A 144,179-nucleotide genomic window follows, 5' to 3' on the forward strand; every position below is an offset into this window, starting at 1 on the left:
GATCGATAAAGTCGGTTTGATAGATTACTGTTTACACTTTGGCAAATAAAAATGTCCTTACCAATGTCCAAAAGATATATCTTCGGGGAACCGGGCATCCTGGGTGCCATGTCCGCAGCCGGTGCTCCAGATGTTCTTACTCTTCCTTTGGAGCGCCACCTGAAGACTTTTCCGTCAGCCAGCCGATATTCTCCATAACACTCCGGTTTCTGCTGGCGATGTATCTGGCTGACCAAGCTGCTGGGAGTGTGCGCCTCTGAGGAGTCTCCATGGAGCAGCTGGTGGAGCTCTCTGAGCGCGAGACACTCTTCTCCGGGGGGAGGGTTTGGAAGAGCAGGAGATCATGCTCAAGCTAGCACTGGGTGAGCGACTTGAACTGCTTTGATTTTGGCTCAGATAACTACTCCAATAAGAAAAGGGTTGGACTTCTGCGAACCAACAGATAACTATTGTTTTTTTTTATATATATATATTCAGTTTGTTTTCCAGCACTTCCGCTTCAAATGTGGCACGCCAGTTTGGATACTTTTTGACTTTACTCACAGAAACACCTCTTAAACTTTCAAACTAACTTTCGTGAATCCAGTGGTCTTACACAATACACTTCATTCACGTTCCCTCCTACTATCACTTGCCATGGCATGTCAAACATATAATAGTGATATCACTGCATGTGGAGAAGATACAAACTAAATCTGTCTATAGCGTCACAATTTGATCTATTTTTCACTATCAGTGGTCGACACAAATGTAACAAAAGTTGTAAAGTGCCTTATCCAAACAATTTCTGTATATACACACCAGTTCAACTAAGTAAAGTAAATAAATTCAGATGATGAGCATGGAGATTTTTTTTTAGGATACATTCTGTGTTTTGGTAACAATAAAATAGACTTAGAAATACCATAATTACATCATCCCAATGTATTTGGTACACAGTCTATTTGTGTAAGAATGTCTAACTTGGATACAATACCTTAAAAAAATATCAATATTCTATACACCACATAGATTGACACAACCTTTGGGTCATACTTTGTTTCATTAAATAAACTAAATATATGAAACAAAAAGGTTTATTTACACTTTTTTTATTGAGAAATTAAACAAATATAACATTTATAAACAGATAACAAAAATATTTTAAACCACGATAACTGTTTTGAATAACCAAGGAGTTAATAAGGTACACTAATATGCTTTATGCATAGATTTTAATTGCCATGGATCTTATTTACAAAAGTAGTAAAAAAAACCACATTATTTTAGTAATGCAAAACATACTAAGTTTTGCAGTAACCTCAGTACAATGCAACTTTATCACGTCTCATCTCATTCACTTGCATCAGCACAGTCCTGTAAACAGCCGTGAGTCTTTAGCTGCTGCTGTTACTCGCTGTCCCCAGTCTGATGTCATAGGTGACCATGTGGAAGTTGTCCCAAGCGAACAGCTTCCTCTGGGCGTGGTTGTAGTCCACCATGCTGTTGTAGAGGTATTTGTTCTTGAAGGGCACAGAGACAGCCCTCCCCATGCCGGTGGCCGTGTCGAACACATAGTTGATGGTGGTGTTGGGCGCGGTGTAGCTGCCCACGGTGTACAGGCGTCCACACACTATGAAAGCGTTGGCCACTGTGTTCTTCCTGATGTTGGTCTCCCAGCTCCTCTTCACCTCCAGGCTCTCGGGGTCCAGCTTGGAAATCACAATTGCCCCCTTTGCTGTGTTGGTGCTGTAGATCGCCCAAAGACCCTGCTCGTCCGCCGCCAGGTCGATGTCGGTGTAACCGCCCCAGGAGTAAGGGTGCTGGCCGTGGAAGCCGGCGTGAGGCAGCTCCAGGCGGGAGGCCAGGCGCTCTGAGGTCAGGTTGTAACGGATCAGGCTGCGGCTGCGTTTGCGCTGGTAGTAAAGGGAGCCGCGGTACATGGTGGCACCTGTGCTCTCCATTGGCTCCGGCAGGACCAGGACCTTCATAGGGAAGCCTTGGGATAACTGATCCATGTCTTCATACGCAAAGACCTGGCGGACATCTTTACCCACTGTGTCGATACGCCACACGGTCTTGTTGTTGTAATTGGGACCCTGAGGCTCGGGGTCCTGCAGCCACACTCCATACTTCCCTGTGATACTGTCAGCCTTCTTGTGCAACACGGGGTCTCCCACTGACTGCAGCTCTCCACAGCCTGCAGGACGAACAGAGCGGTAAAGGCATAATATGTTGCATTTTAGCATTACATTGTCTCAAAATGGCAAGCTCTTTGTTATCTGCTTCGTTAAGTTATGTACTTCCCTATCACAAATCTTTCAAACAATTTTAAAGCAACGTAAATCTGCTATTTTAATTAAGGTCAGTTTGTTTCATTCAGTCGACTGTAATGGCCAGTGTTCCCCTTTGGTGCTTGCCTGCCAGAAGCGGTCATAAATTGGCTATACATGTATTTAAGCCACATTTTTACTATGCACTTTTTAGATCAAGGTCATTTTAGACTAAATATTTTTACCAGAGGAAGGATTTGAGACTTCTGGATCAGAAAAGAACTGAGCAAACTGAAATGGCAGCTGAAGAAAGACTCATTTGTGATGTGACATGCTTTGGTTTCTGCTGGTTCTATCATCTGTCCTGGAGAATCCCATGACTTGGCAAAAAAAAAAAAAAAACTTTACCTGTGAAGTTGGGACTTCCTTCAGGAATGAGTTGGGATGCTGGAACCTCAGTAACCTCTGCTTTCATCTCCTGGTTTGCACCATTCTCTAAATCATATGCAGGGTCTGGAAAAGTGAAGAGTAAGAAAGCAAAAAATACAGAGTGGGAAAGAATGTTAAGGAGAACTTGTCGAAACATAATTAATGTATCCAATATATTAGCAGTAATGTACAGTTGAGTCCATCCACACATCAAAGTGACTCGTTTATAAGCCTCGGAGCACAGCAGGTTCCCCCTATAACCCTGCCATTACTCTGCTGGAAATGACCACATGCGCATAAGCAGACATGTATGATTGACAAAACCATAAAAGAAGAGTCTGTGTTGTAAATACCGACCCCCCTGGCTTAACCTGGGACATCTTACTGCAACCTGACTCGTTGCCCCACGAGACTTCTAATGGTCTAAGTCAACCGCAAATACATTTATCGGAAAAAAACAAAAGAGAACTAAACATCTTTATTTCCCCCGAATAACACAATTTAGTCGTTAAGAGAAAATGAAGGAAAAAAAGGGTCAGAGTTAGTAAGTCAGTTTTTCTCTCTGTTAGTATACAGTACACTACATAGTACACTCATGTTATACACATATGCATAGGACCTAAACATAGGTCTGAATATACACATGCATTTATTGACAGAGAGGTGTCAAAGGAGGTGAACCTCCACACCCCAAATGCTATCTTTTGGATAACTCTTGTTATTAAAAGAGTTCCCGTTCTGATTTGTGTGTGTTTCCCTCGCAGGTGTACATACCACTGGCAGGTCTGTTTTCCCGCTGCTTGGCCCCTGAGGTGTGTGTCTGCTGGCAGGGTCTCTGGCTGAGGGTCTCTGCCTCCTGGCTCAGCTCGGCCAGCCTCCTCTGCAGCTCCTGGACCTGCCTGCTCAGGAGCTCCTTGTCCTGCTGCAGCTGGTTTCTCTCCCGCGTCACCTGGGAGTACGCTTCCTGGACCTCCTCTTCACCCTTAGCCCTCGCCCCAGTCCCCGCTCCTCCATCCTCTCCAGCTAACAGACGGGTGACTAAAGCCTCCAGCAGGGTGAGGCGGGATGAGACTCCATCCATCTCTGGTTTCATGCTGCCCCCGGAGCAGCTGGACTCCTCTGGGCTGGGCACGGTGAAGCTGTAGTGGCAGAGCCCGGTGTGGTCGTTGGAGCGGCGGAGGGACGCTCTGTCCTGGGCCTGCTGGGTTTGAGTTAAGCAGGACAGACAGAGGAGAGACACCTGGAGCCACATTCTGGATGTTCAGGCTGATCTGTTTTTGGAAAATGTAGCAACTTGTTATCCTTGTCTGTTCAGTAGATGGTCCCTATTTGATTTTTTTGTCTATTTCTTTAGCTGGTCTCCTGAGTTTCCCTGGTCAGAGCAGGTCAGTGTCTGAATCCCATGCTGCGAGGAGGATATTTATACAGTCAAGTGTCAGGGAGTGGGAGGGGACGAGGAGTGGGGCAGGGAGGGACATAGCCAGGGGGCTGTGGAGTGTTTGTGTAGAGGTCCATGTGTGTCTTCTTTTTGGAAAACAATGTAAGAATCAGACGGTATCAGTGGAACAAAACAACATCTGATGTTTGTTTTTTCCTGTACAGACTTCTTTAACTGTCAGCAGGTTTGTCTCTGCAGGTTGTTTTGACCTCTCTTTACTGACTGTCAGCTGCAGGGATGTTTACTTCCTCCACAACTAATAGTTTTACTATTAAACCGCCACGTGATTAACCACAAACTCATTCAACCCATTAACTAGCCTTAGAGCACACACTACTTCTGGTCCCTCTATTCTCCACAGCTGGGCAGGCTGTCTGGCAAGGAATGGAGAATGGAGTGTGGTAGTGTTTTTTTCCTTGTTAGCAAACCCACTTTAACCTTTTACCTACCATTGGTTTATTTACCAAAGTTGTACACATGGTAATACATCCAATATTTTACTGAGAAACATAAATGTCAACTCCATAGCCTCACTATATATATTTTTTATTTATTTAACCAGATAAAAGCATTGAGATAGAATCTCATTTGCAATGCTGACCTGGCCAAGAAGGCAGCAACATTACACATAACACAAACATATAAAATACAGAGAACATAACTACGAAAACAAAAGAAAAAAAGCAGTCACTACATTGTGCACATTAGGACAGTAAGAAAGGTACACTACTTATTACTGCAAGAGCAGCTGGTGGTAAGGACTTCAGACAACTTCAATTTAAAACAGGCTATAGGGACAAGTGCCCTCAGTTTTAGGTTTGATTGAAGGTCATTCCAAGACCAAGGACCATAATAAAAAAGACTCCTTTTCCCAGCCTCAGTCCGCACAGCAGGAACCTGTAACCGTATCCAGGCTCTGGATCTGAGGTTGTAAGAGTCACAAACTGGAGTAAATCTGGCACATATGTACAGTGGAAGCTTTCCTAAAATGGCTTTATACATTAATAAAAACCAATGCTGCATCCTACGCATAGCAAGTGAGGACCATCCAGTTAGGCTATACAGTTTGCAATGATGAGTCCTATAGGGTGCATTTGATATATAACGCAGTGCAGCGTGGTAGAGTGGGTCAAGTTTGGCCAAAACAGTGGGACAGGCAAATCTATAAATGGTATCACCGTAGTCCAGCTGGGACAGGAATAAGCCAGAGACTAACCTTTTACGGGATGAAGTTGAAAAACAACATTTAAGTCTGTAAAGGAAGCCAAGAGTGAATTTTAATTTCTTTGTTAGAACTTCAATATGGTGTTTGAAGTTCAGATTACTGTCCAACCAAAAGCCAAGATATTTGTAGGTATCGACAAACTCAACAGAGACGCCATCAAGGGTGTCAATGGAGAGGCAAGAGGATGCTGATGCTGACTTGGGAACAAAAAGCATTGCTTTGGTTTTCTTACTGTTCAAAAGCAGTTTGGAATCAAGAAGTGCATGCTGCAGCGTGATAAAATCAGATTTTAAATTGGAAACGGCCATATCCAGAGAAGGAGCACATGAGTATACAATATTGTCATCAGCATACATATGATAGGTAGAAAATTGCATCTGATTACAAATATTGTTTACATATAATAAAAAGAGCAAAGGCCCCAAAATAGAGCCCTGTGGAACTCCCTTCTTCAAGGTGACAGGGCCAGAGACAGTACTACCCAACCTGACGCATTGAGTACGGTCGGTTAGAGAACTCTGATACCAGCAAATGGCATTATGACCGAAACGAGACATCAACATAACATTAGACATAATGTGGTGATCTACAGTGTCAAATGCTTTGGCTAGGTCAATAAACAATGCAACACAAACAGATTTGTTATCCAAAGCAGCCTTAATATCATATAAGACTTTCAGACTGGCAGTCACAGTACTGTGCTTTGATCTGAATCCAGATTGCATAGGGTTAAGGATGTTGTGTGAATTGAAAAAAAGTTTTAGCTGAGTAGAAACTAGGGCCTCAAGAATCTTTGATAACGCAGAAAGATTTGAGATAGGACGATAGTTATTTAACTCCGTGGGAACACCAGCTTTCAAGAGGGGCGATACCAGAGCTTGCTTCCACACAGCTCGCAGTTTGTGAGTGGACAGGGAGAGATTAAAAATATCAGTTACTGGTTGTGCTATAATCTGAGCTGCAATTTTTAAAAAGAACGGGTCGAGGCCGTCAGGCCCGGCAGACTTTTTAGGATCAATTGATTGCAAACCCTGTAAGACCGAGAAATAAGCTAAATCAAAAACAGGGGAGTTCATCTCTTGACTCGGGCTGTGAGTACGACCATTTAGAGAGTCATGACTTTGCTCATCAAAAATGTGACCAGCCTTTTTGAAGTGAGCAATGAAAGCATTAGCCATACCATCTGAATGTGAAATAAAAGAATCACTGACCTTCAGTTTTTTTGGGAAACTAGAAACCTTCTTGTTCTGAAGTGATTTAATTATTTTCCAGAAATTAGAATGGTCATTAAAACAATCAGTGGTTAAGCTCAGATAGTAATCAGCTTTAGCTTTTTTAATAAGGGCTGGACATTTATTTCTGAGGACACGAAAAAGAAGCCAGTCATCACTAGTGTTAGACTTTCTAGCTAAGGACCATTGCTTATTTTGATCATGAATTAGATCAGATAGTTCTCTAGTAAACCATGGAGTGTTCCTATTCTTAACTCTGAATTTTCTAAGGGGGGCATGTCTATTAATAATCGATAAAAAGTGATCAATAAAAAATTGGACGGCAACATCGACAGATGGAATTAATGCTATGAAGTGCCATTTAACCTCCGCCAGATCGTGTAGGAAAGCCTGCTCAGAGAAATGTTTGAAGCAGCGCCTGAGCACAATAAGGCCCTTGGCTTTGGGCAACTTAGTGCTCCTAACGCAAGTAATAGTACAATGGTCGCTGATATCATTAGGAAAAACGCCAACAGACACATACTTATGAGCTGCATTTGTTAGAATGACATCTATAAGGGTATCGTTATTGGGTTTGGCAGGGTTTATTCTAGTGGGACTATCAATAAGCTAAGTTAAGTTCAAAGAATCACAAACCTGCTTAAACTGTGAAGATTTATGACTCAACCAGTCCCAATTTAAATCACCCAATAATATGATTTCAGAAGAAAACGTAGACTACAATACAGTAAGGCTAGTAGTTGCATCCATGATGGCCGATGGAGGCCTATAACAGCCAATAACAGTGAGAGGAGCATTTGCTATAGTTATTTGGACTGCTAGCAACTCAAATTGCTTTTCACTTGCTTTTCAAATTGCTTTTCACTTGAGCCATCCGTCCCTTATAGATACTGTCTTTTTACGTTAGTGAGCCGGATCATTTGGCTCGGCTCTCTTAAAGCGCGGGCTGTTTCGGCTCCCAAACGGCTCTTTCTGTTACCACAGTTTACCAAGGAGCCTCAGTTTCGCCGCTGCGAAGCTCTGGTGGTCGCAGCTCACGCGCGTGCTCCACTAAAACCCACCCCCCGCTCATCGCGTCCAAATCGCGCAGGTTCCGTGTTGTCCTGTAGCAGGCAACTTCGATGTCAGGGAAACGATCTTCAAAATACTCCAAAAAGAATCCCACCAGACTCCTTTGCCCCTCCAACAGAGGGATGTCCTTGTCCTTTTCGTAATTTCAAGCGATAAAAACTCTTGATCTTGTCTCGAATTATTCATATTTTTGGACGCCCTCGGCTTGCGTTCAGGGCGTCCCGAGCTGAATAAGGGCGTCAAATGGCGGCAAGACGCCCCCCTGGCGGAAACGCTGGCGTTGAGCCCACTTGTTATCCAACTGGCTCCATGTGTTACGGTGTGTGTAGGAAGCAGGACCCAAATGCAGATTAAAGTGTCGAAAATAACTCCTTTATTTCAAGGCTAAACTGAAGACCAAGTCAAAACACAAGACGAACCGACAAAGACAGACAGAAAAACCAGAACTTAAATACACACAAGACTAATTATACAAACAAGACACAGGTGAGGAGGGAGGAGAAAACACAGGGACACCAGGTGCACACAATCGGGTAATAAGACACACCAGGGAAACTAACGACAGGGAACCACAGACAGATCTAAAGACAAAACACAACGCAGACAGAAAACCACAGACAGATCTAGACAAGACAAAACACAACACAGACAGAAACAGGCAAGACAGGAGGTGAAGACCTTTCAAAATAAAACATGAAACAAAAGCCAGAAAAAGACAAGACAAAATACAACACAGACAGATCTTGACACCATGTGATACGTCTGAAACCTGGTCTGGGTCTGTTCTGAACACAGAGGGCAAAAATAAAAACACATCACTGCTGGAGACCAACGGCAACAACAGTGTATCCATGGTAAGTGGTCAAAAAACATTAGGCCTCATTGACGAGGTGTTGTCAAGAAAGCATTTCTTCTCTACGAGTTATCAATATTTATGAGCGCTTATAACTAGAATTGTAATAATGCATTTAAGACATTGGCGTCATAGAAAGTGTAATCTGGAATTGGGCTAACATAGGCCTACGTATATTTGTTGGATTTAAATGTTCATTGTGTACCAGAATTTAAAATATAACAAAATTATCAAAAAATATAGGATGTGAAGAGGGTACAGTGTTGAAGTTAAAAGGCTCAATGTATTGTGATGCATAGACATCTGATGGAATTAGCATGCTAACTGACCATCTTCCATTAGCGGTTAGCCGATAGCTCAAATGTAGCTGATCTTCCAACTTTCTGTTCCTTCCGTTATACAGATTAGACCCTAAATCAACATCCTCTGACAGCCCAATGTAACATCATATTTCATTTAAAAACCAACAGCAATTGATCAGTTTACCCTAAGAAGTAGCTTGCAGCGCACATCTGTGTTTGGTTCCACAAGATCAAACTGCTGCCTAGTAAACCTGTCTGTTTTACAGCCAGTGGAAAGTCACCAGTATCCCTCAATGTTTTTTACAAGGGAAGTGCGTTTTTGTTATGTGACGTTACGACTCAGGCAACCTGTGAAAAGGGAACAGGGGATCATAACATGCACAAACACAACCTCTTCTACAGGCATCTCTATGTGCTGAGCTCTATTGGGAGCCAGGACTGAATGTTTGCAGTGCTGACAGATATAACAGTGTTAAGGCCTTTACACAATAGGAACGTGCTGAAAAGACTATGTGCAAGTACAACAAACTTGTTCACAGATATTATATGAGTAGGGCTTTTATTGTGAAAAATAAGAAGGAAGAAGCAGATTGTGGTTTTAAGTTTAAGTAGCAATAAAGTTTACTTAATATTATCCGATCTGTTGTCCGATGTTTTGAATTTTGATTTGAGCCGTCCCTTATAGATACTGTCTTTTTACGTTAGTGAGCCGGATCATTTGGCTCGGCTCTCTTAAAGCGCCGGCTGTTTCGGCTCCCAAACGACTCTTCATGTTAGCCTACCACAGTTTACCACGGAGCCTCAGTTTCGCCGCTGCTGCGGCTTTCACACCAGCGCTTTTCCCTTTCTAGCTCCGAGCGGGAGCTTTTCTGGTTCAGCTCCGGTTTCCCTTTTCAGCTCCCGCTCTGTTCACACCGCCCACTGGCGCCCCAGAGCTGCCCCTGCTGCGTCATGACGTCACCGTTTACATCGCTGATTTGCTCCTCCCATGTTCAGGGGAGGTGGGTTTAGTTTCCTGCACGCCTCGACGTAAGAGAGACGTAAGCGACGCCACCTCTTAGCTCCGAAGCTCTTGCCTCTAGACCGACAATTTTTTGGAGCTGGAAGTGAACCCGATTCCGGAGCTAAGAGCCGGCGCCGCTGCGGTGTGAACAGGAAAAACCGGCGCTTTTCAGGCTCCAGCTCCGAGCCGGAGCTGAAAAAGCGCTGGTGTGAAAGGGGCATAAGAGGCTCTGGTGCTCGCAGCTCACGCGCGTGCTCCACTAAAACCCCCCCGCTCCACTAAAACGTACCCCCCCGCTCATCGCGTCCAAATCGTGCAAGTTCCGTGTTGTCACCTTCGATGTCTGGGAAACGATCCTCAATACTCCGAAAAATAATCCCACCAGACTCCTTTGCCCCTCCAACAGATGGATGTCCTTGTCCTTTTTCCTTTTCGTCATTTCAAGCGATAAAAACTCTCGATCTTCTCTCGAATTATTAATATTTATTATTATTATTATTATATTTATTTATTAATATTTTTGGACGCCCTCGGCTCGAGTGCAGGGCGTCCCGAACTGAATAAGGGCGTTAAATGACGGCAAGACGCGCCCCTGGCGGAAACGCTGCCTGTGACTAAATTGTACACAAAAAAAGACCCCGTCTGTAAAGGTCTTTAACCTCAGGGGGAACCAGAGGATAGGCCTTAAGTCGTGATATTAACATATTCATTTGGCTACTAAAACAAAAATGGATGAAAACACACTTTGTATGTGTAACTAGAACTTTTAGTAAAAATAACAAATGACTACATATTCAGACACTGAAATAAGTGAGAAATAGTTGACATAATGGTTATTTTGGCAGTTATTTCATAAAACACTTTCAAAGCACACTCCCAAAATGCTTGGCAGTTTAGGATTTCCACTGTTTAATCCTTAGGGGACAATGTACTGCTGCATTGGTTTAAATATGAATTATGTAATATTATGCAACAGGAAGGGGGGGGGGGGTGGCATTGGCTTCACTGAAGGAAAACAAACAGATGAGAGAAACAGTGTGATTGCTGATTCAGAGCACAGAATCAGACTTACAGCGGCCACCTCAATCTGATCAGAGAATCCCAGGAAGTCGAGCAGAATGGATTCCATTGGGCAGGAAAATGTGCGTGGTAGCTGTTTCGTATGACGTGACAGTTTTGTTCTAGACATTGACAACATAAGTTATCATTGGCCGATGAATAACAGATCTGAGTAACAACCCCCTCAGAGAGTCTTTGGCTCCCTAGACGTGCACTTACAGGTGTGAGGCGTTGCATAACTGCGGCTACGTGGGTGCCAGTCTGGCTTGTTGATTTGCAATGTGATTTAGACATGAAGGGTTGAGTGATCAGTAGTCGAACCCATGAACACAACATCCTACCTAAATGTATTTGTATGGAGGTATATTTGTACGGTAGCTGACAGCGGCCAAAACGTTAACAAATGTGCCAAAACACGTGCAAATAAAGAAACGTCTTTACCAACTTGACAACTGCAACACAACGGAAACGGGGACACAGTCTGGAGCACTTGTGATGTTCGGAGATTATAAAGTTGGTCAAGTTGGTCATTTAGGTAACTTTCCAGTTGTCACTGGAAACTTACCTAAATGTTTTATTGGCTTATTTTAACAATGTGATCACATGAGTCCTTTCGATATTATTGCAGATCTGATGTAAACTAGCTAGCTAACGTTGCTAACCTAGTCATTTTAAATACACTGACAAAACACTTACAGACTAACTCTGCGAGAGTGACAGTTGGCCAACTTTATTATCCCCAGACATCAACAAGAACTTTATGTAGCTCTTTTATCTTCTCTTGCACTTGATGTATCTCTGTGATCTTCTCTTGCACTTTATATGTCGTAGCTGCTACCAGAGGTGGGAGTAAGTCCTACATGTGCAAGTCATGATGAGCAAGTCTCAAGTCTTGACCTACAAGTATCAAGCAAGTCCCAAGTCACTGTGATGAGAGTCAAGCAAGTCATTGCTCAGGTCAAGCAAGTCAAGTCAAGTCATACAAAATTCTGATGAATAAGCCCAGTTTCCGCATTTAAATCAGTTAAAAGACAGTGGTTATGAAAATGGATTCAACCCACACTATGATCTTCATTACATACACAGTTAATCATTTGAAATCTAATTTAGACTGATGACAATTATATTCGATCAATATTAACCCTAGAACTGCAGACAATATAGCTAGGACTCAAAAAGTCTGTTCAAAAAGGCAGAATTTGTCACAATCGAGCTGAGGACCAAAGTGCAGAACACGGGAAACCAGGGATAGTCGGTAATCAGCTTTATTGATGGCAATAGGCTGGTAGGAGACAAAACGGCAGATAGTAGGCAAAGGGCTGGTCGGGGACAGGCGAGGGTTCCAGGAGAAAGCAGGACGGGAGTCGCAGGTACAGCACGGGTCAGGGAGCAGGCAAGGCAGGCTGGTCAGGGACAGGCAGGGTCGAAACCGGGAGAGCAATCTGAAGGGTAATGCGGGAAAGACTGGCATGCTGCAAAGTACGATCTGGCACTGAGGTGAAAGTGAAGTGGGCCTAAATACTAATGGAGCTGATGGGTGCAACAGAGTGAGAGAGAGACAGGGTGTGACTACCAGGTGACTAAGGAAAGTTAATGCAGAAAATAGGTGAGTGAGAAAGCAAACTGTGACAGAACCCCCCCCTTAATGGACGGCTCCTGACGTCTAAGAAAATTTCTAGGAGAAAAAGAGAAAAAAAAAAAAAAAAGAACAACTATATATATATATATCTAAGAAGAATAGACAAAAACCCTACAGACAAAGGGTGGAAGGTGGAGGTATGGGGAAAGGCTAATACTCATCTGAGAATGCTCTCTCGGTTTCTCCCTCCTGGAAATCCTCGTCCTTCTCGACTGATGACGCTTCCCCCTCCCCCTCGACGAAGCCTCTGGTCTGTAGCGGACGAATGCCCCCTGGCTTAACGCCTGGTTGAGCGTGGGTCCTAGAAGGCTGCTCCGGGTAACGCAGGTGGAAGTCTCGGATGAGTTGAGGGTTGAGGATATGGCGAGCAGGACTCCACTGCCTTTCCTCGGGACCATAGCCCTCCCAGTCCACCAAATATTGAACCCCTCTTCCTCTGCGACGGGAACGGAGTAGACGACGAAGGGTGTAGGTAGGGCCCCCATCGATCATCCTAGGGGGTGGTGGTGGAGGGGCGGCGGGAATCATAGGACTCTCCCGGACCGGTTTAATCCTGGAAACGTGGAAGGTGGGATGGATCTTCATGTTCCGGGGCAAACTCAGTCGAACTGCTGCGGGGTTAATGACCTTGACAATCTCGAAGGGTCCAATAAACCTGGGTGCTAACTTTTTAGACTCCACCCGAAGGGGAATGTTCTGAGTGGAAAGCCACACCCTCTGGCCTACCTGGTACACAGGTGCCTTGGTGCGTCGGCGGTTCGCTGATGTGGCGTACCGGTTAGCAAACTGAAGCAGAGTTGTTCGAGCCTGCCTCCAAGTCCTCCGACAACGTCTGATGAAAGCCTGGACAGACGGGCAGGTAACCTCCTTCTCCAATGCAGAGAACAATGGGGGTTGAAAACCGTATGCACACTGAAAAGGGGAAAGACCAGTAGCGGAACTGATGAGGGTGTTGTGGGCATACTCCACCCACAGGAGTTGTTTTGACCAGGTTGTGGGATGATCGGAAGCCATGCAGCGGAGAGTGGTCTCCATCTCCTGATTCTTCCGTTCGGTCTGGCCATTGGCCTGTGGGTGGAACCCGGAGGTGAGACTGACCGTCGCCCCGATCAGTTCACAAAACTCCCTCCAAAACACAGAGGTGAACTGGGGCCCCCGGTCAGAAACCACATCAGTCGCCAGTCCGTGAATGCGAAAAACGTGGATAAGAATCAGTTCTGCCGTCTCCTTAGCTGACGGGATCTTAGGCAGGGGTACGAAATGAGCCATCTTACTAAACCGATCTACCACCGTCAAGATGGCAGTATGTCCGTGGGACGGTGGTAGACCAGTCACAAAGTCCAATGAAATATGTGACCAAGGGCGACGTGGGACCGGTAATGGATGAAGGAGTCCCGCTGGCGCTTGATGAGATGGTTTGTGCCGATTGCACACAGGACAGGCGTTCACAAACTCCCGAGTGTCAGCCTCCAGCGTGGCCCACCAGAACCGTTCTAGAACCCTCCCCTTGGTACGTTGAATTCCAGGGTGGCAGGAAAGTCTGGATCTGTGAGCCCACTGAAGCACCTCAGCCCTCAAAACCTGAGGCACAAACAAACGGTTGAGAGGACAAGAACTCGGACCGGGTTGGTCCACCAAAGCGGTCTTAACCCTCTCCTCAATCTCCCAAGTGAGGACGCCGATCACTCGAGGAGCAGGAAGAATAGTGTCCGGAATACCCCAGGTGTCTCCCCCCCTCTCGAACTGCCGGGACAAAGCGTCGGCCTTAACGTTGCGGGAGCCCGGGCGGTAGGAGAGGAAAAAATTAAACCGGGTAAAAAATAACGACCACCTGGCTTGTCGGGGATTCAGTCTTTGGGCCGACCTGATGTATTCCAGGTTCTTATGGTCGGTCCAAACCTGAAATGGTTGTTCTGTCCCCTCAAGCCAGTGTCGCCACTCCTTCAACGCCAACTTGACTGCTAGAAGCTCCCGATTCCCCACATCATAGTTCCTCTCCGCCGGACTCAATCTCCTCGAAAAGAAAGCACAGGGATGGAGCCTCTGGTTCTCCCCAGAACGTTGCGACAGGATGGCCCCCACCCCAACGTCAGAAGCATCCACCTCCACCACCAACTGACCAGCAGGATCTGGTACCTGCAGGATAGGAGCCGATGTAAACCGGCCCTTGAGGTCCTGAAAAGCCTCCTCGGCTGCAGGGGACCATCGGAACGTCACCTTGGACGAGGTCAGGGCGGTGAGCGGGGCGGCCACGGTGCTGTAGCCACGGATGAACCGTCTGTAAAAGTTGGCGAATCCCAGGAAACGCTGCAGCTCCTTCCGGGAATCAGGGACCCGCCACGAAGTAACCGCAGAAACCTTAGAAGGATCCATCTCCACACTTCCTTGACCCACGATGTAGCCGAGAAAGGCGACCGAGGAAGTGTGAAACTCGCACTTCTCCGTCTTGACGAACAGCGAGTTCTCCAGAAGTCTCTGGAGGACCGTCTGGACATGATGGACGTGTTCCTTGAGGTTCCTTGAAAAGATCAAAATGTCATCCAGATAAACAAAAACATAACGATCCAACATGTCCCGGAGTACGTCGTTCACCAATGCTTGGAAAACTGCAGGGGCATTGGTAAGTCCAAATGGCATCACCAGGTACTCGTAATGTCCTGAAGAGGTGTTGAAGGCGGTCTTCCATTCGTCCCCCTCACGGATTCGTACCAGGTGATACGCGTTTCGTAGATCCAGCTTAGTGAAGATTGTAGCCCCCTGTAGTAACTTGAATGCTGACGAGATGAGTGGCAAGGGATAACGATTCTTCACCGTGACGTCGTTCAGGCCCTGATAGTCAATGCAGGGTCTCAGGGTCTTGTCCTTCTTCGCCACAAAAAAAAAACCTGCTCCTGCGGGTGATGTGGAAGGACGAATAATTCCTGCAGCCAGAGAGTCATTGATGTAAGTCTCCATGGACTTCCTCTCTGGTGCCGAAACTGCTCCTGGATGTAGCTCAATGGCGCAGTCATAGGGCCGATGAGGTGGGAGAGATGTCGCCTTAGCCTTGCTAAAAACCTCCTTAAAGTCCAAATATTCTGCCGGAACCCCAGTAACATCCGGAACCAGGTTCATATCCACAGATAGTTGAGGTGCGGAAGCCTGCTTGAGGCAAACCTGATGACAGGAGGAACTCCAACCTAAGATAGACCCAGTTGCCCAGTCAATGTTTGGGTTGTGGCGGCGGAGCCACGGATAGCCCAAAATCAGAGGGATTTGGGGGGACCGTAGCACATGAAACTGGATTGTCTCATGGTGGTTCCCCGACATGAGCATATGTACCGGCGTCGTCTGGTGTGTCACTGTTCCCAGTAGGTGACCATCCAAAGCATTAGCCGGTACCGGCTGGAGCAACCGAACCTGTTGGATGGCCAGCTGTAGTGCGAGCTCCTCGTCAATGATGCTGACATCTGATCCGGAGTCGATAAAAACAGCCAGAGCCTGAGATTTGCCTGTCAGGAGGAGTTGAGCATGGCACAAGGGTCTTAGATTGGGGATCAGCTCAGAGGTTTGGCCCACCAGTATACTCCCCATTACTGATGAGCTCTGCCTTCTACCGGACAACGGGAAACCATATGTCCAGCCTGACCACAGTAAAGGCAAAGATTACCTCTTCGACATAACTCCCTCTCCTCAGAGGTAAGACTGGTACGACCCACTTGCATGGGCTCGACCTCCCCGTACCGTGAGTCAGAGTAGGAATGCGAATTCTCCGCCGAAACCGGAAGTCGAAATCTCCCAGAAACCGGAAGTTGTTGTTGTCTGTTGCTCTCCTCTCCGGGTCTGGATTCGTCTGTCAATCCGAGAGGTGAGCTCAATCAACCCATCCAAGGAAGCAGGGAGATCATAGGAAACCAGCTCATCTCTCATATAATCCGCTAATCCTCTCAGAAATGCGTCACACTGCGCCGGCTCGTTCCAGCTGCTGCGGCGGCTGCTGGTGCGGAAGTCAAGAGCGTAATCCACCACCGTGCCGGAACCCTGGCTCAAACTCAGCAGACCCCCGGCAGCGTCGGGACCCAGACGAACGGAACCGAACACCTTCCGCATCTCCGCGGAAAATGCAGCAAAAGAGGCGCAGGCTGACGTCTGCTGCTCCCACTCTGCAGTTCCCCATAACCGGGCTCTTCCCGTCAGATGATTAACGGTGAAAGCTACACGAGCCGCCTCGGAGGCGAAGGTGTGGGGCTGCAGTGAAAACAATATGGAACAGTTTGTGAGAAAAGGACTGCATCCCTCCGGCTCACCAGCGTAGCGTTCCGGCGTTCCCACACGAGGCTCCGGAGCGTATCCCGTCGGGCCCGGGGCTGGAGCGGGCATCGGAGCTGCGGGCGGAGGGGCGGTAGCAACCATGGTAGCAGTTAGCTGTTGTACCGTGGCGCCCATCTGTTGCATCTGGGAGGTAAGGTAATCCAGCATTTGTCCCTGGGTTGAGGTTGTCTGGTGGGTCTCGGTAGCTAAGGTAGCTATCGTGACCTCCTGTCTTTGGATGGCATCCTCAACCCTTTCAAAGCGGTATCTAGGAGACCCGGTGTTTGCTTGGTCCATTTCTGGCCAGATCGTTCTGTCACAATCGAGCTGAGGACCAAAGTGCAGAACACGGGAAACCAGGGATAGTCGGTAATCAGCTTTATTGATGGCAATAGGCTGGTAGGAGACAAAACGGCAGATAGTAGGCAAAGGGCTGGTCGGGGACAGGCGAGGGTTCCAGGAGAAAGCAGGACGGGAGTCGCAGGTACAGCACGGGTCAGGGAGCAGGCAAGGCAGGCTGGTCAGGGACAGGCAGGGTCGAAACCGGGAGAGCAATCTGAAGGGTAATGCGGGAAAGACTGGCATGCTGCAAAGTACGATCTGGCACTGAGGTGAAAGTGAAGTGGGCCTAAATACTAATGGAGCTGATGGGTGCAACAGAGTGAGAGAGAGACAGGGTGTGACTACCAGGTGACTAAGGAAAGTTAATGCAGAAAATAGGTGAGTGAGAAAGCAAACTGTGACAGAATTCCAGGTATGAAAATCATATATGGCATTTGCCATTACACATATTACACATATTTCAAATCATTTAATTTGTTCCTCTTCATAATTTACTTATAAACGAAGTAGGACGATTTAAAACTCAGTTAATTTGGTTAATTTAGAAATTGCTTCAGTTTATCATAACAGATCAAAAAGTTCAGATTCATTTTTACAAATAAATCAAGGAATGATGCACTTCTACAAACAAAAACAACATAATTAAAACATTTAAACAAACTACTAAAAGTAGATAAACTACATTATTTAACAGTTTACAGTAACTTCTGATAATAACACAGGGGAAATAAACGAGGCATCTCTCTCTCTCTCTCTCTCTCGACCGCCCGTCAGTATCAGGGTTAGTCAAAAATGAATCCCTTGGCGGTTCTAGTGTTCATTTACCGTTGTCTCTTTTCTTTGCAATGCTTAATCGATTTGCAACCAAGTCTAACGTAGCTTACATTTAGGACTAAGTCTTAGCTTTCTAGCTAACACAACACATTCACGTACCTTTCTCTGTGGGGTTTGTTGTAGTGACGAATGAAGTTGGATGTTGTGGTGGTCGTGTCACTGAACTTTATGCTGCAGACCCTGCATACCGCTGTTCTTTTCTTATTAGCAACATCGACAACATAATCCTTGAATCCAAACTTGACTATTTGTGGAGTAACGCTAGCCGCTGCCATGTTAACTGACACTCCTGCCGCCTAGTGGGTTGCCAGGTTTGTGCGCACGGCGCTATAATCACCCAATCACGTTTCGAAAAAACTAAATCTAATATCTCACTACAAAAACAAACGCAAATATTGAATTTTAAAAAGTCAAATCCTTTCAAGTCATCTGTCTCAAGCTTAAGTCAAGTCTCAAGTCATGAATACCAAGTCAAAGTCAAGTCAAGTCTTTTATCAATGTTAGTCAAGCAAGTCTCAAGTCCAAAAATATGCGACTCGAGTCCCCACCTCTGGCTGCTATTCTACTGCCATGTGGTAAATGCTTGTATATGCTGCTCATGCTCTTTCTGCATATCATGTATTTATTTTTGCTATGAATGTCATGTTCTTAAATGTTGTATGTGAGGGACTACGGATGGAAATGAGCTAAAAGCTCAAATCCAGCATATTTACATTTTGAAGCATTAATTGTTAAAAATGTTCATCAATGTGCATTGTCCCTCTTCAAATAAACGATTACATGAAATGAAAGAGCTTCTGTCCCAGCTATGTGCATCACTCTTTAATGTCCCTGTTTCCGTTGTGTTTTCAACTTCTTGCAGCGTTTTTTAATTGCAGCGTTTTTTAGCAAACCCTGCGCATGTTTCGTGAAGTTGGTGGATTTGCATTTTACACACACAGTTTTGAGACATAGGCCTAATGTACTTTCCACTGGTCCGAACTAAAACCCTACGTGTGTCATTCGGCCATTTTTCCGCTAAAGTGCTCAGAGCTTGAGCACTCAGCTTGAGCCTGAAATGAACCTTAGAGACACAATGGGAGGGACAGTGAGTCTTTGCACGTGTCAAAGGTTGACAAAGCTCAAACTAGTCATTATGTCTGACTCATAGTGAGCAATTGATAGCGTAGAATGAAAATGCGTGTTTATAGTTCTACGATATTCATTTAGGGGGCCCACAGGGGGTCAGTGCGGCGTGTTTCTGAGAGGCATTACAAATGGCTTGCGGCCTGCTGTGACTGGAGGTATAATCACATGTTGTCACCTCAGCAGCAGTGGGTGCTGATTGGTCTTCGACGGGCTCAACACAGGTGTTATACTGAGAGGTTCTCATTACTGATACAGACATGGCACCAGAGGGTCCTCAGCGAAAACACAGACAGTCGCACATACCATCAGATCAGATGCCACTGACATAACACAGCAGTGATGCAACCTGTTTAACACTCAGGTATGTAGGTCTTTCCAAGAAGTCCTCACTCTAAGTGATGGGGTTATTAAAGGGACAGGTCACCCCAACACTTTCCTTCTTATCTGTCATGATATTTGACAATCTGGACTGTTTTGGTGTGAGATCTCCAACACTTCATAATTGAAGCATAACGATGTCTGCCTTCTTTTAACCCTCCTTTTGTCTTCGGGTCAAATCTGACCGATTTACTACTTTCATCAATCATAACTTTTTTGTTTAACATTCAATTGCATTAAGGCTTTATGATATCCTTCAAAGTAGACATTTGAACATATACAATTGCGGATCACCACTTTCATTGAATTTTGGATGATTTAGTCAACTTTGTAACACCCATGGTGTTCCCGGTCAAAAATGACCGCAATAAAGAAAAGGAATCAGTAACCATCTGGATCAGATCAAACACACACTAGATGTGTTCCCCCCCCCTTAGTTGCCCATCCCCCCATGCGAATCACTCCTGGCACACACAACCAAACACACACAGAACAATTTGATACATTTCCCGCTCTTATGTGCCCATCCCCCCACATGGATCACACCTGGCACACGCAATACATGTTCAGTGTCTATTATTTGTATATTTACTGCAGTTTTTCATGTATACCAGTACTCTGATACAATATTTACAGTTTGAAAGGGTGTTAAATGAAATTTGGTGATGATTAATGGTTTTTGTGTTAATGTGTAGCAGTTAAAACAGGACCGGTCAAATTCGACCGCGAACACCAAAGTAAGGGGGGGGGGGAAACGAAGACAATAGGAGGCTTAAATACAATGGTAACGCTAATGGCACTTAGCTTGTGGGGCTCATAGACTCAAAAAAAAAAAAAAAATAGAATGTTACTCTTTCAAGAAATCATGACCTCAACTCAAGATAATTCACAGAATATGTTGTTTGCAAACATGAACAATTTAGTTTTTGAGCGCATCACTTGTCACTAGGAAACGTATCTTCTCGTGGACAAAAGGCTCTCCTTAGCTAACGCTAAAGCTTAGCAGATAAGGGCAGACGTTTAAATCTCATGCTGCTGCATTTCTCTTGTCCATAAAAGGGAGCCAACTTACTTCAAACAAATTCATGTAAAACTATATACCTCTTAAATAGGCAGTATACAATAATACAGTTAATACCATGTATTTATCTCCCCTAAGTATTGCCTTCTAAATGTTCCTTACCTAATGTTGGTGTCTGTCTTTTTGTGACTTTGCATCATCTAAATACAGTGTACAAATCAAGGAACTCCAGCTCATCGTAATTCCAGTCATATTTGTCAGAGAATCTCACTCCAGGCAAGTTGTTTTATAATTATAGGTTTACGGGATTCCTCTGGTTCTAATATGTGCATTAGACCGTTTCCGTAAATTCCGAGAGAGAGAGAGAGAGAGAGAGAGAGAGAGAGAGAGAGAGAGAGAGAGAGAGAGAGAGAGAGAGAGAGAGAGAGAGAGAGAGAGAGAGAGAGAGAGAGAGAGAGAGAGAGAGAGAGAGAGAGAGAGAGAGAGAGAGAGAGAGAGAGAGAGAGAGAGAGAGAGAGAGACTGGGCGGTTTAAAGGTGTGCCTTACGTAAAGGGGCCACTGTTTTTCCCAAATGATGACTAACTAGAGAGCCTGTGGGGGAAACCAGGCTAAGATTTAGCAACTCTGCTACAAAATTAGCTAAAAAGAGGTAAATAAAAGATAAAAGTGAGTTTGTTCTTTCAAATATTTCCCTAAAACATATTTGATTGACAGCAGCTCACATATTTCCCATAGCTCGTCTCAGTGGTCTTGTATTCTCATTTGAGAAAGGAAGTCAAAGATTAAAATCTAAAGATGTATCAAATTTGACAGCTGTGTCTGCAGGAATGTCTAAAGAGAAAATCCTTTTTTTCATGTGCCTGCATCACGAGCCCCTCAGACATGCTGAGCAGCATCATCCTGCCGGTACACAGTGCTGCAATGAAGCATGGGTAATGGATGATTCAGGGCGATGATGGAGTGGCGCACGGAGACCAACATGTTGATAACTACTCTCCCTGGCGTCCCTTTTGACCTGATGCCAATCATTTGTTTTCCACCAGCACTCCACCATCTGTCTCCACACACACACACACACACACACACACACACACACACACACGCACGCACGCACGCACGCACGCACACACACACACACACACACACACACACACACACATACTAAGTGATGAACTAACTGATTGCTCCAGATTCCTGCAGGAAAGAGGATCTTAGGCTGGAGATAAAAGGGATGGAGAGATGGAGAGAGAGGTTTTGGGTGGATGTTGACGTTACACATCCTGTCTCCGTCAAGTAAGGCCACAGGGCTCGACTCCCAGTCAGAGCCATTTTATAACTCAGTATAACTCTTCATTATATCCGAACAACAGATTTGGTTACATCCACTTCTGTTTTGTACAAAATGCAGGGTTGGGAGGGTTACATTTACTAATCCAGTGGGAAATATTTGTAATCAATAACCTTATCGATAACAACAAAAAGGTAATGTTACCAGATTAAATTACGTTACTTTGGGATTACCTCAATATCTAATACAATGCCATTGAAGACAATACAAAGGAAATATCTATCAAGCATATACACAGTAGTTTTGCTAAACACATCATGTGTCTATCTACAGCAGGGGTCCAAACTACGGCCCGGGGGCCAACTGCGACCCATTGTCCACTTTGAATTGGCCTTCAGCAAATTAAAAAAGTATAAAGGTATATGGGCCAAACCTGAAACGTGCTTTTCTTATATTGTACTCCTTAAACATATATGTAAACATATTATACAGTATTCATGTGTTAAGAATCCCACTTTCAAATGAATTCAGTCAATTGAAGTGGAAAACATTTTCTAACAAATCTTAGACACGTTAGTTTAGCTGCTATAGGCTTACTGTCGGGGGACACCTTACTTCTTCCTTCTGGCTGTACCTGTGTACTCTCATGTTCCCAATAACCCATCCCAACATTTATTTTTTGTGTCTATATCTACGCCGGGATCCTGAGTCGTGGCTGATCCTGTTGCTGTAGTCCTGAGTCCTGGTTCCTTAGTCCTGAGTCCTGGATACTGAGTCCTGGATCCTGAGTCCTGGATCCTGCATCCTGCGTCCTGGACTTGGAGTCGTGGTTGAACCTGTCACTGTGGTCCTGTCTGACTCTCATCATACTACTTCCCTGATGGCTCCCACAGGTTTGTTGACATCCTCGTGGATTCATCTTCTTATCACATGCATTTCCAAACATTTGGTCTATATGCTGTAAAATGTATTATCTCTTCGATTTACACACGGCATCTATTGCACGTCTGTCCGTCCTGGGAGAGGGATCCCTCCTCTGTTGCTCTCCCTGAGGTTTCTCCCATTTTCCCCTTTAAACTGGGTTTTCTCCGGAAGTTTTTCCTTGTACGATGTGAGGGTCTAAGGACAGAGGGTCTAAGGACAGAGGGTCTAAGGACAGAGGGTGTCGTATTGTCATACTGATATTCTGTACACACTGTGAAGACCACTGAGACAAATGTAACATTTGTGATATTGGGCTATATAAATAAACATTGATTGATTGATTGATTGATTGATTGATTGATTGATTGATTCAAGTATAATTTACCTACATTTTATTGATTTTGATCATTTATAACTCAACTTGAGGCAATATACCTCACCGAGGGACCCAGCCCTTCACATGTTCTTCTGTATGTAGCCCTGAGTGACAGTAGACAGCCCTGATCTACAGCATTCAAACAAAAGAAGAAGAATGAAAGTATAGCCTAAATGAAAACCTGTGGTATCCTACAGTACCTATACTAAATTGTGGATTTCGAAATAGTATCATTTAGTAAGCATTTACCGTGATAATGAACTGGAAGATGAGCTTTGGTTTTACTTCGTAATATGTCAATCTTTATTCTAAAATGTATTGTATTATGTAGTACATTGTAATCAGGCAAGTGTTCCCCGTTTAAAAAAAGGAATTTGATTATTTGTTATGAAACTAAGGGAATACAGTGACCTTTTTAGTGTCCTGATGATGTCATCCTGTTACATTTATTCTCCTTACCCAAGCATGGTTGAAGTCAACAATCACTTAAAAGAAGAATTTGTAAAGGGCTACTTTAGTTAATTAAACATTGTGTTTCCCTTTGCAATTGATATACTCCTAATACACATTTGATAAGGCATTCCTTCTAATTCCGGGTTTGGTTTTATTCTAATGGCACACAGGGCTTTAATGGTAAAGTCGTTACTGCCACCTAGTGTCCCTCCAGCTCACTACACCATGATGCAGACTGGACCACTCTCCAGAGGCCTGACCATAATGGAAAGGGCAAACAGGCCTACTGACTACATCGATCAGATTTGACAGTCACAGGAAGAGGGAGGCAGAGCTGTAATGTCTTCGATGCATATCAAACCCCCATTCATTTAACATCTTTGCAGAAGAGCTGGATAATTACATTTCTCATTCTAGATCACTCAATGATAGGACATGTGGTGTGGAGGACACATTGTGAATCGGAACGGAGGTTGTCCTGGGAGAGGTTAAAGCAGAATGACAGCGTCCATTCCACATGAGCGCCTCCATCAGCTCCCTGGTCTTTTTTTATCCAGTTAAAGCCCGTGGGCATTTTTTCAAACATGGATCGTGACAATGTCAAAGTCATCAAAAACATGCAGCTTAATATGGGACATGAAATGCCTGCCATGTTCTGTAGCATTAATGAAACGCTAGGAACGACAGCTGTTTGTCTGCTCATATACTGCAGGGGATCTGAAGGAGCGCGTCCACCTCTTCTGTTGCAGCGATGCGCAGCCGTGCCGCATGACTCACAACCAACAGCACGGATGTAAACAGGGGGCGGGCTCAGGTAGGCCAAACCTGTACCTGCTCAGCCAATGGGTGCGCCGCGTTGCCCCTCTTTCGTCTCCAAACCGGCGCTTCTCATTGGTCCGCCGCCGCGTCGATACACTGTAGAGAGGAGCGAGGCGCAGCGTCGCAATTTACACCGCGGAACGCAAGGAAGAGGGGGGCGAGGAGGAAAAAAAGAGAGATTAATCTGTCAAATTTGTGTTCGGGATGAGACCGCTCTGACATTCAGCCGTGCGGAAAAACAGAAAGCCCACATGCGAAGACATTTTAATCACAGCAGTTGGGGATCAAGCTGATGCACCGCCATAGCAGGTGGTGCTTGTATAATCGTCCGGGGTCTCGTCTTGGCTGCCTGATCTGCGCGTCGCTCCAGCTCTGGACAGCGACCATCGGAGAACACTGAGGCGGGGTAGGCTGCTCACAACACCACACAACTTGTCATGATAACGGCTCACTGCACGACGTGTGTTGTTGCCTTGGTTTCATGTCAATCGCGCGTGATTTGTGGATCCTTGTTTCAATATGGAGCCTCCACTCATCAAATGCCCTTGAAAGTAGAGGCTTCGTGTATGTGTGTGTTTGTGCAAAAGAGAGAGAGGTTATGGTGGTTCTGCTGAGCAACTGCGCAATTGTCTGTCCCTGTCTGTTCTCATCTCTCTCTTTTTTTTCTGCACCCCTCTCTTCTTTTGCTCCTCAGTCGGTGCGACCCTCGCTTGGCTCGGGGCAATGCGCGGCTAGATGACTTCACTCCACGAACAAGCACCGCGGTATCCTGGACTAATATAGCAGCGCCACAACCCCCCTTCCCCTCCATCCTCTCTATCTCTCTCTCCATTTCTATTCGCTGATCCCAAAGGCACCATGGGAAACCGTGGCATGGAGGATCTGATCCCGCTGGTCAACAAGCTGCAGGATGCCTTCAGCTACATCGGCCAGGCGTGCAACCTGGACCTGCCGCAGATCGCGGTGGTCGGCGGGCAGAGTGCCGGGAAGAGCTCCGTGCTGGAGAACTTTGTAGGCAGGTAAAAATGACCACCACACATAGGATAATCCCTTCGCCTGGTAACCTTGAGGATGATATAAGAGGCCTATGGGGCCAATCTCTCTCAGTGGAGGATTCAAAGCATCCAGCTTTAAGGCTGTTGTTGTGATGAGACCTTCACGAGCAGAATATGATTGTATAATAAAACCCTGGCTCCTGACAGAGTGGTATTTGGGTTACAGCAGCATCTTTGGGGATTTCACACTGCAGTCTTCCTCAGTCTTATCAGCTCCCAAGCACCCTTTGCAAGGCGTTAATATGCAGTTGACCCCCAAAGATATGATGTCATATGCTGTGTTGTATAAACTGCTGGTTGCAGAGATGCATCACTGCACGTGTTCATTTGAAAAACACCATCCATACTGTAGGCTATATGTCAGCTCCCACTCCTGAGAACACACATACATATTCATCTTCTCGCTCTGGATTTTGGTCGCTCACAACAAATAAATTATGAGCAGGGGCTTTGTTTTTCTTTTAATTCAAGACAAGGATCAGGCAGCCAGGGGCGACATGCTGTTGGTCACATCAAGTATTAAATCAGTCCATTTGAAATACAGACACATCCAACAACTGCCTTTCTGTGTTGGAGCACATGCATTCAAAAGGGTTGGATATATCTATGTTCAGGAATTGTGAATGTCAGGATTTGCTGTAAAATGCACTTATGTAATTAGTAGCAGTTCATGTGCGGTTGCAGTGTCTATGCAAATGTAATTCATGTTAAAAATTAAAGTGTCACTTCACCAGATTTATACATTAAGGTAATTGACTCGCTATTGAGAGCACTATTAGGTCTCTGAAAGCAGCTGTATTATAATGTGGCTCTGGAGTTTGCTTTCACCTTGACGATGTCATCAGGGTCATTTATGATGATGTCATTACGGTTGTTTGAATTCGGGAGAACACTTAGTAGAACACATAGGGAACTGGAGATGTTGAGGAACAGAAAACAGAGCAGGACATATATAAGAAAAGAGGCTGTTGAGTTGCATTATGGGAAGGATTGAATGAGCCTGACCAACTGTAGGGACTTATCTCTGCTTCTGTTGTTTCAATGTCAAGCTTTTATTCATGCTGTCGCTCACGAGTCCCCCAATGTGTGGAAGTGCAACATGAGCTGGATTGTCTTCAGTGGCTTCTTTCGGTGCCGTTTTGAAAGGCACGTGTCCAGATGGATGCATTGATTTGTCCAGTTCCAGCCCTCGTTGAGAGTCGTGCTGCTGAGTAATGGTCCATCTGTCCAGATCTGGCCTGCACAGCGGGAAGTGGGCTTGTCTTTATTTATTTTTAACCTCTTCCCACTTGAGGGAGCTCCGTGGGTCGATATATATGAATAAGGTTTTCTTGGAACAGAGCTTTAACACAGGACGGGGTGTGAGGCCTGTGGTCAGGTGTGGGACTTTGCAATCAGAATAAACATACAATGAATTTGCTTGTGTGGTGCACACATCCACGACATAATTCAGTTGTCAAAAAGCAGGAAATATATAACTTTTTTTCAAAGGCTATTGTAAAATAAAAGAGATATATATATATACATACAGCAAAATGACCAATTACAAATAAAATAAAACAAGTGCAGTATATAGAATTTAAAGTAGAACAGCTGTGCAATTTTAAGAGGCATTTCTCTCATTTCTCAACACATCATGTCTAGGGGGAGTAAAGACAGTCTACATGTCAGTCGGGGACACAGGCCTTGTAATGGACACATTATCCCACACACTCAAAACAAGCTGGTTATGAACCTTTCAGGAAACGGAGACGTTATTGTTTAAACCGGAGGGCTCTTAATCAGGGTCTTTCTTTGGACCTGTCGTTTATCAGGCCAGATTGTCCTCTTGAGTTGCTGTTTTATTTTAAAATGGCCTCTCTTCCACTCATCGGACTGGTGCGAGCCACATGAGTGCCATTGAAGGGCCTACAGTGGCTGGCATTCCATTATTTAAGGTATAATTATAATACATTTGCCCTTCAAAGGGAAAAAAAGCCTCAAGATGAAGAAACCATTACGTCACAAATACCCATGCCTGTAAACTCTTTGATGCACGCTTTATTGACTGTGGTTTGATGCAATGAGTTTTGATTGGCTGTCTTTCCTCAGGGACTTTCTGCCCCGTGGATCTGGCATTGTCACCCGCAGGCCCCTGGTTCTGCAGCTTATCAGCGCCACTGCAGGTGGGTGCGCACAACCCCACACATGCTAGCATTCACACACACACAAAAACACAGCCTCCCCCTCTCCATTTAAAAAAAAAAAATGTCTGTGTTTTGTATGCTTACTTTGTTTCCCCTTCTCACACTGGCATCGATGTTCCTCCCTGCTAGAATGGGCTGAATTCCTGCATTGCAAAGGGAAGAAGTTCACAGACTTCGATGAGGTCCGTCAGGAGATCGAAGCGGAGACGGACCGCGCCGTTGGGGCCAACAAAGGCATATCCCCCATCCCCATCAACCTGCGGGTGTACTCCCCTCACGGTGCAAAGACATAACTCAACTTACACTGTCAAGTAACATCCCACAATAACACATGTGTATCAAAGTACAACGTGATGACAAGCTGTGACTCATCATACTCTCGGGCATTTCATTATAAACTAGCATAACATGTTTTCAAAACTGGGTCCATCATTACAAACAAAGAAAGGGATTTTGCTAGCAATATAGTTATACAGAATATGAATGCATTTCTATGTTCTTAAGGAGTTAAGTGTTAATATGGCTAGCAAACATGCTATAGCCTTGCTAAAGGCCTACTGATGCTACGTTGATGCTACACTGAGGTCTTTAGATTGTTTGAAGTGAACGCTGTCCTGGTCCTTTACAACCAGGGCCTTCAAATGAAGGGGACTAATTCGTGGAGCTTCATACCATCTATCATCCTCCATTGTGAATAAAACTGATGGTGGATGTTTTTTTGGAATTAGCTTTTAGCGGTTAGCTTATCATTTATAAGCAATTGGCTAACTCTTCTTAGCTTCATTTTTCTTATTTTTTACATTTCCTGATTGCAACCTCATATGCATCCTGCAGGTAGCACCCACTATTATTACCACTTACTTCTTGAAAGGCTGAGATACAGATCAACGGTTATAATTGCTAATTATTAACAAGGCCTTTATGGGTTTTACACAAACATTTTCTTCTTAATTTTTACATTCTAAGAGGGAGATTGTGTATATCGTGCAGTCCTATAGGCAAAATGAAAATGGAGTGATAGTTCCCTGGTGATTCCCATTTCTATCCTGGAGGCCGCTAACCTAATGTTAGCAAGAGCAAATGTAGCCCAGATATAATGTAGTCTTTCATCACTAAAGTTTCATTAAAAACACACCGTTTTTTTAAACAGAGACTAATAATATTTTGGTCATTTTGGGTCGGGGGTTCATTTCAAATGAATTGTTGTTCATGCTGAAGAGGACACTAGTAAAACATAAACCACTTAGCTAATAAATAAGTTAATTAAATAATGAATACCCCTTTTTGACTCACAATCGGCCACAGTAATGTTGAGCATCCATGTACAAGTATACATGTTACAATGCACCTTTAAAACTGCGATTCAGCATTATTTATATAAAAATATGGTTATTCTTTTTTATTAAACTTTTTTTTTATACTGCTAATTATTACTTAAACATTAAATACAAATATTTTCTTGTGCACATTTGACTCTTAACTTAACTATTTTAATTCAATTTTTTTCTTTATCTTTTATTTTATTCTAAAATGGAGCAACTGCAATATTCTAATTGTGATTCTTCCGCGTGTGCAGTGTTGAACCTGACCCTCATCGATCTGCCGGGGATCACCAAGGTGCCGGTTGGTGACCAGCCGGTGGACATCGAGCAGCAGATCAGAGACATGATCATGCAGTTCATCACCAGAGAGAGCTGCCTGATCCTGGCCGTCACCCCGGCCAACTCCGACCTGGCCAACTCCGACGCTCTCAAACTGGCAAAGGACGTGGATCCACAGGGTAAGGAGAGAGCCAAATGGAAATAAATGCAACCGGTAAAAGGTGACCTTGTGGTTAGTGAGACTGACCTGGAGAATACATTGATTCTCCGTCAGCTGTAGCGATGGTGTTCAGTGTCTGACCTTGTTCTCTGACCTCTCTGAATGTGGAAGCAGAATTTATCCACAGGGAGAGTCATTATTATTAGAAACACGGGCTGAGAGAAAGGGAAAATGGAGGACGAGGAGAGCATCAAAGGATAGGAGAAAGAGGAACATATGATAGAGATTTCAATAAACAAAAACCGAGGCTAAGGAAAAAGGAAAGGCTAAGGAGAAAGGAGAAAGGAGAAAAGTATTTGATACCCAAAGAGTTTGACCTTCAGACTGTAGGTGAGGACACAGGAATGGAAAATGAGTTAGCTTGGAAGAGGAGGACACATTAACCTTGTGGGTTGGCTGAATGATATCAGACTTGGAGAGTGAGGTAGGAATACAGGGGGGACCAAGCCCCAAGGAAGCACATTGTCATCGGGCCAAATGGAGTTACTATATACCTCTGTGGCAGTGACAGAGCGGGATGTCCTTTGGGCCTAGGGTTGCAAAGGGGCGGAAAGTTTCCGTTAAATTTCCGGAAACTTTCCATGGGAAGTTAAGCTGGGGAATTTTGGAAATATTCGATGCAAAATTAAATTAAAAAACATGACATTTCAACAGATGTTTTAAAAAAAAAAATCTTTTTTTAAGTAGAACAGAACAACTTTTAATGATTTTATTGAACAATTAATTGTTTCATTGAAGAACGAAAACAGGAATGTTGAGTTACATGTTACTCATCCCCCCCAACCCCACTCATTAAAAAATGAACAAAAATGCACCCACCATCCAAAAATCTCCACAAAGTCCCATTCAAAATGTTAAATGAAAAGAGCCCTTCTCCCTCCAAAAAGTCCCATTAAACATGCACATCTTCCTTCAAGCAATCCTATGCATTGTTGACCCTTTCAGTCAACGGGCTCTTCCTGGGCCTCATCAACATCCACCTCTTCCTCTTCCTCTGCAGGGTCACTGTCCAGCCTTGTTGAGGATGGCTCTGTGTCCGGCTCAGAGACCCTTAGGTTTGCCCGAATGCCAACCAGTTTTTCCACTTTCACATTTTTGTGAGCCTGTTGCGAACCTTTGTGTGATCTCAATAGCCATGCCGTAAGCAGTGTGCTATGGCATGGATATTCAAGTGTACTTGAATGGCATCTGTTTGTTTTAGTCAAGATTATGCTAAAATATACTTTCCCCAACTATATTTAAGTTCCCTATGAAGAGCCAACCTTCAATTTAGAAAATTCCCAGTTTATTCCCATACATTCCCGTTTATTCCCGTGGAAAGTTTCCATCTTTGAAAATTCCCGGAATTTTGCAACCCTATTTGGGCCCAAAAATACTTTTAACCATTGGCTTACATTTGGAAAGAGACATCTGTGAATCAGTGGATAACAGTTGTACGTGAATGACGCCACATCACGGGGCTTAAGGAAATGCGAGTGTGCACGCTCTACAGGCTATGGATGCAGGAGGTCGCTGGAAGATCCGGGTATTCTTTTCCCTGTGAGTCAGGCGATCTTTGCTTCATGCACCACTGAGCAACATTCATAGGAGTAAACGCCCCCCCCCCCCAACATTTCATCCAGTTCTCTTCATACAGCCATGGGGGGAAAGGAGGAAGGGATGCTAACAGACAAACATGCTTCAAAGGAAGAAGGAAGAAAGAAACATGGAAGAGGGAAAGACATAAAGGATATGGATGCAAAACTGCATTGGAAAAAAAGAATCTGAAAACATTCATTTTTAAGAAGCTGGTATATTTGTACTCTGTAAAGGTCACCCAAATGATGAATACAAAAACAGTGCCTTAAACTTCCAAACAGCATTTGTTAAATTCTGTTACATCATCCCTGCCTATCTTTGATCCCTTTTCTAGGTCTGAGGACTATTGGAGTAATCACCAAACTGGATTTGATGGATGAGGGCACAGATGCCCGAGAAGTACTGGAGAACAAGTTGCTGCCGCTGCGAAGAGGTGTGTGTGTGTGTGTGTGTGTGTGCGTGTGTGTGTGTGTGTGTGTGTGTGTGTGTGTTTTACAGTAGATTGAGCTTTGCCAGATCTTGTATTCTCTTTTCACTCTCAAATCCTCTCTGCGTACTTAATCACTGTTTCCAAACCCAATCCTATCATGCCTTCTCTCTGTGTATCTCCACGTATTACCCCGGCCTTTACCTCTTTCATTCTTTCCCAGGTTATATTGGAGTGGTGAACCGCAGTCAGAAGGACATTGATGGAAAGAAAGACATCAAGGCAGCTCTGGAGGCCGAGAGGAAGTTCTTCTTGTCCCACCCGGCATACAGGCACGTGGCTGAGAAAATGGGCACCCCTCGGCTGCAGAGAGTGCTCAACGAGGTGATCATAGATTTACTCCCAGTGCTTTTCCACAGTGCACTTTACATAATTAGTAACTGGGCGGCTTTTTATTTCTTCACTTCCTTTGTACCGCACGTCAGTGTGGGTGATGTGTGACTGTCAGTAGGTGGAAAATGCATTTGTTCTTTCTAGTTCGGCTCCGAATAATTTATAATTTCTCTCAGGCAGGCATTCCATATTTCCTTGCATTTTTATTGCATGAAAGTTATCTACAATTACTGTGAATGTAGAGACTAAACCTCCAATAACATAGTCGCTAAGAGGCTAAATCAAGCTTGTTACTTTTGGTACTCTTTGTCCCAGAAAGAAAACAGCAAACCTCTGAACAGATGGACTATGTATGTCATGATACAAATAAGGGCTAAAAAGCATTGAGGCTCCTACAGTGAAGAATAGTATGTTTATTGTTGCATCACTGTACAGCCAACATGCCAATGACATGTTTTTCCTCATCGATGCTCCCGTGTGATTGTATTTTGTTTAGTTTTGTCGGATTTGTGTCTCCACAGCAATTGACCAACCACATCCGGGACACCCTGCCAGCTTTCCGCAGCAAGCTGCAGTCCCAGCTGCTGGCTCTGGACAAGGAGGCAGAGGAATACCGGGGATACCGACCTGATGACCCGTCCCGCAAAACCAAGCAGCTGTTGCAGTCAGTGCCTCCTTTTTCTCTGCATCAATTTAGTCATAAAGCTTGACTATCCTGCAAGATATTTGACCTATGGCAAGATATTTCTCCCATGGCACCAATTTCCAATAGCAGGGTGTAATTTCTGGTCTTTTTTTTTTATCATTCTTATCTTTATTGGTGGTTGTTTCAGGATGGTGCAGCAGTTCTCTGTGGACTTTGAGAAAAGGATTGAAGGCTCAGGTGATCAGGTGGACACAGTGGAGCTGTCTGGTGGAGCCAAAATCAACCGCATATTCCACGAGCGTTTTCCCTTTGAGCTGGTCAAGGTGATATGTCGAACACATTGTAGAAGAAGATGGCACTTAAAAAAAACAAGTGAAAACATCTGATGGGGTGTAGTTATTTTACACAACACATTTGAAATACAAAAAACACCCATCCATCCATCTACCTACCCTGTTCTCCCCGTGTGGCAGCTACCAGGCGTTTATCTTAGCTTTGCACAGAGACTGGAAACGGGGAAACAGCTAGCTTGGCGAAGGCATCAACATCAACATCTCAAGGCCTCCAAAACTCACTAACTCACGCTTTATAACTAGTTAGTTAAATATTTACAAAGAAGTGAAATATATAAAAAAGGTTGTTGTTTTGATGTGCTGGATCAAGACAAGCTAGCTAGAATACAGAGCCTCTGAACTCGATATCTTTAATAGCTGTTGCGCTGAGTCCTCTGCCAAGTTATTCTGTCTTGAGATAGTGAGGCTCATCTCTTGAATATTCCTGATCAAAGGAAAGTGGATGGGGAACAGTTGAAATAATTACACCCCCAGTAGACTTCCTTTTTCTAATTTTAGGACAACTAAGTCTTGAAGGCTGAATATAAAACTAAATTAACCTTTTTGCAGTGTATCTCCCATACACATTGTATACTCTGTATCTCCAGTGTCTCTTTAGTTAATACCCTCAGCATGATAGCTTCCCTATGCATAATACATCTCCAAATGCATAGTACAAATGCCGCTTTTCCCTCTCTTTTTTAACCTTACAATTATTCTTTATCATCTCTGTCATCCTCTCTTTTGTCATGCCGTCATCTTTCAAATGTGTGCAGCTCATCTAAATTCCTCTTCTCTGTTCCCCTCAGATGGAGTGTGATGAGAAGGAGATGCGTCGCGAGATCAGTTATGCCATTAAGAACATCCATGGTATCAGGTAGGAACGTGTCCCCCAAAATATGAAAATAGATTATCTTCAATAACCTCTGCTGTTGTTCCAGAGCATCTATTTGACATACCAACCAGTGATGCTATACCCTTTGGCATTATAAAAACATTTATTCACAAGCTAAAGACAGACAAATATGTTGATTTTGATGCAGAAAACATCACAATAGAAATACAAATGCATGAATTTGGTTGATATATTGATACATCCCTTTAATAATAATAAAAATAATACATTGCATTTCAAAGCGCTTTTCCAGGTGCTCAAAGATGCTTTACAGTGGTGATAAAACATGATAAAATAGAATTTAAAAGTTATTAGAACAAGATAAAATAACATTTACAAGTTATTAAAACAGCAATACAGCATAATTCACAGATTAAAAGCCAGTCTGAAGAGGTGTGTTTTGAAAGTGGGGGGGTCAGTGCAGTCTCTGATGTGAATTTATGAATAAGGGAGAAGCATGTCATTTAAAAAAAAAAAGTTCAGTCTAGCCGCTGTGTGTTTCTATGTTGGCTCCGCACAGTGGCATAACAAGGTTGTGATTGGCCCCGGTGCAAATATTGTTTGGTCAGTTTAGCTGTCACATCTCCTTGTTCTCTCTTGTCCTTTCTCTTTTGAGCGCTGCTCTTGTGCTTTGGTTTGCTGTACATTATAAATGCAAGCTATTACATTTTTATAATGCTACCAAACTTGCTGCTGCTAGCTACAGTACAGTACAGGTTGTTTAAACGGTTCGCTTGTCACGCAAGGTATCACATGACATGAAAGGGAGCAAAGTCATTGGACAGACAAATTACAAATTAATGTAGGTTGCTTGGTTACTTTGAAGACTGCGTTAACCGGTCAATGCCATTTTTTGTTGGCGATAGTTACGCCAGTGAACTATTCTTTTACTTAGAAATGGACTGTATAGAGTACACAACCAAAATAAAGATTCACATCATTTCATCACAATTGTACCTGTTTTCCCTCCCTTTTTGTGTGTTTCAGGACTGGACTCTTCACCCCAGACATGGCGTTTGAGGCCATTGTGAAGAAGCAGGTCATGCAGCTGAAGGGGCCCTGCGTCAAGTGTGTGGACATGGTCATCCAGGAACTGATTAACACCGTGCGCCAGTGCTCCAACAAGGTAACTCACGTGCTTTATTTTCGGCATCGATGCAAATTTATATTTCTGCCATTGGGTTCTAAAAACAGTGCAATGCCCCACAACCACACTAAAGATAAACTTACTGCAATAAAAACAGCCTGCATGACTTGCTTACAAACTTACAAACACAAATATTGACGAGTTTAGCTGACATACAAACCATGGAACGCATGGATGTAATTGCCACCAGAATGACTTAGTTAAACTGCTCACGTGAACATAAATCATAGACGAAGTGCACAATCTGAACCACGTTGCTTTGAGACAAGTAACAGGGTTGAGATCTTTTATGGGAATTAGGCAGGAAACAAAGAAGGAATTAAGGAAGAAAGGGTAGTTGATAGAGGATGGACAAATGAAAGAAACAGCAATGGAAAGATGAGCTCACATTTGAACAATTAAGTTTTTTCGAAGTGTTTTATAATTTGTTCCACATTCCTCATTTTATGGAGTGAGTCATTTTAAGCTGTACATTTTTTTTTCCAGCTGGAATGCTTCCCCATGCTGCAAGAGGAAACTGAGAGGATTGTGACTACTCATATTCGAGACAGAGAGGGTCGGGCCAAGGATCAGGTAACATAATTAGTTGGTAATAACGGCCATAGATATTTGTTTACAAGGGAATGTCTGTGAAATGAATGCCAAGTAAACAGTTTCATATTAATATCTGTCATTGTATCCATACAAAACACATACTGTATGAGTAAAGCTTTGACCTTTATGATAAAAATGAGGCTACAAGCAGCATTTCGTTAGCTTAGCTCAAATACTGGAAATGTGGAAAACCAACATAGCAAGAGCTTTTAAGCTGACGTACTCACACATTTTGTCTTGTTTGTTAAATCTTTATAAAAAGTCAAGTGTAAAAATAAAAAGTTGTGGTTTAATGTGCCAGACAGAGACAAGCTAGCTGTTTTCCCCTGCCCTGAGTCTTAACACTAGGCTAAGCTAACCAGCTGCTAGCTAGGCTCCACAACAGCAATGTTTTTTATGCTCTGGGAAATTTAAATAGTTAGTTACACATTTAAGTGTTTATTTTACTGATTTGTGTCTGAAGACTTAATTTACCCATTTAGAATGAAATAACATCTTGTTTTCAAATGTAAACATTCAGTTTTAGAAAACTTCTAAGCTAGCGAAACAATCTTGCCTTCATGTTAGTAATCAACTGGTTAAGTCTAATGATGATATCTCTTATTTACAATGGTTGACTATATTGTATATTGGTTTTCTCAAAATTCGTTTTTTAGTCAAACAAATGTACAGTAATACTATTAATCGACTGATTTTATGTAATATCTGAAATTCCCTCTTTAAAAACCTTTGACTGTTACATGTCTACAAAATGAAACCATTTTGAAAAACATTTTGAACCTGGCTTTATCCTGTTCTGAAAAGTTATGCAAATTAGCAAATATTTAAAAAGATGAGTATCAATTTTCTATGCCATCTCTTTGAAAGAAAGGGAATAGGAGTATTGAGGAAAACATCACAGTACTGTATTTCTATAAAAATAACTTATTTCATGTTTAATATTTTGTGTTGTTACAGGTTCTGCTGCTGATAGACATCCAGCTCTCATACATCAACACTAACCACGAAGACTTCATTGGCTTTGCTAAGTAAAGACTCATCTATCTGTTAGCATAGCTCCACCATGATAGATTATTTATGAATAAACATGTCAGGCTGCTTAGAACAAATGTGTTGAAGATCCACTTAACCCTGTCATGTTTTTTTCTCCTCTTCATTCACCTCTCCCTCCCCTTCATCCACCCGTCCTCTCCCTCTGTGTTGTTGTTTGACCTCCGCAGTGCGCAGCAGAGGACTAGTCAGAGTAATAAGAGCCAGAGTTCGGCTGTAAATCAGGTGAGCATCTGTCACGTCTCACACGACACACACAACCAGCGGAGCACAAGGTCAATGGAGTAAAAGCACACCTACACAGCAGCAGGACGGCTACTGAAGAGAGAATACAATATTTTAGTTAATCTTCACACACATTTTATGTTATGTACATTATACGTAGCCTTATGTTTTATTATATTTTATTATTATTTGATATGTTGCATCGTGTATTTTGCTTAGAGGCACCAGTTTGTTTGTTTGGTCTTATGATTTGGGGTCTATTACTTTCTGCCACCATCATCACTGGTGTTGTTGTTGAGACATTTCCCTTTGTTTGAACTCCCTTCCTGTGTCATCAAGGTGCCACTTTGCATTTCATCCCCATCCCTTAGTGAGAGTCTCAGCTGCCCTGTTATGGGTGTCTGTCGGTGAGTATCACTCATTGTGGGTTATGGTTTTGCAATGTCATTTTGTGCCTGCAGTAACACTTCTGCCCATTGGGTGGTGCTCTCGAGCACCATCGTATGAACAAAAAAAGAGTCCGTTTTTCTCACTCTGGACGGGTTCAAGAAAGGCAAATTGGCGGTGTAAGCTACTCCTGGGCAGAGGCGTTTTTCTTTTAATTGCAGTAGAAAAGTTGCTTTTTTTCCCTAAAATCCCCAACATTCCTTCCTGTTGCAGGCCTCCTCTCCTCCCGCATCGGGCCTGATTGTAAGAGTTGCCTCTCTAACCGTTTACTCTCTAACACCCCCTCCACCCACCAGCGTCCGCAGACTACAAGGGGTTGCCAACCACAAATAGAAATAAAAAATGCTCTTGGTTTAACAGTGAACTAATCATCTCTAAATCTGAAAAAGTGTTCTTTTAGTAAGCAGGCCCAAAACAGACCTCTTTTGTTGGCCAAAGACAGTAAGGCTTTGTAATGATTTGGGTAACCTCCTTAGTGAGTCTTAGGCGGTGCGAGACTGACAGTGATCTAACCTAATAACCACTTGGCACAGTGCCTGTTTGTGTAGGGTCACACACACACGCTTTATTGTGTGCTTGAAGCACTTAACACAATGATCACTTAACCAGCTAACACTGGGCTCTGCTTGTGGCATTGTGGACACACAGTTCCTTGAATGAGACTGCACTGGCACACAGTCACATGCTAGGTCACAAACACACACCTAACCCCAACCTTCACACACATTTCATGGCAATTCATGCTTTGTTTGACCTGCACTGATGCATCTGGGCTCGCTCCAGCCAGGATATGTTGTTTGGAGTTGATTTGTTAAAAGGCGAGTGAGTTGGTTTATCAGATTTATTAGGAAATATAACCAAAACAATGAGCTGAAAGACACTAGAATGCTTTGCAGTTTCACTTTTTTTACTTTACAAACCGTTTTATTGACGTTAAGCTCATTGTTTTCCAGTTGTTATGGATGAAGAGCTCCTGTCATTTTTACTTAGGAGCCATTTCTGACTTTTGACCTTGCCCCTCAGGTCATTCGCAAAGGCTGGCTGACCATCAACAACATCAGCATCATGAAGGGAGGAGCCAAGGAGTACTGGTTTGTGCTGACTGCCGAGAGCCTCTCCTGGTTCAAGGATGATGAGGTGGGTTTAAGCTTTAAAGAAAAGAGACTACAACTAAAAAGACACTTAAATGTTTAGTGTCTTTTAACTCTTTTTTAGTTTTTTCAAGGGTATTGAGCAACAGAAGAGACAGATATCTCCCCTCTGGAGTCAGAGGTGTAATATTTAATATTATTGATATTGAACACCTTAATGTTAAGATCAGGTTGATGAGCCAATGAGATTTGGTCAGAATATATGGAAGAAGATTAGGGCTGAACACTTTATTTGAGATCTGTGTTAATTGTCAGAATGTTGACGATAAAGTCAACATTTGAAGATTTACAACGAAGACAGAAAATAAATAATGTAAAATAGCAATACTTAAGACATACAGTACAATACAAAATTACAGGGAGGATTTGGGCAGAAAATAATAAATGAATGAAAAGAAACTTAACCCACATACAAGGATAACAAAAGAAATGTGGAATGAATTGTTCATCATGCTTTCATCTTTTCATGTGACTAATCCATCTGGTCTCTCAGATTTAAAATACATTTTCCAGAAGTGACCCTAATCCTCCTCTGTCGTGGCCAGATGTTGTGCACAATGGAGTCAGAAATTAACAATGAATTGATGAATAACACAGATCTGATGTTGAGTATTATTTTATTTTCATTGTCATTGATAATACATCATTATAACTCACAACGAGAGAAGCACACTGGTTGCAGCTCTTGGTCCGTTCTTTAGGGCTCTTTGGCGGGCTGATGTCTATCTGCCTGTCTGTGCCTGCTGTACAGGTTGGAGGATATTCTGCACAGCAAGTGTAGATAGGCAGACACACTGCAACTCCTTCAGCCTGCTGCTGCTGCATTGTTAACCTTGTTGAGGGTGCAGGTCCAAGAGAGATGCAATTTGGGACAAAGGAGAAACTGATAGAGACAATCCAGAATCGATTGTTAGTCCACTTTAATATTTTCTAATTTCACTTATGAAGAGTTTTGATTCTTGTCTTCACTCCTTCCCATTCACCCTTCTCTTTGTCTCTGAGCTTGCCTTCCTTTTTTCTCTCTTTCTTCCCTCCCCACCTCTTTCTGCTGGGAGTTCAGGCATTCACTTCTTCTCTGCACATGTGGAACAGTCCCAATCCCGAGCAAACGCTCACCCAAAATATACGAACACATGCTCAGCCCTCACACGGCACCCAGGGGCCGCGCCGCGTGCACAGATTGTCATTTGATACGTTGGTGTGGTAATGTAGGAAATTATAGCCTGCGCTGGCTTCGCCTCGTATATTACAGTTTCTACACCCCGTGAACTTTCTATAGTCACATGCACGTGCACACACACACACACACACACACACACACACACACACACACACACACACACACACACACACACACACACACACACACACACACACACACACACACACACACACACACACACACACACACACACACACACACACACACACACACACACACACACACACACACACACACACACACACACACACACACACACACAGACACCCTCCTTCTTCACTTGGTGTGCTTTGGAAGTGCTTGCATTCTTGGCAGCAACATTACACATTTCTAATCTAAAAATGTCGACAGAGAAACCTCTTTATTAAAAATCAATATCCCTTGATTCTGTTTCTGACCTTCAACTTCATACGCAGCGATCACGTCCAGGTGCTGAGTCACTGTGTGGCCCTTTATAATGGGTCGTATTCAACAGTCCGCTATTTGACTTTTACTACTTTAACCACAAAGCAACAATACAAAAGCTCACCTAAATGGACAAACACATCCTGTCTGTACATACTCTGTGTGCATATTCGTCTGCACACACTTTCCCTCACAGCTTTTGTGCAGTTATTTGACACCACAGCAAGATAAACGTCCCTTTGCCTTAAAGTCTTTCTAACTCCATGTTGGCCACCCACTGAAATAAACTCACTGAAGGTGTCTGACTGTATTTCCAAACTCCACTTTGATTGATTGGCCCTGGTTCCTTTTGGCCTGCGCTGGATGCTTCGCAGCCACACTCGCTCCTCCCTCCCCCCTTCTAGTGGACTACATCTTCATCAGAGCACCAGGCTAGCAGCCTGCAAACGTACTCATTCATGCTGTAAATTATGAGAGCTCGCCATTTTGTGCATCTAAACATCTTACAATTCTGACTTACAAAATATTTATTTTTTTCACAGTAAGTTATCAAATCTGCAGTTAGTGTTGAAAATGGTGATGTATGTTTATTCCAAGAACAGAAGTGAAAAGGAAGCGTTAGAATGGACGACATACAGATGAATATAGTACATATATTAGCAGAAAGGGAAGGGTTAAATGCAAAAGTCACACACGTCTCGGAGATGCCACCACAGAGACAGAAGAGGGTCCGTGCCCAGTCTAACCAATGTGCAGACTACTGTACACCAGTATGACAATGAACAGGTAGTCTGAACACTGGGTAGACGGAGCCGGAGCTCAGAGCCGGGCCCTGAGCGCTGCGTTCTGCCGGTCCAGATGCTGCCGTGCGGCTCTGCCCTCCCTTCGCCCCCGCTCCATTTGGGCAGGTCCTTTCGGCACAAACCCCTCAAAACGTGCCTCGTCCGCGTCTCCCAAAGCTGTTCAGGTGTCTTGGCCATGTTTGTTGGTTCTGGTAGACCTTTTTAAGCCCGGAGTCCCCTCGCGGTCCGCTTGGGTCACGCCGGCCATGAAGAGTATCCAGCCTTGACGTGGCACATTCGCTCAGACGACCGGGACAGACTGGCTGCACGTTCAGGGAGGGGATATTTCAAAAAAGAGGGAAAGAGAGAGACGGTGGGGGTGAGAAAAGGAGAGGAAGAGGGAGGGGACCCGTGTGACCATATATGGGCCGCGGTGACCCCTCGGGGAATACAACACAAGAAGAGTCTGCAGAGTTGTCCTGTCTTTCCTTCTTCTCATCCTCTTTAATCCTTACCTGCGACCTTCTTCACGGACCTCCGCACCAGATGGGGGGCTTTCTTCTGCAAACCTTTGTGCAAATCCACTTTGGCGTTGCTTCTCCTCATCGCTCTCTCCTCCTCCTCCTCCTCCTCCACCCGCCGACTCTTTAACTTCTCCCTCCTTCCCTGGTTCTCTGTGTGCCGTTAAGCACTACCAGATGTTGAGTTTTAACGCCAGGCTGTCATTTAATCTCTCTCCCTCCTTCTCCTTCAAAAAAATCCGGCAGGAAGTGGGCCCCTCTGGAATGGAAAGAAAAAATATTGAGAAAATATAGAGGGGGGAGGGATAAAAGAAAAAAGACAGGGAGAGTTTAAAAAGATGGAGGCTCGGATGAAGTTAAAAACGTCTTAAAGTGTCAGTCAATGAACACATGTGTCATAGCCGTGCTTGAGCTTCTACCTCTGAGGTTGTGTTTGAGTGCCGGACCCCCAACAGCCGGATTTATCCCCATTTCCCCCCCGACTTACTCGCTTTACTTAGGCTTTAGCTGCCAGCGTTCCCGCGGCAAAACGCGCCGTGAAGAACGACTGCATCTTGACCCACACTGTAATGACTTCCACATGTGCTCTCCTTCTCCCTTTTTTCTTTCTCTATCCTCCCCCCCTTTCCCTACCTCCCGCTCACATGTTCTCCCCCATTCCTTCTCCCTCCTGTCACCCCCTTTCTCTCTGCTCCCCTCCCTCTTTAAAAACCCCATTTCACCTTTCTCGTACGGCCACATTTCGTTGCACAAGAATCCATGGAAAACAACAAAATTGCATTAGTCATAAGAAGCGCTCACCATCCATACCGCCTGTTCTTCTCGTTTGCAGGAGAAGGAGAAGAAGTACATGCTCCCTCTGGACAACCTGAAGGTCCGCGATGTGGAGAAGAGTTTCTTGTCCAGCAAGCACATATTCTGTATTTTCAACACGGAGTCCAGGTCAGCAGAACTTTCATTTCTGCACATAAAACCAGATTCCTTACAGCAATCACGTGCAGTAGATGGAGTTAGAGAGAACAGGGCCTGTGTGCGGCTGCGGCTGAAACATGTTTCCGATGTGTTTTGTACAGTATGTATGCACGCACGTATGCAGGCTGGGAGAAGGTGACACTATCTAAAGATCTACAGCTTAGTTTATGAAGCAAACATGTTACAGTGATTTACTGCAACAGATAATAATACAAACTTGAAGGTATTAAAGGTGGGGTAGGTACGTTTGAGAAACCGGCTCGAGATACACTTTTTGTTATATTCCATGGAATGCTCTTAACATCCCGATAGCAATGAATATCTTAAGTGCTTTGACGAAAAATCCATAAAGAAATATCATCTCTGGAAGCCGTAGCGCTGTAAAAAGCACGACCAATCATCTGAGCCGGCCCGGCTAAAGTAACTGGATGGCCTACCTGCCTGTCAGCCTTCCATCTGTGCACAAACTTATCTCGTGCCCTCATTGTTGGTCATGTGCGCGTTCGTGTGTGTTGGAGGCGGGGCTCTGTAAGGAAGTGGCAGATTTTCCCGGCTGTGTGTTTTCAAATTCTAGCGCACTCGAGCTGGTTTCTTCAAAATGACCTACCCCACCTTTAATGTGGTAATAGAAGGTTGATAATAGTTATTAATTCAAGGAAAATGTAGGCATTAACAAACAGAGAAGTTTAATGATAACATATTTTATTCATTTGTAATAATCACAGTAAAGTGAGGTAAAAGATCAAATGTGTCATGGCGGTTAGCTTCACCTAAATTCCACATGCACAATATTAAAGAAAAAGAGATTCATACATGTTCTCCCTTGCTGGAGATAATCAGAAGGTTTTTCTATTTTATTTAAGCAATTCAATATGTAACTGTTATGACAAAATCTTAGTGTCACTTACATTCCAGAATCACAATTTAGAATTGAAATATACGTAAAATAAATGGAGACAAGCTACTAAACTGATTACAGGATTAAAAGCGAATTCATGTTAAAAAAAAAAGACGATGAGCTAATTTAGTACTTTAGACATAGAGATGGAACGATTAAAGTCTATACGCTTGTTCACAGAATATAAATGATCACTAAAGCCTGTCATCCACTTTTAGAAAAAAACGTTTTTAATGAAAAGGGAACTCTTTAGAATGACTATCCCACTCAAGTGTTTCTCTGAACAGAAACAATGTTCCCACTTGGTGCTGCACAAGCATGGACAGAGTTTCCAGAAGATGCAGTGCAGGCTCTTCGGTTTTTAAAAATAGATTGGTTCAATTATGGTCAACCAATGATATTTTGAAAATGTGATAGCTGCTCTTTGATTATTTGTGGATTACAACATGTGGTGTGGAGATCTCTCGAACCAGAACATATTCAATAAATGAAACGTAGGGGAAAAAAGCCAGGACTGTACCCTATACGTAACGCGGTGAATCTGTATTCGGTGCAGAACGCGCTGTAAAAACGTTGATGCTAATTCACTTTCTTCTTGGCTGAAGACCTAAGAAAGGGTTAAACAACAAAATACCCCAAATGGAAGGAAGCACATAACCTAATACTGTCAATACTTCCAGATGTCTGAGTTGCTATGTTGTTGTTGAACACTTCAACAACAGGGAACATTGTCCACATGTTTTCTAAAAAGATAATCATTCAAAGGGTCGTTAGCGTTGGTTATTTAATCATATGCACACACATGTGGTCTAAAATGGATGCATGTTCTCCTGTGTCATGGTGCTCAGGAATGTTTACAAGGACAATCGCACCCTGGAGCTGGCCTGTGACTCACAGGAGGACGTGGACAGCTGGAAGTCCTCTCTCCTACGTGCCGGGGTTTATCCTGAGAAAGTCATGGCGGTTAGCAAACTCTTTAATTCTCTGATCAATGGATCCTTTACCCACTGGGTTACACATTCCTGCCTTTAGTTTCCGTCTTTCTGTCTACAGTGGGGATTAACTGTATGTATGTTAGGAGGCCGACCAGGAAGTTAACACCACAAGGGTTCACTCGGCAATAATCAATGTGATGGTTCCATTTGGAGTATTCCAGAACATTCCAGATCTTTTGACACATTTATTACTTGCACATTTTGTTGAGCAGGATAATCGACACATATTAACACAACTCAGTTGAAGAGTAAATGCAATCACTAGTCGTAAAAAGCTAACATTAGCCTATAAACAAACGACATGGCGGTCGCATGGCTGTGCGTCACCACCGCTAAGCTAATGGTTGCTAATTTCCGGTGTGGTGGCTAAGTAGTTTATTTTTTAGCCACTTGTTTGCAACCGCTAGCTAGACATTCACATGTGGTATGTTTACTGACGTATTTTATGTCGTTGAACAAAACATGAGAATCTAGTAAGTTTGTATTAACCACAGGCATCGAAGACCCGTTAAAAAAATAACGTTGACTTTGAGACAAGGGAAGCGCAAGTGGCAAAATGCTAACTCTTTCCTGGGCTTTAGGACTCATTCCCGCACCACTCTTTTCTTAATATATATTTACTGTATTTACCTGTTCTTTTTTAAATACATTTGTAACTCTTTCTACATTTATTTATTTTGTAGGGAAATACTGGGAATAAATACATTACATTTGGACTTATTCCCTAACATTTACATTTAAGATTTCATTTCAGAACGAAGCCCTCTGTATCAAATAGTGATTTATACTATTAACCCACGTATTTTGTAAACGTATCCCTCTTTTCTCATTTAGTTCTCTTTCATTGTTTGAAAAGTCTCTCTCCTTTCTCCCTCTGCAGGTTGAGAGTGAGACCTCCGCAGCCACGGAGAACTTCTCCATGGACCCTCAGCTGGAGCGTAAAGTGGAAACCATTCGTAACCTGGTGGACTCCTACATGGCTATTGTTAACAAGTGCATCCGGGACCTCATGCCCAAAACCATCATGCATCTCATGATCAACAATGTGAGAAAAGATGACTCAGAAGTTCATTTCTATAGGACGTGTAGACATATTTCATTGCTGTTACTGTATAAAGGCAACACGCTACAGCCACCAGCCAACAACTAAACATGTTGGTGTACTGGCCTATTTTCTGAGTTTCGTATACTTCGTAAACAATCCATTTAGGGGTGTATTTTACAAAGCCTATTTGCTTTTGTAGATCCTAAATTGTATTATTTTACAATCAACTCCACTGTTAAATGGTAATATTTTATATTTGGTAATAAAACCAATTCTGATTATTAGATAAAAAAAGATATAACCTGTAATTACTTCTCTCTAAATATAACACTGCCATTAATGATCCCAATAGTAAAGTGTTAGATTGGGAAAATGCAGGCATATGCTTTATTTCTTCTATTTAACTATTTGAATACATCTCCCTGCACCGCCTCCTCCTGCCTCCAGGTGAAGGACTTCATCAACGCGGAGCTGCTGGCCCAGCTGTACTCTGCCGGGGACCAGAACACCCTGATGGACGAGTCCCAGGAGCAGGCCCAGAGGAGGGACGAGGTGCTGAGGACCCACCAGGCCCTAAAGGAGGCCCTGGCCATCATCGGGGACATCTCCACCACCACCTTCACCGTCCCCATGCCTCCGCCTGTGGATAACTCCTGGGTGGGAGGAGCAGGGGGTCGCAGGTAAAGTGACTTTAGTAAAACTGATGACATTATGTGCTCTTTCTTTCCTGAACACAATTCATGGACATCTCCTTACGTGTATATATACATATATATATATATATAATATATATATATATATATCCAATATATATATATATCTATATGAACATGACCTTAATATATTTTACGCTAAAGACACATATAGATAAGCAATAATATTTTTGAAGTTAAAATAGCATCTAATGATATATGGACATGATCTCAATCATTTTTGCACTAAAGACTTATCATATGATATATATATATAGACACAACCTTGATTTTCTTTACGTTAAATACTTATGGAACAATATTTGAACATGACCTTAATCATCTTGCTGACTTAATTGCCGACATGATGCCAGAATAACAAGCAGAGTTTCCCCTCACATTAGAGGACTTGGGCTAGGTCTGTAACACTCATTTGTCAAGGGTTGAATATTTGAAATAATTGTTAAATGAGCCCATTTTATTTTATTTTGTTGGTACATTTTATTTATAATTATTCATCTAGGGCCTACATTACTATGTTATCATTATAACAGTGGTCTTAAAATGACATTGCAGTTATTTCTGGAACAATAAGTTGTCCAACAAAATGAGTTATATTGCCATGCCTTCCTTTCAGCAGGTCTCCTCCATCCAGCCCCACCTCCTCCAGGAGGATGTCTTCAGGCCAGCGCCCGGCTCCACGAGGGGCCCCGCCACCACCAAACCGCCCAGGACCCCTGGGGCCCTTCAACAACACTGCTGAGAGCCCCCAGGCTCCCAGCCGCCCTAACAGGGCCCCTCCTAGCATCCCCAGGTAAACAGAGCCTTCACATAACTATTTGTCAGGAAGACGTCATGCTCTAACAGACCTGATTGCTCTCTAAGTTGTGTAACAGTATGGTTAACATTGAACTCAAAATTATACAATTGGTTTGTCTTTTCAAGTATTGAAAGAAATGCTCAACATAAAAGCCTTTTTCACAGAACACATGTTTACTTGTTGCAGAAGGATAAGAACAGGCTCAACTAATTAAAAGAACGACGGCTGAATTACAATTAGCTGTTTTGATTTCAGGTTCCATCGTTAGTGTTATTAGTAACACCTGTGCTTTTCCTACTATGACAAGTCCTACTGTGTGCTGTGATGAAGACCTGTTGTGTCTCAATATGAATACTTCTACACTTCAATGTGTTACTTTGAGTGCTAAAGTGTGTCCCAAAGCAAATCTATGGCAAAATGCTGTGCACTATAAGTACGTGGATGGGGCATTCAAACAGTTAAACAGATGCGTGTGGAATGCTGGAAACGTGTTGCACTCCACAATCACCATCTTGGCTACGTAACCAAAGATCTTGATTGCTCTGGTGAACAAAGCACTATTGAAAATAAATAACGTATACATGTGTTTTTGTTTCACAATTTATTAAACGTACCACTATACTGCTGTCCATAAGAAATGACCACACAAAACAACGTTAATAGCTAGCTAGCTAACAGTGCAAATGTCACTTCCATCAAGTAGCAGTGTGCGATTTATTAAAACACTATATGGTCAAAATGCACTCACTGTTCAAGTTTCTCCGGTAGACTTAATGGAAGTGTACTTGGTAAAGAATCCAATTTGAGACACGGCACCATCGTTTGGAAAGTGTTCCCCTGAGTCGCTCTTCCCTGCCATTTCTAGTCTCTATAAGCTAAGCTAACAGGCATTTGGCGGTAGCTTCAAATGTAGCATACAGACGTAGCAGTGGTGTCGATATTCTCATCTAACAGCTCATTTTTAGTATCTACAATCTTCACACTGATCATCTGGACTCTGTGTGGGAGACGTTAGTACAATTTGTACTCTGAAACGTAGCAGCTCCTACATTTGTGTGACGACTAATCTCGTCTCCTTTCTTGTCTCCTTTTGTCTTCCTTACTTGTTTCTTCTCATTCCTCTTTCGACTTATCTTATCTGTCCGGTTCTCTCACACTTTTCCATTATCCATCACTCTCTACCCAAGCCGGCGGCCCCCTCCATCTCCTACAAGACAAGCCCCACCATAAACATCTAAATGGGTTCCTCATACACTTATCTCCTTCCCTCATCCACTCCATCCTCTTCCTCCTTCTATTAGCCATGGCTCTGCCGACCTGATCCCTCCTTTAGTGCAGACACTGACGTCTTTGACCCCTTTGACCCTCAATTTCCTGCCAGGTGACGATGTCCATATATCTATGTACAGTATGGTACTTGTCTTGTGGTGTATGTGTACGTGCGCTTGTTGCTCGCCTGTGGTCCAGGTTTGCTTAGCAGATCCACTACCCGGTATCAGTCCCTGGAAACCCCCCCCCCCCCCTTCTCCCCTCACAATCCCCCACTTGCTGCTTCTACATGACAATACGCTCAGCAGTCGTACTGCCCTACTCATTCCAAAATGCAGCATGGCACATGAGCTGCTTTTATTGCATGGGAGTGTGTGTATGTAGAGTGTGTGTGCGTGTGTTTCGTGTGTGTGTATACGGGGCAGGGACTAATTTGCCTATATGTAGGCTCGGGTATGATTTAGTATTGTATTAATTTATTGTATAACGCCCCACCCTTCAGTGTTAATTATCAGCTCAATGTTCTCTTAGGAACAGAAGGTAGTGTGTGTGCGCGAGTAATCCTGTGTATGAGTGTGTGTGAGGATGCATGTGCTGTCCGTCTGCACGTTCGTTGGCGTTTCAGTTGTATTCGTTCTCATGGTCAAATCTGTTAAATGACGAATCATAAATTTAATGTTGGACTTTAGTGAGTTGTTCCTGTGTTGTAGTAGCAGCCATACATACATAGCAAGGCTGAGGAGCACCTTCAGTATTCTCTATATGGAAACAGCCTCAATAATGCATTTAACCTCATCATAGGTGTCCACCTGTGCTGTATCAGTGGTCAAGTTCTGACCCCTGCAGCCTTAAGCTCAGATTCAGACGCTGACTCGTGGGGAGGAAAAACAAACTAAAAAAAGGCAATTTCCTTCTCCTACGAACGAACATGCATTTACATGTTACAATTTAGCCTTTTTCTCAGGTTTGAAACATGCAACTCCATGCCATCACAAACTAGCACTCTTTCTCTTTCCTCAAGTCTTCTAGCCTCTCTTATTTCCTTTTCTCTCACAGCCATCGAAAGCCAGTCAGCGTCTCAATCCGAGCTTAAGGTGGTGTCGTGCTTCTCTGTCGGTTTGTTATTGTGTATGTGGGCCTAAACTGTGTTCTGATGTAAATAGGTAATGATAAGGAGATACTGTACCTGTGGACTATTAAGACCTCATCAAGGATCCTAGCGCTTTAATCGTTCTCTGTGTCTCTATTCACTAAATGCTCTCTTCTCTCGAATTTAGACTGCCTTACAGGCATGAAATAAAATTCTATATTGCCAAAGCTAAATGTAGAAAGAGAATTGGATAGTTAAAAAAAAAAAGAAGAAGAATCTGCAGAAGACCAACATCGAAACGGTTCCAGTTGTAGAGAGTGTGATGGCTTTGTTTAGCAGAGGGCATAATGGTAAACTGGAGAATGCATCAGTTGTTCTTTTCTGTGTCTCTGTATCGCTCCTCAATAAACTTCTTCCTCATAATGTCTCACTTTGTCAAAGGCTCTTTATTGTTGAAGCCACTAGGATTTATATTCAGGTAGATAAGGGTGAAGCAAAAATAATAACTTACTCAAAACAATACGCTATGTCTTGCTTGCTTAATTATGGATACAAACATAAAATGAATGTATGTTTATAAAAGATAAATAGTCATTTTTAGGATTCAGGATTTTTGTATTTTAAAAAAGCTATTTGTAACATTTTACAAATCCACAAATCTGGATGATTCAATATTCCGTAGCTCTGACAGAACCATTTCTGACACATTTCACTTTTGAAATGTTAAAAATAAATTGAGAGAAATTGCATTGCAATTGCAGCAATGCATTTGTTGTGCGTCTCTAATACATCTACAGTACACATCTTTACTGTAGGTTTCCCGAAAACAACTAAGAGTGATAATGACTGCTTCAATTTCATTTAATGATTTTTTCATTTGATAGGATTTTATTTTAGCGATAATTTTCATTATGGCGAGGCTACTGCACACCTTGACAGCAAGTAAGTATTTATCTTTATTCCTGCTTTAGAAACCAAATGACATCAAAACCAATGCATGCAATGATGGCTTTCTTGCTCATTTGTTTGACTTTTGTGCATACTGCAAATTGTGGGAGAAAAAATACAAGAAATGGGATTACTGAGGAATCAATTCATATATTACTGCTAGCCACGTGATGGCAGCAGATGCCCAGTTGAATCAAATCTGTCATGTGACATCTTTTTTGCACATAGATAGAGTTTTAATTTGCATAGAGCTAGATCAGAAATAAAACAGGAACTCCAGGGATGGATTTAACAACGGATGGCATGTTAGATGATGATAAGGTGTAAGTTCTAAATGTCCAATTGTGTTTTGTCCCTTGCCCTCACTACGGGGGTTTCACATGTGTAGATAGCTCCCTCTATTGACCTCAACATGCACGTGCATTATTGTCTCTAATCGGGTTTGGAGCCTGCTGTACATCATGTACTGTACAATTTCAGTTAAGAAAAGTGGCCGAATAAGAACATGACGATACTTTTTATTGCAGGTTGATAGGTTGACAACTTTTAAAAAGATATACATATATATTGCAATAAATCCTTTGATTTGTACATTATGGGTCGTTTTGAACAATATTTACACATTTAAATAGTACTAATTAACATTCTCTAACTTGATGCCACCGATTTCTCCACCGTTCAGCTAGGACTGCTCCTGCGTTATCCACCCACGAAATACCATATTATGGTGTCTCATGTCTCAATGGTATTTATAATATGATAGGTCTTTTTTGTCATCATGAGCTATCATTTTAAATGCAGGAACACTTCCTATAACCGTCCTTTATTACCTCATTACGATAAGCACCACCCACTCGGGGCAACTGGTTCCATCGAAACGAGCGCTCCCAAACACACGCTCAGTTTGAACTGCGCAACTGCCCATCTACTTTTTCATTGGACGGTTACACCGTTGTGTGCGTGGGTGACAGCGGCTAGCATCACATTCACACTTCACCCGTGAAAACAACCCCCATCAGCTAAGTTAACAGGAAACAACGGGTGAATTTGGCTTGTAAAAGTCCTCATAAGGGCGAAAAGGATAAACCGCATTTTGTTAGTACGGTGAGGATGTCTGTCCCGGCAGGAGAGGGATGAAGATGACACCAATGTTATGGCGAGTTGTGTCAGTGTGGCTATGTGTAGCTGTGGTCTGTTGGTAAGTTGACTTAATATCCCCTATTTTCTCAAAATATTATAACCACAAGGTTAACCATACAAAGTAACATACTGCCAGACAAACGTGAGGGTTACATTTGCTACAGCGCATTATGTTAGCCAGCTAGCTAGCATTAACATGGTGTTGTGATGTGGCACCTAACCAGGTGCTAACCCTTCACTTGTTGTCAGTGTACGAGTTAGCTTGAGTTACTGAATAATTAGCTAGCCTGTTAGCTAGGCTTAAAAGCTATTTGACGTAGTAACCATCCACCTTAAGTAATTGTGGCTGATTAAACATAGTTAGTAACATACGTTGTATCAGCTGCTAAAGTCTGTATCTCCTTTTAAGCACAGGTATTTGGTGAAGACTTTTGACCTAAACAACAGTACGCAATGTGTTAGACACACACTGCGGAGTCAATTGCTGATGCTTCCCACGACCCATCCTGTCACAGTGCTAACGTTAGCCTCATATTTGCTCTTTACAGGATTACTGGCCTGTCACGTCAGTTCTGCTGGAGGTTGTTAGGTCTATGTAAATCTGACTGAACACAGTAAAGCCAGCTGAGAGGGAGCTTATGGAGGAGGATTGTTGGCTGTAGCCATTATGTAAGAGGATAGTAACACAACACTTGGATAGAGAGAGAAGGGAGGGGTATTATTTAATATGGTATTAACATCTATGTTAATGTTGACCTGATCTACTTTCACAAGCACTGCTTTAGCTTTCATTTTAGAGTGAAGTGCGAGTTATAAAAGTGTTTTATGACATGCAGTCACATGTAAACATTTAGAATCTCTGGAATTGCGTCAGTTCATAGATTTTGTTGCATTTTTTTAAGTTCTCAGACATGTCATAGCAGGCATAGCACAGGTGTACATAACTACTGACATGATGAACAGCTGTAGTATTCAGTTCAGGTTTAATAGGCTCTTATTATGCAGGCTGGAACTAGAATAACTCTAATGTCAGACAAGGACGTTTGCTTTGTACAGTACCCCTTAAAAATGTTTTTCCATAATATACAACAAATATTATTTGTCATTTTTAAATCCTTCCAATATTTGAAAATCATATTGCACTTGCAATATAAGTTAAAATAATTTATATTTTTTCCAAATTGTGCAGCCTTCTGCTAAAAATATTTGCTCATATTTTTTGTGGAACTCTCTGAATTTAGCCAACATCGGAAGAAATGAATCACTATGAATGACTTTGTCACAATACAAAGTTGTTGTACTACCCATATACTGTAGCTGAATCTCTTCAGTGAATGAAGTCACCATAATGATATTCACCATTTGTGTGATGTCATATCATTGAATCAATCTTATCAGATTATTATAATTGGAGTAAACAATGATGCATCACACCACGTGGCATTAATGTGACGGAATTTGAGAGTCACAGGTCAACTGTCAGTCAGAGGTGTGTCTCGGGACAATCTTGATGGCAGTGGACACATAAACCTCATCTTTGCCCTTGTGATATTTATTTATTGTATATGTTGCATAGTGAGCAGTCCATTTGTTCAATCCAATCTGCTCTGTAAAGCATTGTCTTTAAGTATTGCAAAGGGTCTGCTATCCCTTCAACACTACTAAGGCTGTAACTATCATTTGTTTCATTGTCTCTTGATCTGCCAACTATTAGATCAATACTAAATTAATCTTTTGGTCTATAAAATGTCAAAAAGTAAAGAGAAATGTCCATTCTAATTTCTTTTTGTGAATAGTGATGTCTTTAATCTCATGATTTTTCAGGCCAAACACAAACATATTTAGTTTAAAGGTCCCATGTCATGGCCATTTCTACTGATCATAATTACATTGTTGAGGTCTACTAGAATAGATTTACATTGTTCAAAGTTCCAAAATCACATTGGTTTTTCATACAGCATCTCTATGTGTATTCACTCTCTGTCCTACACGCCTTGTTGGAGCTCCTGCCCCCCCCCCCCTCCCTGTGTGCCCACTGTGCTCTGATTGGTCAGCTCGCCCACTCTGTTCTGATGAGTCCACCACCGTTACAGCGGAACATCAGTGATTATGTGTTACAATGGCGTTTGTTAGCAACCAGAAAATGACACCAGTAAGGACAAACTGGGTGCCGTGTTGGCAGGACGTTGCGAGGCTCGCTGCTGCGAGGAGCGGACAGTGTGAGCTGGCTTACTGGTGTGGTTTCCTAGTTGCTGCATGGGGTTGGCGAGACAGCGAAACCCAGCCCAAAACCAGATCGAGCACACACCCGCAGCCTCGCCTCGCCACGTTCCGCCAGGCTGAGGTGTGTGTGTGTGTGTGTGTGTGTGTGTGTGTGTGTGTGTGTGTGTGTGTGTGTGTGTGTGTGTGTGTGTGTGTGTGTGTGTGTGTGTGTGTGTGTGTGTGTGGTGTGTGTGTGTGTGTGTGTGTGTGTGTGTGTGTGTGTGTGTGTGTGTGTGTGTGTGTGTGTGTGTGTGTGTGTGTGTGTGTGTGTGTGTGTGTGTGTGTGTGTGTGTGTGTGTGTGTGTGTGTGTGTGTGTGTGTGTGTGTGTGTGTGTGTGTGTGTGTGTGTGTGTGTGTGTGTGTGTGTGTGTGTGTGTGTGTGTGTGTGTGTGTGTGTGTGTCACTTGATTCCAGGAAGGAAACAATGGAAAAAGAAAATGTCCAACGAGGCGTTTTGGGGCAGCTCAGACAGGTATTTTCTGTGTTAGAGTTTTTCTCGCTACAGGGTGTACTTTGAGGGTTTGTGACTCTGCAGACCGTTTACATGCAGAAAAAGCTACATAACACACAAGGGGACGGGTGATAACCAGACAAGCATGACTTTCAGCAATTAATCAATTATCAAAATAGTTGGCCATTCTTTTTCTGATGATTGACCAATTGTTGCAGCTCTAAACACATTCTATTCTTGCCTGTTTTTTGTATTATTTTTCACCAATTTCTCTTAAATATTGAAAAAACCTCTCATTGCTGTATGTATATCAAAAGAGGCTGGCGCACAGAGGGAATATCCATATCCTTCCAGTGTTTCCCACAGAATTTGATTCTATTTGTGGGGGCACCGCACCGCACACATTTAAAAAACACTGCCTTCTAAAAACCTCTGGCATTTCCTCCCACTTCCTTTGTCAAGTGTCCTGCTTTAACTCTTTGTTAGCAGTTAGTGAATGATTGAGCAGGTCGTGGTTTAACACCACTCCTGCTCCGTTGGGGCCTTTCAATTAGAAAACAAGTGCTCTGTTGTGCACCAATGCGTCTCTCACTAGTCTAGACCTTAAAGTCAGATCAACAAAAGCAGTTAGGCCACCCAGCCCTGCCCAGAGGCCAAGTCAAATCCCCCACCTGGAATCCAGAATCAAATCCAGATAATTCCTCGGATTGTTGACAAGTATGCAGTCGCTGTTCGAGTGTGGCCTTTGAGACCCTAACGGTACGTCCACACAGCAGCTTCAGAAGAATCTTCCACCGCTTCCAACGCTTCTCTGCCCATTGACTTTGAATGGGGATGACGTCACTTTGCCTCGCTTTTCGCCAAACTGCATTGTGGGGGAGCGAAGCGAAGATTTCCAGGATGTCCAGGATTTCCAGGATTCAAAAGTTGAGCAATGTTCAACTTTTGAAGCTGAGCTGGAAGCGTCAGCCAATCAAACACGTTTATGCAAATCTGACAGTAGAAGCGCTAGCCAATCAAACCGCGTGTAAGCAGGGAGAACCAGACCGCAGTTCATTTCCTCATATTCCAAACGAGAAATTACGGTAGCAAATCACCCGGTTCTTTACGACCAGAACTATTAACGGGATACAAACCGGAGGAACCAGGCATGGAGGGAGGTGGCAGAGACAGTGGGTGAAACTGGTAGGTTTTCGCCTGTTTGGGGAGTTTATATAAATCCCCGGGGTTTTTTGTTTTGTATGTCGGGGGTGGGAGATTCATGTGATTGGTTGTTGGTCGCATTGCTCGCAAAAAATCCCCAAGCTGTCAGACACGCCCAGCTCCAAGATTTTCAAGATTTTTGAAAAGCTGCTGTGTGGACGTACCGTAACCCCCACAGGAACTTTCTATTGCTATTGCAATTATTACGATCCTTGTTTGGGCGAACTATTGTCCTTTTCCTGCCAGGAGTCAGCACAGTCACTGCAGACCTCTCCATTGTGTCTTAATTGTAATGTATGCATTTATTTAAACAAGGATCAAGATTTACCAAGACCTGTACTGTACTTTAACAAGATTAAAGAACAGTACAGGTCAATAAAATAGTACATACAGTGTTTCCCACAGATCTGAAATATACTTGGGCGGGTGGTGGCAGCGGGCGGGGGGGTTGGGGTGCCCGAAAAAAAAAAAGTTGTAAGAACATGTTTATTGACTTTTCATTCCTGGGGGGTGACGTGCAACAACATTAACCTTTCTGTTGGTCGCTTGTTAGCAGACCCTTCACGCGATGGCAGAGTGAACAGGTACAGGCAGGGCCCATAATGATAGCCCTATAGTTTAAATCTACTACCCACACATGAACATATGGAAATGGGTTACTATTTAAAAAAATTAATGTATTTATAAATGTATTTAGGAACCTATCCATGTGATTTTTAGTGGGGGTCGACCTCAAATCCTCTAGGGGGTCCAGGGGCATGCCCCCGGTAAGATTTTATTTTTTATTTTGGAGTTAAATGCATCAATCTGGTGCATTTTGAGGGGAAAATAAAGAGACTAGATCTATGGAAACACCTATATTAAACAGAACTGTATACATTTCAATAATCATAAAATCATGGTCATAACCAATAACATACCATTTCCAATATGAAAAAAACACTGAAACTTGTTTATTAATTTATTTTTGGTTCATTTATAGTTGTGAGTGTGTCTGTGCTCCTGAATCAGCCTCCCCTGTCTCCCTCCTCTCCCCCTGCTCCTCTTTGAGGCAGCAGCAAAGACTAGTTTTCTCTCAACAAGTTTTAAAAGTGTATCTTACCTTTTTCCACCCAGTTAACTTTTTATTTATTTATTCATGCATATTTTTACTAATCGCATTACATTTCATTTAGCTGACGCTTTTATCCAAAGCGACTTATAATGACCGATTACAGGGACATTCTCCCTGGAGTAACTAAGGGCTATGTGCCTTACTCAAGGGCACACTAGTGGTGGTGTTCCTGGCGGGATTTGAACTCACAGCCTTCCGATCTTCAGCCCACCTCACTACCCATTAGACCAATCACTACCCTCTCAAATGGAAATATGTGTTTACATAAATGGTGACCAAACCGTTTGAGACCCACTGAGAACTTAGACTAAACTATCTAAACACTAAGAGAGTCCTTTACCTCACCTGAGCTGAGCTTATCCCGAGCTTGAATGACACACAGAGACCAATCAAGGGCTTTGATTTATGATCTGTATGACAGTGGCCACATCATGTGGACAGCCAGTCACCCTGTGTGAGGCAGGCCACTTAACAGGCCAGAAGGAGGCGAGATCAGTGCAAGGGAGCGAGGGATCATTGTCCACAAGTTAATCGATCGCAGATGGCGTCGTGGTCACGGACGAATAAAAAAAAAATTATTATTATTATTATTTAAAAAAAAAAAAAACTAAATGGGTCGCGAGATATACTTGGGCGGCCGTTAATATACCTGGGCGGCCCGTCCAAGTATAGTCTGTGTGGGAAACCCTGACATAGTACAGTTAAAATATATAATATTACAATTCAAATTGAAAAACTCCTGACTTAGTGTGTCACCAATCAGAACTGTATTGTTTTTATTTAAAGAAAGAGATTTAATACACTTATCATTTGAAAAAAACAAAATCTATAGAAGCAAATAACGATGTTCTTTTTCTTCGCAGTAAAAATACAGTTAAAACTACAATACATGAAATAACTATCAATAAGTAAGAATACAAATGATTACAAAAAAGGAAGGGTTAATAAAATGACAAACATCAGGTCGGGACATATGATGATGTTTTAGATAATAGTCAACGGACAACAATCAAACGTAATAGAATATAAATAACATTTAAGAAACATTTGAAGTTTATTGATCTTGTTCATACAGTCAGTTTGAGTAACACGCCACATGTTTGAGGTGTGTCTTCACTTTGATAACGTTCTCTGACTGCACGCAGATAAGATAAGTTGTGTCCGTTAGGCTAGAGGCCCCTGGGACTTTCAGTGAGTCATACTGTGACATTGCACTGCAGCTTCCACTGTGTATGACTCACTGCAGTCAAATCCAGTGTTTAGGCTGCTCGATTCAAGAGTTTAGACCCCTTCATAGTCCTCAACTTCTTCTCCAGATACATGGTATTTTCGCTAGTGCTTTAGCAAGTGACCTACATTCATTATGACACTGATGTCTTCTCTTCGTCTCTTAGGTACCCTAGTTGCTATGTCGGTTGCACGGAGACGCAGCAGGAGGCTCAGAGGCCCGTGTCCTCACAGGACCTCAGTTCGGAGGAAGAATCAGGGGAGGAGATTCATCATCACAAGGTAGCAACTGCTGCAACACGACCATAGTGCAACCTAGGGATGCATACCGGTATCCGGAAATACCGGTTACTGGTGGCTACTAGGGCTGAACGATATACCGTGTCATGGCGATAACCGCGATATTCACACCGCAGGGACGTGCGGTTTTATTCATTTAAAAAAAAAAAATGCTAACGCACTTTAGCACAGAATTCAAAATAAAGATACCCTTATTACTGCACATACAATATATCCGATTAAAGCTGAGACTCCACAGATTATTTAAGTATAGTATCTAAGCGATCCGATTTCGCAACAGGGGAAGCAAACAGACATCACAACACGTACCTTTTTACGGAGCTTTTACGGGAGATCGTCTCACCGTAGCTGTCAATCTGATCCAAAGACGTGTTCAATGGCATTAAAACGAGAAAAAACGCAGCTGAATTGGTTGATCCATAGGTTAATAATGTATCTGTGGCTTTGAAGCAATTGTTTATAATCCATAATTCCATTTTTATGTAAAAACCGGAGCACAAAAGTTAGCTGCTAATGGTAGCCACCAGAGTGTATGCAGCTTCCGGTTTTGGCTACGTGTCACTCACTCCTTATTTGGTAATGTGTGTGTGTTAGGCTGCGCTGTACTGCCGCATAGCCAGGACCGGAAGCAGCAGCCACTCTGGTGGCTACCATTAGCAGCTAACTTTTGCTCTGCGATTTTTACATTAAAATGGAATTATGGATTATAAATGAAATACTTTTTTTATACAGAGACGTTAAAAACCTATGGATTAACCGATTCAGCCGCGTTTTTTCTCGTTTTAATGCCATTGAACACGTCTTTTGATCAGATTGACAGCTACGGTGAGACATCTCCCCTAGAAGCTACGTAATGGTACGTGTTGTGAAGTCTGTGTTTGCTTCCCCTGTCCGAGTTCGGATCACTCAGTGATGATACTATATACCTAAATAATCTGTGGAACCTCAGCTTTAATCGGATATCTTGTATGTGCAGCTACGATAAGTAATAAGGGTACTTTTATCTTGAGTTCTCTGCCAAAGTGCGTTAGCATTTTTCGCTCAGGGGTAATTTAGATGCTTCTTATGAGACTTGTGTTTTGTTTTGGTAAAAATGGTTTGTATCGTCAGTTAGCTGAGATTATTTCCGTTAATCTGGTACAACACATTAATAGTTTCTTAAATATTAAGATCCCCTGAGACACAGTGTCGTGAAAAAAAAGTAAAGTACCCGCCGGGACTTTGGGGCTTAACAGGTTAAAAAACCCGCAATATATACCGCGGGGGGGGGGGAAATCGCGATGTCAGTTTTTTTCAGTTTTTGATTTTAAAGATGAGATTTGTTTGTTTGTGCAATGCCGAGATCTCATGACCTTTATTCTATTATTTATTTGTTCTCTAGTCGAATCTCAGGTTTAACATTAATTATAACGGTCTGTTTGCATTGACAAGATGTGCTATTCACGCGGCACACCTGATAGCGGGTGTTATAAAAGATATTCCATAATCGGTTTTCTTCATATTTTTTATGTATTTTTCATTGTTTGTTCAGTACTAAAAGGTCCAAGAAGTCCCACAATTGAATTTAATATTCATTTTACATGTTAACTATATCGTAAAGCGCTTCATGGGAGTAATTGTGGGATGATACATTTTCAAAGTATCACGATATGTATCGGTATCGTTCAGTGGTATCGGTATCGGTATCGTAAAAAAGTCAACGATATGCATCCCTAGTGCAACCCACACTAAAGATTCAAAGGTGTTATCGTCATATTCACTCAAGCTACATTTAAGTTGTTGGCAATGGAAGTCCCATCTTAAGTTATGCCAGATCTAAGTCCCAGGCCCTACTAACTAGGGTTGCCAGAAACTGACCATGATCAAAATCGATTATTCGGCAGCCCTGGCGAATAATAATCGATTATTCGACCCCCCCCCCCCCCCCACGGGAGAAAAAAAAAAAAATCAGACAAAAGGAATTCCGTTGTTGTCTTTACTGTAACATGTTTAACAGCACAAACAACAAACAAGCATGTCATCACAACGACGTGGCCTTGAAGTGAAGTTGGTAATGGCCAGCTGTGCTGCGTCTTTCTCTGTAACCTCTTTGGCGTGCTTCGCACTCAAATGCGAACGCATTGTTGAGGTTGAGCTGTGATAAACCAACGTCTTTTCGCAGAGCTTGCATTTAACTTCCTTTGGACTTGTAAGTTCGAAGTAGTTCCACAAGGAGGAACTCTTTTTACCTGCCGCTTTGTTCATCTTTAGTCGCACGTGTGAGGGAGAGGGGGGGGTGGGAGCGGAGTCGGTGTGTAGCGTGCTGCAGCAGCAGTCTGCTCTGCACGCAGGCTTCCTCCAAGTTTACAGTAAAAAAAACTGGTGGTGTGACCAATGGCCATTTACAATTATTAATACTATTACTATTATTAGCATATATATATTTATATATATATTTTGGTTGAAACTAAGCCAGAAAAAAAAAAAAAAAACATAAATAATAATAAAAAAATTTAAATAATAAAAAAAAAATATATAAATAAAATCGATTTTTAAAAATAATATTCGATTATGGAGACTGTAACGAATATTCGAATCATCGAATAATCGCTGGCATCCCTACTACTAACAGTGCATCATACACTATACTAGGGCTGCTCGATTATGGCAAAAATCATAATCTCGATTATTTGGGTCAATAATTGATATCACGATTATCACAGTTGATCACCCTGAACTTTAAGAATAACTCAACTGAAAAACCAATAATAAAAAAAAAGAATAATAAAAAAGAATAATAAAAATAAAAAAGTCGTTTTATTTCGATTACGTTATTTTCGTAATCGTTGCAAACCAAAATCGTAATTGCGATTAAAATACGATTTAATTGAGCAGCCCAATACAATACAATGGCACTTTATTGTCAGGTCAACATTTTCCTTGCATCACAGCAGCTCCACATCAACAGGGACACATATTTAAGACAAGAAACAAGGAAACTGACTGTTAATAACAAGTGTCAATCAGTAAGGATGTTTAAACCCCTGTTCAAGACATGAAGGAAGGGAATAGGAAGTCAAAAGTACAATAATAAATGTGCAAGTTATACAATGATCCAAGTAAATACAGGAAGAAAAAAGTACAACAGGTTGCCGTCTAACCTGATGTCAGGACTTATGTCCTAAATGTTGCTGTATTATTGTTGTATTGTTTTAAGTGTCGGACCCCAGGAAGAGTAGCTTTTGTCGAGAGCAAAAGCTAATGGGGATCCTTAATAAACATAAACCTGAGCTAACTCAAGTGATCATCAAGACCATCATATGTTTTTAAGCTCATTTAACCACACAGGAATCCCCCTGTCATGCTACACTCAGATCAGATAAAGTATCTGAATATATGGACTAGAAAATCAAATGTTTTTAGTTTCTGTAACTCTGTGGTGTAAATAATATTTGTGTATGCGTTCATTTGTTTGTGTTTTTCTCTAGGCTGAGGAAAGCTTGATATTCCCTGCCCAGTTCCTGTCTGACAATGAGAAGTGGATGGAGGATGATCGGCAAAAAGAGGATGACACGGCGCAAGAGGTGGACGGAAAACAATATTTAGAGGTACTGTACAGTTGCAGCGTTTATGTAAATAGAAAAGTGCAAATTAATTCTGTACCGTGATGTTTGCTTATGTCAGAGATCATTTCATAGGTAAGATTTCCATTTGGTTTCCTCTGGAGATCAACCTCGATATGCATTATACTATGTGCTCCGTATTAATGATTGTTCCTGGCACAGTTGAAGCTTTAAGTGCTATCATGCTAAATCCAGCTTTGGCTAATGGGTAGGGCAGAGCCATTCTGAGAAAAGAGACAATTATTTGGACTAATATTACAATTGTGATATGATTCACATATTTGAGGCAATTACCATTTTAACATAACTTTTCATTCTTATTGTCCTAAAAAAAAAGAAAATATGAAAATGGTTATGGTTTGTATTATGTGTGTGAGGATCTGTATGACATTTCTTTTTCTTAAAGAGGCCCTTTTATGCTTGATGGGGTTTTCCCTTCCCTGTAGTCGTGTGTTGTATAGGTTTGTGTGCATGTAAATGGTCTGCAAAGGCTAGAATCCCTGTGTTCCCTCCGGAGGGAGATTCTCTGCCTACTAATAGGCAGATCACTTTCAACATCTTTCTCCACAGCTCAAACACCTCTGTTTATCCATCAGGCCTTTGGAGAGGAGGAGCTCACTGCAGACAGAGAATGGAAGCACGAAAAAGACATTTCACTACCTGAGACAGAACCTGAGCAAATCTCAGAAAATCCACCCCCTGAAACCTCCGCCACTCAAGACCCTGGCTCTGATATTACTGTTGAGCCCGAAGATAACTCCAACATCCTTAACCTTCAAGAAAGCACCCCAGACAGGCAAGATATTATTACATGGAGGAGGCTTATTTCATGTTTTGTTTCCACTGCGATCTACTTACTTTGCTGTATCTCATTCTGTTGTTCGGAAAATGCACATCACTTCGAGTTACGGTACCTTTTTATAAGAGCAAGTTGTTGTAAAAGATCATTAGTTTTTTTTCTTTGTTTTACCGTGAGTAAAAAGGCTGCACGAGTGTAACATGGATGGTTGTTTCTTTCAGTGTTTCAGCTGACACAGCTGCACCTGACGTCGTTGATTCGGACCCGCCTCCAGCTGACTGTGAAGAACTCGAGGAGAAAAAAGAGGGAGAAGGGGACAATCCATATGACAATGAAAGGTGGGTAGAGGAAATCATGTGCCCTACTTAGTAAGACATCTTGCATTTTTGGAAAGTTGGCTTTGAATGCAGGTCGTGAGCAAGGCCAAAACAAAATGTAAGTATAGTGCAACTGTCATTTTCTTGCCACAAGGGAACTTTCAATCAAAACAAAAGGCAGTGTTTGGTGGTGTTGTGAAGTAGTGTTGGATCAAGGGGGTTTATTATTGCAGTCGGCTTCTCCCGCTGTACTTTCCTTGAGTTTTACCAAACATGTCTGCCTCTGTCAAAAACAAGGAGCAGTTTAACAGCAGGAATACAAGGAATCAAACAAACAAGGAATCAAACATTTTCACATTCAAATCTCCTCTAATGAAGTTTGGAGGACTCACTTTTTTTTCTCTGACAACTTTCAGGGGGTGTTAACCTGGATCAAAGATTATCCACTGAGGTGTCCTCCTCTCCAAAAACTAAAAGCTCCTAAGATTTAAACCGGTGCAAACAGGCAGCTTCACGTTGAAAATCCTCATATTGTTTGGCTGTCGCTAACATTTGCTTTGTTTGTCTCTCTGAGAGCTTTATATCCATGACAACTCAAATCCTTTATCCAGTTCAAATGTATATTTAAAAACAACCAAGATCTAAAAAGTCTATGGTAAAAACGTAGCTTAAACTGCATAAAAGTAAACTTTGGGCAGACAACCACAACTCTTACACATGCTCTAAGGCAGCGGTTCCCAACCTGTGGGCGGCACGAAGGCATTGCAAGTGGGCCGCCAAATAATCTTTAATTGTGTACAGGCTAAAGACACAAACATGGACATAACAATAACATATAGGAGATAACATTCCCATCTCAGACTAAAACAGAAGAAACAAAGATACAGTCAGTAGGATCACTTTAACATTTCACAAACAAAAATAGGTTGATAACCAGTGGCGGTTCTAGACCAATTTGACTGGGGGGGCCACTGGGGGGCCAGTTATTTTCTAAGGGGGGCACAATAAATGCAGGACGAAAAAGAGAACTAGACAGTATGAAGTAATTGCCCATAAGAAAACAATGCAATACAGTTATTGGTATTTGTTTCACTTATTTATTTCAGATAGATCTTATAATTATTACCGTTAGCTTCAGCTTAAGTTATAGTGCAATGTTTGCACTAACACCATATTTATATAAAAATAAAGGCAATGAACAGTTACATCTCTACTTTACATAAGGGTGTCTGCACAATCTCACATTACAGCAACAAAATCCTGCGGTTTTTGGCAAACAGAGTACCAGAAAATATACATTTAAAAAAACAAACAAAAAAACAACTTTTCATTGTTAGGGGGGCCACAGGGGGGTCAGAGGTCAGTGTCAGTGTACTGGCCCCCCTGCCCCCCCATAGAACTGCCCCTGTTGAGAACCAAATACCACCAAAACACAACATGGCAAGCACATTTCCCATGTCATGGCGTGTTCAGCCACCCTTTCATTTTTTGTGGCAATAATTTTTTTCAAAAGAAATTGTATTTACAATCTACTAGTGTTGTCACGATACCAACATTTTGGTTTCGATACCGATACCAAGTCAAGAATTGCGATTCCGATTCTTTTTTGATATTTTTCTTAAAAAAGGGAAACAGTCTTAAATGTGATTATTGTGATTTATTTCACACCAGAACCATAACACAAACTTTTAAACAATGAGAACATTAAATAAAATAAATGACAAGAATTCGTATTAAATAAAATTAATACATTTCTTACAGACAGGCCTCGTGGTGTCCGTAGGCTTGCCCTCACTGTCAGAGATATAGCTCAAATACTTCCAAATGTCGCTTCTGGCATCTTTTTTGTCAACAAGCCGAGGCGCAGCGGCAGTTGCACTCACACTTGCTCCACGTTTTCTCACATGCTCTGGCAGCTAGCGCGTGCACGAGAGAGGGGAGGGACTTAGAGCGTGCTTGAAAGGGGAGGGACTGCAGGCACGGCTGCAGTGCAGGGAGTGGAAGCAGAGCGCTGAACACACATGGCTCTTATTAAAACGGCGCTTTCTCACCGGAGTACTTTTCCCCGTCATTCTTAAAGTACCGATACTAATGAAACGGAGGAATCGTAACGTTTTTAACGGCAGGGTATCGCGGTACCTTTCAAGTATCGGTACACCGTGCAACACTACAATCTACTCTTCAAACACCTTAAATTAAGATTACTCCTTGATTGACTTTTAAAATATGTATTTTAGCCAGAAGAATAGTTGTATTTATTAACTGTGTGCGGTCTTCATCTAAAAGCCCAAATACAATATTAAAGGGTGTAAATGAAAATTCAATATTTGCCTCCAAATAATTTGCAAAACATTATAATTTGTGTGGAAACATTTTCATTATTAAGATTTTTTTAAATTTGAACCTCTTTCTTGATCCTCCTTAGCAACGGTCATTACAGTCCTTGACAGCGGTCTGTTCTACTGGATTTACAACGTGTCACAGGTTCTGAATTGACCAATCAGAACTTTATTTAGCCTCTGTATTCTTTATGGTTGAATGTGGGCCACGAATTTTTTTTTGATTCTTAAGTGGGCCCTGAGTTGAAAAAGATTGGGAACCGCTGCTCTAAGGGGATACGTTGGTGACTATGGGCAGCCAAATAACATTGACTTTATCCTTGATTGAATGTCTCTAGGTTTTGAAATTGATATTTTTGGAAGCAGATGGAATATTAGTAGTACCCAATTCAACAAAATATATTGCCAAGTTCTTGTCATTTAAAACATTTTATTGTGGAAATGTTAAATATTAAACCTTCAAAAGACAAATTAGAATTTGTGACCCCTGAACAAACACCAAAATGTTTCTTTTGTTCCCACAGCAGTCCTCCAATCGTTCTGGAGAACACTTCCAATGTTCACACTGCAGGTACTAAAACCCACACTGACCAAGCTCTGAGTCCTCCTGCTGCTCACGGCACAGAGCATCTGGAGACCAACACGTCGCACGGGCTGGAAGAGCAGGTGAGGCTCTCAGATAACACGTGAACTGCTTTCCTTTTGTCTACCCAGCGCTAATTTTTCTCATTATCTTCGACAGGATCCCAGCCCCCCTGCCATCACAGGCACAGATAGCAGCACGAGCAGCAAAGACCCCGAGGACATCCCCACCTTTGATGAGTGGTCGCGCAAGATGATGGAGATGGAGAATGGAAAGAGTAAGATTACAAAGTGTGAGGATCCAGGATTCCTGTGTGTGGGTACTGGATTGAAAAAAACAACTTTTGTTATGTTTTCCTCCTAAATAGCTCAGTCTACTCATACTTCTAACAACGGGGCTCCTCCTGTGGTGAAGAAAGTCCAGAAGAACTTCAATAACTACGCCTCAGTGGAGTGTGGAGCTAAGATCCTTGGCTCTAACCCAGAAGCAAAGGTACTGTGTGTATAAAGGAAATAGGGTCAGCAGGGAATCAGGTTCTGTGTCCTGATTAAAGAACACGGAAACATACTTTTCAAGTTATGGTGATTTATATAGGATTTCGTTTGAACAATGATACAATAAGGGAAGTAAATGCAAGAAATTACAATTCAATAATTTTACACAACTATGTAAATATATAGATTGATGTAATTACAAAGTTACAATGAACTGGTAGCATACTGCTCTCCATTAGGTTTACAAGCCATTGCTGGCAAATATATGAAAGGTTACCAAACAATCACCAGGACTTTACAGGATTACAGAGTAGTGCAGAGATGAAAGATTTGTGTAGGCCGACCCGGAAGTGAGCATCACAAGGGCTCCCACGACAAAAAATAAATCAATAGGATTTATTTTTCAATAGGATTTCGGTATATTGCAGAAAAAAAGGTATCTGTCAAAAGCAAGTATGATACTTACACGTTTTGGACATTTGGATAATCTGCACATATTAACACCACTTGATGATTTATGATATTTACAGGTTCAAACCCCACTGCAGTCAGCATGTGGTTGTGTCCCTGAGACACTTCACCCCAAATTGCTCCTGTGGGGATTGCCCACAGTACTGAGTATGTAAGTCGCTTTGGATAAAAGCGTCTAACAAGTGACATGTAATGTAATGTGACTTCACCCAGGCTAATGTTAGGTACAGTAGTCTCATTTAGTCACTTGTTAGCAACCACTGTTTACCATGGAAAGAAGCTTCGGACATTGTGGGGTTTCTTTATTTAACTACAGATATTATTTAAGGCATCTGTCTATAAAATATTGACTTCGAAAGGTGGAGGGTTACCGCGGGGTCTTAAAAAGTATTAAAAGTTGATAAATCAATTTAGCGAAAAGTAAGGCTATTAAAAAGTATTAAACGGCATTTTCCAAGGTGTTACATTTTGTAGCTTGTTTTCAATAAGTATATAAATGGTCCAAAGAGGTTGTGTTCTACAGTGTGGCTGAATGTAATCATGGCGTAGATGTGTCGTGTGATTCTGTGGAGTTTATTTAGGGGATACCGTTGGATTTGACGTCATCTGAACAGGACATCGCACGCTCACTGCTCGATAGCGCGCGAAGGTCCGTTTACGCCGGTTGTTAAGCAACATCGTTATGGGGAAATGCAAGTCTGCGTCCAAATGATTGGAAGATAAGGAGGAAGGACAATCACTACTGTATATAGTCAATGTGAGGTAAAGTGTGTCGCCAATGTAACCGGTTAAAACTCGAAGTGGCGATGAGGTCTTAAAATGTATGGAAAGGGTCTTAAAAAAGGTCTTAAAAGGTTTTACATCTGACTTCAGGATTCCTGCATATACCCTGGTAACGGAGGTGGAGAAATCCTCACACATTCCCGTGCTTTTAGGACTCTTTCCTGCACCTTCAACCAAATGAGGCAAATCAAATTACCGCCAAAATGAAGACATTTTTTTAAAAGCAATACAAATCCAAACATATCAAACGTGTGGAATTGACAGTACAGTTACAACAATATGCATGATGCTACTGAGTAATCTGTTGACAAAACAAGCTCATTGATTATTTTGTCTTCCATACAGAGCACTTCGGCCATATTGAAGGAGAACATGGACATGTACATGTTAAACCCCTGCAGTAATAAAATCTGGTACGTAGTGTTCATGCATCTCCTGCTTTCTATCCAAAGATGCAACCTCCACCTTATTGTTGAAGCCTTTCTTTTTCTTTATTGCCAATGCCCAGGTTCATCATCGAGCTCTGTGAGCCCATCCAGGTGAAGCAGCTGGACATCGCTAACTTTGAGCTGTTCTCCTCCACTCCCAAAGACTTCCTTGTCTCCATCAGTGACAGGTATGCACTGCAACTATCATACATACCATATTTACTGTGGGGGAAACTTCTGTGTAGCAATGCAGGAGGAGTCACCGACTCAAAGGGAGACACGCGGAGAGCTGGAGCTCTGATGTCAAACACTGATGGTTTATTTGGAGCTTCGGCCGGAGGATTCACAAAACAAGTCACACAGTCAGAGGTTCTGACTTCACGGTAGAGTTGCCACGTCAATTCTGAAGAACTCTACCCCAGACCCCTGTGTTTAGCTAGTTCAGAGAGAATAATCAACATTGTGCATAACAAGATAGAATCCTAACACCTCTATCAGCTGACGTCAACAGGCAGGAACAGGGAGACAAAACACTGAGAGCACAGCAGCCAAGGTTACAGGTGCGTGTGCTCAGTCAGGACAGTATGACCTGATACACTGGGTCAAAGTTATGGGCCTTGGAAAATATTTCCCCAACATTTACCAGTGCATTACCAAGCCTTTTGAGAATTTGCCCCAGAGTGTGTTTCATTATGGAAAAACATCATGAATAATTAATATTTTAATTGATCAAAACCTGTATTCTTATAATGTCCATCCCAAAGTGTAATCCCGAACTCTTAACCTGATATCCACTGACTGTGGTGAATCTCCTCCTGTAGATATCCAACAAACAAGTGGCTGAAGCTGGGAACCTTCCACGCCCGGGATGAACGCACAGTCCAGAGCTTCCCTTTGGACGAGCATCTGTATGCTAAATATGTGAAGGTGAGCTTTTCAGTCACACTACCATACAGTACACCAGTCTCCATTCTATGAGCTAAAGTAGAGCAGATGAATCTCTGTTATCTCTTGATGCATGAAAGCATTTAACTGTTTCTGTACACTTTCTCTCTGAATCTAATTGAATGAACATTTTGACTCTTAACTGTAGAATGGTCTGTAGATTACACTGTATTATAGTATGTCTTTACCTCTAAAGCAGGGGTGTCAAACTCAATTTCATCACGGGCCACATTCGCATTATGGTTGCACTTAAAGGGCCGGTTGTAACTTTAAGACTATATAAAAATACATATATACCGTACTTTTCGGACTATAAGCCGCGACTTTTTTCCCCATTTTTTTGGTACAGCTAACGGCCACTAGGGAACCTCCTAAATCTATGGATTTTACAGGTAAAATTAACCACCTTTAACACTATGGGCTCTATGACCGGTCCACGCCCGCCACCTTTAAGCGGCGGGCTCCAGCAGGAAAAGCTGGAGGCCGGAAAAGAGTGAGACAGGTAGCGCGCCAAAGTAAACGTGGAACCGAGAGACAGAACGAGAGCAAGACAGACGGACAATTTAGCTGCTGCGGCTCATATGCAGGTGCGCTTTATAGTCCGAAAAGTACGGTAAATATTTAATACATATAAAATAATGTATTATTGCCTCTGCATTGGATTATTATCGGATAGGGGCAAATAATTGGAAGTCTCTTGATGATGAAATGATTGAAAAAGAAAAGCCAAATTCTGGAAAAAAGTAACATTTTGAGAAAAGGTCATATTTGAGATGCATTGTGGGACATGTAGTTTATGGGCAACGTGCTTCTGTAAATCGGCATGTAACCGTATAATAAACATATTATATTCTTTGCAAGCTCTTGTGGGGCCACAGAAAATGAAGTCGCGTGCCGGATTTGGCCCCCGGGCCTTAAGTTTGACAACCCTGCTCTAAAGCCATATTCTAAATATAATCCACCGCACATTTAACATTTGGTTTTACATTCTAGATTTGGACATTTTGCATCTAAAGTGAATGAAATCAAACCATCATAAACGTTTTGGTCCTGTTTGAAATGCACGTGTATATCTCTTTAATTCTTTTCTCTTTTTTCTCCTGTCTCTCTTGCTTCAGATGTTCACCAAGTACATAAAGGTTAGCCTGCTTTTCTTGTAGAGGTCTGTGGTTGTGTGACTTGAAAAGCAAAGGGTGGGTGTATTTTGTGGTGTGATCAACTCTGAACAGATTCCTTTGCTATGCTATGCTAGCTGCTGCTAACTTCAAGAAATACTCTTTGAATACAATCATATCAAACATAATGAGACTATGCTAACCCTTCAGCTGTTGTTGTGTGATAAAGCATGCATTTAAATGATCTAACTTGCCCTTTACCGAGATGTTCCTCAGATGTACTCACATTGGTCTCTAAATGCTTAATTGTAGCCTTTTATACTGATTCACAGTCAAACTAAATCACGGCTCTGCTGTTTTGTAAATAATGAAACCACTGCGGCAGGGGTTAATCTGTGTGTGGTTAAATACAGCAGCCATTTCAATTATAATATTTCAATATATTTTTCCTTTTCTTTTAGGTTGAGCTGGTCTCTCACTTTGGCTCTGAACATTTCTGTCCCCTCAGTCTCATAAGGTATGTACAATTGTTTTTTGTATTCTTAATTTGAAGTTACATAGTATTTATATTACAGTTTGCACAATCATTACTAGGTCGGTATACAGTGGTTAATCTTTTTCTTATTTCCATTGTAAACACACACAACCAAAGCACAAAAAAACCCAGGAAGTATACAAAAGAATGACATTGTTTCCATTACAGACAATCCAATTATAATAGTGTACCTTTCATCTACTGATGGGATGTCTGGGTTATGGTACTATGCTCCTAATATGTATGCAAAGATAAGTTAACTAACAAATTCCAACGTTAATTTGATTTTGATTTGAATATTGTAAGCATGCCCAGAGGAAGTGAGCCACCTGTTAAAGCAAATGTAAGTAGATGCCAAAAGGTGGTACTGCACTGACTTCCATTGGGGAAGAGACGTCTGTAAACCAGTGCAATTTTAAGAAACATTTCAGATATATTTTGGGTGTGCCTCTACTAGAGAAACAGAGGTGAACGGGGGAGACAGAGGGGATGACATTGCCTGAAACATTCTGCGCACTCGGGAGTTGAACCCAGATACTTGGCAGTGGGCATCGCTAGGGGCCGCCAGCTCTAACTTCTGATCTATCCGGTGGCCCAAATAATAATTGTTTTGAGTTATCGAAACTGAGCAAAGACCGGCAAATTTGAGGCGGGCTTAAGGAAAACTCAAGTGCGCCTGCTCTATGTCTTAAGTCCCCTGATGATTCGGGAACCAATGAATCTACAGTCTGTCCATTTTGGCTTAATGCGTAACTTACATAGAAATTGACAGGGGCCCGCCTCCAAACTGTATCCAGTATACATCCATGATTGTTGGTTGTCTAGACCAGGGGTTCCCAAAGTGGGGGTCGCGAGATGATTACAAATTGAAAATTAAAAACATTTAATCTTTTTTTTTTATAACTTTTTTTTTAATTAATAATAACGTGTGCATAGACATTTTTCAGGGGTGGACTGGCCATATGTAGAATTTCCCCGTAGCGAGGCTCCCCCCGTTGACAATCCACTAGCGCAGTGTTTCTCAAACTTTTTCATACCAAGGACCAATAAAAAACCAATAAAAAACCAATAAAAAAACACTCACGGACCACCTGACTCCACAAATATCCAAAAACAATAGGCCTGCTCACCACTCCAACAGTACATAACAGCTTAACCTTCTCTATATCGCCTCATTCACACAATAAATCAACAATACAACTACAGATTATATAAGCATTTAGTTCAAATGCGATTTAAAATGCTCTCAGGTTTTACACCTCTTATGAAATATAGACTACATTTATTACGGAGTTTATGTCCGAGCCAACAGACTCACAGATCGTTGGCTACTGAGAGAAATGCAAAATACACCGCATGTAGTACGACACAAACCTCCGCTGTGGATTTTCAAAAGAAAATACAGTAAAACTATGGTCGCAGGCCCAAGTTTAACTCTCTGAGGTCTAAGCCATTTTTTCACATGTTAGGCTCGCCTGGGCTTTTTTGTAAAAATGCTATTAAAACATGAGCCTTGGTGACCATCGGGCTGGCCTGCATGGTCTGCCTACAAAACTAAAATAAAAGAACGTTTATGCAGCCCCAACAACAGCCTCTGATCATCAACAGACTTCATGGAATGCTTCATCGGATGCATATATTAGATATATAATCTCCATCTAACCCCTAACCCATCTAAATCTACTTCCAGCATGGATAAATGTTCATAAAATACATCCATTGTTTGTTTTATACGCTTCTTGAAATCCTAAAAACACGTCGCTGGGCTATATCATGCAATGGAAAGTGAAACTTAAGCTCGCTCCATTGCGAAGCTATTCCCGCGAGAGTGCGGAAAACTTAAATAAAATAATGTATTCTAACACTTGGCTTAAAGTGTGTTTCCTAATGATTGCTTGAACTGCATGATCTCGAGATGGTGTCAAGTGTTATTAGGTAATATTTAGCAGGTGGTCATGCTCAGTTCACATTCCCCCTTCCTCACACTATCAAGCCTATGGTGGGAATCAGGAGGGCGAATGCAGCTGTTGCTTCCACTTCTGCAACATGTATAGATAAATCTGGCTGTAGCCTGAGCACAAAAGCTGCTTCAGTAATGGAAACTGTTGAAGAAAAGGAGCAGCTGTTGGAGGACTCTCCGACACTGTGTGACCTGTGTGTGTTGTGGGCTTTAGTCCGGATCACTTTAAGTGGCTCGTGAGATCAGATGTCACTGTTACATGAGCTTGGTTCAAGAATGATTCTGATGTATTTTATTTTGACAGAGTGTTTGGCACAAGCATGGTGGAAGAGTACGAGGAGATAGCCGACCCCGCAGAGAGGCCCGATGATCAGGATGATGATTTGGGTGAGAACTGGAGAATGCACTGATTGTTCATTTTAGGCTAGTTTCGTTTTCTGACCCTTTTTAGGACTAGAATTGACAGAATAAACAAACATTTGTATTCTTATTTTTTAAGAAAACATTGAAATTCAATTGTTTTGTTCACAAAAAATCATTTCCAAAACTTCTCACTGAGAAAAATCTATAATGTAAAAAAACATCTTTTAACAATCTTAAAACATGTTTTACTTTCCCAGGAGAAAACGGTTGCAACAACATATTTATTTAACGACATACCTAATGCTTTTACATCAAAACTCCCACTATGACATAAAAAATATTAAAGATTAAAAAAAAAAGTACAATAAAATAAGTTATGAAAAATGACTACCAACTTCGTATTTGCAGTTGCATCCATATTTCCATTAAATATCACACTTTAAATATGTGTCTAAGGAATAATATAAAATAATTTAAAACGATAAAATATATATATTACTAGCAGCGACCAAACATTTAGTATATTTGTAGATAATGAATTTGATACATTTGGAAATGTTCGCAGCATGCGAGGCTTAGAAGTTAAGTGTATGGTCACTATAGTGGTTTGACTTTCACATGTATCTTTGTGCTTTAATGTTCCTGCAAGGGATTGATGTGTGTTTTTAAAGTGCCCTGCTCCTTACAGATGATCCTGCTGGACATACGCCTGGAGAAGTCGAGTTATCCAACAATCTGATTGGATCAGCAAAGGGTAAATATAGCAACTTCGCCTGCAAAATGATTCCTACAATAATAATAATAATAATAATAATGGGTTCCATTTATAAAGCACTTCATATTTGAATTCAAATCCCGAAGTGCTACAAGTAGTGAGCATGAACAGTATAAATAAACATTACACAACACGGTAGAATTAATAAAAAAGCAATACAAATAAATAAAAAATAAATAAAAGGGTGATAAAAAGGTCTAGGCAAAGGCTCTTTTGAAGAGATGGGTTTTGAGGCCTTTTTTAAAAGCCTCCACGGTCTGTGGTGCTCTCATTTGGTTTGTGCTTTCAGGACTTCTCTGTCTCAATTTTTTATTGATTTTGTGAAAAATGTATTCAATTCACATGCCGATTTCACAGACTGGGAGCAGCCGAGCAGAAGGCCCGGTCTGCCATAGCACGGAGCTTAGTCCTGGGGGGTTTGAGGAAATTGGAGTTGCTGGAACGGGTGGTCCGCAAGGAGGTAAGGGGGGTGAGGAGTTCCTTAAGGTAGGGAGGGGCAGTTCCATGGACACACTGGTGGGTGAGGACGGAGACCTTGAATTCGATCCTCAGTTCCACGGGTAGCCAGTGTAGTGCTTTAAGGATGGGGGTGATGTGATCATATTTGCGCACCCTCATCAGGATCCTAGCAGCGCTGTTCTGAATGTACTGGAGCTTCTGGATGCTTTTGTCAACGTGGATCGCTGTATTGACTCTGCTCTTTACATTTCCTCCTCAGATGTCATTTTAAACATGGTAAATAATATTGCTGTCAATGTTCTCGGCGGAGGCCAAGAGATGCAAGGTATGACCCGTGTACTCAGCTCTGACTTCAACTTTATTTAAGGAGATAGCATTCACTACTTTTAAGATGTTGGCCTTGACTACTGTGGGTTGTAATTATTCATGTGTACACTCAAGGTTATCTTTTTTAATTTGTAGGCAACATTTCATCTCTGGAAGTGAACACGACTGAGCCATCACCCATACTTGAAACCACCTCCCAAACTACAGACCTCACTATCGTGTAAGTTCATCTAAAAACATCTTTCATAAGAAACAGTTTGATGAGGAGACGATACCACCCCACTCAAGCAAATCATACATATAACACTTTTGAAGTAGCAAATGAAATACAATAGTAATTCAAATACAAAACGGAGTCAGTTTGATCTTTCATAATTCCTAATGGACAAACTAAACATTTTGAAGGAAATGTTTTATTATTAAAATCATAAATTTCATTACATTTGTATTAAAACAATCTGCCACCTCACACATAACATTAATTCATTAATAAAACATAGTACAGTGACAACAATAATAAATGACAACAAAACGGAGCCAATAGGATCTGTTATAATACTTAATCCCCCTTAACCATAACTCACAGATGCCTTATTGTGCACTTGATTTGATGTACTTGTTTCTCCTCCTTCTGTAGTCCACAATCTGAAGTGGAAGATATCTTACCAGACCCTGATAGCCCTGCCACTGAAGCCCCATCTTCAGAGACACCCACTGCTGAAACAATCGAACAAGAGCTCCCCCCAGTGGAGGGAAATATCATCGTTGCCTTAGAGAAAAATGCGGAGGAACACATCAGCTCTACCATCACCCTTCTGGATGAGGAGGAGGAGCCTGATGAAGAAAAAGAGAAAAAGGATGAACGACAGCAAGAGATCCAGATCTACTGTTCACTGCTTTCTTCTTGCGCTGCTTCCCTGCAGGAGTATCTCCACCAGCAGTGTGCCGTCGTGCTGTCCAGAAAAAGGAAATGCCAAACGGTGAACAGAAAGCAAGTGATTCCTCCCATCCAAACACCTTCCTGGCAACTTCCTTTATCCCCCTCTGCCTCCCCTGAACCTCACATTGAGGAACATCAGCCCCATGAAGAAGAACAAGCGTCTGAACAGGAGCCAGAGAGCGGCGCAGAAACACCAGGCCCCGACGAAGAATCTCATCAAGAGTGTACGTCGGAACCTCCTCTGCTGGAGCCCAGTCAAACCTCCATCCTCCCTACGGTCGCTGATTCATCCCCTGCCAAACCAACTCCCATTGTGGAGACACCACAGATGTCTTCTGAGGAGCCAGAGAAGAGCCAGGATGTGCTGGATGAAGAGAAAATAGAGCCTTCAGATTCTCTCACTCGCTCCATCTTTGTAAAACCAAGCATGGACGATGCCTCTGTGGCACCGACAGAAGAAAAGTCTGACGTTGAGGCATCCAAAACGGAGATAGAAGCCCCTATCGAAACCCAATATATGACAGATGAATCCCAAGTTCTCCAACCCGTCCCGTCCCCTCATTTAGACCCTGACCCCCCCATAGTACCTGAAGGTGGTGACATTGAAGCTCAAGACTCTGTTATCGAACTAGAACCCTCCGGTGGTCACATAGTCGTCACAGAAACAAAACTAGAGGATTTTGCGGAGGATTTCTCGTCATCATCATCATCATCATCATCATCAGGTGGAAAGCCGGCCGGCTCGGACATCTACGCAGAGACCCCCAACGGCACGGAGCCGAACGGGAACCCTGTGCACGGATCCAGCCAGAGGGAGTCTGTGTTCATGAGGCTCAGCAACCGCATCAAGGCTCTGGAGATGAACATGTCGCTCAGCGGGCGCTACCTGGAGCAGCTCAGCCAGAGGTGAGCAACAGGGATGTGGACAAAAGAAAGCAGCTTATGGTTGTCGTCCTTCTTGTATAGAGTAGAGAGCCATATTGCGCAGCTAACTTTTGTTTTTACAATTGATTTATCTGCCAGGTTATTTCTTGATTGATAATGTGGTCTATAAAATTGTGAAAAATCCAAGATTACTTTAGGTAATTGATTTGATTTGTCGATTGACAAGATAATAATCACCAACTGTTAAGAGTAGTTAGTAGATTAGTGTTAAGAAAATGTTCATGCTGTTTCAGCTGTTTTTAAATGCAACTGATGTTTTTAACTATTTGTTTGTTTATTCAATATATATATATATTTTAAATTGGCAGATTAGTGGATGAGGAAAATATAATTGTTAATTGCGGTCCTAGATTTCATTAAATGTTTTGTTGAATCAGTTCAAAACCTAAAGAATATCAGTTGAAAACAGCAATTTTCTGCCTCTTTTGCATTAAAATTGCGACTATTTTTCAGTCAATGGTCTGATCGCCTGACCATTGCAGCTTTAATATCAGGATTTCTTCTACCATGTTTTGATTCAAGGTACCGAAAGCAGATGGATGAGATGCAGAAGGCTTTCAACCAAACCATCATTAAACTCCAGAACACCTCCAGAATAGCAGAGGAGCAGGTGAGCAGTGACGGGAAAACATGTTACTCCAGGTAGATGCCATGAGGGATAATCACTTTTTGTCAGACTCTTAAATAATGATCCCAAAATCAGTTGGTTAAAAAGGGAATTGGTTGAAACCGTGCCTGTGCCAATATCTTTTTCTAAAATAAATGTTCATTTTTTAAAAATAAATCTACTAGGTCAGCGGTTCCCAACCTGTCCCCTAGTGGTCCGCAAAGGCATTGCAAGTGGGCCGCCAATTTAATTTTTTTATTTTGTACAGGCTTAAGACACAAACATGGACATAACAATAACATATAGGAGATGCCATTCCCATCGCAGAAAAACAAAACAAAAACAGAAGAAACAAAGATACAGTGGCCCTTTCTCATTTCATCAAATCCCCCTCCTCGACTCCTCGGTCCTCCGGTAGTGACCCGGAAATGAATTTCAGCGCGCCATGTTGAAGGACATCTCATTTCTCTAAATGCACTTCGAGGACCGAGGATCGAGCGTCAAGGAGGCTCTCTGGAGGAGCTCTAACCGAGGAGACACTGATGGGTCCTCCACGGTCCTCCACGGCTACTTCATGGATGCATTTCCGGGAACAGAGATGTTTCAAAGAGTCGTGACGCACGGCCGGACTTATCTCAGCCAATGACAGCTCTGCATGCATCCCCTGGATATTATTTTATTAACTGCTTTCATCGCAACGTGATGTTTACAGTGAGAACAGCTGTGAGGTCCGTGCAGAAAGCAGAGCAGTGTGTATAATATATATCACTCAGTATAACAGGCCTACTCTCTTTATTTGCTTTAGTTTAGTAGATATCTACAAACAAAGAGTTGATATTTTTCTAAAACCATTTAGTGCTTCACAATAAAATACACAACGGCTGTAGCCTGTTTTAGGAACTGTATGTGCGTGTGTGTGGTGTGTGTGTGGTACAGTGTGTAGGTGTGTGTGTTGTACAGTGCGTAGATGCAGCGGACAGACAGGTCTCAGTTGGTTTGGTGTCCTCTGCTTACTTTTAATACTTTGGCCCGTAATTTATTTCCCTCATTGTAGCGACTGGAGAGGGGGGGGGGGGTATATCCAGTCTCTGATAGTGTTACGTTATTATGAGAGTGCTCTGTTTGATTCTGAAAGTGTGTGTGTGTGTGTGTGTGTGTGTGTGTGTGTGTGTGTGTGTGTGTGTGTGTGTGTGTGTGTGTGTGTGTAGCCTGTTATTGTCTCATTATACCGCACTGTGAATGAATCAAAGTAAATATATAAGTGGTCATGAACACATCTGTCCATCAGACAGAGGGCTGCTGTGCCTCCTGTCATCATTAATGGACGTCTCTTTAAAATGACCGCTCAGAGGAGAGGAGTTCTCATTTCTCTAACCGCCTGCTGCTTCTCCTCCTCTCTCCTCGGTTCCCCTCCTCGGCTCGCATCTCCTGTGGGCGGGACTAAGTATCGGGGATAGGAGTCGAGGAGGGGAGTTAGAGAAATGAGAAAGGGCCAGTCAGTAGGACCACTTCAACATTTCACAAACAAAAATAGGTTGATAACCAAATACCACCAAAAACACAACATGGCAAGCACATTTATTGTTCTTTAATCCCACTCTTCGTTAGAGCTTTTATTATTTCCCATTTCATGGCGTGTTGAGCCACCCTTTGATTTTTTTGCGGCAATAATTTTTTTCAAAATAAATTGTATTTTTAATCTACTCTTCAAACACCCTAAATTAAGATTACTCCTTGATTGACTTTTAAAATATGTATTTTAGCCAGAAGAATAGTTGGATTTATTAACTGTGTGCGGTCTTCATCTACAAGCCCAAATTAAATATTAAAGGGTGTAAATGTAAATTCAATATTTGCCTCCAAATAATTTGCAAAACATTATGATTTGTGTGGAAACATTTTCATTATTAAGATATTTTTTTTTTTAACCTCTTTTCCTTTCTCTTTCTTGATCCTCCTTAGCAACGGTCATTACAGTCCTTGACAACGGGTCTGTTCTACTGGATTTACAACGTGTCACATGTTCTGAATTGACCAATCAGAACTTTATTTAGCCTCTGTATTGTTTATGGTTGAATGTGGGTCGCACATTTTTTTTATTCGTTGAGTTGAAAAAGGTTGGGAACCGCTGTACTAGGTTAAAAATGCCTAAACAGCGACACCTGCACGACAGACAAAAGGGGGAAGGGCAGCCTGTGTGAAGTGGTGGTGGTGGTGGGCAGAGGTGGGCGGGACCTCTTATATTACCGTACTTTTCGGACTATAAGCCGTGACTTTTTTCCCCATTTTTTTTTTTTTGTACAGCTAACGACCACTAGGGAACCTCCTAAATCTATGGATTTTACAGGTAAAATTAACCACCTTTAACTCTATGGGCTCTATGACCGGTCCGCGCCCGCCACCTTAAAGCGGCGGGCTCCAGCCAAGCCCCCAGGAAGTGCGCCGGAGTCTGATGAGAATATTCGTGCTGGTCAAACGTATGGATGTATAATAAGAACTGGATACAGCGTGGGAGGCGGGGCCTCATTCATTCCTATGAGAGTTGCTCAATGGCGCATGATGACAAAATGGCCCAACTTTTGAGAGAGCGAAACGTCACAGATTACCCAGCATACCTGAGAAGTACCCGTATGTGCACTCATAAGAGGCTTCTCAATACTCAAATTTCCCCTCCTCGACTCCCCTCCTCGACTCCCCTCCTCGAGACTTAGACCCGCCCACAGGAGATGCGAGCGGAGGACCGAGGAGGGGAACCGAGGAGAGAGGAGGGGAAGCAGCAGACGTTTAAAGAAATGAGAACTCCTCTCCTCTGAGCGGTCATATTAAAGCGACGTCCGTTCATTATGACGTGGCAACAGCTGCATCAGCTGTCGAGTGTTTTGTCATATTTTATAATCTGTTAGATCAGCTGAACATTGTTCCCCCACATATTTTATTTGAATTCATTGAGAGTGCGGTATAATGAGACAATAACAGGCTACAGATGCGGACACACACACACACATATATTTATATAAATATATACAATTTAAAGTATGAGAGCACTCTCATAATAACGTAACACAGTCAGAGACTGGATATACCCCCCCCCCCCCCCCCCCCTCTCTCTCTGGTCGCTGAAATGGGGAATTGAAATTACGGGCCAAAAGTTGTATTTGCAAGTATTAAAAGTAAGGACATCAAACCAACTGAGACCCGTCTGTCCGCGGCATCTGCGCACTGTACAACACACACACCTACACACTGTACAACACACACACCTACACACTGTACAACACACGCACCTACACACTGTACAACACACGCACCTACACACTGTACAACACACTGTACAACACACGCACCTACACACTGTACAACACACACCTACACACTGTACAACACACACCTACACACTGTACAACACACACCTACATACTGTACCACACACACCTACAGCTGCTAAAGCATAATCAGGCTACAGCCGTTGTGTATTTTATTATGTGAAGCACTAAATGGTTTTAGAAAAATATGGACTCTTTGTAGATATCTACTAAACTAAAGCAAATAAAGAGAGTAGGCCTGTTATACTGAGTGATATATATTTTACACACTGCTCTGCTTTCTGCAGGACCTCACAGCTGTTCTCACTGTAAACATCGCGTTGCGATGAGAGCAGGTTCTCAAATAATATCCAGGGGATGCATGCAGAGCTGTCATTGGCTGAGATAAGTCCGGCCGTGCGTCACGCCTCCACCGTTCCCGGAAATGCATCCGCGGAGGAGCCGTGGAGGAACCATCAGTGTATCCTCGGTTATAGCTCCTCCAGAGAGCCTCCTCGATGCTCGAACCTCGGTGTGCATTTAGAGAAATGAGACGTCCTTCAAAATGGCGCGCTGAAATTCATTTCCGGGTCACTACCGGAGGACCGAGGAGTCGAGGAGTCGAGGAGGGGAAATTTGAGTATTGAGAAGCCTCTATAGAGCATGGGAAACTTTAACCAAAATGCTCGTTCACATCAAGCACGTCAATTTGCGTACACGTAACGGCACCGCACGTTCATGACAGCGTGGTACTGGATTTATATTAACGAGGCGGCAGTTAGCAGCTAGCGGCTAGCTAGTAAATTATGCTAAATTACACATCAATCGTTATGTACTTTTATATTACGCTGCCATCAGGTTCTAGTGATATCCAAGCAACAGAGCTTCATTTAGCATGATACTTGTGTGGGTTGTACATGAAACCACTTGGTAATATATAACAATGTATATGTTATGATCAATTGTGAGTTAAAACTTTATCGAAAAAGTAAAGCTGATGATGGATTACTGTGGTGGAGTTAAAATAACAATAGCCTATTTCTTTTTGAAATGTGATGGAGTAAAAGGATAGTAACTGTGATTATTCATGTTAAGTAGCCCACAAGTAACTAAAACAATTGCAAGTGCAATAAGAAGCTACAGGAACGTTAATCTACGTCGGTAATATTAACTTTATTTAATACAACATTTACAGTACAAGATTTACATCATACAGCCCATGTAGTATAATATTTTACAAATGATGAATTACAGCAAACATGTGCAATATATCCATTATTACAGCTCCGTGGGCTGGCAGTAAGGCGATATGGTCCGTTGTTATTGTGCATCCATGGGTAAAGAGAAACAGATGTTGTGCTGAACACGTAACATGAACGTGCCGGGCAGCGCGGTCCCGTGGGTTAGATGCGCATTCATAATGCAGAGGGAAATAACTCTCAGAATAACGTTATTAGCACATTTTTACAACTTGAGGAACGAATGTTTTTAATAAGGGCTATACAAACGTTCATACTGGGTAGTTTATTTAGTTAAAAAAAGAATTATCCAACGATTTACAGAACACTCTTTCCCAATGTAAGTCAATGGGAAAAAGTGTTTCCGGGCCCAGCAACCTAAAGGAAGTGTAGTACCGCCGTTTGACCAAGCCCCCAGGAAGTGCGCCGGAGTCTGATGAGAATATTCGTGCTGGTAAATGGGGCCTGTGGTTAATACATTTTCATCATTCAGCAGCCAAAAAAAACAGAGGCTGGTACATTTTGAACATTCACTGGAACAAATACAAATAAATAAATTAAGCACCATACTTGTAAGCTATGGTTTTACTTATTTCCCTTCTAATATGTAGTTGAACATAGCCATCTAGCATAAACAAACATGACGCCTGTGGGGGAAACTTCTGAAGCAATTGGATTCAGGACTCGGAGAGGCACGAGGAGGTTTAACACTGACGGTTTATTTGGAGCTTCGGCTTCTAGATGTCCCTGAACGATAAACTACCTCATGGCAGCTTGTGCTCGGTCATAAACTGGCAACAACAATGTGCCCAAGCTGCCCCTCCTTAAGAGAGATAGCAGCAACACCCAAGGTCGTAGAACTATGCCATGGGAAAGGAGAAGATGATGAACTGTGTCAAAGGTTGAATACCTAAGCAAATTATTCCCCAACAACGCCATTAGTTGGTTTTCCTCCTGTCCTCTCGAGTTTCATGAGTCACCAGCCTCCACATTGCATGAATGATGTGAATGTGTGTGTAGTGCTTAATATGTTGTCCTTCTGCCCCCCAGGACCAGCGTCAGACTGACTCCATTCAGGTGCTGCAGGGCCAGCTGGAGAACGTGACTCAGCTGGTTCTCAACCTGTCCGTCAGAGTGAGCCAGCTGCAGAGTGACGTAGGTACTGCTGCAGGCACAAAGCCTTCGTCTGTAATCCGGAGCTTTTACAGCCTCATATGAAACCAAGTAAATATACTCTTTTGGTTTACAAAAGAGATTAGTCATCACTCATCAGCATGATACATGGGTCAGGGGTTTTTAGGATATTTGTTTGGCAGAGCGAGGCAGGGGTTATGGGAGAAAGAGAGGTATGACATTCAAAACAAGTCCCTAGGCTGAAATCACGTAGCAGTTACGGGTCAATAGAGAGGTGTAGAGATGATGTCGTCTGCAGGCCGACCTGGTTGTTGGCATCACAAGGGCTCCTTTCACAAAAAGCTATCGGATCTTTACTTTGGTCTTTTTAATATTGCAGAAAACAAGATCTGTGACTAAAACACGTTCTGATACTTACTTGTTCAGCAGGATCATTTCCACATATGTACACCATTTTATATGATGATAAAATAAATACAAATGTAAGCATAAATGCATCCACAGAAGTAAAATGCTAACATTGAGCTATAAACAAACACTGCTTAGCTAAAGGCATCTAATGTTGGGCATGATGACATTAAGAAGTTTCATTTAGCCACCCCTTATCTACCACTTTGTTATGACACTCTTTTACACACTTTTAGGACATTCACCAGTAGGGTATTTAGTGACATGTTTTATAGAACAAAATATGTGTTAAACACAGACCTCCTTTCAGGTTTAAAACGACAACAAAAACGGTTGACTTTAAGAGAATCAAGCGTAGTAAAATGCTAACTCGTTTTCGAGCTTTAGGACTCATTACTGCACCTCTCTCCGTCACCACTTGGCTACGACGTGCTCCAACCCTGACAGCTACTGGAAACATTTATTTCAGCTACTGAATGGGTTGACATTTTACTGATTTAACTTCTGAAATACACGTCTGAATGTCTTCGTATGGATTAGTATCCGTTCTTCATTCTGCCTCTAGTTTAGTCCCGTCAGACGTTGCTGCTGTTGTGCTAATGATGTAATGGATGTTCTCTCTCTAGGTATCAGACAGGCAGAACTACCTGCTGCTGTCTCTGCTGCTGTGTCTGTGCCTCGGCCTGCTGCTGTATGCCAACCACTGCCGCTTCTCCGATGATCCTCCAACCTCAGACCCAGAGCCCCCCCCATCCAAGAGCTACACCTTCTGCTGTCCTGAGAGGTAACAAGACATCAGGCTTTCTGCGGAAACATATGAGAAAGGACAAATCTTTCAAAAGATTCACAGGGGTAGAGGCCTTTACACACTATGGGCTTGTATGTCAATATCTGTTGTGGAGATTTGTCCTTGATCAGACGAAACAAAAAAATGAACTAAAAATCAAACTGCAGCTCAAACATCAGGGGCCTCATTTATAAACGTTGCGTACGCTCACAAGATGGCGTACGCCAGTTTCTAAGCAATCTTTGTGATTTATAAAAAACAACCTTGACAGGAAAATGTGCGGTCCTCCACGGACACTCTGACCCATCTGTACGCGGTACGCACAAACACGGGAGAGACGAGAAACTGCGACACCGTTGGCAGAAGGAAGAATGGAGAGAAATATGTGGAAATAATACCATAAATAAAACGTTACCTCTCATTTATCATATATGAATAATTCATCTTCAAACATTGATTAAAGCTAATCTTAAAATGATTAAACAAACGCCTGTTTGAGACTCCTCAGTGCACACAAAAACATAACTTTGAGAAATAAATATATACGGATATGTTATTTAAAACCACCTCGAATATGTTCTCTTAAGAAATGTATTCTCATAAATGATGCGGTAAGCAGGAGGACAGAATTACTTTAAACTGAGGCCGTTTTGTATTTCTATAGGTTGTAGATACGAGCATGGTTTTATATACTATCACGTTTAATCATGTTTTATGCCGTTTGCCAAGACTTGATAAGTCGCTCGTAAAACACAGGAGGTATGGAAACTAAGAACACCATACATGGTAAATTGTACAGCTGATATAACACAACACATTAGTTGTATTTCCTTTAACTGGTGGATAGAGTTGCTGCGGGGGGGGTGTTGAGATGCACAGGCTGCAGTGGAGACGCTGATTCTTACAGTTTCTCATCAAGGGGGGGGGGTCTCCTGTCCCCGATGCAAACACACTGCCTGAGGAAGGCTATGTGTATTGTTTTTGTCATTAACCTTTTTCGGACCACTTATTTATTTTGGTGACGATCCGACCTCCGTGCTGCTACTCTGTTCAAACTGCATCCACCAAACAATATGATTTATCTCAACCTCCCCAAAATAACCAAAATCTGACACGGTGTGAGATGTCTTTTTTAGCTGTTCTGTCCTCATTTCCTGCGATCTTCTTCATGCAGTCAGTCAGAATGAATATGAATACGGGGCGTATCTTTGACTATTTATAGGCAAACATGGGCGTTACGTGAAGCCCGCAAAAGCTGCGCTGCATTTCGAGTTGATTGTGATTTATAAAGGGAAACCGGTGTAGGACGTTCGTGCGCAGTGTTTTATAAATCGGAATATTTGTGTGCGTATTTATTTGCTTTGTCCTACGTACGCCACCTTCCCACGTGAGTCCTACGCAAAGTTTTATAAATGAGGACCCTGGACACGCAGGTTAAAAGCCCATTATCCAGAAATGAACAGAATTGTATTTGTTCATTTCATTTCCCTTCAATGATCAAACATAAAAAGAACAGTTTTTCTTTTACGTCCTCTCTTGCGATGGAAAAGAAACACATGTCTTTACCTTTCTACCAATACATACCAAACCCCTGATGCCAAAGCTTAAACAACTGGTCAAATAACTAAAACAAATACACTTAATCATGATCAAATGACTATGTACAAAACTGATATAAAAATCTGAAGGCCTTTTTTTGCTTTCTCCCTGTGAAATAAGGCGTTAACCAATCACCTTGGGCGTAACGGGTCCCTTTTCGTGTGTCTTTACGATAATTAAAAAACTACACCGAGACTCTATAATCTGAAGATTTTGAAATCTTTATCCTCCAAACAGATCCCAGATCCACTCCTTCCATTCTTTCCTTTCACAATAAAATCCCTACACTATAATTATCACAGTATTTTTCATGTATTTATTTTTTTGAAGACATTTTCTTGAGCAACCTATTTACTTGGAGCAGGAAGAGGAGGGAATGACGTCAGAAAAAACCCTTACCTGGTTTGCCTTTTTTTCCCGCGTGTTTCTGTCGTTTATTCATCTTGCCCCTGCTGTGTGAAGACCTTAAACATGAAATGCTCAGATGTATCTCTGCATACGGTACATGGAGGCTTAGAAACATCTCTAATGGGTAGGGTAAAAGTGAATAAGCGCTGAGTGGCATCTCCAAATGGGCTGTTAAGAGCTAATGGCAGAGGTTACCGCGCCTCGAACGGCTCCTTCTCATTAAGCCAGTTTATTGATACGATTAATCATCAAGAGAATCGCAGCCTGAATCTTAAGTGACGACACAGTCGTGACTCATGTCCAATAAAGGTGCTACATACCGTCTATCCCAGGCATCCTCAAAGTACGGACTCCGGTCCGGATCCGGACCGAACCACAACTGTCTCTGGACTCTGAGCAAATTATACTTTTCATATGTATTATCTGTATTATCTGTGTTATCTGCGAGACATCGCCACAACGCAACGAGTCAAAATGATCCGCTATGTCCAGAGACTGCAAACAGCGCTCTGCATGTCCTGCTCCACTGTCTGTGTGTGTCTGTCAACGCATTGGTCCAATCACATTCAGCATCCCGTCCCCCCCCCCCCCCCCCAAACAATCTGCGAATCAGAGGCACAGGTCTTCGCGGAATGCAGGTGGGAAAAATGTGTGTCTCGTCTCTTTCAACCTGTCTGAGTCAGAGCGAGAGTTTATAAAAAAAAAAATTCAGAGCGAGAGTTAACAGCTCATCTAGTTCCATCTGTACTGTAGCTAGTAGCCTAGTTTCACCTACCTGGGTGGCAACTGACACCCTAAAAATAGGCCTTGCCACCCCAGCTGCCACCCTAGTTGGCAGCTTTGTTTTGAAAGAAAAGTTGTGGCTCATCGGACATTTATGAGAGAAAGTCTCTAATGTCCGAGTGCAAGTGAATGCAGCACAAGATGCACGTCATGTAACCCCTCCCCCGGTCCTGGCGCGAGCGTGGACATATGATTGACGGCGATTTCATTTGAACGGAACGGCGCAAAACGAGAAGCATTCGGACCCAAGCACTGAAGGAATGAGGTATTTGCGGTCTACACTGACAGAGAAGAGACTGTCAGTGCGGCTGCACTCAGCATTGAATCAAAACGCACTAAAGTTGTTGATCTGAATACGTTTGTGAGGCGTTTTGCTGAACAACATGGTAATCGCCGCATTCAGCTGAAATACACATCAACGTGATGCTCTGCTCACGGATGAGCATACACAACTATTAAGATGATGACCTTACGTGTGTAAATATATATTTTTCTTTGAGGGGGTCTGCCCCCAAAAAACAGTTTTAAGTCCTGAGAAAGTCAAATAAGACGGTGTGTAAAACTACACTGCCCAGCCAAAAGAAGTAACCACTTTGATTGAACTAGGTTAGTAGGTAAGGAAATTCCACTGGATAATAACTGAAGTATAAAAGAATGCATGACTGAAGTGATGGACACCAGGTTGAAGGCAAACAAAAAGAGGAAATAACAGGTCAAATCAAGCAAACCCCCCTCTCAGATTCCACAGCAACCAGAAGAACATAAATACTGGCTGGTGATTTGATTAATCAGCTTTGTGATGGAATAAAAAATGCATAGTGCATTTCCTTAGCTGTGGGTGAGTCCACTGACACCACTGACAATGCTCATGAGTTTTTATGATGAGGCAAAGGGGGAGTTTGTTGAAGATGTGTTGGGCCTGACGAACCTCAGTGGACACACAAGGGGGGGGCAAGACATTTATAAAGCAATAATGGGAATGCTGAATGAAAGAGAGTGCAGCTGCCTTTATTCATACACTGCGACTCTGAGGGGTCAATCACAGACACAATAACTATGAAAACTGCTGCATACAGATTATTTTTGTTTTTGCAACCTTGTGTTAAGAATCTTGTTGCAATTGTTTAAAAGTTTGAATGACCGTAATAAACGGACCTTTGTCTTATTGAAACATTTATTTTGGACCTTTAAGATTTGTATTTGAGTACCCCTGGTCAATCCGTTCAACCGTTGCTGTTTCCTTTATAGGCCGTTCTCTTCCTGTGGTGAGACGGGCCTGAAGAGGAGTGCATCCTATCCACTCATACAATCACTTATCGCTGAAGGTACGTGTCTACAACACCAGGTCTATCAGGGTAATGATATGTTTTTTTCCGTATATGTTGAATATCTGATCAATCGAGTTATGATGGGGAAACTAACCTGTTTTTTGTCTTACAGGCCCAGACATGCTGCATGCCGGGGAGACACAGAGTCTTTGTCCAGCTAACAGAAAGGTGTGTAAAGATGATTTTATCGTGGAACTATCCAGAACTTTCAGGTCTGCTTTCTGTCCCTAGAGTCCAAATAAAACACAGAGAAGCAGCGTTTAGTTATAATGCTCCATATATCTGGAACCATCTCTCATAATCTCTGTGTGTGGGAGAGAAACTCCCTCTGGAGGGAACTTTGGGATTTTAGCCTTTGCAGACCATTTACATGCACACAAACCTATACAACACACGACGACAGGAGAGGGAAAATGCCAATAAGCATAAAAGGCCCTTTTTATATCAAAAGACTTTTCATATCTTACACTGCACTGTAACTTTTATTCTTGTATTTCATTTGAGCTTGTTTTATTTGTATACGTTTGGCTTTTCAGTAACTGTTTTTAAAAGTATTTTTATGTCATTTAATGTGTTTCTGTTGCACTATATCTTAATGCTTTTTTTCTTCTTCTGTAAAGCACTTTGAATTGCCCGTTGTTGAAATCTTCTATACGAATAAAGTTGCCTTTCGTTTTTGAAAAACTGGTTGTAACAGTTCTCTCTCTTCCCTTTCCCCTGCAGAGGAGACGTCGCAAGATGAAACCCTTGGAGAAAGTGGAAACTCTGAAACCCTCTTTCCACGCGGCAACAGAACTTTGTAACGGAGCCGTCGTATGTAACGGTGTCCCTGTCTCTACACACCCTATACCCTTCACCAAAACATTACTTCAACCTATGTTCAGAGACTCGCCGTCAGAGGGCAGCTCGGAGGGGTCCTCACACTCCGACGACCCCTCCTTCTGTGGCATCACCACAGCCTGCAACCGCATCTGTGACGGGCTCCCGCAACCCAGGACGCGAGCGGAGAAGCGGGCGTTAAGACGCGGGCGTCCCAAGGCCAGCTGCGGCGTGGTGGACCTGATCCAGATCCCACGCAGGGTCGATGAGATGCCCATCTCTACCATACACGACCTCATGAAGAGGCACACGGAGCAACGCTCTGGGACATATGGGGTTAATGTTCCCCTCGCAGGTCCTGTTTGACAGGACTCCACTCCTTCTCACTTACTCTTTCCAAAAGAGGGACGATGTTTTTTCAGTAGCCACAGGCAGCTTTGAGCTTCCATACGAGACAATCCCTTCACTTTGTTTTTTTGTTCATGTTCGCGTCGGATGTTTATATTTGTTAAACTAGAAAAATCAAAGAAATGTCTTCCCAGCTTTCCATTAAAGCTTTTCTCTTTTGTTTGGAGTTATTGAGTCTGACTGTGTGTTGACCCTATACAAAATGATTTAATCTATATGTTGCTCTTGACATGCTGCACACTGACCCTGTAGACAACATCTCTAACGTGTAGAAATTACTGTTTTCAAACAACCATCTCCGTTTTCCATCAGTACCTTATCACTCTACTCATTCAGGTCTGACCTCTAAGTAGACATCGCCTCAACATTTCAAGAACAAGCAAAACACTTTTTCGGTTGTCAGTTCAGGTTCAAAATAAAAGCACATGAAATGTATTTGGACTCTAAAACCCTAAGATGACACATAAAAGGATTTAGGATTTGTATATTTAGTTGGGAAAATATACAATTCATACAAAAAAGATTTAAATGTTCTTTTGTAAGATATTAATCCATTGCACCTGAAAGAGAAAAACTCAAAACATGAAAGTATATCAATAAAGAAATACTTTTATTTTAGTGATACTGTAAACAGCAACAGGTGCTTGAATTAGCACTAGGGTCCACTCTTCAAAAATGATACTTGAAATATTCCAATTCCAAGCAGTTATTGAAACGGGAAGATTGGGTATTAGTGGCTTGTGTTTTTCTCAAATTGGTGTGTTTAACACCATGTAGAACTAAACACTGGAGTATGTTGGTTTCAAGAGGTTATCGGACAATTGGGGCAAGTGCAACATAACCCCACCTGTTGTAATCAGAAGGAAAAGTGTTGTAAGTGGTACTGAGTAATTTACCTTGCTTTTGTCATTCAATATTATTCTACAATGTTAGGTTAGGTTACCGTCTTGCCGTATATGACTGTTTTAAAAATGATGTATTCATTACATTTGGCCCCGAGCTTAGTGTGGGAAACTACCGTGCGCATGCGCAGTGTCAAACAATGTGATGCCACCTGGAGATGATTGCCTATCGCCACACTGCAATTTGATTGGCTGTGGACTATTTTCAAGAATAATTGCTTCAGTCTCCTTGATTTGCATTATCTTCTACAAACACATTTGAAAGTCTTCCTTTTGAGGAAACACACTTTAAATAAAAACACCTATGTATCGACAAGCCGCAGGCTTATGTTTTAAACCAAAACCATGGTAAAAAAAAGTTTTAACAGAGAGGTTCTTCAGGGAAATGTAGCTTACTGCTAGCTTGCAAAATACGTTTTTTTTTTCGTTGTGGTTTTTTCGCAGCAAATGGTACTGTAACCTGTTGAAGAGCAGACTTTCTGGACTTCGAGTATCTTACTTTGAGAGGATTACCAAAAATGAAAGCAGGAGGAAAACGCATTAACGTCGGGCTGGCTCTGGAGAGCCAACATGGCGACGTCACGTTGAGAACAGGTCTGATTATCACCCATGTGTGTAATGTTGCATCAAATTATGAAATGATTTTTCTGGTATTGCATCTTTCCAAAGTAGTTGTTGCTCCCTATATAAAAACACCAGTGCATGTTACACAGACACCTACTGTAGACAATTCTCTGTAAACAAGATGGTTGTTGTGATTGCTGTACGGCCACAATTAAACAGAACATGCAATCAACGTGCAATAACATGCTATGTTTATGCATCATATTGGATGAAATTGAACATTTGTTATTGTGGCTGAGAGACAGTGTAACTTTAGGAAATGTCAACTCTGCATATAAACATCATCCAAGTTATTATTCATGTTCTCGGCTCCAAGGGTGTAACTGGTTTGAGAAGTGGGGGGGACACAAAACAGGGGGTCCTCCGCAATGAATTTTTTTTCTCAATTTAATTCCATTTCCTTCCTTTCTACAAATATATTAGGGACTATGGTGTTAAACAATCCAAGGAAAATGTGTAGTTTATATAACGAGGAAAATATTTGTTTCTTTAAATTGAAGTTGAATGCATCAATCTGGTGCACTTTGAGAGCAACATTAAGAGATGTATGGATACAGCTCTCAACACTCATATGAAACCGAACTGTATATATATTTCAATAGGCCTACTCCAAAACCCATTAGAATATGCTCACAACCAATAACACATAATTAATATACTCTCTTTATCTTACCTAGTCTGCATTCTTTCTTTTTATTTATGCATATTTTACTAATCACTCCCCTTTTAAACTGTTTTTTTTATTTTTGACCGACATTGGAATGATTTCTTAATTTATTTTGAACAACTATATTAAATATAGTTGAAATATTTGTTTACATAGATGACCAAACCGTTTGAGACCCACTGAGATAACTAAGAATCTCTCTCTCTCTCTCTCTCTCTCTCTCTCTCTCTCTCTCTCTCTCTCTCTCTCTCTCTCTCTCTCTCTCTCTCTCTCTCACTCACTCACTCACTCACTCACACGCTCCTCCGTGTGACAGAGAACTAGCACATATCTATATTTACGAGTCTGAAAACAGCATTTTTGGATGCAGAATAACCCAGACTATTTGTCTGTTGATCGATTAGTCGATTAACATAGATATTGTTGAGTTTTAAGTTAGTAACAGTTTTTTGGTAGCACTTTACAATAAGACTACCCGTATAAAGGGCTTACGAATAGTTTGTAATTAATTTATTAATTAGGTTGTGAACACTTTATAAATCATCAATAAGCTTTTATAAGACATGAGATAAACAGGGCAACTGTGACCGGTTGCTTGCCAAATAGTGAGCCCACATGTATCTGTACTGCTAAGCCTTAAATGACCTAGCTTGATTCATCTTCTTCATCAGCCAGCATCCTTGGTATGTGTTGTTCACCGAGTTGATTCACTAAGTATCCAATGTAAGGCTTAGTCATCTTGCCAAATGAGCCTGTGTTGACGTATGAAAACATGTTAGATCTGGTTTGTAAATGGTTCTTAATGATTAATAAAGTGTTTACAACCTAATTAATAACCTAATTATAAACCCTTTATGAATCCTTTATGAGGGTAGTCTTATTGTAAAGTGGTACCCTGTTTTTAGTACATTTGAGCTACGGCCCTTATTTCCTTTATGCAGCATATGGCAGATATATCTATGAGCCATCCGTTCTGCATTATTCAATCATCTAAACTGTGAGTGACACATTTACAATGAATGATGAATACACATTTGCACTTGACATGTCAGTAATGATGCTAAACAGTTAACATTTCAAATAAGACCCAGGAGGTTTTGAGCTTTGATAGCTGAACGCATTCACCCACTGAGTACTCTGACCTTGTGCTTGTGCTGTTTGTGTTGACTTGACTACCAGATGCAGTATGTGTTATTTACAGGAATATGAGCAGCACAGTAAATAGTGCTTGGTTACATCAAAACATGAGGTCAACTTAACTGTGGGGGAAAAAGACCAGCACTATGGCTGACATCTCTCATTAGGTCACAGATTATGGTGTAACATGTTTTATATATGACATGCATATGCTCTGCTTTGATTGGCTTAGTTGCTTTGAACTGATTTTCTTGTGTTTTTTTAAACATCGTTTTGCAAATCTAAGCTGCATAAACAGAAACACACACACTTCAGTTACACAACATGCTCACCACACAGTGCAGTAACACAATCACATACAAGCACTCGTACACATATTCATGCACCAATGTTTATAATGAAGCTGAAATAATTGGGATGTTTTGTTTTCTTGACATAAATCAGACCGTTTGGTCTGCAGGTGACAAACAATTGAACTACTTGAATCTATCTTATGTAAGTGTGTTGTTGCTTTGTCCAGCAGGGGGCAGTGTAATCTTTGGCTAAACCTTCTTTGCATGATTTTCGATCCTACCGTCACCATTATTCTCCATGTGATGAGTCATTACTCAGGATGGAAGTAAATTAGTTCAAGGGCTAACACTGCTCTCCACCGTGCATATTCATCTGCTTTTGTTCTTGCCACCATGGAGCCACTGAAACTGCTCCCCCTCATTATCATATTTGTGTTTCTTTTATTAAAAATGCACTTGTGAGACTCTGGAGTATTCAGACCAAACAGTGTACATTTGAAGTGTCTCATGGAAAACAGAACACTGGCTGGCTTGTTTGAAGACAGCATCTTTTGATGCGAGGCATTTATCATATGGCTCCAACTGTGTATTTCAAGTCAGGGGGGGAAAACTGGATTAATTCCAATACTTTTACACACTGTCTCTTTCTCGCTACGGTCAGGCACGGTCAGAGCTTGTGAGAAATTAGGTTAAAACCTCTTTATTCATCTGACCTGGTTGAGTAGCAGGAGCCTTTCAGAGATAAGCGTGCCTGATGCTCTTTTTCCCCCTCATTTTGTTAACAGAATTCCTAGGTTTCTCTTTCCCCTGCCTCGCTCCAAAGATTATCTGTAAATGCACAGCTGGAATCCTCTTTTCCCGGGAACTTCATCCGTGGTCTGTCATGCACGGAATATATTCTCAGTGTGATTTTGTATATTTTTATTTCGGTATAAAGGTGTCTGCTCTTTACTCTTTGGCCTTATCCTTTAAACACAGAAACAATAAGGCCTTATTCTTGGCAGGTCTGTATTTTTAACACTATAAATGCTTATTTTACCCATAAAGGTCATTTTAATGTCATGGGAAATACCACTTACCCTCTGAAAACAGCTGTGTTATGTCCTCTGTTCATATGTTGTATTCTGTTATTTTCAGCACTCTGCTATTACCTATAGTCTCGGTATGTTTTTTATGTAACCCTACATTCATAAAGCCCAAAGATAAGTGCCTATTCTTTCTGTAGTCGACTGTCACCAACGCCTCTTTCCCTGAGTTTCCACCTCTGAGGGTCCTTTCTCATCCATCCACACCTACTCCAGGCTTGCTATTGACTTTACATGCAGCTGCAGAGCCTGTCAAATTCACCTTGTGTTCTGTTTAAACACGGCATTAGAAAATAACCCTGTTGTGATGTTAGGCTTATCTTGGTTTTGGTACAAATCTGAACCACGGTATATAGAGGAGAACAGGCAGTATAATCGGGGAGTATATGTGGTGCAGGGATGCTGAACTAGAAATTAGCATCGCGAGACCTCTCTACAAAAAGTCAAGATTTATGATACTTGCACCTTTTTGTCAGTAGGATTCCCCCACATATTAAGACCACTTTTATAATTGTTGAAGCGTCAATGCAATCACCAGAAGTAAAAAGCTTTCGTTTGGCCTATAAACATGTCTTCACGTAGCCTGCTAAGCTAAAGGCGGACTCGTTTTTTCCGCAATGAAATCTAGTAGTCTTAGTTGTTAACAACTGCCGTTTTCTTTACACATATGCGCTTCGGACATTCACAAGTTGGGTATTTACTGACATATTTTATGACGTAGAACAAACGTGAACATCTTATTTCTAGCCTAAAACATATTCAGAAAACAGTTGACTTCGAACCGCATGTGCTGACATACTTACTCATTTCTGGGTTTAAGGACTCATTTCTGCACCACTCTATAGGGGGCATGCAAATATGTTGGCTTTTACCAGACAGGAAGGGTCAAACTAAATTACACTGGTTGCACTATGGGAAATGTAGTACTTCTCATGCTTGACTAAAAACAGCATATATTTCGGCAACAGTTGCTTTTAATTCTGACCTTTCTTCTGTCTGTCTTTTGTTAGTTCCCCACCTTTTTGGGGCTTCCCAAACATCCTTTGAATCAGTGCTAATATTATTATGTTTTGGGCATGCTTTCAATATGGCTGTACAATAGGTAGTGTCAATGGTTGTTGAGCGCTCCACTTCTTTTATCCAGACGGAGATATTTCAACTATTCCATGTATTTCCTCTAAAATCAGTTGTCTAATCCTGTGGGCGTTCATCTGATGTTCAGGACCGATAAACATTTTACCTGCAAAACTCTTGTCTTCCCTTGTCTACGGTGGCCCTGAAGTGCAAGACACCACAGCATTTCAGAAAACACTACAGCATTTCAGAAAACACTACAGCATTTCAGAAAACACCACAGCATTTCACATCGGACGGAAAGGGTATTCCTTTAGGGAGAACACTTCTTGTTTGTGATTGGACAGAGCCGCGAAATATGTCCCAACGTCCCAACCAAGCGGCAAACTCTGGGGAAGAGCCGGGAAGCCAATACGGAAGTGTCACACACTGCAGTTCATATATTGGCCGATAGGCGATGGCTGCAGAAAGGAGCAATTCCATAGACCCCCATGTTAAAATGCCCAATTTTACAGCAGAAAAAAATATGTTTCTACCCCTGGCTCCATACATTTTTATAATCGATATAGTTAGATTCCACCTTCATGATTATGGATCTGTGAGTGAATTGTTTTCTAATGCGACCCTTTTATTTATATTAGGTCTTAAAGTTTGTGCATACATTAGGGCGTGGTCACATTGAGTGACGGCTCTGTCAAGTGCCTGCCGCTGTTAGCTTCTTGTCTCTCTGCTAGCTGCTCCGTGAAGCTAGCTACAGGGACTCTGCCTGCTCAGCTCATCCAGGAAACACAACTTGTAGCCGGCCGTGGTTGTTTGTTCTTCATGCTTATATATCGGACTATTGTGACTCGCTCTGCGGTTAAAACAGACGGTGCATGAATGCGGTAAGTGAAATTCGAGTGCTTTATTTATGTGTTAATGATTTTAATCAGCTACGTAATGAATGGTAAGGCTTGGGTTAGCATGTAAGCTAGTGGTAGCTACATCGGTCCTAACGATGCTAATCGTAGCCTCCAAGTTAAAATCATAGACTGTATATATAAAGGTTAAACGAAATAGACAAGTGTTAAGTGGGATAATACTGTTGAACAAACGGCTTCTGTTTGAGGTTGATAAAATAAGGTTACATCCTTGTAACTTAGAGATATGTTATTATGTAGGTAGAACTGTATGCATCTAAGGTTAATTTAAAATGGCTATGCTCAAGTATGTAGACAAGCTAATGTCGAAGTAGTTATGTGAAATCAACCTCACAATAAGATGTGTATATTACAATTATTAATGTCATATTTCAAGATGATTACTTAGAATCTTAGATATTACAATATGGTTGATTGAGCTGGAGTTCATTATTGAGCTTACACGTTAACGTCACAGTCATCTGAAGAACGAACCCAAACCTTATTGTTTTTATTAATTGCATTACCAAATGGGTATCAAATAAACAGTAAGCATTGGTAACACAACTTCCAAAGTTACAGTAAAATAAAAAGGACCCTGACAATACACAATGCCACATGTTCAACAGAAGAGAATCAGTTATATTGTTTGTACACATGGTACTTTACATATATATCTGTTTGTTTAAGGTGTCCAGGTGATGCAGACAGGCTGGACCAGAGAGTGAGAGACAGAACTGGACTCCTCACAGCAGTGAACTTCAGCACAGGTACAAAGACTCTTTTTTTCATACTGTACAAAGAATCAAGAAAGATATTGGTTTAAATGAATGAAGTATTGACTTGAATACACTGATATACATTCCATTAAACAATACTAAATACTAGATCACCTACACATCAGTTAAGTTGAGGGTTTATTCCATGCAAAAAGTTACATTTAGATGTTAACAAGCACTATGATTTTGTCAGCTTTCTAATTTAATGTATTGAAGGCAAAGATATTTAACACATAGTGAGAACTGCTACTATTTATCTCTCAATATTGTCTGTAAAAAACGTGGTAAAAGTGATTCTTTCAGTGAGACAACAGAGCAAGCTTCTACAGTTGCACTACGTTTTGATAACAGTTAAATATTATTTTGATAATAACATATATTTCAATGTTGATGAACTTCATACTGTTCATTCTCTGATTGTCTTTGTAGCTCACTGTTGAAATTAAAAAAAAACATTACAATTACAAAATAATGATATCTACAGCCCCTAAACACACAAACACACTGCTTTCATAAATAACACACTTCTTCTGCAATAATGTTTTATATTTCCTGTCATTTTTGTTAGGAAAGGACATGCCTGAAAGACACTGTCACGGTCGAGTGAAGGAAGCAGGACCCAAATGCAGATAACTTTTGAGAAACCCTTTATTTCAAGGATAATGAAAAACACGGAACACTCACCGGTGAACTCAGTCACCAACAAACAACGACCCAACACTGAACACAGAAAGAGACAAGACTAAATACAGGGAGGGCTAATCACGAGACGAGAAACAGCCGTTTAAGATTGACAAACATCATATGTGTAGTTCGTGGCACAATTCAAACGGGATCAAAAGATAAGTTTTCTCTCTCCATTGAATTCAATGTAAATGTTTCGCTTCCGGGGTCCCATGGGCCGGAAGTAGATGGGCGTGACTTCGCCTCTCTATAGTAAGGAAAGTAGCTATTAGCTGTCCGGAAAGTCGCCAGAAGTCGTTAAATGACGTCGTCGCCTAATTTGCATATCATGTAATGGCGGCTGTAGGAGAGAGCATGGTAGAGGGGAGTACAAAAAACGTTCCCAACCCTTCAAGGATCAAAACTTGAAACCAACGGAGTTAAATCCAGTAGATCAGAAATGTCTTTGCCTTTTGAGGGTTTTAACATGCTTCTTGATGTCAGACAGTTTGGCATAGAAATCCCCCTTACAATAAAGGCAGTATGCCCGTGTGTCATCTCCAATAAATGGCTTCAACCATCCTTTATACTCAGGGTTTGATTCCCACTCCTTTCTGTATTTTTGAGAATACAATTTAGACTGTGCCATGATGTTTAGCTTGTCACAGAGAGGCACACACACAGTGGACGAGGTGATTGAGTGACTGAGGCTGTGTGAGTCAAAGCAAAGGCAGTTATGAATTATGTGTGAAAGTGAGTGAAGAAACATTTACATTTTACATTTTACATTTAAATCCCGCTCAAAACCAGGACGGCTTGGCAGTTGGCGCATGCGCAATTCATTTGCAGTCTCGACGCGGGGGAGTGTGGTTGTCTCCTCTCTGCTGACTGCAGCAGCTGCTCTGCTGCGGCCAGGCAACTGTCAGTCTGAGCGCCTGTGAGTACTATGGGAGGGAGGCGGGGCTCACGGCAGCACCCGCGGCTCGTTAACTGCAGAACAATACGTGAGTCTCTAAACACCAGAAAAGTCCCTAATAACACCATTATAAATCGTTAGATTAGTCCTTAGTCGCTTTTGACACGAATAAGTAGCCGGAGGGTTTGGAAAGCCGCCGAATTTAACGAGAAAATCGCCAAGTTGGCAACACTGCTTCAGCTAGCTCTGGAACTTCCAGCTCGGTGGCAGCAGGTCCCGCCTCGGCTCCGCCTCTTTGCCCTTATTTGGAGCAGGCGGGATTAGACTCTGACGTCACAGTCGAGCCGTTAGTGGCCTACTAAGGGCTTCACGGCAACTCTGCAGAATCCTATGGGTGACGTCACGGACCCTACGTCCATTTATATATACAGTCTATGGTCCCAACACATCAGCCGTTAGCACACACTCAGGGCTCACAGCTCCTCATATCTGTTCAGAAACTGGACACAAGTTAAACAAGTACAAACCACAGACTGTCTATGTCATGGCGAATACAGTCGCTGCTTTATTTATGTCTGTATGACGTTGTTGTGAGTGTGGACGGAGCGGCAACAGGTTGGTTTAGCCTGATGGATCCGATTCCGAAAACACGCATTTTAAAAGCTTTTCGCCTGCCGTCTTGTCTGCAGACTTGTCAAAGCGTTAATTCATGGTTTTTACTAACCTTTATCAGTATGTAGTTACTTCGGCATCACTTTGAAACGTGTATTACAATTAAATCACGGTCAAATATGTTCATTTTGTTGTAGTTGATATCTCCCATAGAATGTACATGGAGATACGCCCCGCCCCCTCTCCAGCGCCTCTTGTTTGAATGACAGGAGCAAACACAGCTGACAGCCGCGGTGAAACTCGAGCGATTAGAGCGATGCGAATATTGGGTGGTCTACCATAGTATTTACATGGAGATAAGCCCCTTAAAAACCATGAATTAATAAAGCATTAATTCTGTGTTTACTCCTGTCATTCAAACAAGACGCTGGAGAGGGGGCGGGCCGTATCTCCATGTAAATCGGAATCGGATCCATCAGGCTAAACCAACCTGTAGCTGCTCCATCCACACTCACAACAACGTCATACAGACATAAATAAAGCAGCGACTGTATTCACCATGACATAGACAGTCTGTGGTTTGTACATGTTTAACTTTTGTCCAGTTTCTGAACAGATATGAGGAGCTGTGAGCTCTGAGTGTGTGCTAAGGTTAGAAATCTGTCTTCACACGGTCACATTGTTATTAGACATCTGTCCTTGAGCTGTAGATAGCATAACTTCTTTGTGTGAGTCTCAACCCAGTAGCCAAAGCAGCTCTGTGGCCTTGAAGCGCTTGGGAATAAACCCAAAGTAGAGTAGATAGAAGAAAACAGCACATCTCAGGAAATGAGAAGCATTTGCTTTAAGCATATAAGGATATAATAAAAATGTCCACGACACAGCTAACGGCTGATGTGTTGGGCCAATCACGCAGTGTAATTTCTTGACTGGCAGCAAAAACAACCAATCACAGCAGTGCTTCTATGGCTGGCTCTGTCCAATCACAAACAAGAAGTGTTCTCCCTAAAGGAATACCCTTTCCGTCCAATGTGAAATGCTGTGGTGTTTTCTGAAATGCTGTTGTGTTTTCTGAAATGCTGTGGTGTCTTGCACTTCAGGGCCACCGTACTTGTCAGCCTACATTGAACAGAACCATCTTGACATTCATCGTATATCTCATGTGCATTAAAAGGAATTGTTGCTCTAAAAATAGGGATGTATCGGATGTTGTAAGACTTAACTGGTCACCATCAAAAGGACAAGGTGTGTGTGTGTGTGTTCTCATTGTTCCTGAATGTTCATCTGTCCTTTCTTAAAGGGCAAAGACCTGAACCCTTTTTTTCCGATCTAGATTCCTTATTACGTCACTTTTTCTCAGCATATCTTACATCTCTTTACAGACTCGCACCTTTTAGATGTATACTTTTTTCCCAATGCTCTTACCGTCCTTTAGCTTTCCTCTTTTCTTCCCACCATGCATTTTTCCATCTCAGTGTGGGAGTGGGCTCTGTTGGAAAGGAGTGGAGGATCCTATCAGTGCGAGCGTAAACCATTGGAGGAGAATAATCCTCTTGAGTCCTTTTGCTTTCTTAGATTTTCGTGAAAGGGGAGTAGGGTTTCTTTGATGTTCTGCGGATACCATTTGAGACCACAGCATTATATGCAGATTTACAACTTCTGTCATTTCCCCTCCCTGCAGCGTCTTCATGAGCGTTATTGCCCATTTCCTTCTTTTCTTCTTTAAATTGGTCTTTTCATTATTGTTTTTCTACGACCCAATCTCCGACACTTCCTACCAGTGTTGGACATCACAATAAACACACTTGTAGTTGTGATTCAGTCACAGTTAAATCTTCTTCATGGTTGAGCTACAATGGCTTCCTGACAGGGCCGTTTAGCAGGGTGCTTAGTGAGAGGCCGATAAGATGTTGGCAGCCAATTGGAATCAATTCGGCCATGCCTTACCCTCCGTAAGCTCTCTGTCGCACAAGACCTATTCCCATGCACCATGGATATATAAAGAGAACTGCACAAAGCGTTGGAGGCAGGGTCTTGCTCATTCCAATCAATGTTGCGCAGCTTTAGGGCTGCACAATTTATCGAAATGTCATCAAAATGGTGGATTGTGGACTAGCGCAATATCGCAGCAGCAAAGCTCAATATCTGTGAACATAGGTGACACTACCTCAATAAGGTACTGTACTGTGATGCTGAACAGACCCAACCTTCAATTGGTGTGCTTCAGACTAAATGAAAAAACATTGATTGGTACTGATCCACTTAAAAAAATCATACCATAATCACTTTTAATGATAGTGTGAATAATGTTTGCTACGATCATTTCGATGTATATCGCAAATCACATCGTAATTGCAATATATGTCAAAACAATTAAATATTGCAGCCCTGTTAATGCACAATAAAATGGTCCGGGGACTTGACCATACGCATTTAAGTCCTGCCTCCGATCCACTCAGTCCTAGCGGGTCTTGACTTTTTCAAATGAACTGAGAGGGATTATAATTCTAGAACTGACTTTTAGCGTATATATGTAAGTTGTTTGAATAAAGGAGTTGGCTAAATATTAAGTAATGTTTAAATAGTGACGTTGTACTGTCAAGTTGATTTATCTCAAATAATTGAATGCTGCTTTACAGAGCTCTTTTTCCCAATGCAAGTCAATGGGAAGAAGTATTTCTGACAGCACAAACTGGCAAGAAAGTTGTAGTACCACTGATTGGCCTTTACAGAAATGTGCAGCAAAGCCTGGCTAACTATCTGGGCATATGCCAGGCTCCTATCATTAGGCCTGGTGCTTATTCTGGAAGTATACATTGAAAAGCCGCAGCAGACATGTCACATTGTATAAGGCCCTTGGTCGTAGATGTATATGAATAACAAACTCCTCACGGGGAAGCTTCTGCGTAATGTTTCATGGACTTGTTTCCTATATAGCACTCTTGTCATCTGAGATTTGCCTCCATCTGATGTGACACTCAGAAACATGAGGTGTTCCCTGCGATCGTGGCTCATCTCACACAGAAGCCCGAGATGTGCGAAGGAGTGGGTAATAATGGATAGACTTTCACACACACACACACACACACACACACACACACACACACACACACACACACACACACACACACACACACACACACACACACACACACACACACACACACACACACACACACACACACACACACACACACACACACACACACACACACACACCTATATCCCGCCTCCACGTGGCACAGACCCGGACATATGATATTGAGTCCACATTCACTGGGTCACACTGTGTTCTCATGCCAAGCCCACACATGGGTGAGACACAGCTGAGACACACACAGATGAGATGTGACATGTTGACTAAATACACGATGGGATGCACACCATTCGGCCTAGAGTAAAGAATGATCGTGCATGACGTGCACTTTCACAGAAGCGCACAGTCTAACCTTTCTCCCGCTGATGAATGAGTCACAACCCAGATGCTAAATGTGACTGTACTCCATGAGTGACTTTTCAAACCATCCCATATTGTTCTTCATTGTTTGTCAGTTTTCTAATGTGTGTGCATTTCATCTAATGTGTGAACAAAAGCATAAAAGATGGAGGATTTTTACATATTGGTTTTGATCTCAAGTTCCACACCTGGACTGCATGTAAACATTTAACACTATCTAGTGGCAATGTTTGAAATAGTTATATAACGTTAAGAACGGGATTGAATGTTAATGGGTTATGCCATTCATGAATTAATAGTGCTAGTTAAAAATAAGACTGCACCACTTAACATGAGGACATGAAAAGTAATGATGAAGAATCAAATAAAAACAATGATGCATTGGAACTAGTATCAATTAGTGATGGGAATTCCGGCTCTTCTTGCTGAGCCGGATCATTTGGCTCACCAAGAAGAGCCGGCTCTTTCGGCTCCCAAAGGGCTCTTCAGTTTACCACATATTATACCTTTTATAATTAAATCAAATGTAGCCCTGTTTTGACTAATGATTTATATGTGTACACATATATCACTTAAATTATTCAAGACATCCTTTGTACTAAAGTATTCAAAGTAAAAATTACATGTTTAATATAAATTATTTGCTGTGGCCAATTGTTTTCATTGCATTTACAGACCCGTGTAACTCTCTGATACCACACAATTAATGCATTGACTTGCTTGTAGAACCACGCTACACAAAACAGATAGCAACACCTATAACAACTATTTTTAAAAAGGGGCTACTGTATCGACCTATATAAAGTATATAAATATATATATTTTTTCAAAATACCAAAAAGATCCTGAATTTTAGCCATGCCTCATTTCGCTCCATTTGCTCTTTCCAGCGCTGTTTTTGCAGGGGGCTGATTCTGTGAGCTGCAGCTGACCACGCCCCCCTGCAGGAGAGGGGAGCGTGCTCTGAGATCAGCTGCTGGGCTGCAGTGGGGAGAAGAGGGGGACAAAAAGAGATCTCCGTCCTCCGTGTTTTATTCTTATAGAAGTAAGAAGAGAAGTAATGGGGCAGAAACCCTCCTTTTATGCAGCGGTCCAGACATAGACATCAAACGGCGACACATATTCAGTTGGCAGTTACTTTGGCATTAGGCAGGGGCGGACTGGCCATCGGGACGTTCGGGACGAATCCCGGTGGGCCGGTACTGAAGTGGGCCGGTCGGACAATGTGGGCCGGCCGGTAACCGGCAGGGCTCGACATTAAATGGCCCGCTGGCCCGGAAGCACTTGACACCCTGGGCCAGCATAACGTATTTTCCACTTGCCCGCTTGGGCCACTAAAAATATTGCTTTAAAAAAATGTTTTCTGTGGTATTGGTATTTTGACTAGCAATTTAGTTTACATTTTTTTATTAACGCTACAACATAGCGTTCCGTGAGTCGGTTGTCGTTGTTGGGGGAAAAGCAAACAACTGTTTGCTGCGGAGCGCAGCGCGAGCAGGCTCCCGTGAGCGGGAGCGCGCTCCTTCACTACAGACTATCGCGCCACCTAACCATTTGCCAAATGTTTTTAATACTAGCGGTAACCGGTCAAGCGCCGGGCAAAAAACAATCTTCAAATAAAAGAAAGTCACCGGAGGAGTTAAAGGAGAGTGACAGGGAGTATGAGAAGAAGAGGGAGAGAAAGTTTCAGCCAGCTTGATCGATGGAGTTGGCTTTAAGTGGTGCAGTGACGCGTCCTAAAACCCTTTTATAATCTTTCTATTAGATTTATGATTCGAACATTATAAAAGTAGGGTAGACATGTGGAGATTATCCGGCTGAACAAAACGTGCATTTATCAGGTTTGTTTTCCACAGACCTTATTTCCAGCTATTTTCCAAAACCCTGTGGAGAAATCCCGTTGCTTTTTGTGGAGGGAACCAGCAGCTTACTTCCTGGTTTTAGGACGCGTCACTGGCTGCACCTCTCAATATGATGCCAATATAAACAAGGTCTTCTGTCGGCTCTGGACATCAATGCCGACCTATGCTGACAAGTAAGTGAAGAGTAGACAATATAAAGGTATTGGCGAAATGTCCCAGCAGTTTAGGATAATGAAGGCTCTAATCAAATCAATTACATGGCCATTACATTTCTAACTCCTAATGACAGGAAGGCAGAAAGTGCATTATACAAATAATAATACTCATAATAGCAGAAATGTTTTAACAATGACCACAATATCATTATTTTAATAAAGCAAATATGAACAATTGAGGAGAATGAGAACTGGTGATTCAAATGTTGTACTACAAGTAGGCTAGTAATGTAGTTAGTGCATACGTTACTATTGCAACAAATGTGTTCATTTTCTTCATTATTAGTCGTTTTTTTTTTTTGGACGAATGCTCCGGGCCAGTGGTTACAATGGGACCAGTGATAATACAAATCTGCGGTGGGCCGGCGCTACCGAAGTGGGCCGGTCGAGAGTCCCGGGCTGATTTGTAGTCCCAGTCCGCCCCTGGCATTAGGGCAGGGATATCTAGATACTTTCCAAGGTTTGACATAATGAATTGTGCTACTTTGTGCACATTGTGCAAGCAACGATGTTTTCAAATCTGTAATCAAAAAGCTCCTCAAAAACACTATCTAAGCAGTTCCTGCCTTTGTTACGTTAGTTCAAACAGTAACAACGGACTACTTTTCTTAGCGGATGCATGTCAATTTAAATCAATACATAAAACAATTTTTAAATCAATAAAATCATTTTCTAAATCCATAAATTCATTTCAATTAATATTGGGAGTCATGTCGTTACTTTGTTGAGAATGTGGCCGTGTGTAATAAGTGGGATAATGTGCACATTGCAGATTGCATAATGTGCCTTCATGCCGATCTTGATCCCTCCGCAAAAAACAAAAACAAACTGCTCGTTCGCGGGCGAGAGCCGGCTCCCGTCGTTCACTTAAAAGAGCCGGCTCTTTGAGCCGGCTCGTTCACGACCGACACATCACTAGTATCAATCTAAAACAATGTGTGATTTAATTAATGTTCACAAATGTGTTTCTTCCTGTTGTCATTGAATTCAATATTTATAATTTCATCCTTTTCTGAGGACATAAATGAACCTTATGACACATGTTTAATGATCTATCTATTATGATGATCTATATACTTTTCTATATTGACTAACGGAGTGATTAAAGATGGTTACTGTATAGGCAGTGTTCGGCAGCAGAAATGGGATATTTCTAATTGAGTAGTTGCATTACTTATCCACGTCATGCTCCGTTACTTCGACATGTGGGTGTTGCCTTGTTTGATTTGTAACCGGTAGTTTGATGGAAGGTTGATAACAGTTTGGTCTCTGCGTTCATTGGCGCACTAACTTGGCGCATGGACTGAAGATGGGGGGGGGAGCTTGTTAGACTGTATGAGTCTGAGGGTTTGTGAACTGCACAGCTGAGGTCTGCACTTGTGGAAAGCTGTGTTCAGTGAGCGAGGCTAAGCTAGCTGCTGAATGGTCAGTGAATCCCTTCAGAATGTAGGCCGCCTGCTTGTTAAACCACAAGGACTTACTTTCTACCTTCTACACAGTATGTGTTCAAAACAAGAGACGGGGGATTTGGAGTTATTTGAAAGCACCTTCATCAGAACTGGACTGCATTGCAACAGTAATGTAAGGCATGCTTTTTGAATGTATTAAGCATGTTTTCATTGAGTAACTTTGCAAACACTGCTATACTGCTAGCCAGTTTTCTTATTTTACTCTTTGATACACTGGGACTTTTTCCTGCACATTTCCCCAAGCTGCCGGTGTTCTCTGAACGGATCCACAGTCACTCTCATGCTAATCTTCCCAACAACGTAATATGTTTACATGTGGATTGCACTTCAAGCCGGCCCTGGCCATTTTGCAAACAGGCGCGTGGCATCTTTGGCACACGTGTTTATGCTAATCCAGTTTGATATACAGTACAGTGTACTAAAGTAAGGGTGGAAATGGACCCTTGGACCCCCTACTTCTAGCACCCTTCTTCAGGACCTTTTGCATCGCCAGTATCTCCTTTTGTCTTTTATTCAATGTAGAGATTCAAATTGTAAAAATGATTCTATGAAGCCTAGCATTAAGTGTTGGCTTATTGTGGAGAGGGCAAAAGGAAAACACTGTAATAATGAATGGCATAATGAGGATATAAGTATGATGTACTACTTTGAATGGAAAATGTTCAGGTTCATATTTGTATTTAGTGCCTCTACTGTGACACGTCTCCATGCTTTAATGTTCACAAAGCTCTTTATTTTTCTCATACTGCCTGTGCTGCAGCACCTCTTTTCACCCTCTGTCTGAAACCAGAGCCCAGTCTGCTCTGATTGGTTAGCTGGCCGACTAGAGAGGTCAATGTGTTGGAGCGCTAGCCAATAGAAGCATATGGTATTACGTAGTCTTTCATTTTTGAAAAGCACTTTGGATTGCCTTGTGTTGAAAGGTGCTAATTTAAATAAACTTGCCTTGCCCTACATAGTGATGTCATTATGTTATGGAAGTAAACAACGGAGTCCAATGGAGGTGTTTTAGACAGGGGGAGGGGGGGGGGGTGTGGGGGAGAAACTCCATTGCAGACCATTTACATGCACAAACCCAATATAACGCACTACAGGAAAAGGAAAACCCCTACAAATATAAAAGGAGCCCTTTTTAAAAGTACTAATATCTACATTATTGGTTATGTAGATGCAAGTTGATCAGTAGAGATGGTAGTGAGTATGTGAATATTATACAAAATCCTTGTTTTTAAAGTTTGTTCCTCAGAGGTTTCAGTTAGATGAAAAGCACACAGAGGACAACATCATTAAACCACCTCACAAAACAATACACGGTACACACGAGTCCTTTGGTTAAAGCAATTTTATTCAAATGATCGTTCTCCGTTAGAACCGAATCAACTCGATTATCTTTCCTGACATTGCATTGTTGCGAACAAACCCTAATTCACCAGGAATATCGACAATGCCTGCATGCTCTCATGTGTCTCTGTAATGTGCTAATTAGTATTTAAATGCCTATTGTAATTGTGATGTAGGTGCTTGGAACAAACACTGCATTATGATGTAATGTTGCCTCGGGGAAAAGACTCCAACACAGATAATGTGAGTCAATGCTGGAGAGCTGGAGTATGAAATAGACATTTTAAATGACTGTCCGTCTGAAATCACTATAATCCAATTAAGATTCCAATATCAAATCCATTCACTGAAAATGTGGCGTTTCTTACATAAAAACCTGTACACTGGAATAATGTAACACAACATCGTTTTGCTTACATAGTTTCCTAGAGTGCAGTTTGAAGGCCACTCCACCAACCACGAGGTCAACCCCCCCCCCCCCTTGATAGTCACCTAGGGGTCCTGGAGATGAAGATGTGATGATGATGGTGTTGGTTGTCACAGTTTGTCCCCGGGGCTTCTGCTTTTCGCATCAGCCCCCCACCCCCCTCCTCTGCATCCCGACCTCTGTCACCTCCCCTGGGGGGGGAGCACTCGCCAGGTGAGAAAAGCACGCAACAGGAATCAGAAGCACCAGCTCCACTGGATGTGTTCCCCCGAGCAAGGTTGTGTTTGGCTGATATGTCTGTCCTTTTCGCTCATTTGATACCAGGCAGGTTCTTTTTCTCAGACTGAACCTGGGGAGGGGGATGCGCTCGCGGATATGAAACTAGCAGAGAAGAGTTGCTCATAATGAGATCTGACCATTTCATCTTATTGAGCCAACTTTCAGCACATTTCAGAATGTTTAAACCGGTTGTGTCAATCGATTGAGAAATCCAATCACAAAAATAATCAGGGATGAATCACGATTGTTCACACATTTGATAAACTAGTATTTACTTGATTTGTGTGAAGTAAAAAAATACACGTGTGGTGATGTAATAAATAAATGCATCACAAACTGGTAAAATATATCGGAGCGTTTTCTGCTTTATTTGAACATGATTTCTAAATTATTAAAGTGCGATAGTTTTCCGACAAAGCGGCTGTCACGGAAAGCCTCATGATTGCCCTCTGTATAATGTGTGCATACAATATGAGCATACAATATGTTCGTATGGTAGTATTCTTGCTGCTGCTATCATACCTTCAGTGTTCCTTCAGTGTTCAACGTGTTTGCTATCTCCCATTCCTGTACAACTTCAAGAAACGGACAAATCCCTCTCCTCCATTGTTACCACAACTAACAGTATGAGTGCTGTTGCCATCAATTACTTACAGATGTCCAGTCAGGGCAGTAAATGTAGCTTGTGTCAAATGTTCAGCTTTTTTGCCTTTTCACTGCCATGCAATTGACAACGTTGACAGCCCTAGGTTAAACATACAAGAAAGATAAACGTTAGTAATAGGATAAGGCACTTATATAAAGTGAACTTTTGGAAATCAGAAAAACACCCAAAGTCAATAGGTTTCCTGTCATAACAGTTAATTGGAAAAACTACTTGAAATACCTTTAGTGAAAGAGAGCCCCACAGTTTGCTGTGAGACCTTCTAAATGAAACCTCTATCTGGCGATGCAGCTGGATGACGTTGCTCAGGTTCATATCCACTAGTCTTGTAATGGATTATGTTGATGCCATGTTGGCCCTCAGCTCATGCATAGTGTAATGAAGAGGGATTATTTGGTTTAAGGCTCCAACAAGAAGGTGGTAGAGGAGAAAACATCCCTGCAGGCTCACCGCCTTGGTTCAGACCCCGTTTACACGAGGACGATACAGGTTGTATCCGCATAGTTTCTCTTGCGTATAGCCCTTTCGTTTACACGAGGCCGTAACAAAATGATAGAAACGGACCCCGTAAACGATAACGGGTCCCAAGGTGGATAGATCTGCACGCTTTGGGAGGGCAAACGGTTCCGTGTGTACGCCGCTATACGATCATTTTCTGATAACGATGAAATAGCCCCGCCTCCCTCTCCCCATGTCTCCCTCTCCCCACGTCTCCTGCTCAGAGATCAGCTGCTCGGCTGTCAGAAGAGGGGGAGGAAAAGAGAGGCTCCGTTTATTATTCTTATATATGGAGTCATTATCAATTTGTTTTAAAGCTCAATAAATAACAAAGAAGACCTTTGACCGGCACTTTTCTAATTTTGTCGGCCCGCTGACGACCGGCCGTTCTGTGATTCTCCAGAACACACAGATGGCCAGTCTGCCCCTGGGTGGAGGTGAAGGGAATGAGCACTTTTACAGCCTTTTTGGCGAGGTGGGGGAACTCGGTCTCCACAGTCCACAGACAGCCAAAAGTGTGCAAGTGACACTTTACTTGTCTTTTTCTCGTTATTCTTTTCTTTCCCCCCTGAAGCTCTCTGGCGCCCCCCCAGGGAGGCGTGCCTCACACTTTGAAAACCGCTGACCTAGACCCACCTTGAAGCGTATCCTGCTGTTTCATCTCTAAATTGGATGGTCATTTTCTAAATAAACATCATCAGGCTGTGTTGAAGAAGACTTGCTTTAGCAATTGAGACCATAAAATGTAAAGGAAAATGTTTACCCAAATAGTAAATCAAGTCGTAATACGGGTACATTTTTCATAGACTTCAATACAATTGGACTTCCCTTGCAGACACTAAGAAAGAATGCTGTTAGAGACACTTCTGCTTGGCTTCACTTTTGGACACATGATTGCTGCTTTGTTTTCGTGGTATTAGTTTTTTTTGTTATAGCTAGGCTAGCTAGATTCAAGATGATTAGATCTGGTGTTATATTGTCAGTGCGGTCTAATCCTTAAATTACCCGCTCTGTAAATAAACAACAGTTGTAGACATGTACTCTTTTTCTAGTATTTTTCTAAAGCCTAAGAAAGAACCCCCACTCGCATAGATGCCTTTTATAGACCTTCATATGGAATCTGGAGTGGCATTTTCTTGTGAACCACATGGTATCATTTCTGTGCATGTGGTATGTATATGTACATTTGTGATGTGTATGAGGTTGCATGTGTGCATGTGTTTGCTCCCATAGAGACCTTCTGTCTGTCGGGCCAATAAATGCTATTTTCTGTCCAACAATCAGATCTTGTGTAGCTGCTTGTTGTTGGAGCAAGGAGTGGTCTGAAACCCACCTCGGCTCCGCGCGTCCTTTAATGAGCTAGTCAAATTTATAAAAGAAGGAATTCAAAGCACCAGATACAGGGTTACAAAATAATCTGTTTTAATGGTAAACAACAATACAATACACTTTAAAGGGGGTACCCCCTGCTCTGGTCCCAGTGCCGGGAGATCCCATCATCTTGACGGCAGGAGGAAAAGAGACCGGACACACGGACACAACAGGAGATATGTAAGAACAACGGGGAGGAGTTGTGTTGGATGCTCCTCCCATAGGGCCCATCCATTGGGAGATATAAAAACGACAGCCTGTCGTAGCGAATCAGCGCGAGCCAGCCAGGAGGCAGCCCAGAAAAAGAGTCTCTTCAGTTTGAGGGCAAAACAAACACATCTGGTGTTCGCTGTCTCACATTCTTGCAGTTTGGACACACACCCCCCTTCTTGCATAGAGTTCCCTCTCTGCTCCCCCTCCCCCATCAGTTTAACCCATACTGGCTCACATACTCTTGGCAGACTGCACCGCTGGTGAACAGCTGTTAGAACGGGCCGTTCAGGTGTTCAGAGCAGAGCGGCAGAGCGTGATGTGAACTGAAAAGTTTTTCTGTCGCAATATTATTTAAGGAATTGTTGAGCTAGCTAGCTAGCATACATTGTCACTATCTGCTAACGTTAGCTTTAGCCTTCGTTTTCTAATAGTTTTTTTCATAGGCTATAAACAAAGGTGGTATAACTATAGATATTTACTAGAGTAACTAGAAGTACTCAGATCTTGTACTTTAGTAGAAGTACTCGGATCTTGTACTTGAGTAAAAGTAGAAGTACTCAGATCTTGTACTTGAGTAAAAGTAGAAGTACTTAGATATTGTACTTGAGTAAAAGTACAAGTACTCAGATCTTGTACTTGAGTAAAAGTAGAAGTACTCAGGTCTTGTACTTGAGTAAAAGTAGAAGTACTCATATCTTGTTCTTGAGTCAAAGTAGAAGTACTCAGATCTTGTTCTTGAGTAAAAATAGAAGTACCAGAGTGTAGGAATACTCTGTTACAGTAAAAGTCCTGCATTCAAAATGTGATTCAAGTGAAAGTAGAAAAGTATTCTCATCAAAATATAGTGGAAATAGCGACAGTAAAGGTAGTCCTTGTGCAGATTGGTCCATTTCAGAATAATATATATGATGTGTTTTATAATGATTGATCATGAAAGTGTTCTCAAAGCTGGTGAAGGTGCAGCTAGTTTGAATGACTTTGTATTCTGCAGGGTAGCTTGTGAATTTACTCCAGATGGAACTAAAGTCTGATTCAACACTTGATTATATTTCACATCATTCATCCAGATCTGTAAAGTAACTAAAGATATTAAATACATGTAGTGGAGGAAAAGTACACCATCTACCTCTGAACTGTAGAGGAGTAGAAGTACACAGTAGCAAAACATTGAAATACTTAAATAAAGTACAAGTATCTCAAAATTGTACCCACGTATAGTACTTGTTGAGTTTATGAACTTAGTTACTTTACACCATGTGACTATAAAAGATAGAAAGACTAAGCCTTACACAGAGGCATGACAATACATTTTCAAAATGCTCAACAGTGCTGCCAGAATTATAAACTGACTGCTACACAATTAAAATAAATGCTTTTATATATTTCTATTAGATGTGACTCTTTGGCGTTTCTGTTATTATTGACACTGCTGCTTTAGTTGTTCTGACTGCTAAAATCCTGTTATTCCTCATTTTAAAGCCGATATTCCGTGGGGTCAGGGGCTCGGGTCCTTGTCACCTTTTTCATACCTGATGAGTTTGCATCCCTGACTACAGTTGCTTCAGCGTGTAGAAGCTAGTAAGCCTACTATTTGATTTGTTTTAGATATGCACAACATGTTTCATATGCAGACCTTATTTTCCTGTTCCATGTTCAAATAAACCATTTTCAGTGGTAATTTTTTTTAAAGGTCATTGAGAAGTCATGGAAAAGTCATTGAAAATCATTGGTGAAAAAGTGTATGAACCCTGGATTATACATACAAGTGGAAGAAAAGACTATTGCGCTAATCTACTTTTACTAAAAAGGGGACATTGTTTCAGGAATATATAAAAAACCTCTCTATAATTAAGAGGAAAAAATGTACTTTGTCCATTCAAATTTAACACACTTCTATATCAGGTGACATAATAAAATGAATATACCAGAAATACGCTGTATAAAACTTTCTGCTGTAACACTTTACTTCATTGTACAGAGACAAAATGCTAAATGTGGGTTAATTAACATACTAACTGCGCTTAAAGAAAAAGACAATGGTCTCTCTAATAAACGTTCTCGTGTGAAAATGATTAATTCAGTTTTTCCAAGTTCATTAAAACGCTGCTCTGCTTGTGTGGGTGGCCGCCAATCAAAATGAGGTCTTTGACTTATTTTGGGTTTGGGCTATTAATCACTGCACGCTGACTGACTGATCAATATGTCATGTGTACCATTACACAATGCAATGTCCCTGGGGTGGGGGGCCATTTAGAAAACACAGGACATGTTTTACGTGTATTGTAAGGCTATTCAGGGACCCTGAGTAAAAGGAAAAGCCAGGTTGAGTGAAAGACAATAGCTCTGATGCATCATGGGTAGTTAAGACTGCACACAAGTGGGTCGGGACTCGGGAGCTAGTGTACTTGTAGATTCCTTAGGGTTGCTTTCTGACATACACCATAAGCAATTTAAGTCCTCCGGAGTTACTTTGTGCTACAGTCCTATCCACTCGAGAGCCTTGACATCATTAATCCATTAAACTTTAAATTCCAGAGGATTTCTAGTCCTCCTGCTCCCAGATTAGCAGTTCAGTGCGTTTCTGTGTCAGTTCACTGGGTTGAAATTAATTTCTCGACTAATTCAGTAATTGCACGCCAAAGCTTCTCTATCTGTGTGGAGGATAAGTTCCATCACGCTGCTGCTATACTGCAGGCAGGTTAGATGTTTTGGTGGGGGGGTGAAATTGCGGTTATGTTCACTCTGCAACACAGGCTTATTAATACTGTTTTGGCATCATTACCACAGCAGTCTGCTTATGCATTGAGAAATAACTTACTGACGGGATGAAAGCCGGCAGAAAAAAAGCATTTCCTATTCAACATGTGAAACCCAGATTGTGGAATATTGCACGCTGTGATCCGTCACTGCGAGAATCAGTGTGTAGACACTGAAACATGATCATTTGCCCAAGCTTTTAACCACTTTCTCTGAATGTCTAACTGTAATTGTGAGCACTGTATTATACAGGAATACTGAATAAGTGCTTGATTCACTGCGTCGCCCATTATGGATAAGCCCTTGTGACACACTGATGTAGAGGCTATTTATTTTCATATGCTGTCATATGTGTGCGGCGTGAACAGGCTCTTAGTTTCTGTGGGTAGCGTGGGCGGTAATGAAGGAGGGGGATGATGTGGCACATGTGTGATAATGAGTGACTCTCAATCCTTCTCTCTCTCCTTCCCATTACAGTGTGAATCACTGTCTCTCCCTTGGCGCCTGCAGCACTCCAGAGAGGATTTAGACACACACACACACGATAGTTTTTCACTGGCACAGGACGGCTGGACACTGTCCCCGCCGATCACCCGACACGTCTGACATCTTGCCTCTCAGCGTGACTCGAGCTCACTGGGGTCGGGGGCGTCGTACGAGCAGCGCATCACCCAAAAAAAAAAAAGCGTCTCCTCGGCTGTGTATCCTTTAGCTCACAGCCCTTTGAAAAAGATGACAGTGCTTGAAATGCACATCGCCGCTGTTGTGACACTGACTAGAATTACACTAAATTACCAGTTTGTAGTGAGGTGTAATAACAGCGTTTGTTCCCATGGTGCCGGCTTCGCTGCCGTCTTGTACGAGGCCCGTACTTGCCTGAGGTGTGAGAGTTGTGATAATGGTGTGTCTTGCAAACCCAGCCATCACGTGTCAATTCTGACAGTCGCCGCTCGCCTACTCTGTTGGCATTCACAGGCATACACGCACCCAGCGTTTCAAATATTTGATTATTGTCACAAAGGTATGAACAGCAGAGAGAGGGCTGACATGTTAGGATGAGGAAAATATGTTGTCTTCTCACAGCCCACAACACTCAGAAGCACATGCTGTTCAGATATTTAGGAGTAGCTTGAACGTATTGTTGCCACATTTGGAAATGTTTACTTCCATCACTAAGCCTCTTTTGATATTTTTTGGAGAATTGAGCGGCATCTGAGGCACACTGCCTCGGGGTCCGGAATAATTTACAATGAATGTAAAGTGTATATCTACAGATGGTGACCATTTGCGCCAATAAAACACACATAGTGTCTATTAGCTTTGGCCAAATATAAATTCTGATATGATCTTGACACGTGTTGTCGTTAGTAACCTTACTGAGTTAATATACCAATTCAGAAGATGGGTCATTTTCTCATAGACTTTTGGACAATTGGACTTGCTGACCCTAAGGAAGGATAACGTTTTAAAGCACTTCCACATTGGCTATGCTTTTTTTGAACTGGAGCATAGTGCTTTGATTTATTCATATGTATTTCAATACTGTATATCATTTTGTTTGGTTTTTGAAGACTGTATTATTTCAGTGCAAATGTTTATCTATCCATTGCTGTATATATAGCATAACATCATTTTTGTTTTCGTCCCAAAGATCCACACATTAAATCACTTTTATGACTTTTAATTATCGCTAACGTTAGTCTATAACAAGTATAACTAAAGGGAACCAGAAGTGGTAAAATGACAACGAATTCCGTGTTTTATGACTTATGTCTCCAACCCTCTTTAAATCTAATTGAAATGGGTTTATAACTATAAATATATAACATTTGAAAAACATTACAGTACAAATAGTTCGAATCAAGTAAATGTGGAATAAAGCCTGTGCTTAATCGACATTATGCTAATGAGGGGGTCATTTGGAAATGCATTCTATATTTTAAGAGAACCCTAGCACCAAGAGGTATTCGAGCCCACATTCTCCACAGAAAGCGTTATAATAAACATTGCCATCTGTTGATAATACCTGTGGTATGATCTCAGGTCTTGGGGTGGCTTTCCACACTGGCATTTGTGGAGCTGGTGTTGTGCAGTTGGTTGCACTGTGTTTTCTCATCATCCCTAGTCATCCCTAATCCTGTGACTGCAGCTGTACACACAATGGATAATCCCATCATGACTCAATTGTGTGCGGAAATAAAGACACACGTTGCCGCTCAAAGGGGGGCAGGGACTGTTGTGTGTTCACAGAGGATGAGGTGAATAGCATTACATGTTCACCTGCCAATACGTCTCCACTTGGATGGGGTCCAACGCTGCTCCTGCTGCCATTACAGTACATGGAAAGGCTTTTTTCCCCTATGAAAAGAGAGTCTCCCTCTTTTCAAAGGACTGGAGTTGTTGGATAATACAGACTAATGTGCTCAGTGTAAGGTTAACAAACACATCACATGGAAAACACTGGCTTTCCTGGAGGAGAAAAGCTCTTATCCAGTCTATCCCTTTTTAAAAGAATGTTTTATAGCGTCACCTTCTTAAACTAATGGCCTAAGTCATATTTTGGAGAAAATGTTTTTTTTGCCTAAATCATCTCTTCTTGATGCTGGCCACCTCTGGTAAAATTGCCTACATCCTTATTGAAAGGATAGTGCTGTTCCTACCCTGATAGTATAATGGCCTATGTCAAGAGTGTGACTTAGGCCATATATTTAAAAAACATAATGGCTTAAGTCACATTGTCTTGTGACTTAGGCCATTTGACAAGCTTTACAAAATGGCTACTTCAAGAAAAAGAAAAAACTAACAGATAAATTAAGTTATTTTCATGGTTCAGGGCTTGTCCCCTATTGGGAAGTGATGTTTACTATACTATAGGCTGGGCTATAAATGTTGTGTAGTTATTTAGTCTTTTACTTTCACAATGTATAGTTACTGTAGCTACCGAAGCTATACTGTAGGTACTATAGTTACTGTAGCTAATATAGCTACTGTAGCTCCATGAAGCATGCACACATTCCCTTCTGGGACAATAAAGACTAATCTAAAAACTAATCTAACCTTTCAAAAGTAACGGTTACAATTACTGCATAATTATGAATTAGAAAAAGTACATTTTGCGTTTGTCTGTTTCAATTCTTAATATTGTATTATTGTCTCATTTTTCCACATTACATTTCCATCTTATTAGGAAAGATTACATGTTTTTTTAATTGAATTTGGCCAAATGATATTCATCAAAAATAGCTTTAATGTATTAATACATAGGACCACAGTGCAATTACAAAACATTTTTTCATAATGATCACAGTTGTGACCGTACACCTACTCCTTTTTGGTAGGAGATGCACTTGACTTTTCAGACACCGATCAGGAATCATCCAATGAAAATGAGACCGTTGTTAAAGAGATGGAGCAGCATGTACCAGGCCAAGACCCTGTATCAGATGGAGCAGACAATAACTTAAACACTCTCATTGAAGAAGAGAGTGTTGCTGAAGATGCCAAGCAGACCCGTCCACACCATGAAGAAGACTTAGATGATGATGATGTTATCATTGACCCAAACTACAATCCATCCTCTGATGAGTCCTCTCTCCCTGAAAATGAAGACAGTCTGGCAGCAACTTCAGAACATTATGGTCCTCATCTAGAGGATGTATGAAAACAATACGGTCAAAAGGAAACAACATAAATACCTCAGCCCAGAAACATGGAAGCAAAATGAATCCAGGAAGAAACATCTCAAAGGAATGGCATACAAGGCCAAAGGTGGCAAAGAAATAGCTGCAAAGGCTATGGGCCTTCCCTGCAATTCGAAGTTCTGTCAACGAGTCACGACTCGAGACTGTCAATCCATTACAGAAGAGCAGAGGCAGCGGATATTTCAGAAAGTTTGGTCAATGGACAACTGGGAAGAACATACGTCACCACTTTGATCACAAAGGTTACCATGAAGCGAAAGAAAGAAAGTTGGTGAGGGATCCAGGCGCAGTTCATCATTTTCCTACCAACTGAAACTTCAGGATGGAACGAATCTTAAAGTGTGCAAAGCTTTTTTTCTTCTACACTTGGTATCCCTGAAAGAACCATTACACTGGCTGAACAAAGACACCATCGACCATGACGAACAAGTGGCAGACCCGCCAACTACATCTCCACCTCAGAGTGGCAAAAATGCAAAGCTGGAAAATGCTGTCACAGAGTTCCTTAAGGAGGTTGAAGGATCTGCCCACTGTTGATTCACACTACTGCAGGAGCACAGCGCCCTACAAAGACAAGACGTTCCTTCACCCAAGCACAACCATCTCCCAACTACATCAGGGAATATCAACAGGCAGCTGCAACTGCTGAAGTTGACGCTCTGCCAATCAAGGAGAGGAAGTTTCAGGACCTTCAGTCCATGAAACATGTCATACCCTTCGAGTGTCATCAGCTTTTTGACAATTTGCCACATAATTACACACACACACACACACACACACACACACACACACACACACACACACACACACACACACACACACACACACACACACACACACACACACACACACACACCACACACACACACACACACACACACACACACACACACACACACACACACACACACACACACACACACACACACACACACCACACACACACACACACACACACACACACACACACACACACACACAAATCAAGATGACTGAGAAAGATTCAGGGGATAAACTGATTTAAAGGTCCCATGTCATGCTTTTCCGGTTATTACCTGTCCCCTCGTGTGTTATGTAGGTTTTTCTGCATGTAAACAGTGTGCAGAGTCACAAACCCTCAAAGTACACCCTGTAGCGAGTACAACTCTAACACAGAAAAGACCTGTCTGTGCTGCCCCAGAACGCCTCGTTGGACATTTCTCTTTTTCCATTTGTTTCTTCCTGAGTATAGTGACGTAATCTTACCCAGTTCCAAATGGACCAATCCGTGGAGCTACACACACACACACACACACACACACACACACACACACACACACACACACACACACACACACACACACACACACACACACACACACACACACACACACACACACACACACACACACACACACACACACACACACACACACACACACACACACACACACACCACACACACACACACACACACACACACACACACCCCCCCTTATCTTTTCTCAGCCGAGATGTTCCGCTGAGTTTTGCCGGCACACTCAGCCGCAGCTACGTGGATCTCCACTCACAGTTCGCCACACACTCACGTGTGTGTGCTCAGCCTGAGTTCCGTGGTATCTCGCAGACCCCAAGCAGCAACCAGGAAACGACACCAGTAATACAGCTCACACTGTCCGCTCCTCGAGCCTCAAAGGGCGGAGCAGCGAGCCCCGCAACGTCTCGCCAACACAGCACCCAGACCACATGCAGCATGCAGCATTCTCATCTGTTTGTCATTACTGGTGTCATTTTCTGGTTGCTAACTAACGCCATTGTAACACATAATCACTGATGTTCAGCTGTAACGGTGGTGGACTAATCAGAGCACAGTGGGCTCACAGGGTGGGGGGGGGGGGCAGGAGCTCCAACAAGGTGTGTAGGACAGAGAGTGAATACACAGACTATAGAGATGCTGTTTGAGAAACCAATGTGAGTTTGGAAAATTGAACAATGTAAATCTATTCTAGTCGACCTCAACAATGGAATTATGATCAGTCGAAATGGCCATGACACGGGACCTTTAAATGGAAAAGGGTTAGCTGCAATTAAAAACACAGCAAAGAAGAGCTGGAGGGAGTATGAGGAGAGGCACATGCCTCCTCAGGGTTAGATTTACTTGCCTTTTGTTTTATTTAGCTAAGATTTAAGTTGTACCTTTTGAGTTTGCTATATTGAATTAAAGGGCCAACAACGTCCAAACTGCCCTCTCTTTTCTGAGTCTCTGTATGCTGTTCTAGCATTTGAAACTGTTAGTGGCTGACCCAGCCATGGTCTGTCACAGTAATGCGGAAAAGAGAAGTGCACTGTTTTGCCTAAGTCACTTACTCAAGAAGTAATAAGGCCTAAGTCAGGTTTCAAATTGCCTAAGTCACAACAACATGTTTGTAAATTGGCCTATGTCATCTAATCCTCTTATTTTACACAATTGACAGACAGTATTATTTGTACGTCAATAGTCATATATTGTCATAACCTTTTTGTGTGAAATAATTAATATATATCATATATTCTATATTTGGTTCAGTTTTTTCTGTTTTTTGAAAAACTTTCAAATATGACTTAGGCCATTAGTTTAAGAAGGTGACGATAGGACACTTAATGTCATTCTCTGCCATTAGAGTCTATCAATGAAAACTACATTGAACACAAATATAAACGCAACACTTTTTTTGAGCTGAAATCAAAGATCTAAGACTTTCTCTATACACAAAAGCCCTATTTATCGCAAATATTTTTCACAAATTTGTCAAAATCTTTGTTAGTGAGCGCTTCTCCTTTTCTGAGATAATCCATCCACCTCACAGGTGTGGCATATCAAGATGCTGATCAGAGAGCATGATTATTGAGCAGGTGTGCCTTGGGGTCAGAAAACCAGTCAGCTTCTACTAGAAACTTTCTAGTGTGACCACCATTTTCCTCACGCAGTGCAATACATCTCCTTCACATATTGATCAGGTTGTGGATTGTGGATTGTGGCCTGTGGAATGTTGGTCCACGAAGTTGCTGGATATTGGCAGGAACTGGAACACGCTGTCGTATACGCCGACCCAGAGCATCCCAAACATGCTCAATGGGTGACATGTCCGGTGAGTATGCTGGCCATGCAAAAACTGGGAGGTTTTCAGCTCTAGGAATTGCAACATGGCTCCATGCATTATCATGCTGCAACATGAGGTGATGGTGGTGGATGAATGGCACAACAATGGGCCTCAGGATTTCATCACGGTATCTCTGTGCCTTAAAAATGCCATCAATAAAATGAACCTGTGTTCGTTCATAACATACGCCTGCCCCAGTGATGTACCTGAACGCGTTCAATGAACGCGTTCATATTTTGGGCGAACGTGAACTGAACGTACTGTATTTCCGCTAGATGAACGTAATTGAGAACGCGTTCATTCTCAGCGCTGTATAACGGCGTTCAAAAGTGCGTTCATTCTCAGCACTGTATTATAACGGCGTTCAAAAGTGTGCCAGATTTCATATGCCTTTCAGCCGAAAACCCAGTTAAAACACACCGTAAAGAGGCTTCAAAATAATGCGGAAAACCACCCAATCTGGCAACAGCAAGCTGCCTGTGACGCGTACACGCCTGTCACCCCTGGCTGTCGCACTAAAATATAAATATACTAAATATATCAGACTCCTCACAACAAACAATGTGGAACCGCGGAACCGGCGAGCATTGAATGAATGAATGAATTAGTATGGACCAAGCCGAGAGCAGCTGCAGCAGCACTCGCTCAGAGTGAGACTCTACGGCGTCGGCGTATGAGCATTTAAAATAGTTTTACGTTAAAGTCAGTACTGACTCAGACGGAAAAAATCAAACGTTTGCCTGTAAACTGTGTCCTCCCGGTTTGAAAAAGCAAGTCCGTACTTCGACGACGTCGACAACAAACCTTAAACGGCACATTGAGAATAAGCACACGACTAGCCTTTCACGGTATGTGCGAGTGGCGAATAAAAAAGAGAGCCAAAACAGATCCACTACCACCCAAATACCATTAACATCGTACAGGAGACAAATAATAGCTCGCAGCAACGTATTGAAAAAATAACTATAAACTATAAATTAGTTCATTTTTGAAACCATGAACTTTAGTTCAAAATTTTGAATTATGAACTATGAACTGAACTAGTTCATTTCAAAATGTGTGAATTGTGAACTGAACTAGTTCATGTAGAAAGTGAACTTTCCCAACACTGGCCTGCCCTTACTATAACCCCAGCACCACCATGGGCCACTCGATTCACAACATTGACATCAGCAAACGGCTCACCTACATTTTTTTTAATTTAATTTTTTTTTCCAGTTGAATTATACTTAGAGTTCAGGGTAATCAACTGTTAAAAACATACTGTTCAAATTTATTTTTTCAATAAATGGATGTTTTCAAAGTATATGGATAATCGTTTTTAATAATCGTGATATCAATTATTGACCCAAATAATCGAGATTATGATTTTTGCCATAATCGAGCAGCCCTACATGACGCCATACACGCTGTCTGCCATCTGCGCTGTACAGTGAAAACCGGGATTCATCCGTGAAGACAACACCTCTCCAACGTGTCAGACGCCATCGAATGTGAGCATTTGCCCTCTCAAGTCAGTTGCGACAACGAACTGCAGGCGGGTCAGGACCCCTGTGAGCACGACGAGCATGCAGATGAGCTTCCCTTAGACGGTTTCTGATGGTTTGTGCAGAAAGTGTTTGGTTATGCAAACCGATTGTTGCATCAGTTATCCAGGTGGCTGGTCTCAATCGATCTCGCAGATGAAGATGCCGGTGTCAGTACCAGATGTGTTCGGGCTACCAGATATGTTCGGGTGTATTTCCGTCGCATCCGTCATATCCGTCGACTCACCTCCCTCTACTCCCAGCGCTCTGCTGCCACACACCGGCCGTCTGCGGAACTGCAGCCGGAGGAACTCGGTACAGCTTGTTATGTGTGTGTACTTGTGCACATAAATAATGTTTTTAATTATTTACAATTAAAAGATATATATATTCTGCGTTACTTTAGCCAACACTTTTATAAGGCCACTAGATTAGATAATTACGAAATGTGTAGATAGAATACATATCTTTCAGGTTGTTATTTTGTCATTATGTTTCATGTTTTATTTACCTTTTAGTATTTTTATATAGTATCTGAACTTTGGAGAGGAGTTGGGAGACACACGACACATCAAATCACATCTACAGATCAAGACAAAGCGAATGGAAGTACTCCCATACTCCTAGCGTAAAAATGTTTGTGAAAACGTGTGCAAAGTCTCCAAAAATCCTAAAAATAAGCTCATATTTGAATTCCCCATAAAAAAACAAATCATTCAGTAAAAACAAGGCCCCACTGATCTACTCTCTGAGACGATTCCAGGGATGTCTGGCTTGAGTTTCTACCACCAGGGAAAGTGGACAAAAGTGCCCGAGATCAGCTTCTTAATTTACCCAGGGCCTAGTGCTTGGCTTTGGGCATGAAAATTCAGGAAACTCCCCTGAGTATTTTATTAAATATCTGAACTTTGGAGAGGAGTTGGGGGATACACGACACATCAAATCACATCTACAGATCAAGACGAAGCGAATGGAAGTACTCCTAGCGTGTGAAAATGTTTGTGAAAAACGTGTGCAAAGTCTCTGAAAACGGAGCAGTGGCTGTGATGCTAGCTTTGCGGCTAGCGGTTAGTTGTTGTTGTTTGAAGTTGTTGCTATGGAAACAACATGACAGAGAAAAAATTAATATCTTCTACATATAATAACGAACAAAGTAAAGAATGAAGTGTAGGCTATGCCTGTTTGAAGTTGTTGCTATGGAAACAACATGACGGAGAAAAAGTATAATCTTCTACATATAATAACGGACAAAGTAAAGAATGAAGTGTCGGCTATGTTTAAATGTTCGGAATTTGACCATCATGGCCCTCTTGAGTTGCCGTAAAATATGACGGATGCGACGGAAATACACCCGAACACATCTGGTACCCCGAACATATCTGGTACCTACACCGGATGTGGTGGTCATGGGCTGGTGTGGTTACGCGTGGTCTGCGGTTGTGCCAACTGCACATTTTAGAGTGGCCTTTTACTGTGACCATCCTAAGGCTCACCTGTGTAATAATCATGTTGTCTGATCAGCATCTTGATATGCCACAACTGTGAGGTAGATGGATTATCTAGGCAAAGGAGAAGTGCTCACTAACACAGATTTTGACACATTTGTGAACCATATTTGAGAGAAATAGGCCTTTTCTGTGCATAGAAAAAGTCTTAGACCTTTGATTTCAGCTCATGAAAAATGGGAACAAAAACAAAAGGGTTGCGTTTATATTTGTAATCAGTGTAACAGAGGGGGCAACCACATGAAGTAGCAGTCAGCTTTTGATGGGTTAGGACTCCTTTAGTGTTTATAATCAGGACACTTTTTTACCAGGTTGTGTATGAAAAGCAGAGCTTTCCTGCTTTCCAAAACAAAAAGCTGTCGTTGTTCGACCCTAACCATAACGCATTACTCTAACCCTAACCCTCAAATCACTGTGCAGTATATGGCAGATTAAACTCCTTTCCATCTCTAATGCTGTTAGACGGATATAGAATTATGGGTAGATCTCATTGGTAATGTAAGCTCAGCTTGTTTCTCAGATAACTTCATATCCAGAGGTTGGATGGCTAACAACCTTCATCTAGTTAAAATGTATAGAAACAACCAAGCTATTTAGCAATATTGGGAAAAATGGTGGCTTCAAACTTGATAAAAAGTCTTCTGGCAGACAAGCACTATGATGCCACGTGTGCAAAGAGGATACATTGCCATTATAGGCAACCAAATGAAATGGACTCTCTTCTTGGTTAAAATAACCAATTTCGCAGAAGAGGTAGAGGCATCACTTGCTAGACCTAGCCGGCAGTATGCAGCCACGTTGCAGTGTTGTTCTTGTATTTCTGTGTTTTCGAGCAATGTAAAACTATGTTTACGCTTATGCATGCCTGGAAGTCCTTTTTCTGTGCAACAAATGCAGAAATGTTGCATACAGTAACATAATATATACTACCTTTTTGAGGAAACAGACAGAAGTGAATTAAAATGTCAATCAAATCTTTTTGCAAGCAGGTTATGTGCTAAGGGAAAAAGGTCCAAACTGTAGCTGGTCATTTCATGGAAGGATTTTCTTGTTTACAGAGGCACAGAGTGGAAGCTCGGTACAACCACAGGCTGTCTGTGTTGATGCCTCTCTGTGGTTTACAGAGCCACTGACCATGCTACTATGTGTCAGCCTGCCGTGACCTCCATTTCTCCTCCTGCTTCACTGAATTCTGTGCACTGGCTCAGATAATGAACAGTCCAGCCCAAGGGGGACAATTAGCTTCTTAATGTGTCTGATCTGATAGACATTTGCTCTTGTGAGTGGAAATCCTGCGGAGGAGTGAGCGCTGCCACGCTAGGGCCGTCGCTGCCTATGAGTCTGGCACTGTGACACAGAGAGGATCAAACCTAAAACACAAGCCTTCTGTCTGACACCGCGAGAAACACGAACCCCGCAATGCATCAGGGATTCACCCGTCTGAAGATGTTCTGCTCCCCCACAGATTCCCTCTGCACTTAACACTCGAAGCCTGGCAATTGCCTTGAGGAGCCGAATCCAGTACCTTTTGTCTGAAAACCCCCTTGACACACCAATCAGGCAAAGAGGCAGGGCAGGCGCTCTGAATTTTAATCAAAAAGAGAATATTGAGTTTGTGGAATTTTGAATATGTGCCTCTCAAACAAAATGCTCTTTGATATGGAAAGCTACCACTCCTCCCTCCCTCCGTTATGAATACAATTATGTGTCCTGTCAGTACAGTTAGGTAGCCGAGGGCACTTTGACCCTCATTACATTGAGCTGTACATATGAGAAAAGCCTCTTTATTTGCCCTTCATTCTTTATTTTCTCCTGTACAATGACCCCCCTCCCAGCAGAAGGGGAGGTGCGCCACGCTTCTGTCACGGTGTTAAATAGGTTGTGAGGAGGTCGGGAGGTTATACAAGATTAACAGTTCGAGTGTAATAAATTACCTATGGTGTGTGACTCAAGCTTAATTGTGATTAAACACCAAACTGGAGTTAAGAACACACCAGCCAAATTCCTTTTTGGAAGTCAGAGATGTTGTGAAACCTGTTTGATCTTAACAGCTTTCTGTGTTCCTGAACGCTTCCAGTTGTTCTTCTTCTACAAGTATTTAAAATAATGAGATATTTGAACAAATGTATCTCATTTTAGTCTTTTTTTTCTTGTATATTGCCTTTGAGTTAAGAACAGAGGATGTTCTTAGTTTGTATTTTCAAATGAAATAACTCTGTGAAGTATATCAAAGAATAAATATTGATGTGCAGTTATCATTTAGGGGACAATGCAGTACATTTATATAATACAACTATATTTTTCGAGGACATGTGCATTCACACAGTGTAGTAAGGATCGTTTATGAGGAACAAGCGGTCATCGTCATTTCGTCATATCTGAACACACTAGGGTGTAACGGTAATCGGTATTCGTCCCGTACCGTCACGGTTTGGCACATGCAGTCACACGACGAATACGCCTTTTTTTTACGAGTGGGAATAAAGTCTGTCATTCAGGGCAGTATCCACTACACTATTTATAATCCAGGGGGCGGTATTGCACCTAAAAGCTGTTTGCCAGCCGCCCTTAAACAACAAATGAAGAACAACAAAACACAACAACAAAACCAACAAAATACAAGAAGAAAAGTTAGTATGGCGATTTTAGATAACACAAAGGAGCTAGAACCCACCTGCTTTTTTTTAAAATCAGCTGTGTGGGAACATTTCGGGATCCCTGTGGACTACAATAACGATGAAGTGTGCGAGTGGTGGATCGGACGAGGACGCTGTGTCGCCGTTGTTCGACAGCGGTGCGGTATACTAATCAGTGGTCTTCACAGTGTGTACAGAATATCAGTATGACAATACGACACCCTCTGTCCTTAGACCCTCACATCGTACAAGGAAAAACTTCCGAAGAAAACCCAGTTTAAAGGGAAAAATGGGAGAAACCTCAGGGAGAGCAACAGAGGAGGGATCCCTCTCCCAGGACGGACAGACGTGCAATAGATGCCGTGTGTAAATTGAAAAGATAATACATTTGCAACATAGGTAGTCCAAATGTTTGGAAATGCATGTGTGTATAATAGGAAGATGAATCCACGAGGATATCCATCCAGGACCGATGATCCAGGACCACAGCCACGACTCACGATCCAGGGCTCGCGATCCAGGACACAGAACCGCAGGATCATCCATGACTCCGGATCCCGGCGTATATAGACACCAAAAAGAAAGACATTTGGGGAAGCTGGGTTAATCGGAACATGAGAGTACACAGGTACAGACAGAGAGAAGGAAGAAGTAAGATGTCCCCCGACAAACTAAGCCTATATCAGCAAAACTAGGGGCTGAATCTAATCAGCCCTAACTATAAGCTTTATCAAAAAGGAAGGTCTTAAGCGCACTCTTAAAAACGGATAGGGTGTCTGCCGCCCGAACACAAACTGGAAGCTGATTCCACAAGTGTGGAGCTTGAAAAGAAAAGGCTCTGGCTCCCATTGTACTTTTAGAGATTCTAGGAACAAGGAACAACCCTGCATTCTTGGAACGCAATGCCCTAGTAGGACAGTAGGGTATAATGAGTTCTTTAAGGTAAGATGGCGCCTGCCCATTAAGGGCTTTGTAGGCGAGAAGAAGAATTTTAAATTCTATCCTGTGTTCTATAGGGAGCCAGTGTAAGGCAGCCAGAACAGGAGTAATGTGGTCCCTTTTCCTAACTCTGGTTAGTACACGAGCTGCAGCATTTTGAATCAGCTGAAGCGACTTGACTGACTTCTTGGTACTCCCTGATAATAAAGAGTTACAATAATCCAGCCTAGAAGTAACAAATGCATGGACTAGTTTCTCTGCATCGTTTTGAGGCAAGATATGCCTGATTTTTGCAATGTTACGTAGATGGAAGTAGGCGGTCCTTGAAATTGATTTTATGTGGGCGTTAAAGGATAAATCCTGATCAAATATAACACCAAGATTCCTTACAGTCTCACTGGAGGCCAAATTAATGCCATCCATAGTTAGTATATCTTTAGATAATTTGTTTCGTAGATTCTTCGGGCCAAGTACAATAACTTCAGTTTTGGTCCTGTTTAACATCAAACAGTTTAAGGTCATCCACGTTTTTAAGGTCATCCACGTTTTTAAGTTCATTATTCAAAATGTCAGAGTTCCTTATTTTTATACTGAAACTTGCACTACTGTTAAATAACAACAAACCTGGAATTATGCATTTGGGACTTTTTTTTGCTTTTTCTTGTTGTACCGAACCCGTACCGAACCGTGACCCCCAAACCGAGGTACGAACCGAACCGTGACTTCTGTGAACTGTTACACCCCTAGAACTATGGGCTCAGAACAGTCTCATAATATACACATGCACACAGAAGGATTCACACTTGTATTTCATGATCCGCAGAAGGATTCACACTTGTGTTTCCGGATCCACACTTGTGTTTTTCAATGCACACACAAATGTGTTCCGTTTCATATACATAAATAAAATCCAAATACAGAAAAAAGTTTTACATATGTATTTTTGATCCTCACATATTTGTTTTCCGTTTAAAACCTCTGCACCTGCAAACACTAACCGCTTTCTGTACACGGATCGCTGTGCATTCGTGTGTGGGTTTTTTGAGACTCCCCTGACGGTCAGCCGATTCGTACTTGTAATTGTTTCTATCTATAGCCAATCAGATGTCTCCTCCATTCTAAGCCAATCACATGAGCGCGCCCCCACGAGGGTAGATTTCTTGCGTTCATGACGTAGCGCTTCATGTACGCATTTTGCGCTGTCCGGAGCTGACAGGTCCATGGAGCCTGCCTGCAGGCGCTAATCCCAGGACACCTCCATTCTCAGTACATTGCCACTATCCGAACAGGAAATGCACGCAAATACAAGCCTTTATATTATTAAGGTACAGCGCCACTTTCCGAACCATTGATGAATGCTTGTGTACACAACAACGGCAGGCAACACCGTTTTAAATGTGTGTTTCCTGTATGACGAATACAGCTGCTTTATTTATGTCTGTATGAAGTTGTTGTGAGTGTGGAGGGAGCAGCTACAGGTTAGCTTTGCCTAATCGATCAGTGCACTACGAAGCCAGTGCTAGACAGTGAACTGTCAACGGTCATTATCGGCCGATATTCACTCTTAATAGTTTGATCGGTGCTCTCTATAAAGGCCGATCAGGAGAGCTGGATCTGATCGATATGGACATAAACGCGAGTGAAGTGTAACCGGACGCGAGAGAGAGATCAGATCAGCTGCTGAGTCTGACGGAGACAAGCAGCTCTGCATGATCACCTGAAGCTCCGCCCTCTGTTTAGCGAGCTGACCGGACAGCGCAAAATGCGTATATGAAATGTCATGAACGCAAGAAATCTACCCTCGTGGGGGCGCGCTCATGTGATTGGCTTAGAATTGAGGAGACATCTGATTGGCTATAGATAGAAAAAATTACAAGTACGAATCGGCTGACCGTCAGGGGAGTCTAAAAAAAACCACACACGAATGCACAGCGGTCCATGCACAGAAAGCGGTTTGTGTTTGCAGGTTCAGAGGATTTAAACGGAAAACAAATATGTGAGGATCAAAAATACATATGTAAAACTTTTTTCTGTATTTGGATTGTATTTACATGTATATGAAACGGAACACATTTATGTGTGCATTGAAAAACACAAGTGTGAGTCCTTTTGCGGATCATGAAATACAAGTGTGAATCCTTCTGTGTGCATGTGTATTATGAGACTGTTCTGAGCCCATATAGAACACACAATGAATACACTGAAGACACACAAGTTCAGCTGTACATAATTGTCACTGGAAACTTACCTAACATGTACGTTTTATTGGCTTATTTGAACAATGTGATCGCATGATTCCTTTTGATATGACTGCAGATCTGCTGTAAGCTAGCTAACTTAGCTAACCTAGTCATTTCAAATATACTGACAAAACTTTATAAACGTCAACAAGCGCTCTGGTCCCAGCTGTGTGATGCACCTTTCAGTGTCCCGTCGTTTCCGTTGTGTTTTGAGCATCTTGCCAGGTTTTTTATTTAATTTTTTTAATATTTTGTGTTCATAGGGTTTCGCTTATGCAGCACTTTAAATATACCTTGAAATTGTGTATTTGCCCATAAGGCTGATACAAACCAATATTCACAATACTTTTAGCTACGTTTGGTTCTCCACCAACTCTAGGGAAATATCTGTGCCTGATTTCATAAAACCACTTAGGCTAAAGGATGCTTGGGAAAAGAACGACTTGCATTAAATTACCATAAGCGGAGGGAGAATAAGGATGTTGTAAGTAAAACAAATTTGATCTCAGTTTTTGCCCTTAGCTACTTAAGTATTCTTTCATGTCTTGCAAAAAGGTCCCATACCCATCTGATAAAAGAGAAATCGTTTGTGAAAAAAAAGATAATGGCAGAGTTTATGGTAATTTAAGAGAAGAACAAGATAACAAGACCTATTGTTCAGGACAGGGAAAACCAACTGGGAACTACTGTATGAACAAACTTGTAAGACTGTTTTATTGTACATATTATGCTCGACATTAAGGACTGCCCGATGGCCCGGGGCCATCTAGTATTTAGCTCGGGCAATGAAGCCTCACCTGCTGGTTGCCCGATCGGGCAATCTATTATGCCAGTATCATGCAGCTCGCGGATCCAGTAATGAGTGACCCGACAGTAAAACTAAACATATCTATAACTAGTTTAGGTAGTTTGAGAAGTAATTAAAATAGCTACGTGTGATATGCTAACCTGAAGTGTGTGTTTTGTCCGCTCACCGCTGCATGTGATCATGCAGAGCTGTGTGTCGACTCGTCAGCAGCAACTGATCTCTCTCTCTCGTCAGATTAGACTTCACTCGCGTTTATGTCCATATCGATCAGATCCAGCTAGTTCTAGCTAATGATATTGTAAGGGAAACTTCTGTTGCAATGGAAATCAGGACTCAGAGAGACACGGGAGGAGCAGGAATTCTGAATGTCAAACACTGGGATTTATTGAGAGATCCAACGGCCGGGAGAGATTACACAGCATAGTCACACTTTCATGTGGGCAACCTTGCAATCTCTGAAGACATAAGACAAAATACATGGTCTGTAGTGCTGCGTACCGGTACGCCGAACCGGTACTGGACTTGTAAAAAGTTTCGGTTCAAGTCCGGTTAAAACCGGAACGTCAGGAACCGGTACTTGGACTCGCAAAAAAACTAGCACTTACGTATTATCTGGTGTCTGTGGTTATTTAAACATTCCCTGATAAACGTTATTCAGTGTCAATAAATGAGTGCTAATCCCAGTGTGCTCAGTGTACAACATCACATGTCATTTCACCTTCGATTCACGGTTTGAAGACGTAGCATTTCGCCCCATGCTAATGCTAACCGGAAGTGAAGAATTTTCATAATAAAAGTATTAAGTAAATAGTGTGAACTTCCGGATTTTCAGAATAAAACTGATTTAAATTAAATAGTGTATTTAATTCAAAATTACGCCATATCAACATTGATTTTAATTTCTAACAGTATGTATGTACATCACTATGTATGTAGTATGTACTGTATAATGTAAACATGTAGAGTTGTAGAAAAGACATGGTGTACAGACAGTACAGTACACTCTGACTGTACAGTCACTACAGTGTAGCCTATACTGTATAGTAGGTGTGTAACAGTGTAATGTGTATAGTCTACTCTACACTCTACCTTTCAGCAACGTTTTAGGGATTTAGGCTCAGTCAGCTCAGGGACTGTTTGGTTACTTTAGTTTGGTAAATGAAATAAATGTTTGAACGTTGTAGTAGTTCACTGTAGTTGCTGTCATAAGTCATTTGTAGACTAAGTGGAAAAAAGTGTTTTTTTTTACATTTGTACTTTTTAGAGAAATGTAGACACAAGTTGGAAGGGAGCACAATAAACCTGACGAGTTTGAATTTGAGTTGTTTATGAGTTAATTTCAATTGATAATTAGCTCACAATAAGTTCACTTTAGTTACTCGCACAACTTGACACAAGCCATGGGACTTGAGTCCGGACCTGAACCTGAATGTGAGTCCAGGTACGCAGCACTAATGGTCTGTATATCCATAAGGCGTGGCCTATTTTCCCGCCTCTGGTAATCAATACCAGACATGTTGAAAACAAAGGACTAGTCTGTTAAAGCCATCTGCGCATGTCCGCACTTCCCCCACAGAGAAAGCAGAGCACCTCTTGACCTGTGCCCTCCTCAAGTTACAGGCAAGAGCATAGGCGACTTAATGAAAAACATATCTTTGAAATAACAGTTTCTCAGAAAAGCTGAGAATCACGAGACACAAACAGATCCCATTAAAATATTTACTTCACAGATATGACTACCTGCTTATTAAAAAACACCTAAACAATAAGTGTCGCTATGCAACTGGGTGAGGCCACAAAGTATAGCGCAGCATTATGCATTTGTTTACATGCCCACCGGAACCCTGAGGCATTACCAACAGATCAACGCACAATCAACCCATACAGGACATCTCTTTCTCCACATTAAGTGTTAGACATTAGAATTGACTATTCTTGTCTGTCACATACTCTTCTTGTCTGTCACATAAGTGGCGCAACTGAAGCGGTGTTGCGCTAAAGGGAAATTATTTTGACCGGACATTTTGACCGAAGAGATTTAGGCTGCAGCAGGGCCGGCCCTCGGCATAGGCAGTATAGGCGAATGCTAAGGGCGCATCAACCCATAGGGGGCGCCGAAAATGTGAAAAAAAAAGTTAGAATTTTTTATTTCATAACAACACAATTTCCCGAACAAAGTACATCTTATTATCTTATACTAACAGAACTACGCCTATATTGCGTACAACGCCCATAAACTATGGCACCCCCCCTCCCAAAATCAAGTTGAACTGCCCCAGCCCCAGTAAAAAGGTGTGAAATTGTTCTTTTTTTTTCTTTAAATAATGGTTTTTGTGTGCAATTATAGGTTTTAATTATTGTATTTGTGTTAATTTAAAATAAATCAAACTCCCAAAAAACGTACACAGCTTCTGTGTGCTTTTATTCAAATTGGAATTTACCGTGTAAGCGGCCACGGGGGGAGAGCTTTAGAGAGCTCTCTCCTGAAAGACTGAGCGGCTCTGATAACCTCAGCTCAGTGAGGTAAAGGCACACCTTTATATGATCATTATAGTTATAAAGAAATAAGAGAATAGGTGAAAAACAGGTATAAAAAACGATATGACAGTACAAAAAGTTTCTCATAGGGACGGGTGACGCAGTGGTCTGTGCGTTTGATCATCAGATCAAGGGGGCGTTGGGGAACTCCAGTTCGAAACCCGCTCCCGCCCCACTGCGTCAGGCCGTTGTGTCCTTGGGCAAGATACTTCACCCGAATTTGCTCCTGTGGGTATTGTCCACAGTAGATGACCATTACATGTATGTATGATCTGTATGTGTAATGTGTATTTGTAAAGCGCTTTGAGAGTCATTGATAAAGCGCTATAATAAAAATATAAGGATTATTATTATTATTATTATTATTATAAAAAAGTTGTTATTAACAAGAATACAGTTTGAAAGGGGAGTGATTTGTAAAATATCCATAAAGAAAAAGAAAATCTGCTTACAGTTCTGTTTCATATGGGTGTTGAGAGATGTATCCATAGATTTCCTAATGTTGCTCTCAAAGTGCACCAGATTGATGCTTTTAATGCCAGCTAAAATCTTGCCTCCGGCAGCAAATTGGTCAGGGCCGGCCCTGGGCTGCAGTCGAATAGTCCATTTAGCTTAGGAACCTTCCTAACGGAGTGAAATGACCCGGAAGTCCCTCAGTGGCAGCCATGATAAGTGCCGTTCGAATTCATCAGGGGTCGGCAACAGGCGGACCGCGGTCCAGATCCGGACGCCGACCTATACGGACTAGGGTTGCCAGAAACTGACCATGATCAAAATCGATTATTCGGCAGCCCTGGCGAATAATAATCGATTATTCGACGACCCCCCCCCCCCCCCGCCCGCGGGAGAGAAAAAAAGAAAAAAAAAAGGAATTCCGTTTATTTCTTTACTGGAACATGTTTAACAGTACAAACAACAAGCAAGCATGTCATCACAACGACGTGGCCTTGAAGTGAAGTTGGTAATGGCCGGCTGTGCTGCGTCTTTCTCTGTAACCTCTTTGGCGTGCTTCGCACTCAAATGCGAACGCATTGTTGAGGTTGAGCTGTGATAGACCAACGTCTTTTCGCAGAGCTTGCATTTAACTTCCTTTGGACTTGTAAGTTCGAAGTAGTTCCACGAGGAGGAACTCTTTTTACCTGCCGCTTTGTTCATCTTAAGTCGCACGTGTGAGGGAGAGGGGGTTTGGGGTCGGTGTGTAGCGTGCTGCAGAAGCAGTCTGCTCTGCACGCAGGCTTCCTCCAAGTTTACAGTAAAACAAACTGGTGGTGTGACCAATGACCATTTACAATTATTAATACTATTACTATTATTAGCATATATAAATTTCTATATATTTTGGTTGAAACTAAGCCAGAAAAAAAAAAATACATAAAAAAAAAGATATATAAATAAAATCGATTTTTAAAAATAATATTCGATTATGGAGACTGTAGCGAATATTCGAATAATCGCTGGCATCCCTAATACGGACCCGGACCTATAATCAATACATTAATAGGGGATTTCAATTTTGACGGGGCGATTCTATTTTAACCGCCGCCGACAGGGGGAGAAAGAGACGGGTGAGCGATACAGGGAGAGAAACACAGAAGAAGAGATGAGAGCGCGGCAGAGAGAAGCGGAGAGGAAAGTGAGTGAAGACAATAATTAGCGATACAGGGAGAGAAGCGGAGAGGAGAGTGAACAGACGTGTTAGCGGCAGACAGGGACTGAGAGAGACAAATAATTACACATGGCGCTCTCCAAGAAGAGGACAGTGAGAACAGAGCTTTTAACCCTGAGTGGACTCATTCATGTTCCTCCTGCCCACTGGGAGCACAGAACCAGTGTGTCTCATTTGTTCAGAGACCATGGCGCTCATTAAAAGTGCCAAAACGCCACTATGAGACAAAACACAAAGTGTTTGACCAAACATTCCCTCTCAAGTCAGAACTGAGGTCACAACAAATAAGCAGTCTCAGAGCCCAATATGATCAGTCGACCAGGATCAAAATTAAAACTAAATATCGTTCCAGGGCAGGCTAACCGAGGCTAACCAATGAGCACCTGCATGTGTGTATGAGAATGGCCCTGACACCATTTCAGCCCAGATTTAAACTCCTGGCTGGACAAACTCAATTCTCGCACTGAATTAAAAAAAAGTGAGCGAGGGACTGCAATATAAGAGGGAAAGAAAGAGAAACTTTAAAACTGTTCAATTGTTATGATGTGTAAAGACTGATATTGTTCTATAATCGTCTGAAACTGTTAAGTCATGATGTGAAACGGTTAACTAAGAAAAAGGGAAACTCAAGCTGCTGCTGCTACACATTTTCTTATTTATCTAAAATTAAGCACTCTTAAGATGCACATATTTTCAAAAGCTATTTTATTTATTTTCTCTACTTTATTTTTAAATGCAGCCCGAGAGGAACATTACACATATCCACAGTATTTTACTGTATATCTGTATAGTTCAATGTTAATTGACAATAAATATGGTTGTTTATGAATTTCTTTATTTGATTGGCAGTCAGTTGTTGATTACATGCAGACGTTGATAAAGCTATAGCTACTTCAATATATATCACACTAATTCATAAAGCAACTTAGACATTTTGATGTTCCGGACCTTTGCATGGGGACATTTTCTCTAACTGGACCTAGTTGAATTTTAGTTGAATACCCCTGCTCTACATGATAGGAAAGGAGGTTTCAAACTTCCTTTATAACCTCCTTTAGCTTAGGAACCACTGGACCTCGGTTATGGCTAGAAAGGATCCGTCTTGTATAAAACTCTCGCGAGAGTTTGCAAGTCACGTGGCTGGCGGGCAGCCTTTCATCCTTAAATAGGATGTTAGCGGTCTTGCTGTTCAAAGAAGAATGATAACACTGTAGATCACCAACACTATGGTTTATTTTTTATTCACAGGCAAGTCAACGTTGTCGCAGTAAAAGTCCCAAGATAGCTCCTGGTGCAATAAAATGTTCCCTTTCAGTGTTTTACTATTATGCCTGATGTTTCTCTATTAATATTGCTGCTGCATTAATGTGTATGTTGTATGTTACTGCTGTAGATGTGTTTCCGAGCCGCTTCAACGAGAGTTACAACGAGAACGTGATGTCATATTTAGACAAGACGGATCCTTGCTAGCCATTACCCTTGACCTCCCTTACGGCCCGTCCACACAGCGGCGTGCATTGACGCTTGGCAGTGGGCGTGTCTGAAGCTTGGGGAGTTTATGCGAGCAACGAGACCAACAACCAATCACATGAATCTCCCGTGCAAATAAAATCAAGTTTTATTTATATAGCACATTTATAAAAGATTTTTGGTCGAGCCAAAGTGCTGTACATATAATAAAAATAGCCTACAGTAGAGACACTTTACAGCTAATAAACAGCAGTTTGTTCAGAATATCATATATAATATAATATAAACTCCCCAAACAGGCGAAAACCTACCAGTTCCACCAACTGCCACCTCTCTCCATGCCTGGCTCCTCCGGTTTGTATCCCGGTAGGTGAACAGAGACTGATCATTTAACACCGGGTGATTCACTACCGCTATAATGAATTTTCCCTCCATTTTTTGGAATATGAGGAAATGACCTGCGTATAGTCTCTCCCAGCATACACGCGGTTTGATTGGCTAGCGCTTGTACTGGCAGATTTGCATAAACAGGATTTGATTGGCTGACGCTTCTGCCGAGGGCGGTGGTGGCGGAGTCGATAAGGGACTCGGCTTGGCAACTGGAAGGTCACCAGTTCAAGTCCCGGCAAGACCAAGTGCTACCGAGGTGTCCCTGAGCAAGGCACCGTTCCCCACACTGCTCCCCGGGCGCCGTTCAAAATGGCAGCACACTGCTCCTAACACTAGGATGGGTCAAATGCAGAGAAACAATTTCCCCACGAGGAATTAATAAAGTATATCAAATCAAATCAAATAAAAAAAAGTTGAACATTGCTCAACTATTGCAGCGAGCAACGCCAGCAATGCTCCGCGTCGCTTCCCGGGAGAGGAGAAAATGCCATGGGAGCCTGCCTGCAGACCTCCACTCTCAGGACAGTTCCGGTGCAGACCTCCACTCTCAGGACACCTCCACTGTCAGTACAGGAAGTGACGATTGACGCGTTTTTTCCCCCGCCCACCGAAGGACTCGTTTGATGGAAGTTTTCAAATCACAATGGAGACTCATCACGGAGGTGATGAGTCCGCCCACCGTGCACTTTGGGTCGGCCTTGGTCAAGACCTTTTGACCCCTCCGCTCAAATGACACCATGGAGGAATGTAACGGGAGTTGACAGGGGACTCTGCCCTCCTCATGAGTGCCTATTTTCACTTTTCCCCGGTTTTATTATTTTTTTGGCTATTTCACCCGGTTTCTACCGGGGACATTGCCCGGTCTCGGGTGTCCCCCCACGGCCTGTGTCCAGCCCCCCCCCACTCATCCATATATTAACGGATTGTGACAATTTTTGTTGCCTTTTTCTCCTCTCCTCTCACTGATCGAATGGCAAACGTGACCCACTGTCGGAGGGCCTCCGCGCCAGCCCGGCCTAGTGCCGGTGCTCTGGCGGGCGGTTCCTGCGAACTGCGGGTTCGACTCTGATGGCCGGGAGGGTGTGCTGCGTTGGGGTGGGGGACTCCCCCCACTCTGCGTGTCTCTTCCTTCCCGGGCCGGCCGATATGAAGCGTGACCAAGACGCACCGTCCAGGGGTCCCACGGGTCCCGCAGCGGGGTGAAGGTTCCCAGCTGGAACCTCCCCACCTCCGCTGCGGTGCACCCGGCAAACACGGTTGTTTCTCGAACCTTCCACTGTTGTCTAGCGGGTGTAACTAAAATACAAGATGTCGTATTTATATAAATAAATAATAAATATATATCTATATAGATAATAAGTGTCAGTACGATTTTATTTTGTATTTGCGTGCATTTCCTGTTCGGAAAGTGGCGCTGCGGCTGTACTGATAGTAACAACAATACAAGGTGTCCGTATATCTATATATATATATATAGCCGGTTTCTGAAACTTACCTACCCCACCTTTAAGCTTTTTAAAACATATGTAAGTTGCCAAACACACAGTTGCCAAAAATTTTTTTTTATTATGAATACAAATAAAATAAAAGAAGCCTCCCGTGAGTTACTAGCTATAAAGTAGATTTTAAAAACGTTTTATAGAATAAAAGCTCACTGCAGGATGTGGTAGAAATGCATGTGTGCACCACGACAAAGGAGCCTCATTCACTTTACATTGGGGTTGTTTGCGTGGTGCAGACACGCAAATGTAACAAAGTTCGTGACTCCACCACGCATTGTGGTGTTAAGAAGTCGTGGTGGAGTCACGCATTCTGGTGAGATCAGGTTGCATTCGTTCCACCTTTATATATACAGTCTATGGTTCCACCCAGAGATGGGGACTCGAGTCTGCGACTCGGACTCGAGTCGCACTTAAGTCGCACACACAGAGACTTCAGACTCGACTTGGACTCGTGACCAAAAGACTTCAGACTCGACTTGGACTCGTGTGGTGGGACTCGTGAACAATCATTGTGTTTTCTATTTTTGGCGTATTAAAGGTGGGGTAGGTACATTTGAGAGAAACCGGCTCGAGATCGCACAACCGGAGATAATCTGCTAGAGGCTGCTACTTCCTTATATAGCCCGCCTCCTCCAACACACACGAACGCGCACATGACCAATGAGGGCACGAGATAAGTTTGTGCCCAGATGGAAGGCTGACAGGCAGGTAGGCCATCCAGTTATTTTAGCCGGGCTCATTACGCAGACGTGCGCGCCTCTGTTACTACCTCGTAGTAATACAATGGCGACCGGCGGCACATCTGCGGCTTATTATACATCCATGACCTGCGGCCAGGGGGGCCACCAGGGATTTTGGGCCCCATGAAAATATATCACATTGGGCCCCACCACCAGGCACAGGCCACGCCAACCAAGCACAATGCTGTAACCACACCTCCAGAACCCAACCGACTCATTTATGCTTTAAATAACTCTACCTGTACAGGCTTGCATCTATCTTGTAGTCCAATACTAACTGCACAATATTTACTGACACTGAGCGGTGAACATATAACACTGTGCAGACGTGCAACATTCTGCTGCAGTAGAATTCACTATTTGATATAACACTAACATTCCTGACAATAGACTTCAATAGTCATCTTTTATGGTGTACATGCCATTTTAATAACATTTTTGAATGGAACATTCATAAATCAAAAATAAATATAACTTAAATATACATGACAACTTAAATTAAAATAAAGTGAACATTAACACCAATATTATCATTTATAAAATGCTATAAAAAAATAACATAAGCAGAAGATTTTTTAATTAAATATACATACAGTAGGCTACTAATAAGCGGGCATTAAAGTGTAAATGGACAACAAAACGGAAATGGAAATGAAAAGGCCTGATGGTGGTGCTAAATCAGAGCAAAACTGGGTGACCTGTGCCCTTTAGTCCCTCTCTCTTGTCTTTCTCTCCTTTCTTTTGTTTTTTGAAAGCCTGACTTTGTTAGTCGTTAAGACATCGCACACACGTAAGTACTTGCATCTCCGCTCACATGCTCTCTGCTAGAAAATGCGGTGCCACACAGCGTTTGGAGACAGGACCAAACCATTACATGTAAATAGAGGGGGGTGTACAGAGGCTTTGGATAATGAACTTTTCGAACAAAAATAAGTTAAATGAATCGTAAGTTTAGTGAGTACATTATCAATATGATGTTATATTAATTTGAATTATTCATGATTGATGAAAGGTTACTTAAACATTTGTTCTTAATGTTCTACATTTTTTGCGGCCCCTGTCAATCACGGGCCCTTAGAATCGTCCTAACCTTTCACCCCCTTACGGCGCCCCTGCCTGCGGCTGTACCGCTTGTAATAGAGAGGCGAAGTCCCTCCCTTTCCAGGAGCCTCCATGGGACCCCGGAAGCGTAAAATTATACATTGAAGTCAATGGAGAGAGAAAGGTTATCTTTTGATCCCGTTTGAATTGTGCCACGAATGACACATATGATGTTTGTCAATTTAAAAGAATATTTTGCAAGTCAAAAAAATTAAAATGTGTCGTAAAACTGTGAAGTTACAAATTGTTTTGTGTGAAACCGCTGAGTGAACTACAGGTCTCTTGGTTCGCACAATACGCGTCACCATCACAAAGATGGCCGTCACGTTAGCAAATTTCACCTGTTTCTTTCAGAATGAGAATAAAAGTATAAAACGAGGTGACTACAAGTCTGGACACGTTGAGCGCTGTACATACACGAAAGGGGAGTTAGTCGGTTCTGTAAGAGCAGCGGGACCGGCTTTACAAGATGTTGGTGAGTAATATGAGTGCAATGTGTAACGTTAATGTCAGCTAGCTAACATTAGCTAACAAGGTACACTAACGTGTTTTGTTTCAGTAACTAGTGTTCTCCTTTAGAACTTCGTGGTCTGTGTGTATGCTGTGGATAACATTAGTGTTCACAAGAACAAGGTAAACTCCCGTGTTTTGTTTTAGTTGCTCTTCAGATTGAAGCGGCCAGTTTTATATCGACTATACTGTATGTGTGATCTCCTTTTACATCTCGTTGTGTCATTTGAGTTTATTTGCTGTGTGTAGATTCAAGGATTTTGGTTATCTTGTCAATTTGTTTGGTTATCCAGGCACAGCTGTGCGTGACTCCCTCGGGTACACTGGTATGTGTTTTTCTAATGTAGAGAGCATTGATTAATTAATAAACTACACACTGAGTCTAGATCCTGACCAAATCCTTTTTTATTGTTGATCAAATATTTTTCAAAAATGTATTCATACACATTTAGAAAAATACAATGTACAATCACAACCAGTACAACACACATTACAAAAAATACAGAAAAAACAAACAATAACAACAATCAGACAAAACTATGGAAAAATAACCCCTCCCACCCCCAGATCCGGACCATCCTTGTATTATTGCTCATTCAATCTATTATAGCATGCTAACAAACATGGTACTTACTTTATTTGAACAGATCTGCATGGGAGACGATGGCGCGATGCAGAGCGCTGTCTGTGATTGTGCACGGGGGATGTACAAATGCAGCCACGCTGCAGCATTGGCAATATGTGCCATGTGGCAGATCAGCTCCACAGATGTTGAGTGCCAGTGGAGGAAGCCTGGCACTTCCAAAGTAGTCCAGCCGGTGTCTCAACTTTACCAACAGTGAGAGGAGACATACAACCCACTGGCCAGAGACATCGCCACTCAGGATGTAGACTGGTTCAGGTCTGCACTGAGGGGCGCACAGTGTGGCATGGCATGGCTTTTGTCACCTGAGCCAGAGCCGCGGCCTCAACATCAGGCCATTGTCACCGTGCCGGAGCTGGTGAAGGGGCATGGGGGCTTGAGGCAATTCTTGCCTCAATGCGACTGAGCAGAGACCAGCAAGCTGCCATCCAGACAGCCACCGGAGGACAGCGGACAAAGTGGCAGTTACACAGGCGGGGCAGGTTGACAGCCAGCAAGTTTGGTGCTGTGCTGCGGTCGGGACTTTCATCCACTCCATGCGCGTCCCTCATGAAGACGGTGCTCGGGGGGTACAACTTGGACGGAGTCATGGCTGTCAACTGGGGGGTTGTAAACGAGGCCGAAGGGGTGAAGGCTTTTGTGCAGGCCTATCAGGAGACAGTGTTCGAGTCTGGTCTCTTTGTGAGTGAGTCGGTGTTTTGGGAGCATCCCCCGATGGACTTGTGCAGCCATCTGCCCTGCTGGAGGTGAAGTGTCCACCATCATTATATAGGATATATATATATATATATTTGTATACATATCTGTAAATTGTATAATTTTATTTGATTTAAAAGTATTTTTGATCTCTGTCTATAAACACAAACTGAGTAAGATTGACAATAAAGTTGACTTTGAAAAATATATATATTCTTTATGAAAATAGTTGACTGTTGGAGAAATGAATCCAAATGAAACGTTGGACTGAACTACAACTACGCCTTTAAATCTCTACGGACTGTTTTTCAGTGGGATGGCAAGTTCCTATCTTTAAACATTTATTAGTTTTTTCTCAGAACAGATTTGATTGAAGTTAATTTAACTTAACCATGTAAGGTCATTATTAAAAAGGTACAATCAATTTGTTTAGGGTTGACTAAAATAATGATAAACATTTCATTTGGATAATTTACTGACAGAATAAGAAACTCAATAATGCTCTACTCACCTGTTCCTTTTTATAAAGTGAAACAGTTGAAACAATAGATTTTAGTAAACTTAAAAACAACCTTCTCCAAAAGCTATCAAGGAATATACCGAATACTTATTTTAGAACTTTATTACATATTATTTGTATATAGTTTGAATGATCCATAATTGACAGAAGCTTGTGTTTACACTGACCTGTCACTCATATATTAATGTCTTTGTAACTTCAGTAAACCACTACCTCACTCATTTCTTTCATCATGGTTCAGTAAACTAAGTGACACATGAACCAGTTGAATCATTATAATAACGTAGGATTGCAACTCTTTGAAACTGTAGGTGGCTCTTAAAAGAGCCGTTGTGTTTGGGTGTGCTGGTCTCAGGTCAGTCTAAGCCCTCTCTCCGCGGATGCAGCTGGAGGTCCTTGGGCATGATAGTGACCCTCTTTGCTTGGTTCATCTTACTGGGGGCAGCTACATGGATGTCGGTGCAGTCCACAGTCATTGTGCAGTTGAAGGCAGAATGGATGTATTATTGACTCCGAATGAAGCACAACTTCATGTCATACAATACATTGACTTTATTTGTAATTGTGTGAAAACATATGAGCATAATGATTAGCAAGCAGGACCTGCAGGAACAGAGCACCATGATGGATGGAGCTGGGAAGAGAGAAGAATAAAGAAAACAGATCAACTTCATTTTCGGATATTAAAAATTCAATTTCAAAACAAGTTGCCGCTCCTACAGTTTTCTAGTGTGTAAAGATGATTTCACTTGACCTATGCACAATATCACACTCAATACATGTGTGTCTCTGGGGGGTGCATTGTGCCTTTGATGTATATAAATAATATACCATAACCAAATACTATTACGTACAGTGGAAATCAGGTTGCCAGAGCAGGTCAGTGGGCATGTTCCTCAGGGTCTCAGCAGTTACAGGTGAGGGAAAGGAAATAAAAGAGAAAAAGGTCAGTAACAACACTTTAAAGTAACAACACTTTGAATAATTATCTCTTCTAATAATTTTCTCTCAGTAATCACTCAACTACTGTCTTTCCAACAAACAGATTGACTCACCCTTACTGTCATCACAATGAAACACGTCCAGAAGAATCTGTCATGCAAAGCTCCCTGCCTGCCTTCGACTCTCCCTGACCTCACCTGGTGGAGGGCGCAGTAGGCTACTCTTCAAATGTTTCACGAAATACTTACCATCTACTCTTACTCTTACTTCATGTAATAAAATAATAACTTCATGGTAAGGCTACTAAAAATGACAAGGCTAAGTAATGTAATGCTAACTAACGTGCTCGCTACTCGTCGCTACTAGCTAGGTAGCTAACTTGACTGTGTTCCATGCACAACATGTATATTACCTGATATGTCTGATCCGGCGACTCCTGGTCCTTTCATCAGACGGGAAGCGATAGAACGAGCAAGTGGTTTGATCACTTATGTGATTACAACCTGGTACAAAGCACACATGCATCTTGTAAAAGTGCATTTATTTTTAGCAATCTCTTATTTATTGGAGGGAATACATCGGTTATGAGATCTTCTTCTTCTTCTTCGCTTTAATTACGAGTCGCAACCACTTGGAGAATTATCGCCCGTGACATCACTTACGCGAGCCAGAATGGGATTTGGGATTTGTAGTCTTTGTAGTCGCGTATTTTTCATAGTCTTATATTTCAACAGTTTTACGACAAAATGTGACTTTTTTGACATGGAACTTATTGTTTAAGATTGAAAAACATCATATGTGTAGTTCGTGGCACAATTCAAACGGGATCAAAAGATACGTGTTCTCTCTCCATTGAATTCAATGTTAATTTTTCGCTTCCGGGGTCCCATGGGCCAGAAGTAGATGGGCGTGACTTCGCCTCTCTATTAGGTTCAACTACAAAAACTTCGAACAAAACGCCGGCGGCACCAACAAAAGGAGCGCACACTGCAAAGTCTGCAATATCAAAATCAAGGATGCTGGCGCAACAACGTCGAATTTCATCAGGCACTTGAAAACTCACCCGGAGAGGTCAGTCACATTAACGCATGGACGGTTAGCAAACATGTTTAGCTCAGCATCAGCTATGTAATGTTAACTTAGCTTGCTACTAGCTTTGTATTTGTGATACTGATTTATGATTCTGAAGTGTTTTGCTTATAAGTTGTTTGCATTTAGCTAAAGTGTGATGTTTTTCCTCATATTGCATTGCAATAGCCTGTTTAAAGTGATCATATAACAAACAACTAATCAGTACTGATACTGTATGCTAATAGATATAGGAGTGCAGTGTTTCCCCTAGGATGGAGTCATAGCAGCGGTGCTAAGGCACGTGGGCCCAGTATAATGTGAGCGCGGAGCACATGGAATTTTTTAGTGTGTGCACGTGCGAAGTGTGCCACGCCAATTTGTTTCTATTGCGGCTTTCACACCAGCGCTTTTCAGTTTCTAGCTCCGAGCAGGAGCTTTTCTGGTTCAGCTCCAGTTTCCCTTTTCAGCTCCCTCTCTGTTCACACCGCCCACTGGCGCCCCAGAGCTCCCCTTGCTGCGTCATGACGTCACCGTTTACATCGCTGATTTGCCCCCCAACGGCAGCTCACAACAACAACAACTGCGTCGGGTCGATGATCGTGTTGCTTTTAATCACACGAAGCCAGAATAAATTGAATAACGACTTCTCCAACCTTATACTTTTCTCCAGAGTGCCGTGGTTCATTGTTTATTAATGTGTTTCTGTAGCATTTACCGACCGCTGCAGTGCTGCTCTTCCACAGGAGTTTATTCTCCCGTTAGCTCCCGGTTAGCTCACACTGCAGCGGCCGCTCTAAAGTATTCACTGTCCGACTCACACAAGCAGCCGATGCATATCCCCAGTTCCCCTTAGCCCAAGTGAATGTGTGTCAGTCTGAATTGACGCTGTTTGGTATCACAACGCTGTTATGAAAGTTTCTCTGGTATAAAACGGGTGATGTTAGCATAGCAACCGAAGCTAAACTGACCACTTGCATCCGATAGCTGCAATAATACAAAACAACACGTCTGCCTCTCTCCACAATGATCGATAACAGCGAACGGATGGTCA

At 42.1% G+C, this 144,179-nt stretch overlaps 3 protein-coding genes across 8 annotated transcripts; 2 read left to right on the plus strand and 1 right to left on the minus strand.

The window, feature by feature from the left end:
- Positions 1-1,094: 1,094 nt before the first annotated feature.
- On the minus strand, positions 1,095-4,134 carry LOC117462463 (myocilin-like). The gene is made up of 3 exons (XM_034104709.2): positions 3,456-4,134; positions 2,661-2,765; positions 1,095-2,179 (listed from the first exon to the last, which is right to left on the minus strand). Exons 1-3 carry the CDS (start codon positions 3,931-3,933, stop codon positions 1,377-1,379), a joined length of 1,386 nt encoding a protein of 461 aa, XP_033960600.1. The 5' UTR covers positions 3,934-4,134; the 3' UTR covers positions 1,095-1,376.
- Positions 4,135-24,454: 20,320 nt separating this feature from the next.
- Positions 24,455-49,442, plus strand: LOC117462111 (dynamin-3-like). Of its 3 annotated transcripts, XM_034104175.1 has the most exons (22): positions 24,455-24,763; positions 25,052-25,376; positions 27,504-27,577; positions 27,728-27,877; positions 29,175-29,378; positions 31,332-31,430; positions 31,648-31,808; positions 32,339-32,481; positions 32,651-32,786; positions 33,605-33,672; positions 34,678-34,816; positions 35,324-35,410; positions 36,389-36,459; positions 36,652-36,706; positions 37,367-37,396; positions 38,177-38,290; positions 42,067-42,176; positions 43,953-44,067; positions 44,980-45,144; positions 45,592-45,824; positions 46,474-46,650; positions 47,844-49,442. In XM_034104175.1, exons 2-22 carry the CDS (start codon positions 25,216-25,218, stop codon positions 47,884-47,886), a joined length of 2,535 nt encoding a protein of 844 aa, XP_033960066.1. In that variant the 5' UTR covers positions 24,455-24,763; positions 25,052-25,215; the 3' UTR covers positions 47,887-49,442. The 3 variants fall into 3 exon arrangements, with proteins under 3 accessions (XP_033960066.1, XP_033960064.1, XP_033960065.1); XM_034104173.1 differs by lacking the exon at positions 37,367-37,396 and having other exon boundaries at positions 24,456-24,763; XM_034104174.1 differs by lacking the exon at positions 37,367-37,396 and having other exon boundaries at positions 24,456-24,763; positions 46,477-46,650.
- A 1,447-nt stretch (positions 49,443-50,889) lies between these two features.
- LOC117462239 (SUN domain-containing ossification factor-like) lies at positions 50,890-88,827 on the plus strand. 4 transcript variants are annotated; one of them, XM_034104374.1, is made up of 24 exons: positions 50,892-51,161; positions 57,528-57,642; positions 61,128-61,247; positions 61,859-62,058; positions 62,283-62,399; positions 65,242-65,383; positions 65,460-65,577; positions 65,668-65,792; positions 67,394-67,461; positions 67,557-67,664; positions 68,298-68,403; positions 69,540-69,560; positions 69,998-70,053; positions 72,336-72,418; positions 73,083-73,148; positions 73,888-73,953; positions 74,091-74,175; positions 74,593-75,801; positions 76,363-76,450; positions 82,038-82,142; positions 83,156-83,313; positions 87,355-87,461; positions 87,547-87,602; positions 88,158-88,827. In XM_034104374.1, exons 1-24 carry the CDS (start codon positions 51,097-51,099, stop codon positions 88,617-88,619), a joined length of 3,846 nt encoding a protein of 1,281 aa, XP_033960265.1. In that variant the 5' UTR covers positions 50,892-51,096; the 3' UTR covers positions 88,620-88,827. The 4 variants fall into 4 exon arrangements, 3 of the variants coding, with proteins under 3 accessions (XP_033960265.1, XP_033960267.1, XP_033960266.1); XM_034104376.1 differs by having other exon boundaries at positions 87,355-87,431; XM_034104375.1 differs by lacking the exon at positions 69,540-69,560.
- The last annotated feature ends 55,352 nt before the right edge of the window (positions 88,828-144,179 follow it).

The sequence above is a fragment of the Pseudochaenichthys georgianus genome, chromosome 17, assembly GCF_902827115.2.
Source record: "Pseudochaenichthys georgianus chromosome 17, fPseGeo1.2, whole genome shotgun sequence".
Classification (NCBI taxonomy): Eukaryota; Metazoa; Chordata; class Actinopteri; order Perciformes; family Channichthyidae; genus Pseudochaenichthys; species Pseudochaenichthys georgianus.

Bases quoted from the DNA above. Each gene is read 5' to 3' on its own strand.
- LOC117462463 (XM_034104709.2), bottom strand. From the start codon at position 3,933: ATGTGGCTCCAGGTGTCTCTCCTCTGTCTGTCCTGCTTAACTCAAACC. The intron at 2,766-3,455 runs GTATGTACACCT...TCACTTTTCCAG, and splicing joins GGAAAACAGACCTGCCAGTG to ACCCTGCATATGATTTAGAG. The intron at 2,180-2,660 runs GTAAAGTTTTTT...TTCGTCCTGCAG, and splicing joins AGGAAGTCCCAACTTCACAG to GCTGTGGAGAGCTGCAGTCA.
- LOC117462111 (XM_034104175.1), top strand. From the start codon at position 25,216: ATGGGAAACCGTGGCATGGAGGATCTGATCCCGCTGGTCAACAAGCTG. The intron at 27,578-27,727 runs GTGGGTGCGCAC...CCTCCCTGCTAG, and splicing joins GCTTATCAGCGCCACTGCAG to AATGGGCTGAATTCCTGCAT. The intron at 31,809-32,338 runs GTGATCATAGAT...GTGTCTCCACAG, and splicing joins TGCAGAGAGTGCTCAACGAG to CAATTGACCAACCACATCCG.
- LOC117462239 (XM_034104374.1), top strand. From the start codon at position 51,097: ATGAAGATGACACCAATGTTATGGCGAGTTGTGTCAGTGTGGCTATGT. The intron at 62,400-65,241 runs GTGGGTAGAGGA...TTGTTCCCACAG, and splicing joins AATCCATATGACAATGAAAG to CAGTCCTCCAATCGTTCTGG. The intron at 69,561-69,997 runs GTTAGCCTGCTT...CTTTTCTTTTAG, and splicing joins TGTTCACCAAGTACATAAAG to GTTGAGCTGGTCTCTCACTT.